General features: G+C 47.7%; 2 protein-coding genes across 2 annotated transcripts; both read left to right on the top strand.

The window, feature by feature from the left end:
* Positions 1–5,552: 5,552 nt before the first annotated feature.
* On the top strand, positions 5,553–77,481 carry LOC142254928 (solute carrier family 22 member 6-B-like). The gene is made up of 10 exons (XM_075326291.1): positions 5,553–6,385; positions 9,874–9,977; positions 28,381–28,535; positions 36,410–36,578; positions 39,629–39,749; positions 59,695–59,810; positions 62,219–62,433; positions 68,523–68,631; positions 74,140–74,343; positions 76,195–77,481. Exons 1-10 carry the CDS (start codon positions 6,092–6,094, stop codon positions 76,247–76,249), a joined length of 1,542 nt encoding a protein of 513 aa, XP_075182406.1. The 5' UTR covers positions 5,553–6,091; the 3' UTR covers positions 76,250–77,481.
* Positions 77,482–98,821: 21,340 nt separating this feature from the next.
* On the top strand, positions 98,822–104,648 carry LOC142254338 (germ cell nuclear acidic protein-like). The gene is made up of 10 exons (XM_075325384.1): positions 98,822–98,896; positions 99,147–99,228; positions 100,353–100,389; positions 100,600–100,670; positions 100,764–100,886; positions 102,304–102,355; positions 102,818–102,959; positions 103,258–103,387; positions 104,177–104,384; positions 104,564–104,648. The coding sequence occupies exons 1-10, from the start codon at positions 98,822–98,824 to the stop codon at positions 104,646–104,648; spliced, it is 1,005 nt and encodes a 334-aa protein (XP_075181499.1).
* Positions 104,649–121,896: the final 17,248 nt, after the last annotated feature.

Raw genomic sequence — 121,896 nt, 5'->3', positions numbered from 1 at the left:
TCATTGGACCCGTAGAAGCACACAAGGTGAGAAACGGCCCTCGTCCTTGGGGGGCTTGCACCCGGCTCTCTCCTTCCCTCTATTTTACCTGCACAATATATGGAATAAAAGCACTTTTTGGATCTTGGTTGGTGTATGCCGTGGTTTTCTACTTCATGGACTCTTGTGTTGGTATGTGTGTTTTGGGGTCCCAGACTATCTGGAAAGTATTGCTTTTTGCCTGGAGTAGTTGTGGAGTTTACCCCTCATCTTATTGTTTCCTCCCTGCTCTTGTTTTCCTCCTTATCTTTTATTGTCTTATACTTCTGTGAGTGCGTGTTGTGTGACAGAGTTTTGGGTTTGCCTGTTTGTCTATTTTTGTGGGTTTAATCTCACTCCTGTCCTTATCCCTCCTAGGGGAGGGGGTATCAGATCAGGGATGCTCAGAAGTAGGGCCAGGGAGGAGACTCAGGCATCCCCACCTTTAGGGGTATCCCTGAGACTAGGGATATCACTGAGCCTCCTAGCCTGAGGGTCAGCTTAGGAGCCCTGGATTCCTGCTATCCCCATAGTCACCATGACAATTATACAGCAGTACTGAGCAGTGTGTCTGTGAATCCAGCACTGAAGTGAAACACATTTGCTGAAAGCTTCTGAACAATCTGCCCTTTTGCCTGGTGTGGGGTCCTCCTTACTCCTCCTATCCCTACCTTAGGTTTTATTAGGCTGTGTAACCTGAATCCTTATTGTCTTGGTGTAGAGCTGTTTTTTTCCAAAATGAATGATACGTTCAGGATGTAAGGGGAGAAGTGGCTTATAAGTGGAGAAAGCATATTTTTCTGATTAGATGTATTAAAAATGTATGTTATATTATTGATACTGTTGATTTATTCAGTTTTCTGAAATTACATTTAAGAGAAAACACAGTTATGTTTATAGTTATTTATTGATTTATTGTTAAAGAAATAGCTCTTTGCTGTGCTAAGCTTGTTCTTTTTTAGTCTTCATGCACAAGGCCGTAATGCAGTTTTGTTATGTATAGATTCATAATATGGCTTCCGGCGTAGGGATGTTATGTTGAATTCCACAATTTTAAGAAAGAGTTTTAAGAAAAGATGAACCAAAATTGTTTTTTATGAAGAATACAATAATTTACTAGAAAAATATATGTCACAAGAGCTGATAATAAGTTCATAGGAGTATGTGAGCTACATACATATATTATTTACCATACACACATAAATGTCTGTGATTTATGCTGAAGTAGTCCAGAAATAAAAGGATTCTGCAGGACATGGCCTCAAGTATAGTTTATCAGCTCCTATTGTGGTAGGTTATAACTATTGCTAAACTAAATGGCAAAATAAGAACATTAACCATAACATCACATGATAAATGATGTACCGCCACACCATCCACATATAGCGCTTCTTCTAATTAATATATATATATATATATATATATATATATATATATATATAATGCAAAGAAAGCAAGTTCATAATCATTAAGAAACAACAATACTAATGTTTTACCCCAGCTGCCATTTGTCATTCCTTTTGTAAGTCACTGTCACTGCCAGCCCAATCTTCAGACCTGAACCCCATTGAAAACCTCTGGAATGTAATCAAGAGGAAGACGGATAGTCACAAGCCATGAAACAAAGAAGAACTGCTTACATTTTTGCGCCAGGAGTGGCATAAGGTCACCCAAAAGCAGTATGAAAGACTCGTGGAAAGCAGCCAAAACGCATGAAAGCTGTGATTAAAAATCATGGTTATTCCACAAAATATTGATTTCTGATCTGTTCCTGAGGTAAAACATTAGTATTGTTGTTTATAAATGACTATGAACTTGTTTTCTTTGCATTATTTGAGGTATGAAAGCACTGTGCATTGTTTTGTTATTTTGACCATTTCTCATTTTCAGAAAATAAATACAAAATGTATTGCTTGGAAATTTGGAGACATTGTCAGTAGTTTATAGAATAAAAAAACCATTTACTTTTTACTCAAAAATATATCTATAAAGAGAAAAATCTGAATTTTGCAGTGGTCTCTTAATTTTTGCCAGAGCTGTATATACAAACCCTGGCAAACATTCTGGACTCACCTGGGTCTGAGGATGTTCATTCAGTTGTTTACTTTTGTTTACAAACACAGATCACAGACATGGCACAAAACTAAAGTAATTTCAGATGTCAACTTTCTGGCTTTAAGAAAAACTAAAAAAAAATCAGTTACTTTTCAAGACCAAACAAGGGGAAAAAATTATGGAATCACTCAATTATGAGGAAAAAAAATATAGAATCATGAAAAACAAACAAAAGAACACTCCAATACATCACTAGTATTTTGTTGCACCACCTCTGGCTTTTATAACAGCTTGCAGTCTCTGAGGCATGGACTTAATGAGTGACAAACAGTACTCTTCATCGATCTGGCTCCAACTTTCTCTGATTGCTGTTGCAGATCAGCTTTGCAGGTTGGAGCCTTGTCATGGACCATTTTCTTCAACTTCCACCAAAGATTTTCAATTGGATTGAGATCCGGACTATTTGCAGGCCATGCCATTGACCTTATGTGTCTTCTTTCAAGGAATGTTTTCACAGTTTTTGCTCTATGCATTATCCTCTTGGTAAATGATTTCATCATCCCCAAACATCCTTTCAATTGATGAGATAAGAAAAGTGTCCAAAATTTCCATGTAAACTTGATATAGGTAAAATATATCTTTGTACCGTGTTAGCCATAGTGATAGTTCTGCTTTAGATAACTAGTTTTTTGTTGTTGTTTTTTTTTACTGCACTATTCTATGTCCTGTTGTGTATAAATATGTGACTCTTCAGATTTTGGGTTATACCATGCCTGATGAAGAGACCTGAGTAGTCTGGAAAGCTTGCCATTACCATGTTTTCAGTTAGCCATTAAAAGGTATCAACCACTGAGGACTTCAGTTCTTTTAAACAAACTTTTTTCATGTAAACTTGGGCATTTATTGAAGATGTATTGACAGCCATCTCCCCAGTGTCTTTACGTGACATGCAGCCCCATATCATCAATGAGTCATGAAGAGAACATGTACATTTCCACAGTCATTGATGATATGGGGCTGTATGACTGCATACATGACTGCTATGTTTTTATTGTTTAGCTTTTTTGTATGTAAATCTCATTTCCTTTAGACGGTTTCTTACTTGTTTGAGCTAAAGAACACGAGGAATGGACATTAGACCAGTGGAAATCTATGCTTTGGTCTGATGAGTACAAATTTGAGATCTTTGGTTCCAACCACCGTGTCTTTGTAGAAAAGGTGAACAGATGGACTCTACATGGCTGGTTCCCACCGTGAAGCATGGAGGAGGAGGTGTGATGGTGTGGGGGTGCTTTGCTGGTGACACTGTTGGGGATTTATTCAAAATTGAAGGCATACTGGACCAGCATGGCTACCACAGCATCTTTCAGCGGCATGCTATTCCATCCACTTTGTGTTTAGTTGGACCATCATTTATTTTTCAACAGGACAATGACCCCAAACACACCTCCAGGCTGTGTAAGGGCTATTTGACTAAGAAGGAGAGTGATGGGGTGCTACGCCAGATGACCTGGCATCCACAGTCACCAGACCTGAACCCAATCGAGATGGTTTGGGGTGAGCTGTACCGCAGAGTGAAGGCAAAAGGGCCAACAAGTGCTAAGCATCTTTGGGAACTCCTTCAAGACTGTTGGAAAACCATTTCCGGTGACTACCTCTTGAAGTTCATCAAGAGAATGCCAGGACTGTGCAAAGCAGTAATGAAAGCAAAAGGTGGCAACTTTGAAGAACCTAGAATATAAAACATATTTTCAGTTGTTTTGCACTTTTTTAAGTATTTCATTCCACATGTTTTCATTCATAGTTTTGATGTCTTCAATGTGAATCTACAATTTTTAGAGTCATGAAAATAAAGAAAACTCTTTGAATGAGAAGGTGTGTCCAAACTTTTGGGCTGTACTGTATATACTGTATATATATTTTTATATATATATATATATATATATCTTTTCACACTTTTGTTGTGGACTCATTGACTATAATTGGGTTTGTCAAGCTTCCATCACAGGTCTCGGCAGTTTCATTGTCAAAATACTGCAGCAAGAAAGTTTCCTTCAGATACCTCCTCATGAAGCCACTGTGTGTGGTGATACGTTTTGGACATCTGTTGGCTAAATGTGCTTTATTTTTATTTCCTTTCTCCCCTATGGACTCATGCCACTATTTTTACAGTGGTTTTTTTACTCCATTTCTCCACCATACCATAATTTTTCTATTTCAACCAATAATGGCTGTTGTCACTACACACCTTCGGAGTTTCTTTATTTCTCACTTTCTCATCATCCCTTTTAGTCTTTGAAACATCATATTTATTACTCAGCCATTTTTCAAATATATATATTTTTGAATTATATTACATAGGAATATTGCATTTTATTTTTTTTATTTCTTGCTTTTTACAACTACATACCTGCAGCCATTACTTTGGTGTGAGGATGTAGTTTACTCTTGCTCATTATCTTGGGCTGAGATATGTGATCAGATACTCCTTTTGGTGTTTTTTTTTTAATTTTATTTGTTGTGTTATATTTGTTCTCTTTTTTCATAATAAAGTTTACTTTTTTGGAATGTGCACTCCTTCTTTTGCATATACTTTTTAAGGTCTTTTCAGACAACGTGACATCTCTAAAAGGTGCTTTACACGCTGCGACATTGCTAACGATATATTGTCAGGGTCACGTTGTTAGTGACGCACATCCGGCGCCGTTAGCGACATCGCAGCGCGTGACACCAAGGAGCGACGACCAACGATCGTAAAAACGGCAAAAATCGTTGAACACGTCGCTCCATTTCAAAATGTTGTTGGTGGTGCATGCCGCTGGTTGTTCGTCGCTCCTGTGGCATCACACATCGCTGTGTGTGACACCGCAGGAACGACGAACATCTCCTTACCTGCGTCCACCGGCAATGAGGAAGGAAGGAGGTGGGCGGCATGTTACGGCTGCTCATCTCCGCCCCTCCTCTGCTATTGGACGGCTGCCGTGTGACGCCGCCGTGAGGCAGAACGCACCTCCCCCTTAAAGGAGGGATTGTTCGGCGGTCACAGCGACATCGCTGAACAGGTATGTGCGTGTGATGCTGCCGTAGCGATAATGTTCGCTACGGCAGCGATCACCACATATTGCACGAACGACGGGGGCGGGTGCTATCGTGCACGACATCGCTAGTGGTGTCGCAGCGTGTAAAGCACCCTTAACTCATGGTCCTCATTCCTCCTCTGGACCGTTCTTCTCCACTTTTTTTCCCCTTTTCCTCATCCTCTTTCATCTGCTGTTTCTTTTCTTGTCTAAGCGTGTGGTTGGGTTTTATTTGTATCGTTGAGTAAAGCTATCTCAAACTGACTTAATAAGACACTGTTCGGTTTCTTTTCACCTAGATATGTAAATATTTAACATTTATAACTAGATGCTAAGTCATGCTTACTGTCTGGTATGGTTCAATCTGAAGTAATCAACCAGCTACTTATCGGTTAGCATCAAGGAAAAACATCACGATTAGAACTTACTTCCATGCACTAGAGGAATCTGCATTTTTGGAAATCATTTATTCACAGATCCTATCATTCTCTGACTGCCAACCTTTTTAGGAGCCAAGCACCATCATTTGCAGTCAAGTTTACTTTCCAGCATTTGTAGTCAATCCTATTGAATGTTCAGAATGAACTAGAGGACAATGTCGATCTATGAAATTCGGAATCTTTGGAGGAACTTTAGTGACATCCATAATCAGTCAGGTGTCATTCTATGAAGCCAACGGTTTCATAGACAACAAACTTCACATAGTCGGTTAGAAGTTGACCTTCCTTCTCGAGAAGTCAACAGTATTGGAAGCGTCTTGTTGACGAGTGGTCGGTCTTCTTTATTGGTGGTTTGTGAATAATTTGAAGAACGTCTCAATGACTTAAGTAACTGAAATCTGCAACACTCTGGAGGAAACTTGAAGAATCTCAAAACTTACACAAGGAAACTGAATAGATTACTTGGTCACAAGGATAGTTGTCTTCTCTGTTCCCTAAATCATGGAGCTGCGGGATGCTCTGGAAAAGGATAGCCTGTTCTCTCCCTTTCAGTTTTCCATGGTTTGTGTTCTCTCTGCTCCTCTCTTCCTTGTTGCCACACATAACCTCATGCAAATTTTCACAGCAGCGGTGCCTCCGTTTCATTGCCAATCGAACCTTACACTTGTAAACTCTTCGTTACCAAAAGACTCGTGCAGCCGATACGTTTCGCTGCTATCAAATGATACAGAACCGTGCAAGCAAGGGGAGAGGATATATGACTTGACTTTATACACTTCTACCATTGTCAATGAGGTAAGTGATAGAATTAACTTATTAAATGTTTATTTAATTTTTATGTGCAAAAATCCAACATAGAAATGGGGGGGATGCAACTAGAAGAAAACATTAACACCTTATATAAGTGCAAATGGGTTGTTCAAGACTTGCATATTTTCAGGATATAGCATCAGTATCAGATTGGTGGTGGCCTAACACCCGACTCCCCCACTGATTAACTGTTTGCAGCTTTCTGAACACAATATATGAAGCTGGAACACCACATCTCCGTGCACTGCAGCTCAGCTTTTCTTATGGGAGCTGTCGACATCTTGCAGTAGTGTGCAAACAGTTAATTGGTGGTGGTACTGGGTGTTGGACCACTAGTGATGAGCGAACAATACTATGCATGGGTGCTCGGTACTTTCACGGGGCATGTACTGATGGAACAGGGGCCCCTAGGATGGCCCTCACACTCGAGACCCAGCCCTGTCCTTATCTCAAAGATAGGCTCAATGGTACTCAGGTCCGAGCCCCCTGCATGACCCTGACTCCTGTCCAAGCCCTGACCTTACTCCCAGAACCAATGGAGAGTGCCGGAAACATAGTAATGCAAACCCCACAGAAACTACATGGAAAATGGGAAACTAAAACTTGTACACACTGCACTCAAACATAAACAAGGGACAGTATGTGTACAAGGGAATAAATAAATGGGTAGGAAATAAACGCACAACTGGGGAACTTTCACACCATGCAGAAAAGCAACTGTAGATCACCATGAAACTGTATACCCACAAAAACCGGGATCACTGAAGCTATATCCGGTGACCAGCAACAGGATCTAGAACCTTATAAAAGGTGAAGGCGGCTGTGAAGGGTCATTAGCAGCCTCAGCTACTGGCAACTGTTCACAAGCCAGCAGGAATTAACTCCTGCTGTACTGGAGAGCAGTGAAGCAAATCACAGCCAGTGCCCGTGACAGGCTGTGCAACGAAGAGATCCCAGGCTGTTTGTCAGACTCTGTAGTGTGAACAGAGTCTGATGCCACTATGACACCCAGCAAGTGCAAAGCCAAACACCACATGACATGTACTCGTTAACAGCAGTTGGATGCTCAGATGGGTGCAACTCAAGCACCTGAGTTCAATGGAAGTCAATGGGGAACGCGAGCATCTTTCCGGGAAATCTTCCAGAAAAATGCTCACAGCCCCTATTGACTTCCCTCAGACTCAGATACTAGAGTTGCACCCATCCGATCATCCAACTGATCATTATGAGTACCGAGTACCTGTGCATGGTAGTACCTTCTCATCACTACTGGTAGATATTGTCTACCACATTTCCTGGAAAAATACTCAAATCCCCCATTGACTTCCATTTTATTCGAGTACTCGAGTTGTGCCCATCTGAGCAACCAACTGCTCTTAACAAATACTGAGCACCCGAGCATGGCAGTGCTCGCTCATCACTATGGACCACCAATAATCTTATACTAATGACCTAATCAAAGCTTAGATCTTAACTACATAAATCCTTGACAATCCCTTTAATATTAAAATTACACTAGTAGGCCATCATGCTATATAGTGCTATTTCATAATAGAAATTAATAACTAATATTCATACTGTACGTGCTATACTGTAGCTCATGTATAGCCCAGTCACTCAGGAAGACTGCGGCCGACCTTGGTGATGTCGGGTCAACTAGAAGTTGACATGACATCACCGGATCCCATTTTTTTCTGCAGTTTTTTTCATGCAAATTAAAAGCTGCATTTTTTTTACAGTATCAGCAAAAGCCATGAGATTTCAGAAATGTCATGAACACATTTTTTTTATCACTGAATTGGAAAGCTGCAACATTTTTTTAAATCTTCGACATGTGAATTCTTTCAGCATTTTTCCAATGTTTTTTTTTATCCATAGAAAGCAATAAGAGTGAAAAACACTATAAAAAAAACACAACAGCATTTTTTAAAGTATTTTTGGTGAATAAATTTAACTTTATTAAACATGTGCTGTAGACAAAGCAGACATGTAATCCACACCAGAGAAAAGCTGCAAAACAATGAGTAAAAAATGCCGCCAAGAAAAAAATAACAAAAAACAGGCCTTTTGAACGCAACGCTTTTCCTGCCATAGTTTGGCTGCAGAAAAAAAAACTCTTTGTGTGAACATAGCCTTAGGATATATTCCATCTACATCCTATTGCAGGGGTCAAAAATGTCAATTTTTCAAGCAGAAGACTCTTAAAGGGGTTGTCTACTATTAAGGGGGCTTTACATGAAACGAATTCGCTAACGAGATATCGTTGGGGTCACGGAATTAGTGACGCACATCCGGCCTCGTTAGCGATGTCGTTGCGTGTGAAACGTACGAGCAACCGCTAACGATCAAAATTACTCATCTAATCGTTGATCGTTGACACGTTGTTCTAATCCCAAATATTGTTGCTGTTGCAGGACGCAGGTTGTTCGTCGTTCCTGGGGCAGCATACATCACTACGTGTGACACCCCAGGAACGAGGAACAACAGCTTACCTGTGTCCTCCGGCAACGAGGTGGGCGTGACTTTCTTTCAGCTGATCTCCGCCCCTCCGCTTCTATTGGACGGCTGCCAGGTGACGTGGCTGTGACGCCGCACGAACCGCCCCCTTAGAAAAGAGGCGGTTCGCTGGCCACAGTGACGTCGCTAGGCAGGTAAGTACGTGTGATGGGTCCGAGCGATGTTGTACGCCACGGGCAGCGATTTGCCCGTGACACACAACCGACGGGGGCGGGTGCTTTCACCGTGTAAAGCATCCTTTAGAACAACCCCTTCTGATTCCATGTTTCCCTAGGTAAAATAATAAAGACTATACTCACCTCTCGTACCAGCACCCTTCCGGCGGTGTCCAAGCTTGCGTTGACAGGGCTTAAGTGATATTGTGACGTCATGTGAGTCCCGCGTCCAATCAGCGCCGGCTTCCTTCTCCTCGTCTTCGAACCAAACGAGTTAATCAACAGGAAGTTATTGCTGCGGCGGTGCTCACTTCCTGTTGATTGTGTCATGATATCACAGTCCATATGACTTAAAGAGCTGTTCTCTAGTTTGAAAGTCATCCCCTATCCAAAGGTCCGATCGCCGGGCTATACCAGTCCTGAGAACTTGAGCTCTGAAGAGCCCTGTCTGTATGGAGAAGATATCGATCATGTACACGAATGCTCTGAAGATTAGCAAGGCGCCGCACTCGTCAATCTCCGATGGTCCCATTAAGAATGATCGACCTCTGCTCCATTTAGAACGTCGTTCGGGCCCCCAGAGATCAGAAAGTTAGCCCCTATCCCGTGGATAACTTTTAAACTTGAGAACACACCTTTATGGTAAACCCAATGAATTAACCTAATGCACAACCAAAATAGGTAAATGACAAAATTGGCTCTGGTATATTTCAATAGGGGGGATACATTTTGGGACCCGATATAATAATGCAGTGTTAATGGTGCAAAACTGAGAATCTTCCCTCTTGTTTCTTCAATTAGTGGGATTTGGTTTGTGAACAAGAATGGATGAAAGAACTGGCACAATCCACTTACATGGCAGGAGTGTTGGTGGGGGCAATGTTATATGGACCTCTCGCAGACAGGTGAGGAGGACATGACTGCGGCGTGTGTGGCTTATAATGGAGCATTATAATGAGGTACCTGACTGTACTTAAAGGGAACCAACCAGCAGGATTTTCATATATAAAGTAAAGCTAGTGCTATACTGGGGCTAGGATGCGGAATGTAAGCATAGCTTTTGTTCAGAGATTGGATGTTTTTTTTCAGAAATATGTGCAAGTAAAGTTCCCTGCTATTTGATTGACAGGTGCAACAGGAAGGGAATATGTGGGTCGGGTCTTATCTGTCTACCTGCACCGGAATTCACGTCTATGATGGCGACAAACTAGGCAAGGGCTGGAATAGATAGCAAGACCCGACCAACATATTCCCTTCCTGTTGCACTTGTGAAATAGCAGTCCATTGCTGGAACTTTACATTAACCTGATAAAAACACTATTACTGGAAAAGTTGTGCCACAGTATACATTTTACATACGTGTGTACGGCCGAGGAGGTGTTAACTAATCTTCATTCTATGTAAGTCATTTTTTACTCTTTTTATGCACTGAGGTTCTACTTTGGCTATAACTGGCATTTTGCTTAATTTCTGCTGGCAGCAGCTCGCTCTTGTATATTCATCAGTCCATTGTTGGTCTTTTATAATTGTACTATGAGCACATTTTGACTTTATTTACACTTTTTATACTTTTTTCATTCTTCACTATTGCACTCATTAGGTACCTTGGATTTTAACCCCTTCACCACCCGGAGATTTTCCATTTTCGTATTTTCCTCTCCTTCTTCCAAGAGCTATACATTTTTTTCCCCTCAATATAGCTATACGATGGCTTGTTTTTTGCAGGCCGAGTTGTACTTTTAAATGACACCATTCATACTGCCTCATATTGTACTGGAAAATGGGAAAAAAAGAGACAGTGGAAAATGTCATCTGGAGAATATATGCATTTAGGGCAAGGATAGTCACCAGAGGGGGACATCCTAGCTTTAACTGCCGGGGAAATATATGCTCTATGAAAGATCATGAGTGCCATAGTTTTGTAACTATAGTATGGTAACATGGACATAATACGTAGCATGGCTTCCAAGAAGTCCTTTATCGGACAGTCAGTTAACTTCCTCGGATCTGGCAAAGTGACCGACCACTGGATAGAAGGCCTGAGAAGTTTATATATGAGACTCAGAGAATAAGTCCCCATATGGGCTCTAATGAAGATTAAATTTAAGGGGTGCTCTCTAACGTCTTCTGGGGTAGCCCGTAACACAGAGTTTAAATAATGTCTGGGTCTGGACATAAGGGAAATTATCGCTTGCCAGGATCGAATTCTTGACGGCAATGTCCTCTGAAGGTAAGAGGACGTTGTTTATCCGACAGCATATCCCAAACTAATCGACAGTGCTTATTCCCAAGCACACGATAAACAGGAGGTGGCCTACCCTGCAAAAAGTAGGGTTGCCGGAAAAAGAAGAAGAACTGAGGTGTGATGGTCAAGTCCACCAAGTTGTCTTGCGTGGCGCCAACCCAAAACAACTGACCATAGTAAGGGGTTCTCTTTAACCTCTGTTGGGACATCTGCTGGTCGTAGCTGACCACTTGCCACCATTCATATTGGAGGTTTGACATGACACAAGTCAGGTATTGATAATGTTTTTAACTTCAGTAGGTTAGGGACTGTCTCAGATGGGTACACCGTGACGAGGTGAGACAGCTTTTTACCTTTTTGCAAAAATGTATACACTAAGTACCCTGTTATTAAGCACTTGCAATTTATTTATTTATAGTCAGGGTATTTTTCATACAATTTTTGTCTTTGGTTTTTTTCTGGTCGTAGATGGACCAAAGCAGGGAAACGAAAGTGTCCACACATAGCCTCATTTATTAGGGCATTAGTAAAATGGGTGGAAGCACTGATTCAATCGAGGGAATGTCGAAAGATGGCCATAATACTGTAAAGGAGTACATTCGGGACATTAAGACCACCCAAGAATTTTGTTTGTTGCAACTTAGAAATAATAATTTTGGAACCCCGTTCTGAACCACAAATAAATTGACAGAAGACCCTCATTAGAAGCCGGTCGTTGGCTTTAGATAGCAAAACCGACTATGTTTGTAAGGGAAAAAGAAGTTTAGGGAAAGAAATCATTTTAATAAGATGGGCCTTACCCACAAAGGAGAGTTGAAGGGATTTCCAGGATTTAATTTCCTGAACAACTGCAGGGATAAGAGGATGGATATTCAATTTATAGATATAGTGGCGGTTGAAAGCAGATGGACTCCAAGATAAAGCAGAGAATCTCCCCTCCACCGGAAGGGAAATAAAAATGGCCACCGTTTCTGAGCAATTTTAAAAATTGTCAAAGCGTGAGATTTAGTGAAGTTTATGCGAAACCCCGCGACTGCTCCAAACTCACTGAAGGCATCCATTATAGAAGGAATGGATTCCTTAGTGATGGCTATCATGAGTAAGATATCATCAGCAAATGCTAATGTTTTAAGTGTGTGGTGGCCGACCCCAATGCCCCTAGAGGAAGGGATCATCACCACATATCTCATCAGGGGTCTAGGGCAATATTAAATAGCAAGGGTGATAAGGGACAGGCTTGTCTTGTACCTCTCAGAATGGGGCCGACTTTACGTCACTAACCCAAATCAAGGTTTGGGGATTAGTATAAATCATGTGCGCAAAGTTATAGAAAGTAAAGCCAAACAATCTATACTTAAGGGTTCCTATAAGTTGAGACCATGATACTCCATCAAAGGTTTTATCAGTATCATGGCTGACCAGAATATTTTGCATGGTCTTAGTTTGACAACTACGTGTGATGGCAGCCATTGCTGTCCTGATATTAAACGTAATAGACCAGTCATGAACAAAACCTGTTTGAGATGGCGTAAGAATATCAGGAAGCATGGACTGCAGCCTATTACCCATGATTTTAGTAAGCAGTTTAAAATCAACATTTAGGAGGGAGATTGGGCGATATGAGGCAGGGAGAGGTGGGTCTTTTCCCGACTTCAACAACAAGGACAAATACGCCTCGTTAAATCGGTCAGGCAGAGAACCAGAATTAACAATATGATTTAAAAAGAGAGGTAAGGTGAGGTGTAAGTAAGGGTTGTAGTAGTTTATAAAATTCGACCAAAAACCTATCTCAGCCAGATGCCTTCAGCAACCTAGAGGACTTAATGACCGATCCCACCTCCCCAGGAGAAATCGGCTGATCAACAATCTTCCATTGAGAAGCAGTAAGCCTTTGCGTATCGACTTTACGTAGAAATTGATAGCCGTCCTCCTGAGAGTCCAGGGAGGGGCCATAATGGTCTACATAAAAATTACCGAAAACCATGCAGAATTGGGTTGGCTCGCGAGAGATAGAACTATTGGCCATTGTAATATTAGACAATTTAGTAGCCGTCCTAAATGGCTTTGTTAAGGATGCAAGACGCAAACCTGGTCTATTACCCCAGCAAAAATATTGAGTGCGTTGATGGGCCAGTTGATTGTGTGCCTGTTCGTATAATAGGGTATTCAAGTCCTGCTTAGTTGAACAGGGAGAATTATATAATTTAAATTCCTTACATGTTTGAGTGAGCTGATCCGAAAGAAAACGCAGGGAGGAAAACAGTTTTTTTTTTCTTCTGGGAAACAAGAAATAATGTGTACCCTGAGCAACGTCTTGGCAGTAACCCAAAATAGGTTAATATCATCCAGATTTTCTAGGTTGTCCTTCATGAAGGTCTCCCACCAACCGGTCAGATAGCACTTGAAATCATCAGAGGTGTAAAGATAAGAGGGAAAGCGCCAACAAAAAGATAGGGTTCTACTAGTATGAAGTTCTACAGTAAGCAAAACCGGTGAGTGATCTGAGATGACAGAAGGGAGAATATCGACTGCTTTCAGGGAAGAGAGGAGAGGAGCAGAGGTCAACCAATAATTAATATGAATATGAACATTATGCACTCTAGAATAAAAGGTGTACTCCCTCTCTGTTTGGTGGCAACATCTCCAAGCATCAACTAGGTCAAGCCTATCTAGCAGGGTAGGAATCGCTCCAGTGGAGGGATGAGACGCAGGCATAGGTGTAGATCTGTCAAGAAAGAGTCATGAAGAGCATTAAAATCTCCACGTAGCATATATTAGTGGAATGCCAGCCATGACCCACTTCTAGAAGTTTAGCAAAAAAGGAGGAATTAGCAATATTAGGAACATAGATATTAATGAGGCAACATTCCCGCTGTTCAATAAGGGCCCGCCCGATCTCTCACCACCTCTTCTATAGCAAAAACTGTGGAAAGAAAGCGCACATAGGGTTTTAACCGATAGAGATAGGTGCAGGGAATAGGACAGGTACTCACCTGCTTCAGTTGTGACAGGCACAACTCCTTGTCAGCACGAAATGAATGAATACAAAGGTGGTCAGCTGCAGCCCCGATGTTGCAACAAGATGCGGGATGATCAAAAGAAATCGGGTTAAATGCTGCGCTAAAAACCACAATCCAGAGGTATATCGTGAATACCTTTTCTTTATTTTCACAGGTCAACGCGTTTCAAAGGCATCTCCGCCTTCTTCATCAGGACAAAAGCCAGAATGGAACAGCATAACACATGCTGCATGCAGAGGATACATATATACAACTGAAGTAGCCACGTTTACAAAACAATTCTTTACCGGGACTAGAACTCCCGACGTTATGCTTCTTAGGTGGGCGCTTTGTCCACTTGTCTATCGGTTCTTACGAGTTTTGTAAACGTGGCTACTTCAGTTGTATATATGTATCCTCTGCATGCAGCATGTGTTATGCTGTTCCTTTCTGGCTTTTGTCCTGATGAAGAAGGCGGAGATGCCTTTGAAACGCGTTGACCTATGAAAATAAAGAAAAGGAATTCACGATATACCTCTGGATTGTGGTTTTTAGCGCAGCATTTAACCTGATTTCTTTTGATCATCCCCCACCTCCTCTATAGAGTAGTTTCGGTACAAAGGAAGCCTTGACACACTCCGAATAATGTCTATTACGGAGTGCTGGGTGGCCTCTGCGAAACCAGTGAGTTTCTTGCAGAAAGGCAAGATGGGGGCACAGACGAGTAATATGGTCTAGCACTCTCCTTCGCTTCACTAGAGAGTTAAGGCCAGCAACATTCCAGGATAATAATTTGAGGGAATCTACATTAATATGAGAAACTACTTTATGGGTGGTAGCCATTAATAACCTATACCGCATTGAGGCCAAGGAGCAGAAATAGAAAAAAAAAATCAAATAGGCAAGAGCCTATCTCAGTGAGCAAACCCCACCACCCAGATCAGACAAGAGGACCAAGTATGCATTGTGCCCAAGGAAGGGGAACCCACCTCCCACCCCCAATCTGGCAAAGAACAAAAAAAGAGCATATAAACAGAAATGCAGAACATCAAAACATAATGTCCTGACGAGTAGTACCCCTATAAAAGAGAAATTCACAGGATAAGAACAAAAAGATGCAGAACTAGTAACCAATCACAGATACAAAACACTGCCCCTGTAATAAGGCCACACTGGTACTCAGATCCGGCTACATAAAGGCACATAGATGTATGAATATAAGCCACAGTCAAGTAACAGGAGACGATGCCTGGGAAGAGTGCTCCATAATGTCCAAGGCCTTGTTGGTATCATTGAAGAACACCGGTTTTCCATGAAGCACCACCCGAAGACTAGCAGGATACAGGAGGGCAAAACGGATATCCTTGTCATGTAGCAGCTTGCAGACAGATGAAAAGGCATGTCGTTTGGTTGACACCAAAGTGGAGAAATCCTGGAACAGGAGCTGAGAATAACCTTCATACTGCAGTGAGGATAAGGCACGGAACGCCCGGATCAACTGCATTTTGTCCTGGTAGTTCAGCAATTTAAAGATGGCAGGACGTGAGCGAGCCGCAGAGTCGGAGCATTCAAGCCCAACTCTGTGAGCTCTTTCCACCACCACAGAACCAGGAAGATCAGGTAGATTGAGCACCCGTGGGAGCCAAGAAGAGGTGAGGTGATGAAGGTGATGAAGGTCCTTCACCGACTTAGGGACGCCAATGAACCGAAGATCGTTGCAAGAACTTTGATTTTCCAAGTCATTGATTTTGTTTTCCAAGAAGCTGCTCCAACTTTTGAGCATTATCCTCCAATTGAGCAAAATAAGACTGCAGGGTGTCCTCTTAGTCAGAAATCCGCTGCTTTGCCGCCGAATTTTTTTTGGTGTGGTCAGTCAGCCGAGATGTGATTAGCTCCAAGGAAGATTGAAATGTCTAAAGTCTAGTATCAATCGCCGGCATGAGCATCGTAGTGATAGACGTGGCAATGGCTTGTAGACATGCCTCAGACATGATGACATTAGAGTCTGTTGCTTTAGAAAGAGATCTGGAGTCTTGAGCCCTAGTTTTAATATATTTGGAGCTAGCAGGGATCACGTATTTATCCATGAAGGTAAAGAACATCAGTTGTGAAAGAATATAATCACCAGGTATGGACGTAGAAAGGGGGTTACTACAGCCGGGACTCAGTAAGAAAGGCCTTCATAGTAAGGATAGAGAGTTGAGGCATCAGAAACGGCTGAGTGAAAGTCTAGAATACACAATAATGAGGGGTGGAGTTGGCAGTAGAAGTAAAGTCCAGGCAACAGATGAGTAGAGAAATATCCAAAATTGGGCCAGGTCAACAGCAATACGAAGGGTCAGCTCAGATGGAATGGGGCTTTATCCATTATATATCCAAGCAAATTTGTCTAGGCAACACTATAAAAAGCAGTAATCACTCCCTAGCGTTGACTTCTGGAGGTAGCACAGATGAAAAATTCACATTAATAGCAGGTTAGGTGCCAGCAGACAGCATTCAATGCAAAGTCAACAGAATCTTGTAGTAAGCAGAAAAGACCAGCAGATGGTGCAAAAGGACTGCAGAGTGCCATGCACAGTATAAGAATAGGGCAAGGCAAAGTCTATTCACCGCTGTGCACAGAAGGAAGAGGGGGTCCCCACAAGGCAAAAGCAGGCTGGTGCCAGAGATGGCAGCCCCCGGAGAAAATTTACCCCGTGGAGCAGGAGGCAGAGGGAGGTCTGATGTCTGGCAGGAACACAGCAGGCAGGGGTGAACTATATGACCTGGCAGCAGCACCAACCGTGTGGATCACAGCTCTGGGTGCAAGAACAGGAAAGGCCCCGGCTTCAGATGGTGAAAGTAGGCTGCATCAATAAGGAGCATTGAGGGGATATAAAAACTCCTCCACAGATAGCCGGGAGGTGCCCCACACAGACTTTAGGGATTATAGTCACCAACAGGTAAGCTAGCCCCAGAAAAAAACTGTAAAAGAAGGCTATTGCTGGCAGGAGCTCAGCAATATGCTTCCTACACTAACTGCAGTATTTTTTCACATTTTTTTACATTTTGTAAATTAATTTTACTAGTCCCCTTTATACCCTTTATGGCTGCACTTTCCGATCGTTTCTGCTGTTGAGAGCGACGCATCGCTCTGATCAGGAGAAATTCAGTGTTCCTATGAATGTCAGCACTCTGTCGGCTCTCACAGGAGTCATGACAGCGACAGGAGTCATCAAATGAACCTGTGCTGTCATGACAATCCATTGGCACCCCATGGTCACATCACAGGACCGCCGATGGTGGCGGGGAACAGTGCAATCCCAGCTAGAGAGCGTTAGATTGTGCTGTCAGAGTTAACGATCTAAGGGGTTAAAAGGCGCGGGTGGATCTCTGATCCACCCACGTCTGTTAGCTGTACATGTCTGCTGATCAGATCAGCAGACATGTGCAAGGAATAATGTGGGCTTGCTGCATTAAAGGGAGGGGACCTAGGATGTATATATACATCCTAGATCGTAAAGGGGTTAATTTTTTTTAATCATATTTTTTAATAACGTAGATACTTAGATTTGGGGATTTTTTTTTTGTGGGTCTGCAATACAGAAACATGCAAGGTACCATCCACATATAATGTTTATCAATTACATTGGTATGATAGAAGAATGTGCCCTTACATTCACTCATCTAAGTCTGGTGGAGTATTCTGCCTGCACTGGGTATTCTGCACCAGACCTCCTGCCCCATAATCACTTCATCGCTCTGCTTCCCCCCATGTCAGCATGTTCAGAGACAGCTCGGATGTGATCTCTGCACTGAGACGTCTTAGAAGAGCCGCCACACTGTGCTCAGATAGATAGACCTGCAAGAACTGAATGTGACTGGTGAGAACTAAATTGGTTTGAAGATATTTTCTTTACAAAACATAACATATAAAGGTGGAATCCAAACACAACCCATTATCGCTAACATTTCTGTTTTACTAGTTAATACTTGTATTTCCTATTTTTAAAAAATATATATTCTGGGGCGTTTTTTCTTAAAACATTGTTTTGTTCCTCTGAGTGTATCTACAAATATATTACAAAAGTGACACTTATCATTGATGTGGGTATGAGATTTGATAAGGAATTTGAAGCAGATTCATGCCAAAATTCAGTCCAAAAACCATAATACACCGGTGTGAGGGAACACCTGGCATGCAGCGAAACACAGATGTAAAGCCAGGGAAGATGTAAAGGAAGGCCCTGGTAATAGGGAGCGGGGTCACCACCTCATATTCACCTGTGTCTAATCGCTGAGCTCCCTAACATCTCTAGACGGGTCCTTCCCCCCTCATGCGCCGTCACGTGCCTAGGTCCTTGCTGACACTGAAATTACCCTTACTAGGGTGTTAGCCAGCAAGACACTTGTCCCACTACTACAATAAAACAACAGAAGGAAGGTAAGACAAACAGGTGGGAAAAGACACAACAAAAAACACTCCTTGGTTTCTTCAGCAGGAACCTTCACAGCTGCAACTGAAATGACACCAAAGCTATGCAGAGACAAGCTCCTTGAATGTGGTCAGTATAGAGAACATCTATCACCGGTTTGGAGTAAAGCCAGGAGTGGGTATATATAGCGGAAGGGCATAATGACAAAATGCTGCAGCTGTGACTGTGATTAAGGCTAAAAGTAATCTCAGCTAACAGGGAAAATATTATTAGCCCCTTCAGCATTAAAAGAAAGTAAATCCACTCCAATACAAGATGGAATTTGCGAACACGACTGTTACGAACCGACGCCGCCATAGCCGCAAGCAGCCTGCTGCAGTTCCTGTTGCGCCCAGGCGCCGGCTGCCGTTCTTGGCCGTGCCTCGGGTCGTCCAGTTGGCTGCTCCTTCCACCATGTCTAAGTGTGGAGAGGCGGCTAGTGCGCATGCGTGCGCCGATTTACCCCAGCCAGAGTCTAAGCCCGGTGTTTTGCCTAGTGAGCATGCTCAACCTGATTGTGTTATTTCTGAGACTAAGTCCTCAGTTCAGGCTACTGAGCATGTTCCCACAATTAACCCTAACAGCCTCTTTGCACAGGTACTTGGACTTCGTGCTGTGTCTAATTTCTGGGATGTGCCTACTGAGCATGCTCAAACTGATAGTCTGCTTTTTGAGCCTGTTGCTCAGGCTACTGAGCATGCTCAGGCACTTAGTGCATCAGAGGCTAGGTCCGGTAAGGATCTCACTGAGCATGTCCGTGAGGTGGCAGGCCCTGATAGGGCAGAGGGTGTCAGGTGTCCTGATGACGTGGCTACGCCGGACTGGCTCGCAGAGGCCCGCCCCTATGATCTGGCACCTCACCATTGGTCGTCAGACGATGACTGGTGAAGTGTTTGTGGCGTAGCTGCCATGAGGTCATCAATGACGTGGCGGTTCCGGATAGGCAGCATGTGACGTCACTGATGACATGGCACTCTGCTATTGGACCTTGGTGGTTGGGGCGGACCCAAGTTATAAAAGGGGCTGGAGACAACATGGAGGTGTGCAGTCTTCATTTAGAGTTCTTGGTGGCATAAGCCTTGTTGGAAGCGGTAGGTAGGGCTAGGCGAACGGTGCCTGTCACGCCAAGATTCGTGGCTCAGCACATCAGGGTCAGGCGCCGTGCTTCCTTGCTACTGTTCCTGTTGTGCTAGAGCAGTCCAGTGGCGTTAACTGGACTGCGGCTGCTGCGTCACCTGTTCAGTTGTGCCTCCTACGCACACAGACAGAATACCTGTTGCGTCACCTGTCCGAGAGTGCCCTCTACGCACACGGACAGTGTACCTGCTGCGCCACCTGTCCGGTTGTGCCCTCTACGCGCACAGACAGCGCACCCCAGAACCCCTGTGAAGTTAACCCCTGTGAAGTTAACTGGATTTGGTGTGTGAACCCTATTATCCTCCTCGGCTTCCCAGTCAAATGCTACTGGTGTGACTACCTGGTCTGATGTGTCCTTTACACACGTGGCCAGTCGAGTGGTGGACAGAAACGCTAATCGGAGGACCTCTCGGCCTGACATGTCTTACACATGTGGCCGACAGGGCACTGTCGCAGCGGTCTTCTCGGTCAACGCTAACTGGTTACCATCCGGCCTGACATGTTCCTACACACGTGGTCGGAGTAGCGTCCGCTCCACCGAAACGCTAACTGGGTTGTCGTCTGGTCTGACGTGTCCCTACACACGTGACCGGTTCCTTGAGTTATCTCAGAGCCATCTAGCTCTATAGTCTCCGCCTAACCCACAGGGTGCCAGCAGCTCCATTACCATCTGGAGCACGGTGGGCCCCGAATGGTGATTGGGATATATACCCCCTGGTCCTAATCTGCCGGTCCCCCCGTAACAACGACACACTCATGACACCACATCAAATACACTTTGATGCAAATTTTGGAGCAGATCTGTCGCATGAAAACAAATTTTTTAAGGCAGTATTGAAGGGGTATATACATATAAATTTAGCACCAAAAAATAAGGAAGGGGTTCTACATGTCATTTACTAACATATCGTGGTTAGAATTTCTGTGCCACTCTCTGGCATTTAAAAGCGTTGCCCACTTCTCCGACGTCAGCCTCACTGCTGTTGGTGCATCCATCTGTGTCTCCCGTTATGACACACTGGGCATGCTTTAGTGTCCCATTGTACAAATACAGATGAAGGCATATTATAATATCTTAATCTGTGCTTGCTCATTAGGAAGATTTACAATGGGAGAAGATGATTGATGGGTTGGGTCATGGTCCCCTCCATCACATTTTAAAAAGCTCTTGTTACAATTCTACAACAATAGATGAAGATGAAAAATGGCATGGTTTGGAAAAACATTGGGGACCCACAATAAAGTAGTAAATTATTAGCACATGTTCGGATATGGGAAAATTTGCAAAGTCCGCAGTAGAAATCCATGAAAAATTGTGGATGTATAGATCATGCTGCATGCTCCAAAATCAATTTAGTTTTTTTCCAGCACAAGTAAATTTTTTTTTTTTATAACCTGATTTAGTTGCATCTATTGTACAAACCCAATTCCCCAAAAACTTGGAATGTGTAAAATGTAAAGAAAACTAGAATACAATGATTCGGAAAGCTCTTATCTCTATATTGCATTCAACAAAGGACATAGATCAGAAGTTCTACGTTGGACATTTTTCCATCGCATTTGAAAATATTAAATCCTTTAGAAATTGATGGCAGCAACAAATTTCAAAAAAGTTGGGACAGGGATTTGTGAATCGTTGTGTAGGATCCTCTCTTCTTTTTACAACTGTCTATAAATGGGAAGTGAGGAGACCAATTGCTGGAGTTTTGGGAGATGAACATTTTCTTTTTCTTGGCTGATGTCGGTTTCTCTCTGCTCCACAATTCGGGGTATTTGCAGGATCTTTTGTCTCATAATGCGCTAAATTGTTTCTATTGATGAAAGACAGGACTGCAGGCGCAGGTTCATTACCCAAACACTTCTGTTGTAATGGATGCTGTATGTGGTTTATCATTGTCTTGCTGAAATACACAAGGTCTTCCCTGAAATAGACATTGTCTGGATGGAGCAGATGTTGTTCTAAGACCTCTATATAATGCTCAATATTGATAGCACTTTTGAGGATGAGTATGCTACCCATGCCATAGGCACTAAAGCAATCTTATTGTCACATTCGGGTACTGGACGAGGAGGAAGTGTGTCCACTGGTCCAAGGTACCATTCACTTACCCTGAAGAAGTGGATCTGGGTGGCCACCGAGTCTTCACTACTACTACCAGAGATGAAAGCAGGTATACACGCTGATAAGTTTCCGCCAGGAGGTGGCCCCAGGGGATCCTGATATCTCAGCAACTGGCGCCACCCTATGGAGACCAGGAGACTGAGCGGAGAAGGTCAAAGCTGGTGCAGGCCAGAGCAAGCTGGTACTGGAGGTCCCATGTAGGTGATGGGAGCTTGCAGGATCTACTAGGTGGAATAGAGACATAGTCACAGACAAATATGGTATGCAGGTTAGAGCACGAGGACCTGACAACTAGCATGGGCAGACTATCTATAGGGACATGTTGAACAGGCATCTCCCAATGGGGGAGGATGCCTTAAATCCCCAGTACCTAACAAAGGCTATAGGAAGGACTTCCGGGTAAGGTGGCCCTTTAAGAATAGGGAAGGTAGCATGGCCACGCCCTACCGCGCATGTGCTGACCTCGGGAGCCAGACGACTGGCCAGGAAGCATGGCGGAGGAGGCGGCAGGATCAGACCATTGGCGCTTCTGCCCAGGAGGTAGCAAAAGTGCAAACAGAGGTGCGGAGGAGACCGGGGAGCCATGGGGCAGGAAAGAAGGGAAGGAGACCGGACAGGTAAGCGGAGGATGGCATCGCTGATCCCTGACTGGGAGTGCTGATGGTGTGATACCTATACTATAAGAGATGTAGGAACTGTGCGCTGATAACATGCTGGATGGTCCCTCTCCAATTGCACTTATGTTTCTTTACATTTTACACAGCAACCCAACTTTTTTTAAATTAGGGTAGTAGTTTCTATATTTATCGTAAAATACGGCATTGTGTCTATCATGTGGCTACTGTAATATACACTTATAAATGAGAGGAGGCAGGGTGCATGAGTGCTGAATGCTAAATATATAGCACACCACAACGTTTGTTTATAGAGTAACTATTAACCAAATTATAAAACTTTGCAACTTTATTAGGGAAGTTGTCTTCATTCCTGTAGAAAAAAAATGCATATAAGTGGCCTCCAAACCTCAGCTTTTTCCAGTCTATTTCCCTGTGTTCAGCTGCATTTGTATCACAATGTGCTCATTTGGAGTACAGATGATGGCAGTGAAAGGGTCAGCTCAGCCCTTGTAGCCTCACTAACTGGAGAATGTGCTGATAAGCGCAACACTCGGAGGAGAATGCAGGTGCTGACCCTTTAATTGCCATCATCAGTACTCCAAATGAGCACATTCGGATACCAATGCAGCTGAAAACAGGCAAATAGATTGGGGAATAGAGAGAGTTTGGCAGCCACTTACATAAAAATAGGTCTTAGTGACCCTTTGTACTCACTCCTGTACTGACAGTGTGCCAAAGTTTGAGAAATCCGCTACTGTGCTTCTCAATCGTTAACTATATAGTTACAGAGTTACATCAGTTGAAAAAAAAGACACAGGTCCATCAAGTACATTGCACATTATCTCTCGCTAGATTATTCATATTAGAACCAACAATGACATTCATTAAAGAGGACCAGTCATTACGATTTAACCTGTTAAAGAAAAGGAATAGCCATAATGGCCCAGTTATACTGATTTAATGGATACCTGTAGCAAAAAATCCCCAATCTGGTTCTTGTTTAATACACCTTAGAAGTTTTGGTGCTATAGCATCTTTGTGCCTTGGGACGGACTGTGGGTAGGGTCATTGGCTCTCCACATTCGTATAACCATTCTTTTTTGAAATTTCGCGTTTGCTGCTGGCAGTGCTTGGGCAAACTCATCTTATGGCACCAGCAGGCTCCAGCAAAATTGTGCCAGTACTCCCAATCTGCACATGTGCCGCCACTTGCCATTGTACTGGAGGCCGCCAGAGATTACGCTGTTGTGGCGCCCTGGACAAGCCAGGACGTCACAGGTACTGCAACAACACACCCCACACCCCGGTTAGGCACATCAATCACACACAAATCCTTGTTGCCTCCCTCCAGGGGCTGATATCCACACCAGGTGGGGTGGAGCCAGGCGGTTGGCCCCACCCACCAAGGAGTTCACAGTCCTGGAGGCGGGAAAGGACGGGAGTGTAGTTAAGGAGAGTGAAAGTGAAGGAGTAAGAAAGTAGTAGTGGAGGAGCAGTCTGACCGTGTCCAGGTATGTGGCCCGGGCACATACAGCAAGGTTGGCAGACGATGGTGACCGTCTGCAGGAGGGGCCGATCGACGCAGAACCGTAGGACCGGGGACTGGCGGTGGCCCGCCGTACCGAACCGGGGAGCGAAGAGAAGCCAGCACCATTCGGCAGGGCCTACGGACCCCGACCAGGCTTGGAGTCGCCGTAAAACCGGTCAAATCCGTTAGCGACGGGAACCTCCGGGGTTTCCCAGCAGCAAAGACCCGATTGAAGGCAACCGCTCAACCGTGAAGGGAAATACGGTCACCGCCAAGGCTACGGTTCTCAGGGCCAGAGCCTGCGGGCAAAAGGGGCTCCCTCGGCCTCTATCCACGCTGGGGAGCGGGTTACCGGTGGGAAGCCATCGGGGCCGAAAACACACTACAGATGCAGGGAAAGGCAGTCACCGACAACTTACCGGGAGTGATCACCGCAGCCGTCTGCGGAACCCGTCCATCCAGCCGTTTGTTTTACCATAGACTCCGTGTACGTTACTGGCTTAGTGAGTACCACAGTGCCGTCTGGCACCGCGCTGCCCCCGCAACCCTGAACCTCACCAAACTCGGCCATCCACTATCCAGTTCCCCCAATCCCAAAAACTACCCCCTTTCACTCACAGGCGAGGAGCGCCACTCGAGTCCCTGGATCCGGCCCACCACTCGAGCCACCGAGCAGCGAGCAGCAGGCTGCAGCAACGCCGGACCCGAGCGCCAGCAAGAGCGCAGCAGCGACGGCCCCCTCCCCGCCCGCGACACTGTCTTCTCTAGTGTTAGCTATCCCTCCTAGCTTTGCATTGTCTTCAAATCTCATTCCTTTGTGTGATGCTAGTCACTACTTACGGATAGTATAGATGGAAGGGTAGTCAGACAAGCCAGGGTCAGGTAACAGGAGGACACGACAGAACAGAGGGAGTAAGCAGAAGCACAGTCAAGTCACAGGCCGAGGGTCAGTATACCAGGAGGGCGTGTATCAGATTCAGGGAGCAAACAGAGACGTGGTCAGGTAACGATCCGAGGTCTAAAATCAGAAGGTAACGTCAAGAACAGGGAGTGGGGAGAGAGGAGTCTAATAACAGTCCGGGATCAAGAAAATTTATCAGAACACATATAAATATAGAAATGTGGCACTCCTAATATTGCGCTGGTGCTTGGATAGGGTCCCACCCCAGATCAAAAATTGTCAAAAAATCCAGCACTCAAAGCATGAAATAAGGTAATTTTTATTTTTTCTATAAAAATTTAAATAAAAATTACCTTATTTCATGCTTTGAGTGCTGGATTTTTTGACAATTTTTTATCAGAACACAAGCACAAACACAAGCAAAGGGCACAACTGCAGAACCAGAGAGTATGACCGGCGAGGTTCTGGGAGAGCATGCTCAGTAATGAAACAAAACAATTACCGGGAAGATGGAACACCTTAGTAAAAGCAGCTCCCAGAACCTGCATGGAATCCTGTGCTGTCAAACAACCTGTCAGCTAGTGTTCAAAGAAACACAGCAGAGCATCTCCAAATGCAAGATGCTCTGCACAAAGGAAACATGTCACTGCCGGCTCTGTAGTTCAGAAAGGCACAGCATAGCATCACCTGTGTGCAAGATGCTCTGCACAGAGGAATAATGTCACTGCTGGCTCCGTAATTCAGGAAACCGCAGCAGAGCATTATCTGTGTGCAAGATGCTCTGCACAGAGGAATCGTGACAGTTTGTTTACATAGTACCCTTATCTAGATAATTTATAAACATTTTGAACAACACTGGGGCCAAGACAGAGCTTTGTGGTACCCCACTTGAAACACTTTACCAATTGGATGTGTAACCATTTATTACCATTCTTTGAGTAAGATCACTGACCAAGTTATGAATCCACTCATCCGTACCCTTGTAAATACCCTACAAGGTCATTTTGTCAATTATGATAACATGAAATACTTTATCAAATACTTTGCTGAAGTTGAGATATACTATATGTACCGCATTTCCCTGATCCAACCAGTCAGTCATCATAAAAGGAAATTAAGTTAGGCTGGCATGACTTGTTTGTAACAAACCCATGCTGGCTCTGGTTAATTACTGTATTCTTATCCAAGTACTTACATACATGCTGTTTAATAATTTGTTCAAATATCTTTCCTGGTATAGAAGTAAGGTTCACTGGCCTGTAATTTCCTGGCTCCACCTTCCTTCCTTTTTTGAAGATAGGGACAACATTTGCCCTTCTTCAATCTTCTGGGGCTTCTCCTGTTCTTCAGGAATTTTCAAAGATTCTGAGTATTGGTTCTGCAGTTTCCGCTGCTATCTCTTTATGTACCCTAGGATGTAATTCATCTGGACCAGGAGATTTAAATTCATTTACATTATCTAAGTGTTCCCTCACCATCTCTCTATTTATAGATAGTGTGGATTATTTTATTCCTTGAATAGCATAGTGAAGATCAGTTGATGTTGCACTTGCTTTCTTAGAGAACCCCTGATGCAAAATAAGAATTTAAAAGTTTGCCTTTTTCATCATTTTTTACCACTTCATCACCCTTTTCATCTTCTAAATATCCTATACAAATTCTACAGAGTGTATTTATACATATACATGAGAGACATCTTTTTTTCTTATAATAACAATTTTTATTTATATAGAGCCATCATATTCTGCAGCACTTTACAATTCATAGGGGACATGTACAGACAATATGAGACATTACAGAAGTAGGGGCCCTGCTCGAGAAAATAGGGGAGGCACAAAAGGTAAATGGTAAAAAATTATTGTATTGTCTGGTCCAGCATCAATATAATAAATAGGATATTCAAGTAACGCTGCATGAACCGGTCACAAACCAGTATGTGAACAAGTACAGGTGCAGAACCCTGTTCAGTGAAAGCACAGTGATACTGTGGTTATTATACCAGGTATTGGTACTTTTGGCAGTGTGGACAGGGGCCACGTTCTGCTGAAAAATTAAATTTCCATCTCCAAAAAGGGAAGCATGAAGTGCTCTAAAATTTCCTGGTAGATGGCTGCGCTGACTTTGGTCTTGATAAAACACAGGGGACCTACACCAGCAGATGACATGGCTCCCCAAACCATCACTGATTGTGGAAACTTCACACTAGACCTCAGCAGCTTGGATTGTGGCCTCTCCACTCTTCCTCCAGACTCTGGGACCGCGATTTCCATATGAAATGCACAATTTACTTTCATCTGAAAACAACACCTTGGACCACTGAGAACAGTCCAGGTCTTTTTCTCCTTGGCCCAGGTAAGATACTTCTTGCATTGTCTATTGGTCATGAGTGGCTTGACACAAGGAATGTGACACTTGTAGCCCATGTCCTGGATACCTCTGTGTGTGGTGGCTCTTGAAGCACTGACTCCAGCAGCAGTCTAATCCTTGTGAATCTCCCCCAAAATGTTGAATGGTCTTTACTTAAAAATACTTTAAAGACTGCGGTTATCCCGGTTGCTTGTGCACCTTTTTCTACCACACTTTTTCCTTCCACTCAACTTTCCATTAATATGCTTGGATATAGCACTCTGTGAACAGCCAGCTTCTTTAGCAATGACCTTTTGTGGCTTACCCTCCTTGTGGAGTGTCTCAATGACTGCCTTCTGGACATCTGTCAAGTCAGCAGTCTTCCTCATGATTGTATAGCCTACTGAACCAGACTAAGGGACCATTTTAAATGCTTAGTAAGGTGGTTTGTGGTAATTATTCTAATCTTCTGAGATAATGACTTTTGGATGTTCATTGGCTGTAAGCCATAATCATCAAAAATAACAGAAACATTTGAAATAGATCAATCGGTGTGTAATGACTCTATATAATATATAGAAATAGATCCTTCTGTGTGTATTGACTCTGTATAATATATAGAAATAGATCACTCTGTGTGTAATGACTTTATATAATACATAGGAATAGATCCCTCTGAGTGTAATGACTCTATATAATATATAGGAATAGATCTCTATGTGTAATAACTCTATATAATATATAGGAATAGAGCTCTGTGTGTAATGACTCTATATAATATATAGAAATAGATCCCTCTCTGTGTGTAATGACTCTATAATACATGTGTTTCCCTTTTTGTATTGAATTACTGAAATAAATTAACTTTTTTGAAAATATTCTAATTTATTGAGATGCACTTGTATGTATAAATTTGTATTACGGTATATAAAAAAATTTTGTCTTCTCATACTTTGTAGGTTTGGGCGACGGACGGTGGTCCTGATCTGTCTTTTGAAGATAGCATCAATGGGAACAGGTGCTGCGTTCTCACCTAACTTCACTGCCTATTGTATCTTTCGCTTTATGACTGGCATGGGGATTTGTGGCCTCATCATTAATGACCTTAGTCTAAGTGAGTTCCTATTCATTTGTGATGTCCAATTTATCAACATCTGAAAAGTAAATACAATGTAAAATATATTTGGGCTTAAAAATATATTCTAAGTATCAAGTGTTCCCCTTATTCATGTTGTTCTCATCATTTCACCAACTTAAAAGCCTCTTGGTATTTTCTAAGGAGAGGTGCACTTTTGCAGGCTTATTGACTATAGAATAAATAAATGTTATGTATGGTCCTATAGAAAGCGGTACTATAATAAGTGCTGTATGGATCTTTAGGCACTATGTAGCCATAACAATAATACCGCCACTTTAATTTCTATTTTAAAGATATTCTTTTACAGGGCTGCACTTTGGGATATGGGGACATCATATAGGATACTAACATAGTGAGTAATTACAGTATTATAGGACTAATATAATGTTCAAATACCTAGTAAGTAACAGTTATATCATGAACTACAATTACTTACCCTCTAGATTGATAGTCCACCCTGACACAAGTTTCGCCTTCTGCTTTGTCAAGGGGAATATGTATGAACAATAGTTACCTACTCTGTAGATTGATGGTCGCACCTCACGTCCATTTCCCCTCAGCCTTTCATCAAGTGGACCCTGTAGATTATCCAAGAACACGTTCTGTCTCCTTGAAAAGCATGAGACGAAATGCGCGTTGGGTTGAAGCCATCAATCTAGAGGGTGGATAATTGTTGTTCATACATGATCATTACTTATTATATATTTGTACTGTTATTTCTTAATTTACTAATATCCTCTAACTGTTAGACTAGGGTTATCACTTTTGAGCATTTCCAACATACATGGTACTAATATTAGCAGTTCTGAAACCATATACTTAGTGTGATTATACCTTTGCACCGATGTCCTTATATCTTGATGCTTTTTCTTGATCTTTCTTTTTTAATAGATTTTATACATGACTTTACCAATCAATTTTTATATTTTACTCTGAATAAGTGTTGTGTAAATGTGTGTGTATATATATATATATATATATATATATATATATATCGCGGCAACATATTCCACAGGGCTTAAGTAGTATATTTTCTTTAATTAGTTGCAGCATTAAGAATGTTATATAGCAGTACTAAGCAGTGTAATAATTAGTCCAAAACCAGGGTGAAATAAACTGTTTACTAAAGGACGGCAGCACGATCTGTGTGTGTCTCTACGGTTCTCTCTTTCCATCTGCTCCTTCCCATAGTTTTCAATAGGAAGCTGTATTATGGTCCCTCAGTGAGATGGCAAATGTCTTGTTTTGAGCAAGATAAGTTGAAGCAATTTTTAAGCATAAATGATAAGTTGAAGAGTAGTGATGAGCGAGCATGCTTGTAACTACTCGGTACTCGCACGAGTATCGCTGTACTCGGGCTGCTCGGCGGGGACCGAGTAATCTCGCGATACTCGTGCTGTACTCGTGGTCTTCATTTCTGCATGTTGGCGCTCTTTTGAGAGCCAGCCCTCATGCAGGGATTGGCTGGCAGACCACTGCAATGCCACAGCCCTGTTAGTTGTGGAATTGCAGTGATTGGCCGGCCTGCACAGCGTGACCGAGCCTTTATACCGGCCGGCGCGCTGTGCTCTGCTCACAGCTATCCAGACAGTGAGTGCAGGGAGAGTGTCGCTGATTCAGGGAAAGCTTTGCGGCCCTTTATAGCTTTTTCAGTTGCAGGGCTGCAAACAGTGTGACCAAAAGTCCTTCTCAGGACTATTCTAGTTGTATACAGGCAGGCAGGGTATAGCCAGGTCGGAGTACAGTAGCAGAGTCCTTCTCAGGACTATTGTTGCTATATACAGGCAGGGTATAGCCAGGTCTGAATACAGGCTAGTGACCAGAAGAGTCCTTGTCAGGACTATTGTACCAGTATACAGGCAGGCAGGCAGGCAGGGTAGTGGTGACCGTATACCAGCCTTCATCATATCTGGGGCTGGTGTACACAGTGTAAAACAGTCCAGATAGTGTCTGACTTGTCTGTAATTGTCGCTCCCCAAAAAAACCTGTTAGGTTCTTATTGCGTCCGTGCTTGGTTTTTAAAACCGCACGTGTGTGCCTGTTGGTGGCAGCGTACAGGTGCACTTGTGTGCAATTTCCACAAACTTTGATATAACGCACAAGTAGTGAATATACACGTCAGCAGTGCACAGCATTGCAAAATGCGCAAGGGCATTGGCAAGGAACAAGGAAGTGGACGTGATGGTGGTGCAGGCAGAGGCCGAGGTCGTGGGCAAGCTCTAATTTCGCCACAACAAAGGGCCACATCTAGTCGCTCGCACGTCCTGTCCCAAATTCTTGGGGACCGCAGCAGTACACCGCTCTTGAACCAAGACCAGTGTCAACAGGTTGTTAGTTGGATGGCAGATAATGCTTCCAGTCAGATTGGCACCACCACAAACACTCTGTCTTCCACACGGTCAAGTGTCAGTAGCCGTGATACTGCACCGCACATTTCTGAACCTGATCCTCCTTCCTACCACCAGGCTGAGTACACGTCCTCCTCGGACATTAATGATCCCACACTTGGACACTCGGAAGAGCTGTTCACGTTTCCATTCACACATTCTGGCCTCTCGCCAGCTCATATTGAAGTGGGTCATGAGGAGATCGTCTGTACAGATGGCCAAATATTTGAGCAGCCACGTTCTCACGAAGTTGGCAACGTGTCTCAACAAGTGGTGGACGATGATGAGACACAATTGTCAGGAAGTCAGGAGGAGGAGCAGGGTGCGGAAGAGGAAGACGACGTGGTGGATGATCCAGTAACTGACCCAACCTGGCAGGAGGATATGCAGAGCGAGGACAGCAGTGCACAGGGGGAGGGAGGCGTAGCATCACAACAGGCAGTAAGAAGCAGGGTGGTGGCCCCAGGCAGAAGTCAGGCAACCGTTCCCCGGAACAACACGACGACACAAGGTGCCTGTACAAATGTTAGGTCTTCCCGAGTCTGGCAGTTTTTTAAGTTGGATCCAGATGATTCAAAAAAGGCCATTTGCAACACCTGCCGTGCCAGCATCAGCAGGGGTACCAAAACTAGCAGCCTGACCACCACCAGCATGATCAGGCACATGTCAGCCAAGCACCCGACTTTGTGGGAAGTACAACAGAGTCGAGGAGCAGTGCTTGCTGATGTCACTGCTACGTCTTCGCTGGTTGTGCATGCGAGCCAATCCCCTGTCCATGCTGCCTGCGAACAAGCCTCCTCCACTCCTGCACCTGCAGTTGCCTACGCAGAAAGAACACCATCATCAAGCACGTCCTTGTCCCAGCGCAGCGTTCAGTTATCCATTCAGCAAACCTTTGAACGCAGGCGCAAATACACTGCCAACACCCCACATGCCACAGTTCTAAATGCTAACATTTCGCGACTGCTTGCGCTGGAAATGTTGCCTTTTAGGCTGGTGGAGACAGAAGCATTCCGTGATCTGATGGCGGCAGCTGTCCCACGTTACTCGGTCCCCAGCCGCCACTATTTCTCCCGGTGTGCCGTCCCCGCGTTGCATAACCACGTGTCACAAAACATCACACGTGCCCTGAACAACGCTGTTTCACCCAAGGTCCACCTAACCACAGACACGTGGACAAGTGCTTGTGGGCAAGGCCGCTACATCTCGTTGACGGCACACTGGGTTAATATTGTGGAAGCTGGGACCCAGTCTGAGCGAGGGACGGAACACGTCCTTCCCACACCAAGGTTTGCAGGCCCTACCTCAGTCAGTGTTTCACCCACACTCTACAGCTCCGGAATGTCATGCTCTTCAGCCTCCTCCTCCTCCTGCGCATCCTCATCCACTGTACCCTCCACACCAGTCACAAGCTGGAAGCACTGCAGCACTGCCTCGGCGAAGCGGCAACAGGCTGTGCTGAAGCTAATTTGCATAGGTGACAAACCCCACAATGCAGAAGAGCTGTGGACAGCTCTGAAACAGCAGGCAGATCACTGGCTCACACCTCTGAACCTAAAGCCAGGAAAGGTCGTGTGTGACAATGGCCGGAACCTGGTGGCGACTTTGAGGCGAGGCCAGCTGACACATGTTCCATGCGTGGCCCATGTGCTCAACCTCGTGGTTCAGCGGTTTCTAAAGTCATACCCAGAGCTGTCTGATCTGCTGGTAAAAGTTCGCCGCCTGTCTGCACATTTTCGAAAGTCACCTACTGCTTCAGCCGGCCTTGCCGGCTTTCAGCGCAGTTTGCATCTTCCGGCTCACAGACTGGTGTGTGATGTCCCCACGCGTTGGAATTCAACTCTGCACATGTTGGTCAGGATATGTGAGCAGAAGAGGGCAGTTGTTGAGTACCTGCATCACCTAAGCCGTCGGGAAATGGGTCAAACTCCACACATAACACCTGAGGAGTGGAGATGGATGTCAGACCTATGTACCATCCTCCAAAACTTTGAGGACTCCACCAAGATGGTGAGTGGTGATGACGCCATTATTAGCGTCACCATACCGCTACTCTGCCTTCTAAAACGGTCTCTGCTGAAAAACAAACATGATGCATTGCAGGCGGAGCGCGATGAGTTGCAGCAAGAAACAGTAGTGGGTGTGGGTGATAACACACAGCCCAGCCTCGTCTCATCACAACGTGCAGTGGAGGACTATGACGAGGAGGAGGATGAAGACATGGAGCAACTCTCCGGCCAAATTGAGGATATGACATGCACACCAGTCATATCCTCGGTTCAGCGTGGCTGGCCAGAGGACAGGGTAGATGAGGAGGAGGAGGAGGAGGAGGAGGAGGACAGCATGTTCAGTCATCTTGTTGGTCAGGCTACTGAAGTCCTGGCTGTTAAGAGTCTGGCGCACATGGCTGACTTTATGGTAAGCTGCCTGTCTCGTGACCCTCGCGTTAAGAACATCTTGGCCGACAATCATTACTGGTTGGTAACACTGTTAGACCCACGCTACAAGGAGAACTTTTTGTCTCTTATTCCCGTGGAGGAGAGGTCAACCAAAATGCAGCAGTTCCGGAAGGCCATAGTCACGGAAGTAGGCAAAGCATTCCCCTCACAAAACGCTAGCGGCATAGGTCAGGAATCAGTGGACAACCGAGGCGTACAGCCGAGAGAGGCACAAGTCCAATCCGCCAGAGGTAGGGGAACAGTCTTTAAGATGTGGGACAGTTTTCTCAGCCCCTCACGTACCACAGCCCCTGAGGTGCGGGGTAGTGCCACAAGAAATCCTAAGTTTGCCCAGATGCTGAAGGAGTACCTTGCAGATCGAACAACTGTACTCCGACATTCCTCTGTGCCTTACAATTATTGGGTATCCAAGCTGGACACGTGGCATGAATTGGCTCTCTACGCCTTGGAAGTCCTGGCCTGCCCTGCTGCTAGCGTTTTGTCAGAGCGTGTTTTTAGTGCCGCAGGTGGAATCATTACAGATAAACGCACCCGCCTGTCAACTGAAAATGCTGACAGGCTGACTCTGATCAAGATGAACAAGGGTTGGATTGGGCCAGACTTCACCACACCACCAGCAAATGAGAGCGGAATTTAAAGTTTGCCATGTACCTCCACTCACCCATGGGTACACACTTCTGGACTTTGGATAATCGCTGGACTGCTCCTCCTTCTCCTCATGCGCCACCATGATGATGACCGTTACAAATTGCAATACTTAGGCCTTTGTTTCAGGTATACCCCCAGTGGTAAATTTTTTCGCCCATTCTTTGCAGAATGGACATTACAACGACAGGAGACCCGCTCCTTTGCAATGGGAACAATGTTTTGAGGCCCTCATGCACGTCTCTACCCAGGGACAACGTGGAGCCTCCCAATTTTTGGCTGCCCTGCCTAAGGGCTATACTATAATACACCCACTTCCTGACAATGGACACTTAATGTTTTGAGGCCCTCATGCACGTCTCTACCCAGGGACAACGTGGAGCCTCCCAATTTTTGGCTGCCCTGCCTAAGGGCTATACTACAATAGACCCACTTCCTTACAATGGGCACTTCAGGTTTACAGGCCATCATGCATGTCTCTATCCAGGGACAATGTGGAGCCTCCCAATTTTTGGCTGCCCTGCCTAAGGGCTATACTATAATACACCCACTTCCTGACAATGGACACTTAATGTTTTGAGGCCCTCATGCACGTCTCTACCCAGGGACAACGTGGAGCCTCCCAATTTTTGGCTGCCCTGCCTAAGGGCTATACTACAATAGACCCACTTCCTTACAATGGGCACTTCAGGTTTACAGGCCATCATGCACGTCTCTATCCAGGGACAACGTGGAGCCTCCCAATTTTTGACTGCCCTGGCAAAGGGCTATACTAAAATAGACCCACTTCCTTACAATGGGCACTTCAGGTTTACAGGCCATCATGCACGTCTCTATCCAGGGACAATGTGGAGCCTCCCAATTTTTGGCTGCCCTGCCTAAGGGCTATACTACAATAGACCCACTTCCTTACAATGGGCACTTCAGGTTTACAGGCCATCATGCACGTCTCTATCCAGGGACAATGTGGAGCCTCCCAATTTTTGGCTGCCCTGCCTAAGGGCTATACTACAATAGACCCACTTCCTTACAATGGGCACTTCAGGTTTACAGGCCATCATGCACGTCTCTATCCAGGGACAATGTGGAGCCTCCCAATTTTTGGCTGCCCTGCCTAAGGGCTATACTACAATAGACCCACTTCCTTACAATGGGCACTTCAGGTTTACAGGCCATCATGCACGTCTCTATCCAGGGACAACGTGGAGCCTCCCAATTTTTGGCTGCCCTGGCAAAGGGCTATACTAAAATAGACCCACTTCCTTACAATGGGCACTTCAGGTTTACAGGCCATCATGCACGTCTTTATCCAGGGACAATGTGGAGCCTCCCAATTTTTGGCTGCCCTGCCTAAGGGCTATACTACAATAGACCCACTTCCTTACAATGGGCACTTCAGGTTTACAGGCCATCATGCACGTCTCTATCCAGGGACAATGTGGAGCCTCACAATTTTTGGCTGCCCTGCCTAAGGGCTATACTATAATACACCCACTTCCTGACAATGGACACTTAATGTTTTGAGGCCCTCATGCACGTCTCTACCCAGGGACAACGTGGAGCCTCCCAATTTTTGGCTGCCCTGCCTAAGGGCTATACTACAATAGACCCACTTCCTTACAATGGGCACTTCAGGTTTACAGGCCCTCATGCACGTCTGTATGCAGGGGCATTGGTGAACCTCACAATTTTGGACTGCCCTGGCAAAGGAAAATACTACAAAGACTCACTTCCTCAAAATGGGCACATTAGACTCAAGAGGCCTTCATGTACGTCTCTTCTCAGGGACATCGGAGTGCCACACAATGTTTTCACGTAAAATCTTTCATGTATTAATCTCAAAAAGTAACATACACCAGCTCTATCTCACTATTGGGTATGTGCCCTTAACATTTCCGCCATGAAAAATCATTTTGGGGTCATTTTGGAAGGTTTTCTGGTGAGTCCGTAAAAATGGCGTAAAACGCGGACAAAATTGTTCACAGCTGTGACTTTTCAGTGATAAATGCTTCAAGGGGTCTTCCCCATGCTGTTGCCATGTCATTTGAGCACTCTTCTGAGACTTTTGTGACATTTTTAGGGTTTCTCCATGCTGCCGGGGGGTAATTTCACAAAAATACTCGGGTCTCCCATAGGATAACATTGGGCTCGTTGCTCGGCCACAAGTACACAAGTATCTTGGGAGGCTCGGCCCGAGCTTCGAGCACCCGAGCTTTTTAGTACTCGCTCATCACTATTGAAGAGGCATGTGCAGAAGGGGGAGAAGTGGCTCATAAGTGGAGAAAGAAGTTACATTAGTAGAAGAAGATGATGTTATATAGAAGTAGGTCACCATCACTAATGCTCTCATCTCTTGCAGCTATGGAATGGACTCCGAAGAAATATCTTGTAATTGTGCCAATTATTCAAGGAACCTGTCTAACTCTAGGACAAGTGATTCTGGCAGGAGTGGCTTATGTTATAACAGAATGGCGCTGGCTGCAGCTGGCCCTTTCATTACCCTACTTCATATTCCCCATTCTGGCATGGTAGGTAATAAATACACTAGATTAATAAATGTTAATAATGTAGAAAGGAAATATTTTAGAAACCAATCTAATACAATAAAACAAAAAACATCCTTCTTTATATTATTGATCTTTCTACTGTACACATACAACACATACAAGCATGTACTATAGTTATTATCGTTTTTTGCTTATATAGCACCATCATATTCCACAACAATTTATAGACGTCATCATCACTGTCCCCATTGGGGCTCACAATCTAATTTCCATATCACTATGTCTTTGGCTTTGCTGTGTGGGAGGAAACCGCAGAACCCAGAGGAAACCCCTGCAAACATGAAAAGAACATACAAACTCTTTTGTGGTATTTGAACCCTGGACTCCAGTGATGTAAAGCAACAGTGCTAAGCACTGAGCCACCGTTGAGTGCTAACCACTGAGCCACCATGCAGTGCTAACCACTGAGCGACCGTGTAGAGCTTTCCACTGAGCCACCGTGCAATGATAACCACTACGCCACCGTGCAGTGCTAACCACTGAGCCACCGTGCAGTGCTAACCACTGAGCCACCATGTAGTGCCAACCACTGAGCCACCGTGAAGTACCAACCACTGATCCACTGTGAAGTGCCAACCACTGAGACACCACGCAGTGCCAACCAATGAGCCACTATGCTCACTTTCAAACATAACTTTCAAATACAATAATAATATTCTTACAATTGAGAGACTTGGTTGAGATTTATCACTGATAAAACAGAGATGTTCTGTTAATAAACGGGTCTATGTTACATACAGCATTGTGCAAAATTTTAAGCAGGTTTGTAAAAAAGCTGTAAAGTAAAAATGTTTTAAAAATAGAAATGTTAATAGTTTATTACTAATATACAAAATGCCAAAGAAGTGAACAAACAAGAAATCTAAATCAAGTCAACATTTGGGGGCTCCCCCCCCCACACCCACTCAACCGTACACTGACACCCGGGATATGGGATAATGACGTCGACACTCGGGGTACAGGATAGTCGCTGACACTCGGCTCTTTCACTCAACACTTATGTATCCCACATTTTTTAAATCTCTCTTTCTATGAGCACACAGCTTTCCTATGTTCTGATATCCATCTTTCCCTCAGCACCCAGGTTTCCCATGCTCTGCTATACATCTTTCCCTCAGCACCCAGCTTTCCTATGTTCTGATATCCATCTTTCCCTGAGCACCCAGGTTTCCCATGCTCTGCTATACATCTTTCCCTCAGCACCCAGCTTTCCTATGTTCTGATATCCATCTTTCCCTCAGCACCCAGGTTTCCCATGCTCTGCTATACATCTTTCCCTCAGCACCCAGGTTTCCCATGCTCTGCTATACATCTTTCCCTCAGCACCCAGCTTTCCTATGTTCTGATATCCATCTTTCCCTCAGCACCCAGCTTTCCTATGTTCTGATATCCATCTTTCCCTCAGCACCCAGGTTTCCCATGCTCTGCTATACATCTTTCCCTCAGCACCCAGGTTTCCCATGCTCTGCTATACATCTTTCCCTCAGCACCCAGCTTTCCTATGTTCTGATATCCATCTTTCCCTCAGCACCCAGCTTTCCTATGTTCTGATATCCATCTTTCCCTCAGCACACAGCTTTCCCATGCTCTACTATACATCTTTCCCTCAGCACCCAGCTTTCCCATGCTCTGCTATACATCTTTCCCTCAGCATGCAGCTATCCCATGCTCTGCTATACATCTTTTTCTCAGCACCCATCTTTCCCATGCTCTGATATACATCTTTCCCTCAGCACCCATCTTTCCAATGATATCAGAGCATGGGAAAGCTGGATGCCAAAGAGCCTCTTTCCCTCAACACAACACTTTCCCATCCCAAGCTTGTATCTTTGTCATCCCTCGTATATAGTTCTCCAAATACTATAATAGCCCCCAAATAGCCTTCCATATAGTATAATGGGTCCCACATAACCCTTCATATATTCAAATGCACCCCCATAGTCCTTCATAATGTATTATGCAGCCCACATACTGTTTAATGCACACCCATAGGCCTCTATATATTATAATGCAGCCCAATAGTCCTCCATGTTTTATAATGCAGCCTCATAGTCCTTCATATTATACTATGCAGCCTCCATACCATATAATGCACCCCATAGTCCTTCATATTGTATTATGCAGCCCACATACTGTTTAATGCACACCCTGTACACCCATAGTCCTCCATATTTTATAATGCAGCCTCATAGTCCTCCATTTTTTCTAATGGAGCCCCATAGTCCTCCTTGTTTTATAATGCACAAACATTGGCATCCATATATTATAATGCAGCCCCGTCACACTGATTAAAAAAAAGTAAACAAGTCCTCACCTTTCCTCGTTTCCTTGCTGCTCCGATCAGCATCCTCCCATCCTGTGAACTGCAGTCTCAGCTCAGCAGCGCGCAGTGGTGATGTCACTGTGCTCTGCTGCACTGAGACATCAAGCACAGGCACAAGGGGAGAATGATGAAGGATGGAGCAGAGCGCTCCACTCCATCCTTCATCATTACTTTGTGTGATAAAGGACAAGAGGGTCCCGGTGACGCCGCTGGCACCGGGCCCCCATCACTCATGGGCCCCATAGTGGCCGAGTGGTCTGCCACTGAGCAGTGCAGCTCATCTCTCACAAAGAGGAGCCGGCTGCTTCTCTGAAGGGCGGGCGCTGGGCCCCTAACCCTGCCGGGCCCGGTTGCAGTCGCAATCTCTGCGACCACCATCGTTACACCCCTGCAAATTAATAAACCAATAGTGAGAAAAAAATCAGATAATTACAAAACAAGGCGCATGAGCCTGGGAAGTTTCTTTAGTCAGCATGTAATAATTTTACTATGTAAATGATGTTTTATTATAATCTCAATTTTATCCCTTTCCCATTTTCACCAATATAAGAACTTATGTCCCCAAAATTACAATAGTATTCTGGAATATTTTTATCATTTTTGGGGCATAAGTACTTATTTTTTTCTGGCTAACATGGTACCACAATTTAATTTTGTACTGTACATCCATTTTCACCCCAAAAAACAGGTGGGTCCCAGAATCTTATCGGTGGCTTGCACTTAAGAATCGTTCACAAGAAGCCCTTCAGAACCTGAATCGAGTTGCAAAGATCAATGGTAAAAAAGATGGAACGTTTGTGACTCTTGAGGTAAAGTCCATCAGAAAACGCTCACCTTCTACAGATGCATTGGCCTATATAACATTGTTTATTGGGTAGAATGTGTTCATGGTGGGAAGTTTCATCATGTCATAATATGTATGTAACAATACTGTGTCCGGGTGTCCACCTCCAGTAAGTGTATACTCCCGAAAATGGTGCACAACAGAGCACATGGTGACTATGTCTGCACCATTATAGTCAATGGCACCGTTGGCGCATGCGTCTGTCGCGGGCGGAGGAGGGGACGCTGCGCTCTCCCACTGCTCGGGTCCGGCTGCCGCTGCTGCTGCGGCCGCTGCTGCTGCTCGGTGGTGGCTCAAGCGGTGGGCCGGATCCCGGGGACTCGAGCGGCGCTCCTCGCCCGTGAGTGAAAAGGGGATTTGATTGTGGGGATTTATTGTCCGTGACGCCACCCACAGTTGTGGTGATTTTGGTGACACCACCGCTGCTCTAGACGGGGATCCCGGGAGCGGTGACTGGGAGCAGCTTGGTTGTTAGTTCTCCCCTCCGTGGGTAGGGGGTTGGTTGTGCCGGGGCCCGGTGATGGGGTAGGGATGGATGGCAGGCAGGCTACGGGGCCTGGCGAGGTGCAGGGTCGCAGGGGCAGCGCTGTGCCGCACAGCACGGTGGTACTCACTCAGCCCAATGATGAAGACACAGTCTCGGTAAAACACACGGCTGGATGGACGGGTCCCACAGACGGCTGTGGCGTTGTTGCTCCCGGCAGGTTGGTGGTGACTGCCTTTCCCTGCACCTAAGATGTCTGTACGGTTCCAATGGGTTCCCACCGGTAACCCGCTCCCTGGCTTGGATATGGGCCGGCGGAGTCCCTTTTGCCCGCAGGCGCTGGCCCTGAGAAACTGTTGTCTTGGCGGTGGCGGTGTCTCCCTCTGTTGGTTGGACTGTTGCCTTCTGTCGGTACTTGACTGTTTGGAAACCCAGGAGGTCCCCTTCACTAACGGATTTGGCAAATTCACGGCGACTCCTAGCCTTGCCGGGGTCCGAAAAGCCCCTGACAGATGGTGCTGGCTTCTCTTTGTGTACCGGTCCGGTACCGCCGGGCCACCGCCCGTCCACGGTCCTTACGGTAACTCGGATAGGCCACTCCTGCAGACGGTCACCACCGTCTGCCAACCTTGCTGATCTGTCCGGGCCACACACCCGGACCAACTTCAGGCTGCTCTTTTACCACTTTCCTCCTTCTACTTCAACCTCCACAACTAATCTGCCTGGTTTTCCAGCCTCCAGGACTGTGAACTCCTCGGTGGGCGGGGCCAACCGCCTGGCCCACCCCCTGGTGTGATCATCAGCCCCTGGAGGAAGGCAACAAGGGTTTTGTGTTCTGGCTTTGGTGTGCCTGCTGGGAGTGTGGGGTGTGTGGGTGTTGTGCTCTGTTGCCCCTGGCTTGTCCAGGGTGCCACACTCCCCCTTAGTTAAATGCAGACCGTCCACGGGCTGCCCGTCCATCAACGGCTTTATTTTCACCAACTGAAAAATATAAAAAACGGTAACAGCCATACAAGTATAATAACATCTTCCCACATCGGGAGGTACTCTTACTTAAACGTTACTAACGGTTGCAAACGGTTACGGCTTCCGCTCTCTCCCACCCAAGCAACCTGGCCCTGATGCTGCCCCTAAGCAAACAGGCAGCACCCCTTGACCCCAGTCCTGCACAAGTTGCCAGAGCGGGTTCTGTCCTTTTCAGGGGACCCACGTCCATGGGGAGCCCCTGAAACCCCCAGAGGATTGCCACCGGTTCCGGTGGTGGCTGGGCCCCAGCCTATTCCACTGCAGGCCCTTCCTCCAATCTGCCTCTCCGGAGGCGGTAACGGTGGAAGCTGTAACAACATTTTTATTTACATGGCACTAGTTTGTGGTTGCCCTGCAAGTTCTCGGGCTTGTTCATAAGTAGTTTCTTATGTAAAGTGGTGAAGGGGGGTCCCAACGGGGACCAGTTGCCGGCAACGACCGGTGCAAATCAAGGCTTATCAATCAGGTAACTTTCACGGTATCATTTACTTATCATTCTTTTAAACGGTACTTTCAACACACACAATTTTTCCCTTTTAAAGAACAGTTTCCCTGTACCTAAGTGGGGGTCTACCTAGGTTGGGCCGAGTGGACCTCCGGGGTCCAGTGTCAGTAGGGATAGGCAGTGGGGCGGAGGGAACAATCAGTTCCTCTCCCCTGCTATTGTGTGGGGCAGGCGGAGGCATAGGGGAGTTGGGCACAGGTTCATCCCTGGGCACTGGCTCACGGTTGACCGCCTCCATCACTTCTTCATCCACGGGTTGTGGGAACAGTATTACTGGAAGAATCACCGCGCCGTTCTGTGTAGGCCAGTCCGCTGGGAAGTCACCCATCATTGTGTGGATTACCTCTTTTGCCTTCTCCGCTGGTGGAGGAACCGGAACTTCAGCCGCTGCTCTCAAAGCTGGTGGGCACTTCTTTAGATGGACCCGGGAAACCGTGGCCAAGGTGCCCCCTTGGTCACGACTGATCTGGTAGGCCCTCCCATCTTCCCAGCCTGTGGGCTGTGTCACATATGGAGTTTGTTCCCATTGATCATCCAGCTTGTGGGTCCTCCTCTTCCGCTTCAGTACTACATTTCCAGGCTGGAAAGGGCCAGCAGATGCCTTCTGGTTGAAGCGCTGCTCCTGTTGTTCCCGACTCCGACTTAAGTTCTTCTCAACATATTCTTGGATCTGTCGGTATTGCGCCCTCCGCCGAGTTTCCCATCCAGCTGTCGAAGGGAGTGCTTCTGGGGCTTCCAATCCCATATCTAGATCCACCGGTAGCCGGCCGGGGCGAGCCCTCATCAGGTACGCCGGGGTGCATTTCATTGAGCTGGAAGGGATATTGTTGTACATATCGACCAAGTCAGGCAACCTCTCCGGCCACAGGTTCCGCTCTTCTAGCGGTAACGTCTTGAGGAGGCCCAGGACCAGGTGGATCATCTTTTCACACATGCCGTTGGTTTGGGCATGGTAAGGCGTGGTCCGGATCTTCTTGCAGCCATACAACTGGCAAAACTCATGAAACACCTCTGCCTCAAAGGCTGGGCCTTGGTCGGTAAGCACCTTCTCAGGGTATCCATGTGGTCAGCAGAAATAAGCCTGGAACGCTCTAGCGGCGGTGCGGCCAGTTAGGTCTTTGACTGGGACAACCACCATGAACCTTGAATAGTGGTCTACCATGGTTAGAGCGTAGGTGTAACCATTTCGGCTGGGGGTGAGCTTTACATGGTCCAGGGCGACCAGCTCCAGCGGTTGGTGTGTAACGATCGGGTGTAGGGGTGCCTTCTGGCTGGCCTCATCCTTCCTTCTCAGCGTGCAAGGGCCACACTCTCGGCACCAGGCCTCTACAGATTCCCGCATTCCACTCCAATAGAACCGCTCTCTCAACAGCATCTCCAGTTTCTTCCATCCGAAGTGCCCAGCACCATCATGGTACGCTTGTAGAACGGTGGGTACGTTAGCTTGGGGAATCACCAACTGGCGGATTTTCTCATGAGTCTTCGGGTTGATCAGCTCACGGTACAACTTTCCCTGGTGTAGGTATAGCCGGGTCCGTTCTCGCCACAGGCGTTGGGCTTCAGCCAGGGCGGCAGGGTCTATCCCAACAGCGCCTTGCTCCACCAAGATCTTGACTAGGCGGACAGCGGGCGCCAGGTCCTGAGCTTCCTGCCACTCCTGACTGGGCAGAGGGTCCAGGTTCACCCGTTGTTGGGAGACATGCACCTTCCCAGTTGGTGGCTGGTGAAATGCAGGCAACTCGATCTCTTCGAGGTCGTCATCCTCGCACCCTTCTTCCGACAGGTGGGGCATCCGAGAGAGTGCATCAGCATTAACGTTGGCACGGCCGGCCCTGTATTTGATGGTGAAATCATAGTTGGCTAGCCTTGCCACCCATCGCTGTTCCAACGTGCCCAGCTTGACTGTGTCCAGGTGGGTCAGCGGATTGTTGTCTATGAAAGCAGTGAATTTTGTTGCTGCCAGGTAATGGCGGAACCGCTCGGTGATAGCCCACACCAGCGCCAGGAGCTCGAGCTTGAAAGAGCTATAGTTCTCAGGGTTCCTTTCAGTCGGCCGGAGCTTTCGGCTAGCATAAGCAATCACTTTCTCCTTCCCATCTTGGACCTGGGATAGGACTGCCCCCAAGCCCACATTGCTGGCATCAGTGTAGAGGATGAATGGGTGGTTGTAATCAGGATATGCTAGGATCTCCTCTCCGGTCAAGGCCGCTTTCAGCTGGCGGAAGGATTCCTCATGCCTCTTTTCCCACACCAGTGGGGCTCCGAGGGGTCTACTACCTTTGGTCTGTCCCACGAGGAGCTCTTGCATGGGGGCAGCCATCTTCGTGTACCCCTTGATGAAGCGACGGTAGTACCCCATCAGACCCAGGAACTGCCTTACTTCCCTCACTGTGGTCGGTCTCGGCCAGTCTTGGATGGCAGTGATTTCTCGGGGTCGGGGGCGACACCTTCTGCACCCACCACATGCCCTAGATACTGCACTTTGGGTTTCAGCAGATGACACTTGGAGGGCTTCAACTTCATCCCGTATTTGGCAAGGGATGCGAACACCTCGGCTAGGTGCTCCAAGTGGGCTTCATATGTCTGTGAGTACACAATCACATCATCCAGGTACAATAGGACGGTCTCGAAATTCAAATGCCCCAGACAGCATTCCATCAGCCGTTGGAAGGTTCCAGGGGCATTGCACAGCCCAAACGGCATACTGTTGAATTCACAGAGCCCCATTGGGGTGGTGAAGGCAGTTTTCTCCCGGTCTTCAGGGGCCACAGCCACTTGCCAGTACACGCTGGTGAGGTCAAGGGTAGAGAAGTAGTTTGCGGTTCTCAGTGCAGCCAAGGACTCTTCAATACGGGGCAGTGGGTAAGCATCTTTATGCGTGATCTGGTTAATCTTCCGGTAATCCACACACATCCGCATAGTGCCATCCTTCTTCTTAACCAGTACCAGCGGTGAGGCCCAGGGACTACAGCTGTCCCTGATAACCCCTGCCTCCCTCATGTTCTTCAACATGTCCTTGGCACATTGGTAGTGTGCAGGGGGAATAGGCCTGTACCTCTCTTTGATAGGGGGGTGTTCACCGGTACGGATATGGTGTTGGACCCCTTTAATCTGCCCAAAGTCTAGGGGATGTTTGCTAAAAACTCGCTCATACTCCCGTACCACCCGGTAGACCCCTTCTTTATGATGTGCAGGGGTATCGTCAGTGCCTACGTGTAACTGTCGGTGCCACTCATCTAACTCCCCTTGGGGCGGGTGAGTGCCGGCAGTAGGTGGTGAGATTGGGGGAACTGCCTCGCGGATGGTGTGGGGATCCAGAGTGAGCAACTTGGCAAGTGTAGCGTACCGGGGAAGCCTGACTTCTTCCTCCCCACAGTTCAGCACCCTCACCGGCACTCTCCCCTTCTTTACATCCACCACCCCCCGGGCGGCCATTACTGTGGGCCATTGTTCGGAGGGCGTGGGTTCTATCATGGCAGGGTAGTCACGCCCCTGGGGCCCTACTGCTGCCCTACACCAAATCATCATCTCGCTCCTGGGAGGCACAATCAAGGGGGCAACATCCATCACTCTCACCCCACCAATCTCTCCTCCGGTCGAGTTCAGTTCACATGCTGACGGTACATCAAGGCTCGGATCTCTCTCTGTCGGCTCCCCGCCGCCGTGGCGGCCAGCTGCTGCAGTAGGGTCAGCACATCACTCATACAGTGCTCCATCACATTGGTTCCTAGCACTATCTTCGGGTTATGATCACTGGGTTCATTCATTATCACAATCATACCCTGGTGTTGCAGTTCAGCTCGCCCCACGGTCATGGCCACTTGTTTGTATCCCACTTGGGTCAATGGGAGTCCATCAGCAGCAATCAGTGTTATACTGGCATCCGGGGGAGCCAGCTCGTCCGTCCCCCAATACCGTTGATACAATGTGTATGGTATGGTGGTTACCTGTGATCCAGTGTCCAGGAGAGCCATCACCGGTATGCCGTCCACAGCCACGGGGATGATGGGTCGGGCCCCGATGTATCGGTCCCGCCAGTCTGGGGGGCCATGGGGTTCTACTCCTGAGGATTGGCCCGTGGCCCCAGGGGTTGCTCGTTTAACGGACACCGTCGGGAGTAGTGGCCGGGTTTGCTGCACCTGTAACAAATCGGGGGTCCATACCGTGAGTCATTGGTTCTTCTCCGCTGCATCCAGGGGATGTCCTCGGGACGGTCGGCGAGCTGTATCTTTGCCAGAGGCTGGGATCTGGTCGGAGGCTGGAGTGCGGCGAGGATCTTGGCGAGGTCTCCATCCATGCGGCGGACTTGGGCAGCCAGTTCTTCCATCGTGCTGCTTGGAGCTGTAGGTACTGGAGATGCTGGTAGGGCAGGGGCCACCACGACGGGGGCCGTCTCAACTGGCCATGGAGCTGGTTCCAAGACTTCCGAAGCTGGGGGTTGCAGGGCTTTAATGGCCCGTTCCTTTAACACAGCAAAGTCCACATCAGGGTGTTCTAGGGCCCACAGCCGGAGTTGTTTGCGATCCTCGGAGGACCTCATCCCCTGCACAAATTACTCTACTAACATTTTGTTGCTGTCCGCCTCATTGATGGTGTCTACCCGCTTCAGTGTGCGGAGGGCGGTTTGCAGACGTAAAGCGTAGTCCCGAATACTGTCCACAGGCCGTTGCCGACATTGGTAAAACTGCATCCTCAGCTCGGCTTCGGTACAGGTCTCAAAGGCAGTCTGTAGTTTCTCAAAGATGGTGGCTACAGAGGACCGGTCCCCCTCGGCCCAGGTCTCCGCCTCCTGCTCAGCCGCGCCGGTTAGATGCCCCAGCACTACCGCTGCACGTTGCTTATCAGTCAGGGGGTACAATTCTAGGAGCGGGCTAAGCTTCTTCCGGAAGACCTGTAACGCATCAGGTTTCCCGTCGTACTGCGGCAGCCAGGTAGCTCGAGGCACATAGGGCAATGAGAACGGCATCACCTGAGCGAGAGCTGGGACCGCGGCACCCGCCGCCAGCGCAGCCGGGACCTGGGCAGGCCCATCCCCATCCACGGGTGCCACTGCGGCTGCGACCGCCGCTCCTCCAGCAGCTCCGTCGGGCGCAGACATCTTGTTTCCGTCCCCCTTAGCCTCTTTCCGGCTCCTCCTCTATCGGGGCGAGGTTTAAACCTCCGCGCCTCCACTACTCGAGGAGACGCTCGAGCGGGAACTTTTCGCGACAAAGATGGCGGCTTCTGAAATTTTTCCGGCCGGACACCTCCGGCGGTAACAAGGCGCACCTCTACCAGACGGCAGAGCGGTAAGATCCTGTTCGTGACGCCAAGTTGTCGCGGGCGGAGGAGGGGACGCTGCGCTCTCCCACTGCTCGGGTCCGGCTGCCGCTGCTGCTGCGGCCGCTGCTGCTGCTCGGTGGTGGCTCGAGCGGTGGGCCGGATCCCGGGGACTCGAGCGGCGCTCCTCGCCCGTGAGTGAAAAGGGGATTTGATTGTGGGGATTTATTGTCCGTGACGCCACCCACAGTTGTGGTGATTTTGGTGACACCACCGCTGCTCTAGACGGGGATCCCGGGAGCGGTGACTGGGAGCAGCTTGGTTGTTAGTTCTCCCCTCCGTGGGTAGGGGGTTGGTTGTCCCGGGGCCCGGTGATGGGGCAGGGATGGATGGCAGGCGGGTTACGGGGCCTGGCACGATGGTACTCACTCAGCCCAATGATGAAGACACAGTCTCGGTAAAACACACGGCTGGATGGACGGGTCCCACAGACGGCTGCGGCGTTGTTGCTCCCGGCAGGTTGGTGGTGACTGCCTTTCCCTGCACCTAAGATGTCTGTACGGTTCCAATGGGTTCCCACCGGTAACCCGCTCCCCGGCTTGGATATGGGCCGGCGGAGTCCCTTTTGCCCGCAGGCGCTGGCCCTGAGAAACGGTTGCCTTGGCGGTGGCGGTGTCTCCCTCTGTTGGTTGGACTGTTGCCTTCTGTCGGGACTTGACTGTTTGGAAACCCAGGAGGTCCCCTTCACTAACGGATTTGGCAAATTCACGGCGACTCCTAGCCTTGCCTGGGTCCGAAAAGCCCCTGACAGATGGTGCTGGCTTCTCTTTGTGTACCGGTCCGTTACCGCCGGGCCACCGCCCGTCCACGGTCCTTACGGTAACTCGGATAGGCCACTCCTGCAGACGGTCACCACTGTCTGCCAACCTTGCTGATCTGTCCGGGCCACACACTCGGACCAACTTCAGGCTGCTCTTTTACCACTTTCCTCCTTCTACTTCAACCTCCACAACTAATCTGCCTGGTTTTCCCGCCTCCAGGACTGTGAACTCCTCAGTGGGTGGGGCCAACCACCTGGCTCACCCCCTGGTGTGATCATCAGCCCCTCGAGGAAGGCAACAAGGGTTTTGTGTTCTGGCTTTGGTGTGCCTGCTGGGAGTGTGGGGTGTGTGGGTGTTGTGCTCTGTGGCCCCTGGCTTGTCCAGGGCGCCACACGTCCAGAACCCATTTTGTGGCAGATTCGGATGGAATCTTAAATAATCCATTCTTGGGCTCAATGTTTTCTTTGCAATGTCAACAAGGCATATATTTATTGGACCACAACCCCAAATATTGAGACAATATGTAAAAAACTGTCATCAACTAATCCAAATCCCAAATATTGAATATATCCCTTCCTTTCTGTAATTGACTACATTACTAAATAGGAATCAAATTTGGGTTCCACACTTTAACAATGGTCCTGTATTTCAATATTTCTATATTTTGATCACTTGCTCCAAAAAGAATCTAAATACCCTTGTAATCCAAACTAATCTAAACATTTTCATGAGTTCAAAAGACCTTTTTGACTTGGGCTATCCTCGTTACTACTTTTGGGGTTATTCTACCAACAGGGATAGGGATTAGAACGTTGTGGATCAAGACATACACTGATAAGCAAAAGGGTAACAATGTTTTGAACTTTTGAATTTCAGGTACCATATTTCACCATATACTACATTTTTGAGTGCGAGACTACCTTCATTTTATCCCTAGCCCATACATAAATGTAACTTGCAACTATTTAGCATATGATTAGTTATGCAGATTCTTGTCATGTCATTGCATTGCTACTGTTTTGCTTCTGGTGTTAGAAAAAAAAAAATCTTCCTGTATACTACAAATTACAACCTGCTATCTCATTCCCTATTAGCACAGTGTGTTATTAGGTTCATTCCCAAGTGAAAAGACAATGGGTAAAATCAAGGAGCAGCCATGAAGAAGATTTCCCAAGAAAAGACAAACAGCATCACCAAGCTCATCGATATCGGTCTCTAGGCCAAGTATATTGCCAAACTGTATCATGTGAGGCCATGACTGTTGGAAGAATACAAAATGAAGTCCATCCATCCATTGAAAAGCCAAGAGGTGACGTCCAGGCAGAATATTGGAGTCAACAAGTCGCTCATCACAAGGTCTATCAGTTCTGGAGCAACAAACCTAGCAGTGGAGGTGGCTCTTATGCTTCGTAATAGTGAGATCTCAGTTGTCCATGCAAGCAGCATGCGACGCACGTTACCCAAATCTGGAATGGTGGCCCGAAAAAAGGTGAAGAAGCCTCGACTTCAGTATCATCATAACAAGCGTCGGCTTGAGTTTGCAAAAACGTACAAGCAGTAAACAGTAGAAAATTGGAAATGGGTGATTTGGAACGATGAGATGAAAGTTAATAGACAGCGCAGATGGGTGGAAATGGGTCTAGAAGAAACAAGGGAAAATCTAACAGATCGTGAAATTGAAGGAGCTGTCAAGTTCGGTGGAGGAAGCCTGATGATATGGGGGTGTTTCACAGGCAAAAACGTTGGATACTTGACCAGGATCGATGGTGGTCTGAATGTTGAGCTATATGTGAGTATGTGAGTGTCCTACAAGACGAGTTACTTCGTACACTCGAGCACTATGGGTAAGAAAATGACGACATAGTGTTCCAGCAGGACAATTACTGAAGGATACAGTACATCGAGATTGGTGAAGAAATGGGTCAATGACCATAAAGTAGAGATGCTGGATTGATAACCAAAGACCTCAACCCAATCCAACACTTGTGGGTAGAGTTGAAGAAAAACCTGTATACATACCCAAGTGAGTCAACCAGAATGTACCGACATTGGGAATGTGTAGAAGAGACCTGGATCAGATTTCGGTCAAGACATGCTTGCATCTGGTCGAGAGCCCAGAAGCATTCAGTTAGTGTTGAGAACCAAAGGTGGATTTACAAAATACTAACAAAATAATACAAATTTAAATTTTAATTTTTTGGAGCAAAACAGTAACAATGCAATGATAAGAATCTGCATAACTAATCATATGCTAAATAGTTGTCAGTCAAATCTATATATGAGATAGCCAAGATGATTGTCTATAAAATGAAGGTCGTCTCACGCTCAAAACTATTGTGGATATGAAGATATGGACCCTGAAAGTCAAAAGTTCAAAACATTGTTACCATTTTGCTTGTCAGTGTTTTCAATTACATTTTTCTTGAAGGAACATAACACCCCAAAACTATTTGTGAGGCAAATCCCGGGATATGAAGATGAATTATGACTCCAGTCATAATCCCTCATCACTCCCTGGCAGTGCCCCCTCCCTTCTTATTCTCAGTGTTCCACTTACACCTCTATGGCCATGTCCTGTGATATGGAAATGAGGTGGTGTGGGAACAATGGACACAGGATGACTCCCTGCCGTCACCCTGTAACAAGAGTTGTATCTCATTAGCAAGGCTATGGAAATAGCCAGACAGAACGACTCCAGTAAAAAATGGTTCATATCTCGCAAGCCATATTTCCGATAAATATGGCAACCATAAAAATGGTGTCTCTGCATGCGGACGATGCCGGCACACCCTTTTTATGGGAGCAGGACATTGGGAAATGCCCCAGGCGTGATATCAGCCAATGGGGAACTGGCAGACAGGTCATGAGTCCCCTCGTTCTGTAGCTAAATTCATAACTGTCACAATGAGAGCATTGGCGTCTGCCTACGACGCTCCCAGGCAAAGTTATGGCCAATATCCCCTTTGCTGGATAATTCTGATCCATGCAGGGGGAGTGGCAGTGCTTCCCTGTGAGGTCACTAAGGTAGGAGGGGACCTGGATTGCCCAGGTTGATAACCCTACTTCGGCCATTTTCCAGTGGTCTTTTCGCTGGGGGCACGTGTAGGAAACATCTGTGGGAAGGATCCTAGAAACCTGGGTACAGCGCCCCCCTGTGGCCAGACGCAACAAGGTAACTGCTGGAACTGTGTATGCCTGTTTGTAACCCATGCTTTGATTGTAACTGTACTCTGACATATGTATATTCTGTAGATTCCCTATTGTATATATTGTAGTTTCTAGTGTGCTTTAGGCTGATTAAATTATATAATTAATCTTGGGCTGTTCTGTTATCTCGATCTTGAATCCCACGTCTGTGTGTTCGGCTAATAGTTACCGTGAAGCGGTTGGTGGCAGCGAGTTGTGCCAAGGATTATTGTGGGGAGGCCAGTGAGATTCGGGAAGATATTATATATTCCGCCCGCGGAGGTCGGGGGAATATATACCCTACTCTCACCGGGGACCCTTCAATAATCGGCATAAGTAGTATAGCGGCCTCCTTGCTTATTGTCGGGCAATTCCATAATTGGCCTGACTATAAGAGGGGCGCTAGAGAGCGCGTCACGTGCTCTGTCTGTCGGTCGGGAGGTATAAAGGAGGGGTGACCCCCACTTGTTACCCCCCGATTGTGACGTACTGGTAGCCAGCGCGGGGGATTTCTGAGTGACCCCCCGGTGGTTTGTGACATATTGGTGGCATAGCGGTGGGATCGAGATAATAGTGTGTGTGAGTGTGAGACCCATACTCCCAGACACTAAAGACTGCCTGCAGCAGCTGTGGCTGCTGGGGTCTTCAGACTAGCTCAACACTAGAGTGTCAGAGTGCAGATACTGTAAGGTGTGTGGAGGCATCAGGTGTCAGTTCTGTGTCAGTGACCAAAAGTCTGCAAGAATGGCTGATGGCACCAGGAGCAGAGCTATGCAACCGGCCAATGCTAAGGCAGGAGCCGAAGAGAGGGAGGACGGTGCTGTGGACAGCAATGAGGAGGTTGCCCACGAGTCCTCCAGGAGCTCGACGCCAGAAAACCGTTCTGCCGAGGACATTGCGCAACCTGGCACTGCTGGACAAGATGAGGAGGAGCTCACCCAAGGTTCCTCAACGAGCCAGATGCCAGCCCTCCGCTCTGAAAGGGACAGTGAATCACCAGGCTCCGCAGCGTGCCGCAGATCACCACATGCCATTCCACCGAGCCTGGGAGGCTCGGATAGCCTTCTTCAAATGGCTATGGCCCTTCTCCAGGCTGGAGACCAGAAGGGCTACAAGGAACTCCTGGCAGAGCGCAGGGCGGAGCGGCACGCAGAGCGTGAGGCTGCGGAGCGAGAGCGGCAGGCATCGCGTGAAGAGCGAGAGCGACAGGCAGACCGTGACTACCAGCTGCAGCTAGCTCAGCTCCGGCCCTCATCAGCCACATGTGACCTTCGAGACACCAAACTTCCAAAGGTCCGTGTTGAGGACTTCCCAGTGCTGGAGAAGGATGGAGACTTGGACTCTTTCCTGACTGCTTTTGAACGGACTTGCTTGCAGCACCATCTGAACAAGGACCAGTGGGCCAAATACCTGACCCCCCGTTTAAGGGGTAAGGCCCTGGATGTCCTTGGGGACTTGCCTGCTGAGGCAGATCAGGGCTACGACACCATCAAGCGGGCCCTGATCCAACAGTACAACCTCACCCCGGAGTCCTACCGCAAGAAGTTCCGGACCCTGCAGAAGGGACCAAAGGACTCCTGGGCTGACCACCGGCGGGCACTTGCCCGAGCTGCCGACCACTGGACCCAAGGCCTGCAGCTTTCCACCGGACCGGAGATCCTGGACTTGTTCATCACGGAGCAACTCTTGTGGAACTGCCCTGAGGATCTCCGCCAGTTCATCCGAGACCAGAAGCCAAAGGGGTCCACGGCTACAGCTGCCCTGGCCGATGACTACACCAACAATCGTGCTCCTGAAGCCAGGAGAGCAGCCACCAGCAGCACCTGGAGAGGGGGTAAGATGAATTCTGCGACTGCCCCACCTGCCCCTAGACTGCAGGGGGTGTCCCCCTCAACTCCCCTCTCCAGGCCCGTGGCGGAACCAAGACGGTGCCACCAGTGCAACCTACCTGGACACTTCAAGGCCATGTGCCCTCAGCGTCCCAAGGCCCCGGCTCCGTCCCCGTCCCAAGGGCCGCCCAAGGTGTATTGTGTGGGTGGGGGTGGTGGTAGGTCCCTGGACAGCTTCCAACCTGTCACCGTCGGCCGGTCTGTGACCATAGGACTGCGAGACAGCGCCTCGGAGGTGACTCTGGTGCGGCCTGAGATGGTGTCCCCCCAAGACTTGATCCCTGGAAAAACCCTCGCTGTCTCCGGGATTGGAGGCACTGACCCGGCGCTGCCTGTTGCTGACATTTATGTGGACTGGGGCGCAGGGCGGGGGGTGAGGGAGGTGGGGGTAACTGATCGGATCCCTGCAAACGTGCTACTTGGGACAGATTTGGGGCAGATAACCTCCCAGTTTGGGCCCCAACCAAGGGCTGAACCTTCAGCCAGTACTGACATGCCTCCGGACAATGTTAATGTGTTATCTATGAATGATGTAAGGGAAGAGGGAGTGAACTCTGATATTTCCGCTTGCATAGACACCATAGACACACACACAGCTGCAGCTGTGACAGGGGAGGGGGTCAGAGAAAGGTGTGACAATGCCTCTACAAGTAACCAGCCTGTGAGCTGGGATCTGTTGCCCTCTGCAGGGATAAGCAGAGAGCAGGGTGCTGCAGGGGGAGGACCAGTGTGTGGGGTGGGGGCTACCACAGCAAATGTGGGGTCCCCAGAGATTTCACAGCGGGGTTCTGTTGCTGCAGGAGGGGAACAGGCAGGTGAGATTGGGGCCGGTCCAGGAGCGGAAGTGCTCCCAGGTAAGATCTCGGTGCATGGTTCCCCCACAACCGGGGTGTCAGGAAGCCAGGTAGGTCTGCCTGAACCGGCGACTTGGTCAGGAACGGAGGAGGAGCAGGCACGACCCACGGTCGCAGCGGCTGTGGCCGCTGTCACCCGCAGTGGGAGTGCTGGAAGCCAAGGGGCCTCCCGGAGGTCCGATAGCTCTTCCCCTTCTGACCAAGTGGCAGCCGAGTCAGGTGGAGGCCAGGACACAGGTCCCGGGGTACTGACTGAAGATGTGACAGTCTCGTCGATTCTGGCCACATCTAGTCAGGGGTTTCAGGCAGCGTTAGAAGCTGACGACAGCCTGAAAGCTCTTAAGGAGCAGGCGGCACAGCCTCCCTCGGACTCGGACCCGGAGCGAGTGGTCTGGGACCAAGGACGGCTGTACCGGGCCACGGTCCAGCAGGGTTCACCGGAGGCGTGGCCCAGGGACCGACAGTTGGTGGTACCCTATCCGTTCCGGACGGAGTTGTTGCGGATCGCACATGAGATTCCGATGGCCGGACACCTAGGGATCGCTAAGACCAAGGCCAGGTTGAACCAGCATTTCTACTGGCCAAAAATGGGGGCCGATGTGGCTGCCTACTGCCGTTCGTGTGAAACCTGTCAGAGAGTGGGGAAGGCGGGGCCACGCCCCAAAGCCCCACTAGTATCTCTGCCAATCATCGATGAGCCTTTCAGGAGGGTGGCTGTGGATCTGGTCGGCCCGCTGGCCATCCCCAGCAGCTCCGGGAAACGCTTCCTACTGACGGTAGTGGACTATGCCACCCGGTACCCAGAAGCAGTGGCCTTGTCGTCCATTCGGGCTGACAAGGTGGCCACCGCATTGCTGGAGATTTTCTCCCGAGTGGGTTTTCCCCAGGAAATGCTCACTGACCGGGGGACCCAATTCATGTCCCAGCTGATGGAGGCCCTCTGTAAGCAAGTCCAGGTGCGACATCTGGTGGCCAGCCCGTACCATCCACAGACTAATGGCCTGTGCGAGCGGTTCAATGGCACCTTAAAGCAGATGCTTAAGATGTTGGTCGACTCCCATGGGCGTGACTGGGAGCGGTATCTCCCACACCTGTTATTTGCTTACCGGGAGGTTCCACAGGCCTCAACAGGATTCTCACCGTTTGAGCTCCTGTACGGGCGACGTGTGCGGGGCCCCCTGGCTCTGGTGAAAGAGGCTTGGGAAGGGGATTTGGCCACCCCTGGAGTGTCGGTTATCGAGTATGTCATGCGCTTCCGGGACAAAATGCAGGCCTTGACGCAACTGGTACACGACAATATGGCTCAAGCCCAGGCCGATCAGAAGCGTTGGTACGACCAGAACGCTTGTGAGAGGACCTACCAAGTGGGTCAAAAGGTGTGGGTACTGGTCCCCGTACCACAGGACAAGCTTCAGGCAGCCTGGGAAGGCCCATACCTCGTGTACCAGCAGCTCAACCCTGTAACGTACCTGGTCACCCTGGACCCTGCCCGTGGAAGGCGGAAGCCCTTCCATGCGAACATGATGAAGGCACATCATGAGCGGGAGGCATGTGCGCTCCCCGTGTGCAACCTGCCCGAGGAGGGAGAAGCGGAAACCCTCTTGGATATGCTAGCCCAGGTTAGGGCAGGCGGATCCATTGAGGATGTGGAGGTTGGCCACCAGCTCTTGGAAGACCAACGGTCCCAGCTGTGGGCCACCCTCCTCCCCTTCCGGGGGTTGTTTACCAACCAGCCCGGAAGGACTGACTTGGCTGTCCATCACGTGGACACTGGGGATCATCCCCCGATCCGGCGGTCAGCATATCGGGTCTCCCTGGAGGTGCAGCAACACATGCGCCAGGAGATTGACGAGATGCTGAAGCTGGGGGTGATCCAGGCATCCAACAGCGCTTGGGCCTCGCCTGTAGTCCTCGTCCCTAAGAAGGACCGAACCACTCGGTTCTGCGTGGACTACAGGGGGCTCAATGCTGTCACGGTCGCCGATGCGTACCCAATGCCACGCATCGATGACCTGCTCGATCAGTTGGCCGGGGCTCAGTACCTGACCATCATGGATCTGAGCCGGGGATATTGGCAGATCCCCCTGACTCGCAAGGCCAGGGAACGCTCTGCCTTTATTACCCCATTTGGACTGTACGAGTCCACGGTGATGCCATTCGGGATGAGGAATGCCCCTGCCACTTTCCAGCGGATGGTCAACACCCTGCTCAAGGGACTTGAAGGGTATGCGGCCGCGTACCTGGATGACATTGCCGTCTTCAGTCCCACCTGGGAGGACCACCTAGAGCATCTAGCACAGGTGCTCAGGCGGATCCACCGGGCAGGTTTGACCATCAAGCCGGGAAAGTGTCAGCTGGCCATGAGCGAGGTCCAGTACCTCGGTCACCGGGTAGGTGGGAGAACACTGAAGCCCGAGCCTGAGAAAGTGGAAGCCATCGCATCCTGGCCCACCCCCAGGACCAAGAAGCAGGTGATGTCCTTCTTGGGGACCGCTGGGTACTATAGGAGGTTTGTTCCATGCTATAGTAGCCTGGCAAAGCCCTTGACGGACCTCACCAAGAAGAAGCTGCCCTCTGCAGTCGATTGGACAATGGACTGCGAGACAGCCTTCCGGGCCCTAAAGGACGCCCTGTCCAGCCCGCCCGTGCTACAGGCAGCCGACTTCACGCGGCCGTTTGTAGTACAGACCGACGCCAGTGACTTCGGCCTCGGTGCGGTGCTCAGCCAGGTGGACTCTGCGAGCCAAGAGCACCCAGTCTTGTACCTGAGCAGGAAGCTGTTACCAAGGGAAGTTGCCTATTCCACGATGGAGAAGGAGTGCCTGGCCATAGTGTGGGCCCTGCAGCGTCTGCAACCCTATCTATACGGGCGCCACTTCATCGTGGAGACGGACCACAATCCCCTCAGCTGGTTGCACACCGTCTCTGGGACGAATGGGCGATTGTTGCGATGGAGCCTTGCGCTCCAGCAATACAACTTCACCATTCGCCACAAAAGGGGCCGTGACCACGGTAACGCAGACGGGCTGTCCCGACAAGGAGAGGTCGCGGACGGGCGCACGGGGGAACACCGGAGTGTGCTGCCCCCTAGCGCCCTCAAAAGGGGGGAGGTGTGAGGCAAATCCCGGGATATGAAGATGAATTATGACTCCAGTCATAATACCTCATCACTCCCTGGCAGTGCCCCCTCCCTTCTTGTTCTCAGTGTTCCACTTACACCTCTATGGCCATGTCCTGTGATATGGAAATGAGGTGGTGTGGGAACAATGGACACAGGATGACTCCCTGCCGTCACCCTGTAACAAGAGTTGTATCTCATTAGCAAGGCTATGGAAATAGCCAGACAGAACGACTCCAGTAAAAAATGGTTCATATCTCGCAAGCCATATTTCCGATAAATATGGCAACCATAAAAATGGTGTCTCTGCATGCGGACGATGCCGGCACACCCTTTTTATGGGAGCAGGACATTGGGAAATGCCCCAGGCGTGATATCAGCCAATGGGGAACTGGCAGACAGGTCATGAGTCCCCTCGTTCTGTAGCTAAATTCATAACTGTCACAATGAGAGCATTGGCGTCTGCCTACGACGCTCCCAGGCAAAGTTATGGCCAATATCCCCTTTGCTGGATAATTCTGATCCATGCAGGGGGAGTGGCAGTGCTTCCCTGTGAGGTCACTAAGGTAGGAGGGGACCTGGATTGCCCAGGTTGATAACCCTACTTCGGCCATTTTCCAGTGGTCTTTTCGCTGGGGGCACGTGTAGGAAACATCTGTGGGAAGGATCCTAGAAACCTGGGTACAGCGCCCCCCTGTGGCCAGACGCAACAAGGTAACTGCTGGAACTGTGTATGCCTGTTTGTAACCCATGCTTTGATTGTAACTGTACTCTGACATATGTATATTCTGTAGATTCCCTATTGTATATATTGTAGTTTCTAGTGTGCTTTAGGCTGATTAAATTATATAATTAATCTTGGGCTGTTCTGTTATCTCGATCTTGAATCCCACGTCTGTGTGTTCGGCTAATAGTTACCGTGAAGCGGTTGGTGGCAGCGAGTTGTGCCAAGGATTATTGTGGGGAGGCCAGTGAGATTCGGGAAGATATTATATATTCCGCCCGCGGAGGTCGGGGGAATATATACCCTACTCTCACCGGGGACCCTTCAATAATCGGCATAAGTAGTATAGCGGCCTCCTTGCTTATTGTCGGGCAATTCCATAATTGGCCTGACTATAAGAGGGGCGCTAGAGAGCGCGTCACGTGCTCTGTCTGTCGGTCGGGAGGTATAAAGGAGGGGTGACCCCCACTTGTTACCCCCCGATTGTGACGTACTGGTAGCCAGCGCGGGGGATTTCTGAGTGACCCCCCGGTGGTTTGTGACACTATTCTAAAAGCATTTAATGTAAAAGAACATATCTCCAAACTTATATCTCCTTTGCATTCCTGGACAATCACACAGCTGGGAAAATAACAAACTTTCTTTCTCTGAAGTCAAGAGGCTCCTCTCTTGTTATATGGTGAACTAGATGATTAGCTCTATTCTTTTAGATAGACAAGTCAAATTTGATCATGTTTGCCTTCCTATACAGAAAAATTGGTGGTCACCTCATTAATATCACTATCGATGGGTTTCCGAAAAAAACACCCTTTGATCATAACAATCATCATAAGGGGAGGTGTAGATGATGGTAATTAAGGGGGCAGAACAGTGCACCGAGCCCTTAGCCATGCCAAAGTTGCACCAAAGCCCTCTCATTTACATATCCAATAAAACTGTTTTAATATAACAGTAAATTACTAAAATCTACAGTACCAGTATGATTTTTATAGGGACCAAGTCCCATATATGAACATCTAAATGTAGCACCGGTGTCCCTGGAGAGTCGCCGACTTACCGCGTCAATTGGGTCATGTCCTCCCCCGCACTCCCCCGGCCATCCACATGTGCTGCTGCCTCCTTCTCCCCTGGGACCTGTGCACAGGCATCCCGGGAATGCATTTAGGGCACAAGCACACTAACCTATGGCTGAGAGGCACTGTATTTTTAAGTCACCTTCCCATTAGGGGAGGTGTCTGGGCAACATTCTTAGTTAGTTAGTGCCCTGTCTGTCTAGCTAGTTGTCAGGTCCCGTTATTACTGTATCTCCCTTCCCATACCTATCTGTCGCTGCTGTGCCCACCACACCAGTCCGTACCCACTTGCCTGTCTCTCTCGGTCATCTCACCTGTACTTGCCTACATCTGTGCCTGTACCTGAGTCCGTCACCTATTCTGAGGGTCAGTTGCCACAGTCCCGGTCACCACTCTGGGAGTGGTACCTGGCGTCTGCCTCACGGTAGGCGCTTAGTTAAACCCCTCCCACTAAAGGGTAATAACAGGTCCCCCTGTAGTCCAGTGGGTCCACTAATCCCGCTCGCTGCCTTTACACCAGCCGCAAGTGTTATACTAAATAGTTCTATTTCAGTTTTGGGGGTCACAGGCTCCCTTTAAGAAAAATAGTTGTAAAAAAATAAAGTAGATAAAAGAAATGCCATACAAAATTAGGTTTATTTAAAACCTGAAAAATCAATCCAAAGTGCCGCCCATTGATTGTCTGCGTTCTGTATAACTTGTGGTCTGCTGCCTGTTGCAAAGCGTAATCTGTCTCCAGCAGCAGAGAATGAGATTCAGAGATGGATTACATGAAGTAGGGGTAGATATTGTCTCTCTGCTCCTGCAGGCAAGCTATTACACATGGCAGGCTCAATGCAAGTGAGGAAACAGACGTTCCAGAACACGTCTCCTTTTCTCTCTAAAATGATCAGACCTATTAGTACACTATTAGCCATGAGAAAAGGATTAAACCTACAAATTTTTAAAATATCTTTCATTTTCTTTTCTAGATGTTGACACATGAAAATGACAAAAACTCAAGAAGAACGTCTTCCAAACCAACACCCTTAGATCTTTTTCGTAGTCCAGGCATGCGAAAAGTGACCATTTGCCTCTCTATGTCATGGTGATAAATCTTATATCTGTTATTTGGTCTAGACACTCTGTAAAGTTCATGGTTTCCACTATAGCTAAAAGACCACAGTTCCTTCCTGTCTGTCTATTTGTGTGGTGATTTGTCACTCCAGTCCCAGCCCCTCTTGGGTGTGGTTGAAAGGATATAAGATCAGGGCTTCTCAGGAGTTAGGGTTACGCTGGGGGTCCAGACCTTGCCACCATCAGGTGCACCTCTGGGAAAAGGGACAGTTAGGGACTCCCCTATCCTGAAGGCCTGTTTAGAAGTTCCAATTCCCAGTCACTTCATTACTATTGTGACAAAAACTCAGCATAAAAGACTTAGATCCCAATTCATCAAAATGGTTATGACACAATTCTGGTGTAAATCGCTTTGAAAAGTCACAAAATGTTTGCTCCATTTAGGGTTGTGACTTTTGGCATTTACATGCCAGTTTCAACAAACTCCGACAAAACGGGTAGAGCTGGTGCAGAACAGGGGTGCGACGCTACAGCCTGTCTAATTAATGCCTTATGCCAGAAATCTTATTCCAATAGACTGGAGGGGCATTTAGGCACATACCAGTTGCCAGACGCGCCAGATTCAATAAGAGGCATGCGCCTCTTAATGGATCAGGAGTTTCTGACTCCAACTCATCAAGACTGGTGTGAATATTGCCTTGATGAATTGGGGTCTTAATGTGCACATACCCTCAGGGTTGATCTGCTACTTAATAATTATGATCCTAAGAAGTAAAGATCACAAATATCCTCGACTAATTCCTATAAATCATGATAGGGTCCAGCACAGGGATATGTTAGCTACTCAGACTTTATCTCATGTTCAAAACAGTAAGATTACTGCTGCTGACGCATTTTGAGAAATACAGGCATGTTCTTAGTTGTAGCTACAACACATACATGTAGTGTTTGAAACGCGTCAGCAATAATGCCACGATGTCTTATGGCTCTTAATATGTGTTCACAATAAAGGTTGAAGAAACTTTTTTTTTAATCTTTTACAATGTTGGCCGTTATTCATTTTTTATCAAAGATAATCAACATGTCCTTCTTGTCTAAACTTAGCCTTTTTACCTTCCTGAGTGTAAAGCGCTACAAAACATGTTGGCACTACAAAAATAAACAGAGGGGGAGAGGAGATAATGACTGCTGGGGGGACAGGCGATAATGGCTGCTGGGGAGAGGAAGAGAGGAGAGAATGACTGCTGGGGAGAGGAGATAATGACTGCTGTGGGGAAGGGAGGGGGAGAGTAGATAATGACTCCTGGGGGAAGGGAGGGCTTGCTTAAATACCAACTTTCCATAGAAGATTTAACCAATGAAATTCAGCAACAAAAAGTCACTAAGCAAGTAACGTAAAGAATTACTTGTTTTTGCTTTATTAATAAATACAGTACGTAATGTGATTCTAAACACTATGAGCAGTATGAATGGAAGGGTAATCAGACAAGCCGGGATCATAACCCCGGAGGTAACGTGTAAGATTCAGGGAGCAGACAGAGACGTGGTCAGGAAGAGGTCCGAGGTCAGAAGCCAGGAGGTCACATATAAAGTTCAGGGAGCAGATAGAGACATGGTCAGGAAGAGATCCGAGATCAGAAGCCAAGATCAGAACACTTACACCAGACAGGAGCCAAGAGCACACTGAGCAAACAGGAAGAATAACTGGCAAAGTTCAGACAGAACAAGCCCTGTAAAGAAACAAAGCAATCACCAGGAATGAGGTGTATCTGTGGAGGCACCTCCCAAAACTAGCATGGACCCTAGTGCTGAAAGACAACCTGTTAGCAAGTGCACAAGACACATAGCGGAACCGTGACACATATATTAAAATTATAACTTTTTGTTACTAGAGCTACAAATATCACAAAATTATGGACTTTTCTAGAGGTGAAACACTACCCGAGTTATGCTCGGTTTTTTTTTACGAATTGTGACACGCCATGCTCAAAAGTTTGGCCATCACTGGTCTATGTCTTGACAAAAATGGATTAAATCATGGTGCACTTTGGCAAAACAAAGTTTTTGTCCTATTGTATGTGTGACTTAGAGAAATAGGGGTGCAGTTTATATGAAAAATGGAGTGTCACTTAAAAAGAGACAATGCCAAAATATACATAAAGTAATCCAAGAAGTAAGACAACAAAAAGGTGGTGAAAAGTTCTAAAAAAAAAAAAAATCAGTCAGCATTTTCAAAATGTTTTTCCTCTTAAGATATTCCATCTTCCTCTAACAAAATGTGTCCAAGACATACAATACATAAATCCAAATCTTGATGCAATATTATCTGCCAAAAATGGGTTAATTTTTAGCCCAATTTAATACCAAGGTCTTGGCACAAAGATATTAGTCAATGAATAAGTGTTTCACTAATCTCATCCTACCCATTTATCGCTACAGGTTCTCCAGCAGCTTCTGCTTCTTTGCTCTTGCAATGGATATCCAGCGGTTTGGGTTCAGTTTACCCCTTCTACAGCTGATTTTCGGCTGTACCGAGCTCCCCCTTAGAATCCTGAGTACAGTCACTGCTACCTACCTGGGAAGGCGATTTTCGGTTAGCTTTTACCTTATATTATCTGGAGTTCTCATACTGTGCAGTTTGTCATTTCCTACTGGTAGGTATTAATCATTATATTTAAAGGGAATGTGTCTTCCGAAAAATGTCATATTTTCTTTATTATGTTTCTTTGTTATGTGTATTTTAAAAAAATCTAGCTATATTTCCTTTGACGCTAGCCACTAGGGCTTATTTAGCCTCTTCCAGACAGTTACGTCAAATGTTGGATCCCTGACTTTGATAAGCTCACAACTTTCCCGGCATATGATAGCTGTGTAAGTCAGCCATCTTCCTCTAACAGCCACAGGTGGACATGTTAACGTCACGGGGTGGCATGGGTTGATAGGGGATCAAAAATGCGGAAACCTAAAAAGTAACCAGAGTGGCTGGAACCTTAACAGATTGCAGACCTAATCTTGACACACAACTAGAAGTGGCCGTGGGACGAGCCTACGATGACCTAGTCATCTCGACACAGCCGGAGAACTAAATATTCTTACAGATAGAAATATAATAAAGGCTAATCTGCCTCGGAGCAATTCCCAAAGATATAGATAGCCCCCCACATGTAAAGACTACGGTGATATAGGAAAACACAATACAAAGCCAGAAAACAGATTCAGTAAAGATGAGGCCCAAACTATCTTTATAGGAAAAGCTAGGAAAGAACACTGTCTGCAGCCGTAAAAACCATAATAAATATGAACCCACACAGTCTCTCCCCCACTATATCAGTAATCCAATACTACTGGGATCGAAAAACACTAATATAGATGAGGGACTGAATTTAATACCAAGCATGACAAAACACAATACATAGCAGAATCATGGAGCTAAGTATACAGACACTCCCAGCAGGGAATGATCCAATTGCACCAAGATCTCCACACAGGCAAAATAGGAATCAAGCTTTAGTATCAAAACAGAAAAAACACCAAGAAAGTGGAAACAATAAGCAGAGGTACAAAGACCAACTTATCTGAGAGGAGTTCTGGTAGAGAAAAGGGCTGGTTTCAGAATGTCCTTAGCACACAGGAGATCCATTGAGCACCGGCAAGTAACAGGAGAAAACTACTCAGTTATATAGGCCCAATCTGAAAGACCTGATTGCCAGTCCTCCACAGGTGTCTGGCTCTCATTCCACAAGTCAACTGCACCGCCAGCACTGACCACAAGATGGAGCCCCAAACTGGAAAATGTATTCACAACAGTAAACACCAACAGTGATAGACAAATAGGGGAAACCAAAACTCTATCACACAGCATGCTCACACAGAGTAATCAAACTACAAGTTAAAGGAGGAAAACTAAGGCAGGGAGGAAATAACCAGATGACAGGAGGTAATCCATAGCACACCAAACAACACACAACGAATCACAAATTTGGAAAACAACAGCACACAGACTGGTTTAGCAGAAAGCTGTAGTTGGCATAGGAAGACAAATTCCTCCATCTTAAAAAGGTGGGGAACAAGTGTGATAGGTTTCCTGTACCATGTGATCAAAAATGTAACCAGCGGGCTAGCAGACATGAACTCCTGCTAGTCCGATCACTAATAAGCCCACAGCTGGTTGACGCACGAGCCTGCCTGTGCAACTCAGAAGTGCCAGAGAAAGTATAGCGAGGGGTATCAGTCTATGGTCTGAACAGCACACAAGTCACAATGTATATGGGAATGATGAAAAGCAAAACTGCTATGGGAATACTAGACTGAAAATACGATGAACTATCAGAAAAAGTGAAAAAACATGAAAAATGGAATATGCATAACTGCTATGAATAATAGGAATGTAAGAGATGTTTAGCCATTGTATTGATCAATGCAAAAGAGCCACAAACCAACGCCAAGGTAATCTCTATTTTTGGGGTCCCTAGCCTATAGGTAACCTCACCTGCAGTTAAAAAACTTTCTCTGTATGGGAAGCAAAGGACCAACCTATATATGTGAAGTAAAACAAATGGCTGTAGGTGGGGCAGGGTTCTCAGACAGAAAGTGCATACTAACTAAAGAATGTATGTCTGGAACACCAATGGTGTGAACATGGTGCAAGACTCAAAAAACATAACTATACAATAGGATAAAGAGTTGCACACAAGTCACAGCGTATATGGGAATGATGAAAAGCAAAACTGCTATGGGAATACTAGACTGAAAAATACAATGGACTATCTGAAAAAGTGAAAAAACATGAAAAATGGAATATCAAGTTCACGTTCCCTTAGGGGACCAACAAAAACATAAAAAAAAACAGTACAAGAGAAGTTTTCAAAATAAGAAAAAAATATAAAAATGTAAATAAAAATACACACATGTGCCATTGCTGCATTTATAACAGTCCGATCTATCAAATTATAACATAAATTAACCTAATCGTCAAACAATGAAATGAGGGGAAAAAAATTCGAAACACCATAAATATGTTTTTATTGTCCACCGCTGCATTGCACCGAAAAGCAATAAGTATCTCACCAAGAATGTTATCATTAAACACATCAGTTCAGGATGCAAAAAACAAGCTCTCACACAGCGACTTATTCGGAAAATTAAAAATGTTACGAATCTTGGAAAAAGACGAGAAATATAAATATTTTTTATTTTTTTTACAAATTTCTGAAATTTTTTCCACCACTTAAAAAAACCCTAAACAATTATGCATGTTTGGTATCTGCGTAATCGTACTGATCCGGAGAATCATATTGCTAGGTCAGTTTTAACATATAGTGAACATAGTAAATGAAAAAAAACAATCCTTATGTGTCCTCCCTCCTTTTTCCCTTCCCTTTGGCCCTTCCTGCCCCCTTTCCTTATGTCCGTCTGTTTATTCCCCCTTTTCCTATCTCTCCCCTCTTGCTCCCCCCTGATCGTTTCCTTTCTTTTTCGATCTTTCCCTTTCTCTCCCCCCTAAAACTTAAAAAGTTTTGTTCAATAGTTAGCCTGTCGACAGTGTTTGTTTGCTGCCTAGTAGACAAACCGTTTTATTATGGCCATATTGTTTTTTGGCTTAACATGTTGTATTGTCCATGTCTTGTTTTAAAATAAAAAATAATAATAAAAAAAACTATTGTGGAATTGCACTTTTTTATGCAATTTCAACACACTTTTTCCCACTTTCCAGTGCATGACATGATAAAATGAATGGTGTACAACCTTGCCGCACAAAAAAGAAAAAAAGCCTTCAATTGGCTATGGTGGTTGGAAAAAAAATAGATGGAAGAAGAGAAAGAAAAAACGAAAAAAACAAAAACAAACAAAAACAAAACGTATTGGCCTTAGCAGGAAGGGGTTAGACTCAACTACCTTCTCTTCATTGCATGAAGAATATACAGGAGTTTCCGTATCATCAGATGTAGGATTACAATGACAGATAACACCTCTTTATACACAGCTGATAACACAGCTACCAATCACAATAAGCAAAGTCCCACCTGACCCTGCTCCCCATCCAATCACAATGGCCTTTGCACACACTCATTAGATGCTTCAGTATAAAGGATAGGTTCAGATCTAACGATTGTGCCTAATGTAGATGTGCATTTCCAGAAACTATAGAAAGTTAGAGTCTAAAAAAAAGCCCCTGTGGCCAATAATACAAGATTTCTCTTTTATTTTTAATAAAGATTGTGTAATAGAAAAGAATATTGACAAAAATGTTTAAGAATACATTTAACACAAAAACCTGATTTAAACAATAGGTATTTTTTTAATGATGCAGTCATTGTTTCTGTATAATCTACTGATTTTTCTGCATGTATTAGGCTACTTTCACACATCAGTTTTCTGCATTCAGGCACAATCCTTTTTTTTCCTGATCCAAAGGATCCGGCAAAAAAATGTAAAACCATATCCACCGGATCCGGTTTTTAACGGATCCGTTATGCCGGATGCGTACAAAACCGGATCCGGTGGATACGGTTTGCATCCGTTTTTGCATCCGGTTTGTCCTTTTTTTTGAAGGATCAGCTTTTTTAATTAATTTGGTGCATGCGCAGTTTACAAAAACGGATCTGGTAGCCGCATCCATTTTTTACCGCATTGCGCCGGATCCGGCGTCCATAGGCTTTCATTGTAAAACACGCCGTATTGCGCCGGATCCGGCGCGATGCGTTTTTTTTGCCGGACAAAAAAACGTTGCAAGACACGTTGCCTCCGGCCGCCGCTTTGATAAATTTTGCCGCATCCGGAAAAAAACGGATGCAACGCAAAGCCATCAGGTACAATCCGGTAACAATGCAAATCTATGGGGATAAAACGGATGCGGTACCGGATCCGTTTAACCCGTTTTTTTCCGGATTGTACCTGATGGAAAAAAACTGATGTGTGAAAGTAGCCTTATTGGGGTAATTGTGAAAATATAATGGTAAGTTCAACAGAAAGGTTGAATGACTTGGAAACATAAAACTTAAAAAAAAGGAAATGCAGCTATGACTTGGTAACCTGAATAAGTATATGAGAATAAATAAATTATGAGGGACAGTAATAAGTAATCACTTCACCTTAGCAAGTGCATGATAACCTGGATCTACTTAGCTTATAGTCCATATATTACTTGGACCAGCAGGAATTTATAAAAAAAAAAAAAAGTGTATGCTATCTTAATCAGTATTCATTAAAACCGTCCAGATGGATTAGCATCATATCAGTGTGAATCCACTAGTGCATATGAGTATTAAGGCCCCGTTACACGCAACGACGTATCTAATGATATATCACCGGGGTCACGGATTCCGTGACGCACATCCGGCATCGTTAGCAACGTCGTTGCGTGTGACACCAACGAGCGGCCGTTAACGATGGAAAATACTCACCAAATCGTCCATCGTTGACACGTCGTTCATTTTCAAAAATTCGTTGATTGTTGAGGGCGCAGGTTGCTCGTCGTTCCCGAGGCAGAACACATCGCTGTGTGTGACACCTCGGGAACGACGAACTACAGCTTACCTGCGGCCGCCAGCAATGAGGAAGGAAGGAGGTGGGCGGGATGTTACGTCCCGCTCATCTCCGCCCCTCCACTTCTATTGGGCGGCCGCTTACTGACGCCGCACGAACCGCCCACTTAGAAAGGAGGCAATTCGCCGGCCACAGCGAAGTCGCTAGGCAGGTAAGTCCGTGTGACGGCTCCTAACGATATTGTGCACCACGGGCAGCGATTTGCCCGTGACGCACAAACGACGGGGGCGGGTACGCTCGCTAGCGATGTCGCTGCGTGTAGAGCCCCCTTTACAGAAACAACATTTGGTTGACGGGTTTCAGGTCGCTCTGGTCTTTACACATTGCCTTAAAGAGGACCTGTCACTAGGTCAAAAGAGGACAGTTTCTGCTCTAGTTGTGCGTGGCTTCAATCAATGCAATTGTATTGAGTGAGGCTACAAAGTCTAGTTGGAATGTGGCCGTAATGTCGCTGTAGCACTTACATCCGGTGTAGGGGCAGCGAGCGGGGTTAGTGAACCCACTGGACCACGGGGGGGACTCGGGCTTACCCTTTAGTGAGAGAGGCTTAACTAAGCACCTACTGCAAGGCGGACGCCAGGTACCACTCCCAGGGCAGTGACTGGGACTGGGGCAGTTGACCCCCAGGACAGGTGATGAACTCAGATATAAACACAGGTGGAGGCAGGTACAGGCAGGATGGCCAAGGCAGACACGCAAGTGGGTACCGATAGGAATGGTTGGCACGGGAGTGACAGATACTTATGGTAAGACAGGTACAGGGTGACGGACACAGGGATAACTGGATAGAAGCTTAGGACCTGACAACTAGCTTGCAAATTGGTATACTAACTAACTAAGGTCATTGCACAGGCACCTCCCCTAAAGGGGAGCACCTTAAATATAGTGCCTATCCACCATATGCTGAGAGGCATTTCCTGGAAATAGGGAACCAGCCCTTTAAGCGGAGGCCCAGCGTGCCTTCGCGCGCCTTAAACCCCCTCCCAGGAGACATGGGCTATGTGCATAGGCCCGGGAGGGGAAGGAGGCAGTAGCACACATGGACGGCTGGAGAGGTGCGGGGGGGCGCCAACTTGGCCTGGGCGGTGATTAAGTCGATGTCCCCTCAGGGACGCCGGTGCTACAGTGGCTTTCGGCAGATTATTCCTGTGATTTGGGATTGTCTATTTACCATATATTTATTTCTCTTGTATTTCAGATTTAATACTATTGCAGTTGTCTGTCACAAGTCTGGCAAAAGGTTTTCTTGGATCTTCTATTGTCTGCGCTTATCTTTATACTGCTGAACTTTTTCCAACTGTTCTTAGGTAAGCAGTACATAGTGTCCGTATATAAGATGGCTATGGTGATTATTTCCTACTACCACAGAAAATAAGATCGTCATCAATATCTAAGTGTTAGTAAAAACTTGTCTTGTCCATACATCCTATTAGGGGAAACACTAAGTTCTATATATTCCCAGAGTTTGAGGGAAACCTGGTTGGTGAACCCTATATTACATGGCACAGAGAGAAACGCGCTGAAGACTAAAACATTTGTAAAAACATACTGAAGGCCAGTTATTCTAAATACCAGAAGAATACATAACTTACCTTTGTCCACTATCAAAGTTATTGTCACACTGAGTTTTTGCATTAAGCTCGGCGGTTATCAGGCCGGCATTTGATGCTGTGCACATTATAGATTCTGAGACTCCTGTAAATTGTTTCTCTGGTGTTTCTGAGCTACACAGGCGTCAACCAGCTGTGTGCTCATTTTTAGCCAGGCTAGCAAAAGTTAGGGGTACTTCTCACATAGCGAGATCGCTGCTGAGTTACGGTTTTTTGTGACGCAGCAGTGACCTCATTAGCGATCTCGCTGTGTGTGACACTGAGCAGCGATCTGGCCCCTGCTGTGAGATCGCTGCTCGTTACACACTGCTCTGGTTCATTTTTTGGACGTTGCTCTCCCGCTGTGAAGCGCACATCGCTGTGTTTGACAGTGAGAGAGCAACGATCTGAATGTGCAGGGAGCAGGGAGCCAGCTTCTGACAGCCTGCGGTAAGCTGTAACCAAGGTAAATATTGGGTAACCAAGGGAAGCCCTTTGCTTGGTTACCCGATATTTACCTTGGTTACTAGCGTCCGCCACTCTCACGCTGTCAGTGCCGGCTCCCTGCTCCTTGCACAAGTAACCAGAGTACACATGGGGTAAATAAGCAAAGCGGTTTGCTTATTAACCCGATGTGTACTCTGGCTAGGAGTGCAGGGAGCCAGCGCAAAGCGGTGTGCGCTGGTAACCAAGGTAAATATCAGGTAACCAAGTGCTTGGTTACCCCATATTTATCTTAGTTACCAAGCACAGCATTGCTTCCACGCGTCGCTGCTGGCGGGGGGCTGATCACTGGTCGCTGGTGAGATCTGCCCGATTGACAGCTCACCAGCGATCATGTAGCGACGCACCAGCGATCCTGACCAGGTCAGCTCGCTGGTGGGATCACTGGAGCGTCGCTAAAGTGTGACGGTACCCTTAGCCTCTGCTAGCCTGTTTGTTTACTTATGGGATCACATGTTGTAGGAAGCCTACCACATCTGCTCCTCTCATACTTAGGGGAAGGGGAGCTTCCACCCAATGCCGTCTATAGTCTTATAATGTGCTGTTGTGTTCCAGTCCAGCTGGTGATTGTGTTGCTTTGTGCTTGGTGTTATTGTGCAGAAAACCATTGTCTTGTTTCCTTCCTGCTCTTATTTTTGTCATATGCCCTTATTGTCCTTTACCTCTGTGTGAGCGTGCTGTGAGATAGAGTTTTGGTTTCCCTTGTTTGTCTATTTCTATAGGCCTTATCTCACTCCTGTCGCGGACCTCACCTGGGGTTGGGGGGTATAAGATCAGGAATGGTCAGGTGAAGAGCCAGGGTATCAGGAGCAGGGCCAGGGTGGAGGCTCAGACATCCTCACCTTCAAGGTAACTGTGAGATAAGGGATGGCTAGGAGCCCCTGTCACCTGCTTTTTCCGTGAGCACTGTGATAGATATACTGCAAGTGGTACATGACCTGTAGGAATAATGGTTCTCCAGTCTATGACTTTTTCCTTACAAAATACAGACCACCGAGCCCTTGTCTTACTCGTAGTAGTTAATCCTAGTGGACGACAACTGCAATGTAATACTTGTATCTCCAGTGCATCTGCAAATACAATGTCCACTAAATAAAGGTACAATGAGGACAGGAAAAAGGATTGTTTAAGCCATATATCATCTTGGAATACAGTAATGTCTGCTAATGACAATCCCGAGGGAGATCATGTATAAGATGTACTGCTAAATAATGTACGTTCTCCTCGTGATGCCAGAGAACAGCATCTCACCCATCTCATTGTGGAAAGATTACAGCTTACCATTACGGCTATAAAACCTGGGTCTAGACTACAAGATTTTGTTTTAAAAGTAAGCAATATTTGATATACAGTTTTTAACCCCTACATTATTCCTGGATCCTCAATTCATTCCCAATGACTTTCCTCTAACTATGGGCCACTGGCGGCCAAACAGGGTCCCCATACTACCAATGTGTTTTTCGGATGACGTAATTTAGTTTGTGTCACAAGGAGATTTTTATAAACACCGCCAACTGTCATGGCGGCATCAGGCTCTGTGGAGACTACAGTCTCTGGCACTCTGCCTGCTAACTTCTCTAATGTCTGTGATCATCACAGGGAGACATGGGCATCAACCCACAGACTTGTAGTTTATAGGCAGGCTAGGAAGAGTTGATCTCTGCTGGGCTGCTTGTTAGTCTCCTTTGATCACATGCTGTGCGGGAACCATTCACATTTGCTCCCCTCCTATGTATGCTGGCTGAACACTTCCTTTAATGCCAGCTATAGTTTCTCTATACTGGTCTAGTGAGGTGTTGTAATCTAGACTTACTGGTGGGTGTAGTACTTTGTTGCTGTGAGTGGTTGTGGTGTTAACCCTTGTTGTCCTTTTTTTTCTGCCTTACTTCTCTTGATTGTCTCCTTAGTTTTTAATATTTTCTTCCTGTGAGTTTGCAGTGTGTATGAGTTTTGTTTTTTTCCTGTCTGTCTTAATCTGTGTTACCATCACACTCCTTCCTTTTTGTTCCTTGGGGGGTGGTGGGGAGAACAGTTTAGATCTGGTGAGAAGAACAGCTAGGCATGGGACTCCGGCATCTCCACCATCAGTGGTAATCTGGAAATTAGGGATAGACTAGGGTCCCCTAGCGTGTGGGATAGTGTAGGAGCCCCTGTCCCTCACTATCTTACAGTCACATCATGACAGTTTGCTACTCAGGTGGTTCTCTGTTTTAGGATCATAATTAATAAACAAAAAACGGATTTTTGTGTACTCACCGTAAAATCGTTTTCTCTTAGCCATCATTGGGGGACACAGCACATGGTCCATGGTCATGTGTCCCCCAATGAGGCGTCAGAGAAAAACGGATTTTTGTGTACTCACCGTAAAATTGTTTTCTCTTAGTCATCATTGGGGGACACTGGACCATGGACCATGTGCTGTGTCCCCCAATGAGGCGTCAGAGAAAGAGCATTTTCTATGTAAACCATAACTGGCTCCTGATTTCTGCAACACACAAGTTACTCCTGGGCGGATGGATTTTGGTTGTGTTGATTTTTTTCTCAGGAGACTTGATTAGGAGATCTAATTATGTCTTTATTATGGTCAGGGGGATCATCTAGGTCAAAACTTCCAAAACATCTACCTGTCCTCCCCGGACAGGAGAGCTTTCTGTATAAACCATGAGAGGTCAAATTATGTAAGATCCAACTGACTTTTTACTTACGGGAGGAAGACTCATTTCTGTAACTCGTTGGATGTGATATAGTGGATATTCTTGGTTCTTTGGATGTGGAAGAATTCGACTTTTTCCCTGATCTTTGCCTGTTGCCCCGATCTTTTCATTTATGTGTAATAGGGAAGTGTTTGGCATTATTTTTATCATTGTGCTAAATGTTCAGAATGAGTTTGGGCAGCTTTACCAGACGCAGGTAGAAGAGTATACCTTTTTTCACCCTTCTAATGCTGTCCTCGCCGCAGCCGCGCTGTGTGGCCAGGTGATGGATTTCACCACTGACCGATATGACCCAGCACGCAGACATCTTGATGCAGTGATTTCTCTTTCTTGCACTTATGATCTTTTCCTTCTGCTCCAGCATGTGTTTGTTGGCTTCTTCTGTACCCTACTGCTTGCCTTGCAGCAATACCTTCCATTGATTGCTTCTACGAGTCATTATGGAGTCATCATAGATTGCAATATATCATAGAAAGTCATTTGAGAGGAGCAAAAGCATTAAAGGGAATCTGTCAGCAGGTTTTTGCTATGTCATCTGACAGCAGTATGTAGGAGCAGAGACTCTGACTGTAGCAATATATTATTAGGTTACTGGGTGCAGTAGTTGTGAATCACAGTTTCTCTGCAGCAGATCTCTGAATGCTGAGCTCTTTATAACCCAGCCCACACCACTGATGTTACGGGTGTGTCATGGACGACAGATAGTCCTGTGGTGTATAGCAATAGAAAGTCACAGAGTTGGGCTGTGCAAAATGCTTCCTGACTTTCTATTGTTGCTGCTGTTAGTATTCAGTGTGCTAGGTATCTCCTCTGCTGGGTTTTTATCCTTAGACCTTTAGGACCGAGGGGAGCTCTTCTTCCCTTCAGCTAATAATCATCTGTATTTACCCTTGGGTTTAAATACTCTCATGTTCCCTGGACTTGTGCTGGGGAGATTATTCAGTTCTTTCACAAGCTTTGGATGCAAGCAGGCGGCTTGCACTCATCTGTAGGATCATTGCTGCTCTTTACTGAAGTTCTTACTGAGTCGTCTAGAGATAAGTTGTTTGTTATTTTCCCTTATTTGTTGTCCCTGTGTGTCCTTTAGAGCTTAGTGGGGTTGACGAAGAGCTCATCCCATCCGCTCCCTAACTAGGGCCCAGATCAGGGTCAGGTATCCGGCTCGGCGCATAAGTGCAGAACCTATCTAGGGTGGTTAGGGAACCCAGGGCCCAGCAGTAGGTTTGGTCAGGGGTCACCATCTCCCCCTTTCCTATACACATGGTTTCCCTTCCCTTTTGCCGTTCGCTTGGTACTTCCCCATACCTAGCATGACAACTGATTAGTGGTTTACTTGCATAATTTCAGAAAGCTGCTAATCAATGATTGGGTCGTGGTTGAACCAGGAGACACGAGTCACCTAGTTCTGTAGTGATAATCTCCTGATGATAAAACACTCATTTAATTGAAACAGCCCAGTAAGTGACACATTACTGGAATGAGGGTCTCTGCTCCTATATTATCCTGCTCTTAGATAACATAGCAAAAACCTGCTGACAGATTACCCTTAAGAGTCTGTTTCTCCCTTGTTACCTCCCTATTGGATTGCCTGTGTATAATCTAGCTAAAATTAGCCTTACGTTCCAATTGAGGAAGGAATAATGTAAAAAAAAAAATAAAAATAATAATAATATCACTGCAATTTTTATCTCTATACAAGCAGAGTTATCACTACTTCATGCACTGACCTTGAAAATCTACATTTAGTGCCACTTGCTCGGCTCTATTGTGTTTTTTTTTTTTTTACTGACACCTTATGTACAATGCAGCTTGGATACAATCATAGCTAGAAAGAAAGCAATTATAATTAGAACTTTTATTACTGACTAGTAACCAATAAGAAATATTTTTGAGACGCCCCCCTGAAAATCCTAGCAGACCCCTACTTGTGCTAGCCTACATATATTTTTTTCCTAAATGTTCCATATATTTTAAAACTCTCGAAATCAGTGATATGTTTTATTTGCAGACAAACTGGAATGGGATTTACCAATATGATGATGCGATTAGGGGCCGTAATTGCACCCCTAGCAATGATGACCAAAGCGTATGCACCGTTTCTTCCCCTGGTCATTTTTGGATCGATACCTATTCTTTGTGGATTGCCTATTTTATTGTTGCCAGAGACCCTAAATAGTCAACTGCTGGACACAGTGGAAGAGGTGGAAGCCAGGTGAGTGCTGGGGTGTCATATTCTGGGCTTAAAGGGGTTGTCCACTACTTTTACGTTGATTGACTTTCCTTAGGATAGGTCATAAATGTCTGATTGGCCGGGGTCCAGCACCCCCGCTGATCAGCTGTTGTGGGTCCCGGTGGCGGCAGCCGGACATGCTCAGCTCCGGAGCTGCTCCATCTTCTTATAGTGGCCATGGTACTACACATCCGGCCCTTTTGATCTGAATGGGAGACGGATGTGCAGTACCCAGCTGCAACCGCTATGAGAAGACAGAGCAGCTCCGGAACTGAGGAATTCCGGCTGCCTTCTACCACCACCAGGACCGAAGACAGCTGATCGGCTGATCGGTGCCGGGTGTCAGACCCCAGGCATTCAGACGTTGATGACCTATCCTAAAGGCCCGGTCACACGCAGCAAAATCGCTAACGATATCGCTAGCGAGCGTACCCGCCCCCGTCGTTTGTGCGCCACGGGCAAATCACTGCCTGTGGCGCGCAATATCGTTAGGAGCCATCACACGGACTTACCTGCCTAGCGACGTCGCTGTGGCCAGCGAACCTCCTCCTTTCTAAGGGGGCAGTTCGTGCGGCGTCACAGCGGCGTCACTAAGCTGCCGCGCAATAGAAGCGGAGGGGCGGAGATGAGCGGCCGTAACATCTCGCCCACCACCTTCCTTCCTCATTGCCCGCGGCCGCAGGTAAGCTGCAGTTCGTCGTTCCTGATGTGTCACACGTAGCGATGTGTGCTGCCTCGGGAACTACGAACAACCTGCGTCCTCGACAATCAACGATTTTTTGAACATGAACGATGTGTCAACGATGGACGATTTGGTGAGTATTTTCCATCGTTAACAGTCGTCGTTGGTGTCACACGCAACGACGTCGCTAACGATGCCGGATGTGCGTCACGGAATCCGTGACCCCGGCGATATATCGTTAGATATAGGGAACATCCCGCCCACCTCCTTCCTACCTCATAGTGGCCGGGAGGCAGGTAAGAAGAGGTTCCTCGTTCCTGCGGCGTCACACATAGCAAAGTGTGCTGCTGCAGGAGCGACGAACTACATCGTTACTGCTGCAGTAACGATAACTGAGAATGGACCCCCATGTCACCGATGAGCGATTTTGCATGTTTTTGCAACGATGCAAAATCGCTCATCGGTGTCACACGCAGCAACATCGCTAATGCGGCCGGATGTGTGTCACAAATTCCGTGACCCCAACGACTCCGCATTAGCGCGATGTCGCAGCGTGTAAAGCCCCCTTATCCTGATGCCAGCAAAGTCTATGAGATTTCTGAAGTGCTGTGCACACGTTGCTTATTTTTTCCTTGCAGATTTGGTGCAAAAAAAAATCTGCAGCAATTGAGTGCAATTGTTGGGGTGTTATTCTCCTGCATTTTTTAGCACTTCCCAAAACAAACCCACAGGGAATAAAACTACCACCAAAACCGCACTGTTGTTTTCTGACAAGAAGGTGCAGATTTGATGCAGAAAATTTGTGCACCAAATCTGCAGCGTGTGTACATGCCCTTAAGGTTCCCTGCTCCCGATCTTATACTCACCCTTAGACGATTTCACCTTTTATTGGTGTCGCTCCAGTCACATGATGCCATCTTGTGACCGGAGTCAGAAATTACATCACAAGTGCTCACTTCAAGTCTATGGGAGCCAGAACAATGCAAGAATGAGGCTCTCATAGACTTGTTCTGAGTTGTGAACTCAAGCTCTATGAAACACTGGAGCTGCCAGCAGCAGCAACTATACTAACTTTCCAGAGTTGAAAGGTCATCACTATAACCAGATACTACCACAAATGATAATGTAAATAACGTATTCTTCTCTTTCAGAGACCAGAAAGCGGCACATAAAAAGAAGAAATTGGAGCATGGCACCAAACTCTAATCCATTGTTTTAGAAGATCTTGTCGGACACTCAAGAGCTCAATCCTCATTTTCTTTGAACCATTACATGTATAGATTTACGCTCTATCATAAATATTATACTTCACCCTATTCACCAAAGAATCCCGAAGAAATAGCAACTACTGTGTTTTCCTGATAATAAGACCTATGCCGAAAATAAACCCTAGCAGGATTTTTCAAGCTGTTAGAAGTATGCTTAAAATCTAAGCCCTACTCCAAAAATAAGCCCTAGTTGTGGTTCATCATGCTAATAGTATCCTGAAATAGGGCTTGGGCAGCTCTTTCAGGATATGTAACTTTTATTGCTGTACGTTGCCCCGTTATGTTTCTGCAAGCCCCAGAAATTTCATGGTCGTGTGCCCGCTGTTAATACAAAATGAATATTCACCCCATTCCTCCACCCACACTTTTGTGCCATCGACTGTGATTGTGATTGGTTGCAGTCAGACTGCTGTATTCCTCGCCCAAAGATCACATCTTAATTCTTTGACTGGCCAGAGGCTCTCCTGAACCAATCACTGACGCCGTCACAGAAGGGTGGGCGGGGCGATGGGTAATTATTCATTTTGTATTAACAGGAGGCTAGCACAGTAGTCTGACTGCACCAATCACTGACATAATCTCAAATAGCTGGGCGGGGCAATGGGTAAATTTTCATTTTGTATAGAAGTGGGTGAGTACAGTAGTCTGACTGCACCAATCACTGACAACGACACAGAGAGGAGGGCTGGGCAAGGGGTGAATATTTATTTTGTATTAACAACGGTCGAGAACAGTAGTCTGGCTCCACCAATCACTGACATCGTCCCAAATAGGTGGGCGGAGCAATGGTTGAATATTCATTTTGTATTAACAGCGAGCGCACGACTATTAATTTTCCAGGGCTTACAGCAACACAATGGGGCAACATATAGCAATATAAAATATAAGACATCCACTGAAAATAAGCCCTAGTGCATCTTTCGAAGCGAAAAATAATGTAAGCCTGTCTTATTTTCAGGATACCACAGTAGCCATTAATGTACATTGCACTTTAGTAACATTTTAAGACATGCATATGGCAAAGCCAAATGCCCTCCTATTCTACCCTAAGAGCCATACAGCTGTTCACATGAGGCCATTACTGTGAAATAAAATCTAATGTAAAAGTAAGCAACATTAGTCCTGAATTCACTAAATTGCAAGCAACTCGTCAAAATTGCAGAATGTATTCAAATATCCAATAAACATTATGTATAAATACAGCCCGGTGTTGTGCAATTAATGCTTAAAGGGCATGCCCACGATTAGGGTCACTTGCATTTTTTACTCCCAAAACGTAGTCTTTGACAGTACAAGCAAAGTGCAATAGCAATCTCTGGTTCATTATGTCAGTTGTCACCGCTTCAGAGTCAGTGTGCATGATGAGAATGCGTGGCACTGCCGGTCATACCCACTAGACCTCTCTGAAGCCGGGACGTGTAAACCCGTCTTCACGCTCCGCATGACCGGAAGTGCTCGGATTTGTGATCGTGCGCACTGACTCTCATCACGGCGTCTGAGGCGGTGACAACGGACACAGGTAAGCGTTTCATCACTGATGACAATGGGCATTGAATATCATGCTGGCACACCCCTGTGGGCGTGCTACCATGCTTAGAAGGTGGACTAGTTGGGGGAACTAACGCCCTTGCAACTAGTCCCTGCGCTCATTAGCATATCATAAAGGATCTTTAGAAATGCCTTTTTATAAAGATCTCTTTATCTATACTAGTGTATATGTGACGCCCCTGGACTATTCAGGTCGTCACAGGGTACTGCACAAACTGCCCTCCCCGTGCAGTATTCAACCCCCCCATGGTTCTGGTTCTCCATCCTGCAGTGCTGCATCCACCAGCATTCACAAATCCTAGATACACCTTGCCCACACCTGTCAGGCACACCAGTGGGCTGCTTAAGCAGGGATAGGGCCGCTCACCTAGGGATCAGACAGGGAGGTGGGAGGTGTCAAGTCAGTTCAGTGGTAGCCCTCGAGCTGTGTGGAGCTCTGAGGAAGCTGGGAGTTGGCGCTCCCAGGGGAGAAGTAAACTAGGTCGCAGACGGTGGTCTGGACCTAGAGGAGTCGGACCCCCGGTCGCAGGGGATTGAGGCTAGGTGCCTGGGACCCGTCAAGGAGGACGGTCAACAGCCTGGTCCTATCACCGGTCTGAGACCGAAGGTATGACGGGGAACACGGACCCTAGGTCGGGGAGAAGCTTCAGGCGACCCGGCAATTAACCTGCGGAGGACAGGGCCTTTACGGACTGTTCTCACCAGCTCAGAGATCGGGGGCACTAGCGCAACGAGGGGGATAGGGCTTTCCTAGCAAGCAGCCCACTGAAATCCCAAGCGTGAGCTCCTGAGGGCAGGCTCTTTCACTTAGCCACAGTGGGGAGCGGGGCCAGGATAGCTCCAAGCTACCGGGCCACAACGGATAATCTAAAACTTAGCGCCAGGTCACGCAGATCACGGACCACCGGCAGCATTGTAGGGGAAGGGACTGGGACGAGCTCCACACTCGAGAGGCAACGGTGTTCAGAGACTTGGTTTACCCTGTTGTCAGCGTCTGCTTCATTGCTGAGTGAGTACCTGACTGACCCCTGCACTGCGTCCCAGCATCATCATCCAGAGTCCCGGGGCCTACCCCTACCTGTCGAGGGCAACGTCACCTAGCTGCCCCACTCCATCACCCCGGGTACTCCCAACGGCAGCGGCAGTACTCACAATTACCGTACACCACGGGTAGCGTCACGAACATTACCAAATCCCCTGTAAAAACTCCCTTTCCATTTGAGTGTGGCCCCTAGGCCCCTGGGTCCAGAGACCCTCGAGCCACGAATGATCATTACCCCTGGACCCGAGCGGTTCGATCCACTGCAGGGGCCGCACATATACAGGTACGGTTAAGCAGAGATTAGCAATATATACCCAGAACTGCTCGTGGTTCTGGGTGCATATTGGACCTGACAGGTTCCCTTTAATCATTGATTCATGTGAGATCATGCAGATAAAGTCTGTGATGTCAAACCAGACAGGCCTCTTTCATAGTTTGTATGTGGACTGTAAAGTCTGGACTGACAGCGAGTCTCCTCACCTGAACTTTGAGGAGACCGGTGCCCAGTCTGTGCATTGTAGTCCATAAATGGACCATGAAGCATGTCTGTCTGAATCTATGTGCCCACAGTGCTTTTTTTTCATCACAAAAAAAGGTGCTTTTTTGTGCTTTTTTCATGCTTTTGTCGCGGGCGGGGAGGGAGCCGTCGCTGCTGCGCCCTCGCTGGCGCTCGGGTCCGGCGCTGCTGCAGCCTGCTGCTTGCTGCTCGCTGCTTGGTGGCTCGAGTGGTGGGCCGGATCCGGGGACTCGAGCGGCGCTCCTCGCCTGTGAGTGAAAGGGGATGGTTTTTGGGGTTTGGGAAGTCGGTCCGTGACACCACCCACGGTTTGTGGTGAGGTTGGGACACCACCGCTGCTCTGGACGGGGATCCCGGGAGCGATGACAGGGAGCAGCCGAGATGTTTCTCTCCCCTCCGTGGGTAGGGGGTTTTGGGTGGTCCCGGGGCCCGGTGAGGTGACTGGAATGTGGACGGCAGGGTTTGGTGAGGTGCAGGGTCGCGGGGGCAGCGCGGTGCCAGACGGCATGGTGGTACTCACTCAGCCAATAACGTACACGGAGTCTCTGGTAAAACAAACGGCTGGATGCACGGGTCTCGCAGCCGGCTGCAGTGGTCACTCCCGGTAGGTTGGCAGTGGCTGCCTTTCCCTGCACCTGTAGTATGTTTTCGGCCCCGATGGCTTCCCACCGGTAACCCGCTGCCCAGCTTTGATAGGTGCTGGAGGAGCTCCTTTTGCCCGCAGGCTCTGGCCCTGGGAATTGTAGCCTTGGCGTTGACTGTATTTCCCTTCACGGTTTGGACGGTTGCCTTCTATCGGGTCTTTGCTGCTGGGAAACCCCGGAGGTTCCCGTCGCTAACGGATTTGACTGGTTTAACGGCGACTCCAAGCCTGGTCGGGGTCCGTAGGCCCTGCCGAATGGTGCTGGCTTCTCTTCGCTCCCCGGTTCGCTACCGGCAGGCCACCGCCGACCCCGGTCCTACGGTTCCGCGTCGATTGGCCTCTCCTGCAGACGGCCACCACCGTCTGCCAACCTTGCTGTATGTGCCCGGGCCACGTACCTGGACATGGTCAGACTGCTCCTCTCCTGCCACTTACTCCTTCCACTTCACTCTCCCTAACTCTTCTGCTTCCTTTTCCCGCCTCCAGGACTGTGAACTCCGCAGTAGGTGGGGCCAACCGCCTGGCTCCACCCCACCTGGTGTGGACATCAGCCCCTGGAGGGAGGCAACAAGGATTTGTGTGTGCGGCTGATGTGCCTAACCGGGGTGTGGGGTGTGTTGTTGCAGTACCTGTGACGACCTGGCTTGTCCAGGGCGCCACACTTTCATGCTTTTTTTCATGCTTTTTTTTCATGCTTTCATGCTTCTCCTTATCTATTAAGGCTATGAGCGCATGTTGCGTAATTTCATGCGTTTAAGCTGCATATTGCACTGCAACGTAAACGCATGCGTCCTGCGTCCCCTGCACAATCTATGAAGATTGTACATAATCCATCTGCACGTTGCGTTTGAGAGCACAGTGATTTGCAAGATGAAATTTTGATCCAAATAGCTGCGCTCAAAAAAGTAACATGTCACTTATTTCATGCGCTTTGCATGCTGCTCCCACTCTGTCTATGGGAGAGGCAGCATCCCAAGCGCATGAAATCGGCATCTATTCTGCAGACACACTGCATCCATTAGGCTACTTTCACACTTGCATTCAGCGCAATACGCTGCTATGGAGAATAGCGCAGTCTGCACTGAGCTATTCTCCATAGACTTGTATTGACGGCGCACTGTAACGCAAGGACGACGCTGCGTCGTTATTTGACGCAGCATCGGGCGGAGGGACGCTGAATGTAGCGTTTTTTGGGTCGTTAAAATAACGCACCTTGACGGATTCCGTTGGAATCCGCCAAGGTGTCTAATGATTGTCTATGGTGGCGGATAACGCACCTTCACGGATTCAGTCACGTTCTACTGAGCATGCTCAGCATGTCCAGCAGAATGATCTAAGTCATTTAAAATCACTCCTGGTCTCTCTCCCCGCTACCCTCCCCCTCTCACCATCTCTATTATATTCACCAATCACGGGCTTGACGCTGCACAGTTGTCACAAATCTCTGGCGGCTTTTCCTCTTTTGAAAATGCCAGACGCTCATTATTCCATCTAGTATTCACTGCTTCCCCCGCCCACCGGCGCCTATGATTGGTTGCAGTCAGACACTCCCCCACGCTGAGTGACAGCTATCTCACTGTAACCAATCACAGCCGCCGGTGGGCGGGTCTATATCGTGCAGTACAATAAATAAATAAATAATTAAAAAAATGCAGTGTGGTCCCCCCTAATTTTGATACCAGCCAAGGTAAAGCCACACGGCTGAAGGCTGGTATTCTCAGGATGGGGAGCCCCACGTTATGGGGAGCCCCCCAGTCTAAAAATATCAGCCAGCATCCATTAGATGCGACAGTCCCGGGACTCTACCCGGCTCATCCCGAATTGCTCTGGTGCGGTGGCAATTGGGTTAATAAGGAGTTAATGGCAGTAGCCCATAGCTGCCACTAAGTCCTAGGTTAATCATGGCAGGCGTCTATGAGACACCCACAATGATTAACCTGTAAGTGAAAGTAAATAAAAACAATCACAGAAAAATCCCTTAGTTTAGCGAGGAGATAAACATCTCTCCCATAAAGAATACAGAATTAGTGGTGGAACCAACCATTACTTTGTATGGGAAAGGCAGGGGACACAGCTGTCGAGAGAAGGATCGTGTGGCCTATAGCATTTTAATGTCAATTAAGGGCCTTAACTCACAAACAACTACAAAGGAAACTTGTTTTTAATTTATTCTATTAACTGTATTCTATTAATATCCTATAGGTGATGGGATAGGTGATGAATGGAAGTTCTATAGAGTGATGAAAGCGGCGTGTGCTTGCTCGACCACCTCGACAGAAGTCCCACGTTTTAGAAATCAGTGGGGTTCTCAGAGGTCGGACCAAATGGTTAAGGACCCATCCCGTGGGACTTGGGACATGGCTTAAACATCCCTACATCAGTAATGTAGATGAATACAGAAAATGTGCCATGGTGGCCACTGACTCTTCAGTGGAGTGCAAAACAATGGCCATAAACTCTACTAAAGGTCTCCCAGGTTCAGGGCCACCATCAGGGCATTATAACTATTTCTGGTGTATAGGGCCAGGGAAGAGGGGGACCCGGGGTAACTACTTCACTTTATTAAACTGTGGGCCGGGCCTCCTTCTTCACTGGGCCCCAGTCACAGCTGCAGCAGAGGGAACCAGCTGTGTCGCTTTGGCCACTACACATGGCTAATTTGCATGTGAAGCGCATTTGGCATTAGCCATGTGGAGGAACCAGGGGCAGTGAGGCAGAGCAAGGCACATCATCCCGCAGCCCAGTGTGCAGCAGCGTGATGAGGTCAGCACTCTGCAACCTCATTTTACTGCTGCAGGGAATGCAGAGTCGTGGAGGTGGTGATGACGTGGAAGCCAGAGGGGAAAGGTAACCACTCCATGAGCTGAAGACAGGAGCGTGAATTATAAACGTGATGTGTTTTGGTGGAAAATGAGGAAAAACAAAAGCGCAAAACAAAAAAATTCCCTGGTCCTTAAAAGGGGTTAAGAGTTTTGCTAAAGTTTAACTAAAACGTGACTATTTTGTGAATACATGTAACAATCTTCTACACTGTGTACAGAATTATTAGGCAAATGAATATTTTTATCATATGATCATTTTTATACATGTTGTCCTACTCCAAGCTGTATAGGCTTGAGAGCCAAGTACCAATTAAGTAAATCAGGTGATGTGCATCTCTGTAATGAGGAGGGGTGTGGTGTAATGACATCAACGCCCTATATAAGGTGTGCATAATTATTAGGCAACTAACTTTCCTTGGGCAAAATGGGTCAGAAGAGAGAGTTGACAGGCTCTGAAAAGTCCAAAATTGTGAGATGTCTTGCAGAGGGATGCAGCAGTCTTGAAATTGCCAAACTTTTGAAGCGTGATCACCGAACAATCAAGCGTTTCATGGCAAATAGCCAACAGGGTCGCAAGAAGCGTGTTGGGCAAAAATGGCGCAAAATAACGGCCCATGAATTGAGGAAAATCAAGCGTGAAGCTGCCAAGATGCCATTTGCCACCAGTTTGGCCATATTTCAGAGCTGCAACGTTACTGGAGTATCAAAAAGCACAAGGTGTGCGATACTCAGGGACATGGCCAAGGTAAGGAAGGCTGAAAAACCACCACCTCAGAACAAGAAACATAAGATAAAATGTCAAGACTGGGCCAAGAAATATCTTAAGACTGATTTTTCAAAGGTTTTATGGACTGATGAAATGAGAGTGACTCTTGATGGGCCAGATGGATGGGCCAGAGGCTGGATCAGTAAAGAGCAGAGAGCTCCACTCCGACTCAGACGCCAGCAAGGTGGAGGTAGGTACTGGTATGGGCTGGTATCATCAAAGATGAACTTGTGGGACCTTTTCGGTTTGAGGATAGAGTGAAGCTCAACTCCCAGACCTGCTGCCAGTTTCTGGAAGACAACTTCTTCAAGCAGTGGTACAGGAAGAAGTCGGTATCGTTCAAGAAAAACATGATTTTCATGCAGGACAATGCTCCATCACATGCATCCAACTACTCCACAGCGTGGCTGGCCAGTAAAGGTCTAAAAGATGAAAAAATAATGACATGGCCCCCTTGTTCACCTGATCTGAACACCATAGAGAACCTGTAGTTCCTCATAAAATGTAAGATCTACAGGGAGGGAAAACAGTACACCTCTCAGAACAGTGTCTGGAGGCTGTGGTGGCTGCTGCACGCAATGTTGATCATAAACAGATCAAGCAACTGACAGAATCTATGGATGGTCGAATGTTGAGTGTCATCATAAAGAAAGGTGGCTATATTGGTCACTAATTTTTGGGTGTTTTGTTTTTGCATGTCAGAAATGTTTATTTCTAAATTTTGTGCAGTTATATTGGTTTACCTGGTGAAAATAAACAAGTGAGATGGGAATATATTTGGTTTTATTAAGTTGCCTAATAATTCTGCACAGTAATAGTTACCTGCACAAACAGATATTCTCCTAAGATAGCCAAATCTATAAAAAAAAAACACTCCAACTTCCAAAAATATTAAGGTTTGATATTTATGAGTCTTTTGGGGTGATTGAGAACATAGTTGTTGATCAATAATAAAAAAAATCCTCTATAATACAACTTGCCTAATAATTCTGCACACAGTGTAAGTTAGACCACGGCCGGCAGTGTTTCCTATGTAATGTATTCAGCAATCGTAGTGTCTCATATGTGAGGTATATGCAGCATTTTCAGTGTCTCATATGTGAGGTATATAAACCAGTCTTAGGCGGGCTTTGCACGCTGCGACATCGGTAACAATGTGTTACCGATGCTGCAGCGATAGTCCCGCCCCCGTCGCACGTGCAATATCTAGTGAAAGCTGCCGTAGCGATTATTATCGCTACGGCAGTTTCACACGCACATACCTGCCGTGCGAAGTCCCTCTGGCCGGCGACCCGCCTCCTTCCTTAGGGGGCGGGTCGTGCGGCGTCACAGTGACGTCACACGGCAGGCGGCCAATTGAAGTGGAGGGGCGGAGATGAGCAGGATGTAAACATCCCGCCCACCTCCGTCCTTCTCATTGCAGCCGGGAGGCAGGTAAGGTGATGTTCCTCGCTCCTGCGGCTTTACACACAGCGATGTGTGCTGCCGCAGGAGCGAGGAACAACATCGCACCTGTCGCTGCACCGGCATTATGGAAATGTCGGAGGCTGCAGCGATGATACGATAACGACGCTTTTGCGCTCGTTCATCGTATCAAAAAGGATTTACAGGTTGCGATATCGACTGCGACGCCGGTTGTGCGTCACTTTCGATTTGACCCCATCGACATCGCCCGTGCAATGTCGCAACGTGCAAAGCCGCCCTTAGTGTATCCTATATGATGTACATAGAGCAGTCCCCATGTATCCTGTGTGATGTATATACATCAGTCTGTGTCTCCTATGTGAATTGTATAGCAGAGTCTCAGTGTATCCTATGTCATGTATATACAGCATTGTCAGTGTCTCCAATGGGATGTACAGTATATACAGCAATCTTGTGTCTCTTATGTGTTGTATGCAACACAGTCTCAGTGTATCCTATGTGATGTATAGAGCAGTCTTAGTGTATACTATGTGATGTTTATATAGCAGTCTAAGTGTATCATGTGTGATATGTATACAGCAGTCTCAGTGTATCCTATGTGATTTATGTACATTAGTCTGTCTCCTATGTGATGTGTATAGCAGAGTCTCAGTGTATACTATCTGATGTAAATACAGCATTCTCAGTGTCTTCTATGTGATGTATACAACAGGTTTTCAGTGTCTCATATATGATGTACATAGCAGTATCAGTGTCTCCGATGTGATGTATATACAGCAGTCTTGTGCCTTCTATGTGATATGTGCAACATAGTCTCAGTGTATCCTATGTGACATATACAGCAGTTTTGGTAGTATATCCTATGTGACATATAAAGCAGTTTTGGTAGTATATCCTATGTGATATATACAGCGGTCTTATTGTATATTATGTGGGGGCAGCACCGTAGCTCTGTGGTTAGCTTTGACATGCAGTGAAATATGCATCTGTGTTCAGAACAACTTACTGCTGGAAATTCTTTACAAAAGTTCTTATTGAGTCCCCTGCTCTCCAGACCCACACAAACCTGGAAAAGCAGTTGCAAGCAGCAAACCACATCATCCTTACCATCTAACATCCCACGCGTCACAATAAAGAAGCAATTTCAGCCATCACATCAGGGGCGAGTTACATAAATGTTTGACCAAATAGAGGAGACTAGTTTTTAATTTGATCATTTTGTATAACCCTCAAATGATGTCAAAATGGCTTTGGTAAAATAATGTTCTCCACTCTTGGCTTACAGTGACCTGTAGGGCCTGGATGTGGCTGGAAGTCCTGGACCCGGCCTATACTGAAAAGCCAGAGATCTGCCATGCAAAGGCAGGAAGAATAGGACCAGATGGCGGGCAGTGAGCAGTGGGGCGGCTGAGGTTAGCGGTGAAGTATTATTTATTTATTTTTCTAACATCCAACGTTTGTAACTAGCGATCGTACATATGTGGGATGTTCGTAAGTCGAGGACTGCATGTATAGTATATAAAGACTTTTTAACCCCTTTACCACCAAGGACGTACTGGTATGTCCTTGGTCATGTCGGGGTAATAACCGCCGGCTGCTGTGGTGAGCCGGCGGTGATCCTTGCACATGTCTGCTGATTTTAACAGCAGACTTGTGTGACTTACAGGCGCATGTGGATCCACGATCCACCAATGCCTGTTAACCCCTTAGATTGCGCTGTCAAAATGTGACAGTCCCATTTAAATGGCAACGGTGTGGAACGCGCAGCAACCCGCTGCCATCGGAAGCCCCGTGACATGATTACAGGGAGCTGATGGCTGCCATGGTAGCGATGGGTCATGTGATGACCCCTGTCTCTATCATGACATATTTCAGAGCCGACAGAGCAGCGGCATTCGCAAGAAAGAAGCATTTCTGCTGATCAGAGCTGTGCAGCTCTGATCAACAAAAATGAATGACTGATCAGACTGCTGATCCTTATAGTCCCCTAGGGAGACTAGTAAAATAAAAGAAAAAAGTAAAAAAAAAACCTTTTAAAAATATGAAAAAATAAAAAACCTAAAAGTTCAAATCACTCCCCTTTCACCCTATTAATAATAAAAAGTTAACAAAATAAAAAATATACAAACATGTGGTATCGCCGTGTTCAGAAATGCCCGATCTATCAAAATATAAAATCAATTAATCTGATCGGTATACAGCGTGGTGAAAAAAATGCCAAACACCAAAATTACGGTTTTTAAAAAATGCAATAACGGGTGATCAAAATGTAGCATCTGCACAAAAATGGTATCATAACAATGTCAGCTCAAGACGCAAAAAGTAAGACATCGCCGAGTCCCATATCCTGAAACATGAGAACGCTATGGGTTTCAGAAAATGGCACCAAAAGCACAAATCTTTTTTTGGACAAACTTCTGAATAAATGTAACCCCTTTGATAAAACTAAACCTATACATGTTTGGTATCTATGAACTCGTACCGAAGTGAGGCATCACACCGACACATCAGTTTTACCATATAGTGAACATGGTGAAAAAAATATCCCAAAAACTATTGTGGAATTGCACTTTTTTTGCAATTTCACTGCATTTGGAATTTTTTTTTCCTGTTTTCCAGTACACTACATGGTAAAACTAATGATTTCTTTCAAAAAGAACAACTCGTCCCGCAAAAAACAAGCCGTTATATGGTAAAATTGATGGAAAAATAAAAACGTTATGGCTTTTAGAAGAAGGGGAGCAAAGAACGTAAAATTGCTAGGAGGTGAAGGGGTTAAAGTGATCCAGCTGTAGTTTTGATTGGCAGATTTTGGAGCACCTATGATATGTTGATTGCTTTTTATGACACTATGGTGCAGGATGCGAGGTGACCAGAAGAACGCAATGTGGGAATTTATTTTTACAGCATGAATTGTACGGAATAAATAATTTTAGATTTTAAAATTTCAATGTTTTACAGATGCGGCAATTGTAAATAAGGACGTGAAGATGAAGCGGAAAAGGTGGGGGATTGCAATCTTTATTGTTTTGTTTTAATTTCTTTTATTTTTTTTTTTAATATATATATGTTTTAGTTTTCCTACCTGATCCTGCAATGTCTTGGTCATTTGTACAATATCACAGACAATACCACGGACCCCTGAAATAATGTCAGCGGCGGAGGGGATGGGGGTCCGAATGGCCCCTTCTCCGACTTTAACCATCCAGTACCCAACCTGGATGGAGCCCCCACCCCCTGACATAACACATACACACTCTCCTGTCTGTATTATGGGGCGCATAATGCCTTTGGAATATATATTTCAATGAAATGAGAAATGTGTATATATATATATATATATATATACATTTCTCTGGAGGGTCTCAAGATACGACCTTATACTTTTGGAGACCTATTTCAAAAAACAAAAGGAGACGTCCCAAAAAATGTTGGCAAAATATTAATTTCTTCCATCAGTAGCGCAATACTGGGCTCAGAAGGAGCAGTGTCCCGGGGCCAGAGGGCGGCTAACACCGCTCTAGTGTAACGCCCCATGTACGAACGTCTCTTTAAAAGGGATATTACCATCTCTGATAATTATTGTATATTTCTCGGATATGCTATCATTGTCTATTAATCGTTTAAATAGGTGCACCTCACCTGCTGCAGAACCTCAATACACACCTCTGCTGCAGAATCTCATAATACCCACCTCAGCTGCTGTAGAACCTCATAATACACACCTCAGCTGTTGCAGAACCTCATAATACACACCTCATCTGCTGCAGAACCTCATAATACACACCTCATCTGCTGCAGAACCTCATAATACACACCTCAGTTGCTGCAGAACCTCAATACACACCTCAGCTGCTGCAGAACCTCATAATACACACTTCATCTGCTGCAGAACCTCATAATACACACCTCAGCTGCTGCAGAATCTCATAATACCCTCCTCATCTGCTGCAGAACCTCATAATACACACCTCATCTGCTGCAGAACCTCATAATACACACCTCATCTGCTGCAGAACCTCATAATACACACCTCATCTGCTGCAGAACCTCATAATACACACCTCAGTTGCTGCAGAACCTCAATACACACCTCTGCTGCAGAATCTCATAATACCCACCTCAGCTGCTCCAGAATCTCATAATACACACCTCATCTGCTGCAGAACCTCAAAATACACACCTCTGCTGCTGCAGAACCTCATAATACACACCTCTGCTGCAAAACCTCATAATACTCACCTCAGCTGCTGCAGAACCTCAATACACACCTCTGCTGCAGTATCTCATAATACCCACCTCAGCTGCAACATAAGCTCATAATAGACACCTCAGCTGCTGCAGAACCTCATAATACACACCTCAGCTGCTGCAAAACCTCATAATACCCACCTCAGCTGCTGCAGAACCTCATAATACCCACCTCATCTGCTGCCGAACCTCATAATACACACCTCATCTGCTGCAGAACCATATAATACACACCTCAGCTGCTGCTAAACCATATAATACACACCTCAGCTGCTGTAGAGCCTCATAATACACACCTCAGCTGCTGCAAAACCCCATAATACACACCTCATCTGCTGCAGAACCTCATAATACACACCTCATCTGCTGCAGAACCTCATAATACCCTCCTCATCTGCTGCAGAACCTCATAATACACACCTCAGCTGCTGCAGAATCTCATAATACACACCTCAGCTGCTGCAGAACCTCATACTACACACCTCATCTGCTGCAGAACCATATAATACACACCTCAGCTGCTGCAGAACCATATAATACACACCTCAGCTGCTGCAGAACCATATAATACACACCTCAGCTGCTGTAGAGCCTCATAATACACACCTCAGCTGCTGCAGAACCTCATAATACACACCTCAGCTGCTGCTAAATCATATAATACACACCTCAGCTGCTGTAGAGCCTCATAATACACACCTCAGCTGCTGCTGAACCTCATAATACACACCTCAGCTGCTGCAGAACCTCATAATACCCTCCTCATCTGCTGTAGAACCTCATAATACCCACCTCATCTGCTGCAGAACCTCATAATACCCTCCTCATCTGCGGCAGAACCTCATAATACCCTCCTCATCTGCTGCAGAACCTCATAATACCCTAATCATCTGCTGCAGAACCTCATAATACACACCTCATCTGCTGCAGAATCTCATAATACACACCTCATCTGCTGCAGAACCTCATAATACACACCTGAGCTGCTGCAGAACCTCATAATACACACCTGAGCTGCTGCAGAACATTATAATACACAAATGTTTCAGAGAAAACACACATTTAATATTCTGCCAGGGTCACTGTAACCAGGATGACTAGTCCAGGAGGCTGCTTCACGGAGGCTGCTCCCTGCTCCGATCCCGAGACTGACAGGTCCCGTCATGCTTGTAATTCAGCACATTGACTTGCTGAATCCTACACACCGAACATATATATACAAAAGTGAGTACACCCTTATTACATCTTTTCATGGGAGAACACTGAAGAGCTGCCCCTGTGATACAATGTACAGTGTCAGTGTGCGGCTTGTATAACAGGGTAAACTTGATGTTCTCTAAATAACTCAACACACAGCCATTAATGTCTAAACCGCTGTCAACAAAAGTGAGTACACACCTAAGTGAAATTTTTCAAATTGTGCCCCATTACCCATTTTCCCTCCCTGGTGTCATGTGACGCATTAGTGTTACAAGGTCTCAGGTGTGAATGGGGGTCAGGGGTGTTACATTTGGTGTTATCTCTCACACACTCTCTCATACTGGTCACTGGAAGTTCAGCATGGCTCCTCATGGCAAAGAATTCTCTGAGGATCTGAAAAAAGGAATTGTATTGTCTATATAAGACGCGGTGACAGCACGCTCGGCTCACTGTACCCCAGAAACAGTGTAGGGATAGCTGCTGCAGCAGTGATAGGTTAGGATTATAGTCATATAGGCAGGGATTAGAGCCTTAGGGCGGCGTCACACGGTACGATCTATCGTGCGATCGCACGAGCGATCTTACCCGCCCCCGTCGTTTGTGCGTCACGGGCAATTAGTTGCCCGTGGCGCACAAAGTCGTTAACCCCCTGTTACACGCACTTACCACCCGAACGACCTCACTGTGGGCGGCGAACATCCTTTTCCTGAAGGGGGAGGGACGTTCGGCGTCACAGCAACGTCACACAGCGGCCGCCCAATAGAAGCGGAGGGGCGGAGATGAGTGGGACATAACATCCCGCCCACCTCCTTCTTTCCGCATTGCCGGCGGAACGCAGGTAAGCTGTGTTCGTCGTTCCCGGGGTGTCACACGGAGCGATGTGTGCTGCCACAGGAACAACGAACAACCGGCGTGCAGAAGGAAGAACGACTTTATGAAAATGAATAACGTGTCAACGAGCAACGATAAGGTGAGTATTTCTGCTCATTCACAGTCGTTCGGAGGTGTCACACGGTACGGCATCTCTAACGATGCTGGATGTGCGTCACGGAATCAGTGACCCCGACGACATATCGCTCGATATATCGTGGCGTGTGATGCCGCCCTTACAGTCCTTGCTGCTGCACCCTAAAACCAAAATTTTTTTTCAGGGGTACATCTATTCTATTCTATTTACTAATTATACAGCTGTTTGTTGCATTCAGTGTAGGGATACCTGCTGGGGAAGGGATAGGTTTGGATTACAGGCATATAGGCAAGGATTATAGCCTTACAGTACTTGCTTTTTAATAATGAGAAAAAATTGTATTCTGAGGCCCGCCCTCCACTATGTCTCTTCCATGGTGTATTGCAGTCCCTCCTTCTACTTTTTGGCATCCCTTGCACATAGTGCATAGGCATTACTAGTCTAGGAGTCCAGTCCTTAATAATGGGAAAACTTGGTTTTCTGATGCCCTCCTCTACATGTTTTCCAAGGTGTATTACAGTCTCTCCTTCTACTCTTTGGCAGCCGTTGTGTGAAGCCCCACAGGTGTTGTGTCGGTGCATACCTTCAGGGACTCCACGTTGCTGGATCTCCGTCACTGGTAGGAAATCTTCTGTTTTTGATCGTGACGCCACTCTCAGTATTGCGGCCAGTAGGGACCGCCACTGCAGGTTGAGGGTCGCCTGGGGCTGATGGTGTGTGCAGTTAGATGTAGGAGCCTCCTGAGAGTGAGGCAAGCCCCAGGGCCCTGTGTAGGTTGGTAGTACCACAAGTCGCAGAATGACCACACAGGCAGGATGTCTTTCAGGGTTTTTACTCACTTCAGGTGGCAGGGTGAGTAACCCGGGCGTAGCTGAGATGAACCAGGTAGGAACCAGGTATCCTTCAGGCTGACTTTATGAGGGTGACTACTGACTCGCCTTCCTTAGCCCTTGGTGGTTTGGGGTGACCCCGACTTTGAGTCCCTATGGGGGTCACCCAGGGAAGATGCTCCAAGCCTCTCTCCCCTTCTTGTTTTGCCGTGTGCTTGTTCCCCGGACCAGGCCACTCCAGCCTCTTGCCTCCTGTGACCTATGGGCCCAATCTTGCGGTTACGTGGCTGCGGCTTTTGTAGTGTTGTGGTGTGGGCTTTAAGAGCCCCACACTGGCAGGTTTAGCAGAAGAAAGTTGAATCTATCCTCGCTTCGGGATCTGCCGCCCGGTTGGGCCTGGTGCTCTCTAGCAGTCTCCTTACTTCCCACTCCGTGCACTCTCTAGCTGAAGCTGGCTTTCAGGCAGCACTCCTAGTTGACCGTTCTCCCCCGTCAATAGCCACTGCGCGGGCGCTGTTAGACAGCAACAGCCCCACAGGTCTGCTCCTCACTGAGCCCTATGGAGTTCTCTGCTCTAACTGACTCACTGCTCCTCCTCTCCTGTTCTTGCCTACGCCACCTAGCAACCAGACTCTCCACCACACCCCTTGAGAGGAGATGGAGGCTCTACCCCCTCCACTATTCCAGTGAAGGTGAAGGCTTGCCCCCTCCTGGGATCCCCAGGGGTCCTCTCATGGGTACATGTGTGAGACCTGATCACTATGCGCCTGTGTTCCACACCCCGGTCAGCCTTCTGGATTACCTGTGTTGTACTGTCCCCAGCATGGGTGCAGTACTCAGTGGTGCCTGACCAGGTCAGGGGCGCCACATTCCCCCTTAGTTATCACCAGCACGTCCTCGGGCTGCAAGACAACATTTTAAAATGCATAAAACATTAAAACATGTAAAACATTTTTAAAAGCACCAGGTATCAGACATCACCACCCTCCACCCACAAGTCCGTTAACCCACCCAAAACCCTCTCAGGAGGCAGGTCACCGGTCCTGTTGGTAACCAGGTCTGGGCCATCCGTTTCCCCAGACCTTTCCTCCAATCTTCCTCTCCCGTTGGCCGCGACTTCAGCCACTTCTGGCAGGATGTAGAGGCGGCTTTCATGGGCTGGTGGTTTCAGGGTATACCTGGCCTGGTGGATCCGCGCCGTCAGCCTCTTCTGGCAGGATTCAGAGGCGGCCTCCACAGTTGGTGCTGACCAGGTACCCTCTTTGTGGTGGTGAGCCAAGGCCCCATAAACAGGCGTGCTCTCTGGTCGCAGGTGAGCCAAGGCCCTTTTCTACGGACGGGCCCCCCCTGGTTGCAGACGAGCCAAGCCCCTAAACAGGCTGGCCCTGGTGGTGGTGCCACTGGTGTAACTATTTACACTGCGAGAGTTTGTGGCTATAGCAAGTTCATAGCCTTAAGTTTGTTTCTCACAATAGTTTTTGTGGGCGCATTTCTTAAACGTTGCAAACAAAACTTTTCAAAACTGGTCAAAACAGTAACTTCTTACTTTCCTTTACTTTACTCCTCTTTTTCACTAGGGCGAGGGCACGTTGGGCACTGGCACCTGTGACTTTCTTGCTCTTTGTCTCTTTCTTCATCTGTGGTTGCCTCATCTGTAGGTTCTGTGTCTTTCCTTTCTTGGTCTGCATCTGATTCCTTTTCTGTATCTGTTTCTTTATCTCTGTCTTGTCTTTCTTGTCTTTCTTGTCTTTCTTGTCTTTCTTGTCTTTCTTGTCTTTCTTGTCTTTCTTGTCTTTCTTGTCTGGGACATGGTGCTACGTCTAAGGCATAGTAGCCCCTTTCTCCTTGATGCAAGGTGAACTGTACTAAGTCCCCAATTTTCAAATTTCTGCCTGAATGTCCTCTGGGCAGGTGGGCTTGAACATCTCTCCGATTTACGAATATGCCCTCTTTTATTCCTTTCACGACAATGAAGCCGTATCCGCTTTTCAGGTTGAAGTCTTCTACTATCCCTCTGTAAAGGGGTCCTCTAGCCTGGGCTTCGGACCTTCTTAGGCACCTTTTCTCCTGCAGGTCTCGGGCTGTGACCTCCCTCTGCTCTGGAGACTGTGGTGTTGGAGGACGTTTTGATCTGCTGCGCCGTGTCTTGCGGGCTGGGTTCTGCGAGGTGCAGCTTACAAGCTCCCAGGTGAGGCTTTGGGGCAGATCTTCATCTGCTGACGGTGTCAAGTCTTCCTCCTCCCAGCGGGAATAGGGCAGCATCTCCGGCTCTGGGTAGGGGTCTGCTGCGGTTGGCGTCGGAGTCAGCTCCTCAGCTTCCTGGCCTCCTCTCCCCCTTAGTTCTTCGCTGCACTCCTTTGGTGGCAGTGCTGGGGATGGGCTCTCTTCAGCTGGTCTGGGCGGTGGACTCTCTGGCGCGGCTGCAGGGGTTGCTGGAATTCTCTTGGGAGTATGCGGAGGGAGCATGTACCGGTCCACCAACCATTGTGGAAACTTGGCCTCCATGTCAACCTTCAGCCGCCAGTATTCGGGGTCCTCCCCCAGCGTGGGCTTTCCGGCAGGGACCTCTTCTGACTGGGGAGCGGTGTCTGCTCTGGCCTTGCAGGCCGGGGAAAATGATGAGGTAGTCTTCTCTTCTTGGCGGGCCGCGCCCTGTATGGCGGCGGCCTGGTCTTGGCGGGCCGCGCCTGGCATGGCGGCGGCCTGGTCTTGGCGGGCCGCGCCTGGCATGGCGGCGGCCTGGTCTTGGCGGGCCGCGCCCGGCATGGCGGCGGCCTGGTCTTGGCGGGCCGCGCCCGGCATGGCGGCGGCCTGGTCTTGGCGGGCCGCGCCTGGCATGGCGGCGGCCTGGATCAGTGTCGCTGTTGCAGGGGGCTCTGTGCAGGCTGGGCTGGACGTCGCTGCAGCGATCGGAGCTTGGCGGGCCGCACCTGGCGGGGCTGCGGCCTGGTTCAGCATCTCACTTGCGGCGCGGACGAGCGTCGCTGCTGCGGTGGGGTCTTGGCGGACCGGGTTCAGCAGGGTGGCAGCCTGGGTCAGCGTCACACCTGCAGCACGGATGAGCACTGCCGTGGTGGTCGGAGCCCTGCGGGACAGGCGGGGCATCGCTGCGGCGGCCTGGATTTGGCGGGCCGCTTCTAGCGTGGCTGCGGCCTGGTCCAGCGTCGCCGCGCCGGGCGCCTCTTCTGGGACCGCGGGCGTGGCAGCAGGGGCCGGGGCACTTGCGCTGGCCGGGGCATCACTCGACTCACCCATCTGTGGCAGCATCGGGGTCTGTGTCGTCGCCGCTCGGTCTGGCAGGCGCCGCGCGGCTCCCTCCTCGTAGGTCCGCACCGCCGCAGCCATCTCCAGGAGCTCCGTGCGTTCTTCCCTGAGCTGTCGCACAATCCTAGCCTCCAGCTGGTCACAGAAAATAGCAAGCTCCCGGCACCACCAGGCAGCGGAGCCTGGCTCTGGATCTCTGCTCTCAGACGCCATCTTCATTAGCAAGCTGCTGGCTTCTCTTCTGCTCCGCCGTCTCTGGACGCTTCCGCTTTCTTCGCTGGCAAGCTCAGAACTCTGCAGGGGATCTCTGGGTAGCCACACCTCTTCGTGGGCGGTAACTTCTTCCAGCGCGGGCTGCTGTTGTTTTTCAGCGCGCTTTTCATGGTGGCAATATGGCGGCGCTTCCAATTTTTCAAGCGGACCGCCCAGGCACATGGTCACCTGTCTGAACAGGTCTAGTCCTTATCCTGTTCGTGACGCCAGATGTGGAGCCCCACAGGTGTTGTGTCGGTGCATACCTTCAGGGACTCCACGTTGCTGGATCTCCGTCACTGGTAGGAAATCTTCTGTTTTTGATCGTGACGCCACTCTCAGTATTGCGGCCAGTAGGGACCGCCACTGCAGGTTGAGGGTCGCCTGGGGCTGATGGTGTGTGCAGTTAGATGTAGGAGCCTCCTGAGAGTGAGGCAAGCCCCAGGGCCCTGTGTAGGTTGGTAGTACCACAAGTCGCAGAATGACCACACAGGCAGGATGTCTTTCAGGGTTTTTACTCACTTCAGGTGGCAGGGTGAGTAACCCGGGCGTAGCTGAGATGAACCAGGTAGGAACCAGGTATCCTTCAGGCTGACTTTATGAGGGTGACTACTGACTCGCCTTCCTTAGCCCTTGGTGGTTTGGGGTGACCCCGACTTTGAGTCCCTATGGGGGTCACCCAGGGAAGATGCTCCAAGCCTCTCTCCCCTTCTTGTTTTGCCGTGTGCTTGTTCCCCGGACCAGGCCACTCCAGCCTCTTGCCTCCTGTGACCTATGGGCCCAATCTTGCGGTTACGTGGCTGCGGCTTTTGTAGTGTTGTGGTGTGGGCTTTAAGAGCCCCACACTGGCAGGTTTAGCAGAAGAAAGTTGAATCTATCCTCGCTTCGGGATCTGACGCCCGGTTGGGCCTGGTGCTCTCTAGCAGTCTCCTTACTTCCCACTCCGTGCACTCTCTAGCTGAAGCTGGCTTTCAGGCAGCACTCCTAGTTGACCGTTCTCCCCCGTCAATAGCCACTGCGCGGGCGCTGTTAGACAGCAACAGCCCCACAGGTCTGCTCCTCACTGAGCCCTATGGAGTTCTCTGCTCTAACTGACTCACTGCTCCTCCTCTCCTGTTCTTGCCTACGCCACCTAGCAACCAGACTCTCCACCACACCCCTTGAGAGGAGATGGAGGCTCTACCCCCTCCACTATTCCAGTGAAGGTGAAGGCTTGCCCCCTCCTGGGATCCCCAGGGGTCCTCTCATGGGTACATGTGTGAGACCTGATCACTATGCGCCTGTGTTCCACACCCCGGTCAGCCTTCTGGATTACCTGTGTTGTACTGTCCCCAGCATGGGTGCAGTACTCAGTGGTGCCTGACCAGGTCAGGGGCGCCACAGTTGCACATAGTGCATAGGTTTTACCAGTCTAGAAGTCCCAGTACTTAGTAATGGGAAAAAAATGGTTTTCTGAGGCCTTCCTCTACATGTCTTTCAGGGTGTATTGCAGTCCCTCCTTCTACGTTTTGGCAGCCCTTGTACTTAGTATATAGGCTTTATGAATATAGGAGTCCCACTACTTAACAATTTTAACAGAATGTGTGTGAGGCTCTCCTTTATGTGTAATGCAGGGTGTATCAGGGTTTTTCTTCCTTCTATTTTTTGGCAGTTCTTGCATTGTCACATAGGCTTTGTGAGTTACAGAGTCCCTTCTTCATACATTAAACAGGCTGCATCTGACCATGTCACACACCACATGCCCAGATAAAGTGGCAAAAAATGTTAAAATTACATTTGCCAGTGACTAAAGCCCTCCACTACGTGTCTTCAAAGGTGTATTGCAGTCCCTCCTTCTAATTTTTGGCAGCCGTTACACTTAGTGGATAGTAATACTTAGACCATAATGAAGGTGCATTAAATGCTGATGATGCCAACCGCTTTATGACCTAATTCTTGCTGTATCCATATATTGTGGCTTTGTTTTAAATGAAGATTAAAACTTATATTTTACTGAAAATACCTAGAATAACACACTGGACTGACCTTTCTATCTTACTCCTGATTCACCGAGTGTGCTTCACCCCCTGTCTGTGCTGAGTGATCTGGATACCAAGCCGCTATATTGGACATCTGATTGGGGTAAGCTGGCTGCACAATAGTTATATACATAGTCACCTATCACATATTATTTTGTGTTTATTATGTGGAGTGATGTTTCATGTTTTTCTTTTTAATAAGATATATTAAAACTTATATTTTAACTATCTCTCACATTGATGCTGTGAAAATATTTCCACCAATGCAAATAAGTACTTTTTACAAAGTTATCCCAAATAAAATAGTCACCCCATTATTACTTCATGTTATTTCAATAATTATTTGGAAGAATAACTGCAGCCTTCCTATCTATACATATATACTGTAGCTGCTTATAATACAATATATCGATGATGACACAATGTCCGCAGCTGATAGATGTCACTATAGGGTGATGAGGTCACAACATACCGGACAGTTCTTAATGCCATGGAACGGATAATTCTGTTGAGGGTGTTTTGAGGAGTTATAGAGCGAGCAGTGTGTTATTGAGTTATTGTGTTATTTATTGTATTATTGTGTTATTAATTGTGTTATTGTGTGTTTGTGTTATTGTGTGTTTGTGTTATTGTGATTGTGTTATTGTGTTATTGATTGTGTTATTGTGTGATTGTATTATTGTTTGTGTGATTGTATTTTTGTGTTATTGTATTATTGTTATTGTGTGATTGATTGTGTCATTGTGTGATTGATTGTGTGATTGTATTATTGTGTGATTGTGTGATTGTATTATTGTGTGATTGTGTGATTGATTGTGTGATTGATTGTGTTATTGTGTGATTGTATTATTGTGTGATTGTGTGATTGATTGTATTATTGTGTGATTGTGTGATTGATTGTGTGATTGATTGTATTATTGTGTGATTGTGTGATTGATTGTGTGATTGATTGTTTGATTGAGAAAATGGCGAGTGATAAGCGCTTTAAGCGCGTTATTGTTTTGTCCGACATAGAGGACAGTGATGAGGATTACCATCAGGTGAGACGTCATTTCTTCACATTATTCTTATATATAACTCATTTATGGTCTCATGAATTATCATTACCGCTAATTGTTGGTTCCTTAATAGCTAAAAATGAAGAGTAAAATTCCTATTTGGGTATTGGATACATAACCTGCAACCTGAGAAAATCACAACTTTTTTCATTTAAGTGTTATTTTCTTATCCTTACTGATGTTTTGATGATTATGTGAAATTTGGAGTCTAACATGTCTTCTTTTTTTCTAGTCCCATCCAAAAAAAAGACCACGACTTCCGGGACATCAATATGAAGGTGGCTTCCAGACTGGGCAAACATCCAGAGACCCAGGTACACTCTAGTCCCTGATGTTATGTAGAATCATAGAATGGTAGACTTGGAAGGGACCTCAAGGGCCATCGGGTCCAACCCCCTGCGAGTGCAGGTTTTCTTAACTCACCAACTATATGTTTATCCAGCTTCCACTTGAAGATTTCCATTGATGGAGAGCTCACCCCCTCCCGTGGTCGCCTGTTCCACTCCCTGACTGCCCTCACCCCCTCCCGTGGTCGCCTGTTCCACTCCCTGACTGCCCTCACCCCCTCCCATGGTCACCTGTTTCACTCTCTGACTGCCCTCACCCCCTCCCGTGGTCGCCTGTTCCAGTCTCTGACTGCCCTCACTGTCAGAAAGTTTTTCCTAATGTCTAATCTGAATCTCCTTCCTTTTAGTTTCATCCCATTGCTTCTTGTACTTCCTTGTGCTAATGAGAATAGGGTGGTCCTCTCTGCACTGTGACCGTTCAGATATTTGTAGACCGCTATTAAGTCTCCGCTCAGCCTTCTCTTTTGTAAAATAAACATTCCTAGTTCTTTTAGCCGGTCTTCATATGACATGGTTTGCAGACCTTTTACCATCTTGGTTGCTCTTCTCTGAACTTGCTCCAATATATCGATGTCTTCCTTGAATTGGGGCGCCCAGAACTGTACACAGTATCCCAGGTGGGGTCTGACCAGGGCAGAGTATAGGGGAATAATGACATCTTTTGATCTAGATTCAACCTGACAATGTGCCCTAACAATCCTGGGTTCATAAGAACAGTTTTGCTTGAGAGCAGCATTTGAAGCCTCTATACTTAGTTTTATTTTATTTTTTACATTTATTATATGATTAACGGCCTTGTCTTAGGAAAAATTTTCAATGGGTCTATGGCGTCCGACCCTCAAAAACAGCATTCAGTGTAAACACAGATTTGCCCGTTTGGGCGTTCATTCCTGGCACTGCAGCTCACCCAACGGGACTGGGCTATAACCAATGAAAGGGACAATGATGATTTCGGCAGTAGCACTGCGGTCCCTTCATTCTGTTGAGCAGACCCCCCCAATCATTATAAGTCTACCAATCTTCCCGCCCTGGAAGATCTCTTTAATTATCACATTTAATGACCTAATATATTATTTCCATTTATTCCTCAGATCATATAACATCAATCCCATCATCAAGCCATGACAGGTAAGATGAATCACATCTTCTCCATCGCGGAGCTCAGGGTCCATTGGGAGACAGCTCTATTGAGGACAATCAGTGTCCACCATCCCGGCTTCATATATGATCCTGGTGGTCCTGGGCCGTTGAATATTTTATCTGATCCATTTATATTAATAACTGAATATCAAATTTGAATTTTCCCACTAATTCATTTTTCTATATTTGTTTTCACAGTTCCATCAATGTCATTGTGGTCTCTGATGATGAGGATTACACCATTGGTGAGGGAACAACATCTCCCAAAAGTAAGGACTAAAGAGCTGTCATTTTTACACACATCCTATCTTTCTGGTATTGGACATAATCCATTGATCCATTCTCTTATATGTTATTCACAGGACTCAGGACTTGTTATCATGAAGCAGCCGATTCCTCTGAAGATAGCGGATCTCTACTGATGATAGTGGAAAGCGATGATGACGATGATTATGTAATAGTATCACCACCATCTACTGTTACAGGTCAGTGTCCAACACTAAGGAATATATCATAATCTACACAGTACACATACATTTCCCCTAACACTAATCGATCAATAGTCAGGTGCGGCTAGACCGGATAGCCAACAAGTGCTCACAGCCATGGTGCCCATGGAGTAAAGAGGAGGCCATGAATATCTGGCGCTTCTTCACTCCCTTTAAGTGCAGGTTCCAGACTTTAGATTTTGTAGATATCTTGCACTTGCCTGCACATATTTGTTATTGTTCTACATTTTTGCTGTGATTCCTAGCCATCATTTAGGTGTATTTTAAATGGTTTCTAATCTTTGTATGTGGTACTGTGAAAATGCACTTTAACAAAGATTGTATTGTATATATTTATACGGTGATCCTTGTTCTGTGGCATTCTTTCTTCATTTTATGTTTAGACTTTAGATTTCTATAATAATATAGAATATATGTTCAGATGAAACGATTATCACTGCTCCATATTTCATAAAAATAAAGAAAAGAAGTATGCAAAAAGGATCACCTAAAATAATAATGAATGTTTATTATATGTGAAACCAAAGACATTAAAAATACTTAAAAAGCCAAATGGCTATTGATCACATAAACCAATAACTGTTTAATTCTGCCCTATCCAGCAATCACATGGTTAACAAAAGCAAAAAGATTGGTAAAAAAACTTATAATGCTTGGTGCTTGATTTGCAAAACAATAGAAAAACAGATCATCCTTGCCCCAGATGAAGCCTCATTTCTAGTGGCGAAACACATGGGGTATCACTTTGCTTCCCCTATCGATACACTTCTTACTATCCAGCCTACTTTAGCAGGTCTTGCTTTTATACTTGAACAGGGTTAATCACATTTAATTGGCTGTGTTGGCAGTATATAATGTTTTTAGCTCATGCTTTTTATTTACCTTGTTTTCTCTTATACACTATATATTAATCAGGATATTATTAGTTTCATTATTATGTTTTTTGGGATTACATGATTTTTATCATATATTCATCTCTTGTGATATATATTATTTATTGGTATACTTTACATTAACCGGTTTAGGTGATTTTTATATTGTTTTCTACACATTGTATTGAAAATATTCTATCCACTTGCCTTTTGGCTAATTTTTATGTTAGTTTTCTATTATTTAAGCACGGTTTGTCTATATTGCTATTGTTTTGCACTTTATTTTAATGCTTTTACCAATCTTTTTGCTATTGATTAACCCTGTGATGGTCAATAGCAATTTGTTTTTTTACGTTTTTTAATGTTTTATGTACAATAAACAGTAATTATTTTAGGTGATCCTTTTAGCATACTTTATTTTTATGTAGATCCTCTGGTATGCTGCGGGTTGATCCCTTTGTATAGGGTGGTGTCCTCTATTATCCAGATTTTTACTCTTCCTTGTTTCCTTCCCTATACAGAATCATCTGAATCGCTTGAATCGCTGGAGGTGAGATCCCCTTCAGAGGAGCAGTAAGTATATAAAGTGATATAAAGTTATATATATAATATGGTATAAAATAAAAAGTGCTGTCCTCTGCTGGTGTCCGTCCTCAATCATCAACTCAGCTTACAAGATCCAGCATCCTCACGTGTCTTTAATTGTTTGAACACCCCAAGACCTTTCCGCTAATCCCCCTCTCCCCTCCGCCCTGTGTAGTTACACTTTCACACCGCTGACATACCACTGAGTTTGGATTCCTACATTGACATTTATGGGATATTTATTTCAGTTCCGATCCCTTCATCTGCCTGGACTCATATCTAATTGGTGGCTGCCACTATTGTAGATGTACCCCTCACCTTCTACCATTGGGGTGACTTGATCCTTAAAGGGAAATCCTTACTAAATTGTATGGGAAAGGAATGAATAAGTAAATGTTCGGTGTTCTGACATAACCTAAGGCTTCATATCTGATCTTCTGTTCTTTCCAGTCCAACTTGTAACATCAGAGGCTGCTTCATTGAGGACATAACATCTCCCGGATCACCATACCTGAGCAATTTCCAGCAGACCAAGCACCACCTGGCATCACGATTGTTCAAGTGGTACAACTGGACCATATTTGAGAACCAGGTAAGTTCTATGATCCCTCCGGGTTGTATATTCTGTTTCTGTAACTCTTTATGTCACGTTTTATGTATTTGAATCATCACTAACCTTCACTATTCCTCTATATAAATATATATGCTATAGTTATAGAGGTGCGGTGGTAGCAGTCACCCCCCGACCCTGGTGCCTAGGGGAGTCTTCAGGACCAGTGGCCACAAGTTATACCTCGTTTATATAGTGTCCTAGAAGCGACTGTATTTTCCTCTGTTTTTGATGGAATTACTCATTTAATGTATTTTTATTCTTCATTCCTCGTCTTTAGCTTCCTGAGTCCATCATTATCACGTGGAGTAAGCGGCTGACAGCGACAAGCGCGTTCTGTATTAATATCTGTCAGGACGGACAGCGCCACTCCACCATCGAGCTGTCGGAAAAAGTGTGCGACTCTGCAGGTAAGTCTCACATGTCAATTATTTTGTATAAATATTACATTTTGATAAAAGTAACAGCTTGTTAGGGCCGGATGAAAGTTACTGCAACTTTCATTTTTTCCAATTGAGAGAGTGTTTGCAGCGTTTTGGATGTAGCGTGTTTCAGCTGAGTCCAAAACGCTGCATTGTACAGTACAAGCACAGGGGATGGGATTTCTAGAAATCCCGTGCCCACTGTGCGTGTGCGGCCCACAGCAAACACTGACCTGCAGTGCAGGTGAAAACTCTGAAGCTCCAGGTCATTTGTCTCTTAGGTTGTCCACTACTTGATGGCCTATCCTTTAGGATAGTTCCCCAATGTCTGATTGGCCTAGATCCAATACCCCCCCGCCCCTTAGCTGTTTTAGGTGTCGCCACCGTCAGCAGGCGGACATAAATGCTCAGTTCCTGGAGTTTCCCGTCCTCTGATAGCGGCAGTGGCGGGTGCTGCATTTCCACCGCCCATTCAAAACAATAGGAGGCGAATGTGCAATACCCGGCCGTGGCCACTATCAGAATACGGTACAACTCCGGAACTGAGCATTTCCGGCTGCCTGCTGCCGCCGACACCAAGAGCAGCTGATCTGTGGGGTGCGAGGTGTTGGACCCCAGCCAATCGGATATTGATGACCTATCCTAAGGAATAAGCCATCAATGTTAAAGTAGTGGACAACCCCTTTAAGACTTCCCCATAATCTAGCATAGCAGATTTTCCCCTGTGGTGTAAAGGTTCTCTATATCTTATGATTATTGTATATTTTGTATCTTTAGACCGCCTTAGAGACACATTAGTGCACAAGATGTGCCACGCCGCCTGCTGGCACTTTCATGACGTACAAAATGATGGCCATGGACCACTGTGGATGTTATACACACAAAAGGCCATGGAAACCCATCCGGAATTACCACCAATAACGGCACACCATACATATTCCATCAAGTATAGGTTCAACTACGAGTGTGAAAATTGCGAGTGCAGGTAAGGAGATATATTATTTTTATATTACTGTAACGAAACTCCATTAATGCAACTCATATTCTGATGCCATGAGATCACTGAAGACTAAAATCTAATATTCTGTATGAATCCATGCCCTCCTGTAATATCTGATATTCCTTTCCTGGCTGCTGATCCCTGTTTTTTTTCTGTATCCACAGAGTCGGACGGTTCAGAAGGATTATTGAGGAGAGAGCAATCTGCAAAAAATGTGGCTGCAAACTTCAATTGCAAAATACCATCTGATGACCATTGTCACCAATGGGTCGCATTCATCTGAGACCATTGTAGTATTATATTATTAGAATATTAAAAGTCTTAGCAATTTGCAGATCTCTGTTTCTCTTTAATATGAGTGAATTTAACCTCATTTGGTGCTGAAAGGGTTAAGGGGTTCCATGTTTGCTGAGATTCCATTTAGCTCTAATCTCAGCTGCTGCACCTTGTTGCCACTTCCCTTTATTATTTAAACTCACTCCAGGTTCTCCGATGTGTCAGTGATAGTTCTTTCTATGCTGACCTCTGAAGAAAGCTGTGGTAGCTTTTCAGTGGATCCAGTGGAGCTCCCCCTATGGAAAAGATTTGGAGTTATTTTATATCTGTCTCCCTGTTTGTCTCCCCTCCCTTGTGTTATATTTATGTTATTAGTAAGACTAGTGTCTTGCTAGGCTGCTCCCTAGCCAGTGCTGGTCTAGGCTCAACCAGGGCCAAGGCACGTGATCACGCACAGGGCGAAGGACCCATCTAGGCACGTTATGGAGCTCAGGGATCAGCCACAGGTGAGTGTGAGGTGGTGACCCCTCTCCCCTCTGCCTATCACCTGGGCCTTCCATCTTCTCTGGTGTACCAGTCTAGTTGTGCCACAAGCTCGGCGTTCCCTTGCCAGAGCGTGACAACCGTCCATCTCCTTCACTCCATCTATCCAAATGCTCAGAGAGAAGAACCACAGTCCATATATTAAAGAGATTTTCTGACGCCAAAATGAAGGGAATTTTGTTTACTTACCGTAAATTCCTTTTCTTCTAGCTCCAATTGGGAGACCCAGACAATTGGGTGTATAGCTATGCCTCCGGAGGCCACACAAAGTATTACACTAAAAGTGTAAAGCCCCTCCCCTTCTGCCTATACACCCCCCGTGCTCCCACGGGCTCCTCAGTTTTGGTGCAAAAGCAAGAAGGAGGAAAAAATTATAAACTGGTTTAATGTAAATTCAATCCGAAGGAATATCGGAGAACTGAAACCATTCAACATGAACAACATGTGTACACAAAAAAACAGGGGCGGGTGCTGGGTCTCCCAATTGGAGCTAGAAGAAAAGGAATTTACGGTAAGTAAACAAAATTCCCTTCTTCTTTGTCGCTCCATTGGGAGACCCAGACAATTGGGACGTCCAAAAGCAGTCCCTGGGTGGGTAAATAATACCTCATAATAGAGCCGTAACGGCTCCGTCCTACAGGTGGGCAACCGCCGCCTGAAGGACTCGCCTACCTAGGCTGGCATCTGCCGAAGCATAGGTATGCACCTGATAGTGTTTCGTGAAAGTGTGCAGGCTCGACCAGGTAGCTGCCTGACACACCTGCTGAGCCGTAGCCTGGTGCCGCAAGGCCCAGGACGCTCCCACGGCCCTGGTAGAATGGGTCTTCAGCCCTGAAGGAACCGGAAGCCCCGAGGAACGATAAGCTTCGAGAATTGGTTCCTTGATCCACCGAGCCAGGGTTGATTTGGAAGCTTGTGTCACTTTACGCTGGCCAGCGACAAGGACAAAGAGTGCATCCGAGCGGCGCAGGGGCGCCGTACGAGAAATGTAGAATCTGAGTGCTCTCACCAGATCTAACAAGTGCAAATCCTTTTCACATTGGTGAACTGGATGAGGACAAAAAGAGGGTAAGGAGATATCCTGATTGAGATGAAAGGGGGATACCACCTTAGGGAGAAATTCCGGAACCGGACGCAGAACCACCTTGTCCTGGTGAAACACCAGGAAAGGGGCTTTGCATGACAACGCTGCTAGCTCAGACACTCTCCGAAGTGAAGTGACTGCTACTAGGAAAACCACTTTCTGCGAAAGGCGTGCGAGAGAAATATCCCTCATTGGCTCGAACGGTGGTTTCTGAAGAACCATCAGCACCCTGTTCAGATCCCAGGGTTCTAACGGACGCTTGTAAGGAGGGACGATGTGACAAACCCCCTGCAGGAACGTGCGTACCTGTGGAAGTCTGGTCAGGCGCTTCTGAAAAAACACAGAGAGCGCAGAGACTTGTCCCTTAAGGGAGCCGAGCGACAAACCCTTTTCCAATCCGGATTGAAGAAAAGACAGAAAAGTGGGCAAGGCAAATGGCCAGGGAGAAAAACCCTGAGCAGAGCACCACGACAGGAATATTTTCCACGTCCTGTGGTAGATCTTGGCGGACGTTGGTTTCCTAGCCTGTCTCATAGTGGCAATGACCTCTTGAGATAATCCCGAAGACGCTAAGATCCAGGACTCAATGGCCACACAGTCAGGTTGAGGGCCGCAGAATTCAGATGGAAAAACGGCCCTTGAGACAGCAAGTCTGGTCGGTCTGGTAGTACCCACGGTTGGCCGACTGTGAGATGCCACAGATCCGGGTACCACGACCTCCTCGGCCAGTCTGGAGCGACGAGGATGGCGCGGCGGCAGTCGGACTTGATCTTGCGTAACACTCTGGGCAGCATTGCCAGAGGAGGGAATACACAAGGCAGTCGAAACTGCGACCAATCCTGAACTAATGCGTCTGCCGCCAGAGCTCTGTGATCTTGAGACCGTGCCATGAATGCCGGGACTTTGTTGTTGTGCCGAGACGCTATGAGGTCGACGTCCGGCGTCCCCCAGCGGCAACAGATCTCTTGAAACACGTCCGGGTGAAGAGACCATTCCCCTGCGTCCATGCCCTGGAGACTGAGAAAGTCTGCTTCCCAGTTTTCTACGCCCGGGATGTGAACTGCGGAGATGGTGGAGGCTGTGGCCTCCGCCCACAGCAGAATCCGCCGAACTTCTTGGAAGGCTTGACGGCTGCGCGTGCCACCCTGGTGGTTGATGTACGCGACCGCCGTGGCGTTGTCCGACTGTATGCGGATCTGCCTGCCTTCCAGCCACCGATGGAACGCCTTTAGGGCTAGGAACACTGCCCTTATCTCCAGAACATTGATCTGAAGGGAGGACTCTGCCGGAGTCCAGGTTCCCTGAGCCCTGTGGTGGAGAAAAACCGCTCCCCACCCTGACAGACTCGCGTCCGTCGTGACCACAGCCCAGGATGGGGGCAGGAAGGATTTTCCCTTCGACAGAGAAGTGGGAAGAAGCCACCACTGAAGAGAGGTTTTGGCTGCCAGAGAAAGGGAGACGTTCCTGTCGATAGACGTCGGCTTCCTGTCCCATTTGCGTAGGATGTCCCATTGAAGAGGACGCAGGTGAAACTGCGCGAAAGGGACTGCCTCCATTGCTGCCACCATCTTCCCCAGGAAGTGCATGAGGCGCCTCAAGGGGTGTGACTGACCTTGAAGGAGAGATTGCAACCCTGTCTGCAGTGACCGCTGTTTGTTCAGCGGAAGCATCACCATCGCTGAGAGGGTATGAAACTCCATGCCAAGATATGTCAGCGATTGGACCGGTGTCAGATTTGACTTTGGAAAATTGATGATCCACCCGAAACTCTGGAGAGTCTCCAGAGTAGCGTTGAGGCTGTGTTGGCATGCCTCTTGAGAGGGTGCCTTGACCAGCAGATCGTCTAAGTAAGGGATCACCGAGTGACCCTGAGAGTGGAGGACCGCAACTACTGTAGCCATGACCTTGGTGAAAACCCGTGGGGCTGTCGCCAGGCCGAACGGCAGTGCCGCGAACTGAAGGTGTTCGTCTCCGATGGCGAAGCGCAGGAAGCGCTGATGCCCTGGAGCAATCGGTACGTGGAGATAAGCATCTTTGATATCGATCGATGCAAGGAAATCTCCTTGGGACATTGAGGCGATGACGGAGCGGAGGGATTCCATCCGGAACCGCCTGGTCTTTACGTGTTTGTTGAGCAGTTTTAGGTCCAGGACAGGACGGAAAGACCCGTCCTTCTTTGGAACCACAAACAGGTTGGAGTAAAAACCGTGACCCTGTTGCTGAAGAGGAACCGGGACCACCACTCCTTCTGCCTTCAGAGTGCCCACCGCCTGCAGAAGAGCATCGGCTCGCTCGGGAGGCGGAGATGTTCTGAAGAATCGAGTCGGAGGACGAGAGCTGAACTCTATCCTGTAACCGTGAGACAGAATGTCTCTCACCCAACGGTCTTTTACCTGTGGCAGCCAGGTGTCGCAAAAGCGGGAGAGCCTGCCACCGACCGAGGATGCGGTGTGAGGAGGCCGTAAGTCATGAGGAAGCCGCCTTGGTAGCGGCACCTCCGGCGGTCTTTTTAGGGCGTGACTTAGACCGCCATGAATCGGAGTTCCTCTGATCCTTCTGAGGCCTTTTGGACGAGGAGAATTGGGACCTGCCCGCACCCCGAAAGGACCGAAACCTCGACTGTCCCCTCCTCTGTTGGGGTATGTTTGGTTTGGCCTGGGGTAAGGATGTTTCCTTTCCCTTGGATTGTTTGATGATTTCATCCAATCTCTCACCAAACAAACGGTCGCCAGAAAATGGCAAACCGGTTAAGCACTTTTTGGAAGCCGAATCTGCCTTCCATTCCCGTAGCCACAAGGCCCTGCGTATTGCCACCGAATTGTCGGCTGCAACCGCCGTACGGCTCGCAGAGTCCAGGACAGCATTAATAGCGTAGGACGCAAATGCCGACGTTTGAGAGGTTATGGACGCCACTTGCGGCGCAGACGTACGTGTGAGTGCGTCAATTTGCACTTGACCCGCTGAGATAGCTTGGAGTGCCCATACGGCTGCGAATGCTGGAGCAAAAGACGCGCCGATAGCTTCATAGATGGATTTCAACCAGAGCTCCATCTGTCTGTCAGTGGCATCCTTGAGTGAAGCCCCATCTTCAACTGCAACTATGGATCTAGCCGCCAGTCTGGAGATTGGAGGATCCACCTTGGAACACTGAGTCCAGCCCTTGACCACGTCGGGGGGGAAGGGATAACGTGTATCCTTAAGGCGCTTGGAAAAACGCTTATCTGGACAAGCTCGGTGTTTCTGGACTGCCTCTCTGAAGTCAGAGTGGTCCAGAAACATACTCGTTGTACGCTTGGGAAACCTGAAACGGAATTTCTCCTGCTGAGAAGCTGACTCCTCTACTGGAGGAGCTGAGGGAGAAATATCCAACATTTGATTGATGGACGCGATAAGATCATTCACTATGGCGTCCCCATCAGGAGTATCAAGGTTGAGAGCGGCCTCAGGATCAGAATCCTGATCAGCTACCTCCGCTTCATCATACAGAGAGTCCTCCCGCTGAGACCCTGAACAATGTGATGATGTCGAGGGAATTTCCCAGCGAGCTCGCTTAGGCGGTCTGGGGCTGCGGTCCGTGTCAGAGACCTCACCCTGGGATCTATGAGACACCCCGGGAGGACATTGTTGTTCCAACTGAGGGGAACCAGGGAGCAATGATTCCACAGTGCCCATGGTCTGAGATACCGGTCTGGACTGCAAAGCTTCTAGTATCTTAGCCATAGTCTCAGAAAGTCTTTCAGTAAAAACTGCAAACTCCGTCCCTGTCACCTGGACAGTGTTAGCAGGTGGTTCCTCCTGGGCCACCCTTAGCAGAGGCTCTGGCTGAGTAAGTGCTACAGGGGCCGAGCATTGCACACAATGAGGGTCAGTGGAACCTGCCGGTAGTATAGCCGTACATGCGGCGCAGGCAGCATAGTAAGCCTGTGCTTTGGCACCCTTGCTTCTTGTGGACGCCATGCTGTTGTCTCCCCTGAGCAATCCAGGAGGGTATATAGCCAAAATCAACCGTGCACCATACAGTGTAAAGTATAGCCTATAATCATATAATCTATAAGTACACTTTTGCACAAGTGGGGCCAGCACCTCAGGTGCTGCTTACCGCCCACTCAAAGCGGTTGTGTGGTCACCAGAATCCCTGCCTGGGTCTCCCCGAGCTTGTCTCCCCTCTCCAGCGTCAGAAGAGCTGACAGAAATGGCTGCCAGCGTCCTGAGGAGAGGAGGGGGCCGTGGGCGTGCCCTAGAAAGTGCGGGAATCTGGTGCCCCACTGTGCACAGTGAGGGGGGTGGAGTATGCAAAGCATGTTCCAGCCCTCAGTGCTGACTTCTCGTACAGCGTCCCGCCCTTCCCCTGACTGGCAGGCCTGGGGGCGGGAAAAGAGTGAGACTAGGCCGCAAAAGCCGGGGACTAAAGTTATAAGCGCGGCCGGCGTATAAGCCCGGTCGGCGCGGTAGTCCCCGGCGCACTAACAGTCCCAGCCGCGCCGCAGTGTAAAAATGGCAGCGGCGGTCAGCGCGGTAGTCCCCATAAACTAACACACCCAGCCAAGCTGCAGTGTGTGATGGCACAAGCGCGGTCAGCGCTGCGGTCCCCGGCGCACTAACACACCCAGCAATGCTGGAGTGTTTCTGTGCGCGGTCCCCACGGGGACACAGAGTACCTTAAAGTAGCAGGGCCTTGTCCCTGACGATACTCGGCTCCTTATCCAGCAGAGTCCCCAGGAGCTGTGGATGGAGCACGGTCTCAGTGCCTGGAGACCGATTAGGATCCCACTTCACCCAGAGCCCTAAAGGGGATGGGGAAGGAAAACAGCATGTGGGCTCCAGCCTCCGTACCCGCAATGGATACCTCAACCTTAACAACACCGCCGACAAGAGTGGGGTGAGAAGGGAGCATGCTGGGGGCCCTGTTATGGGCCCTCTTTTCTTCCATCCGACATAGTCAGCAGCTGATGCTGACTAAGCTGTGGAGCTATGCGTGCATGTCTGCCTCCTTCGCACAAAGCATGAAAACTGAGGAGCCCGTGGGAGCACGGGGGGTATATAGGCAGAAGGGGAGGATCTTTACACTTTTAGTGTAATACTTTGTGTGGCCTCCGGAGGCATAGCTATACACCCAATTGTCTGGGTCTCCCAATAGAGCGACAAAGAAATAAAAAAATGTTTACGCTAATCTGTGCTTTATTGTAATATACAACACTTCTAAGAATTTAGTCTTTTATTTCTACCTTTTTGTTCCTCCTGAATTTCACTTCATTGTCTGCAGTCACTTTGTTTACCTGCAGCTCTACCAAACTTGGCCGCTCCCGCTGCTTTTTTGTCTACCCTCATAACCAGAGCTGGCCCTGCCCAGCCTGTGTCCAGCCCCGCCCTCTGCCTGGCTACTGCACTCTCATTGGCTCATTGGCTGTCAGTGATTTGTCTCAGCCCCGCCCTCTGCCTGTCTACTGCACACTCATTGACTATCAGTAGCCAGCCCCGCTCTCTGCCTGCCCACTGCACTCTCATTGGTCATATGCACTAGACCTCTCTGAAGCCAGGACGCGGACACCCGGCTTCATAATGCGCATTACCGGAAGTGTCGGGCATTCAGGCTGAGGACGCTGGGCGATGGGCATTGAATAGCATGTTATCATGCCTCTGTGGGTGAGCTAACATGCTAAGAGGGCAGAATGAGCGCAGGAACTAATGCCCTTGGGACTAGTCCCTGCGCTCATTAGCATATCATATAGGATCTTTAGAAATACTTTTACTAAAGATCTCTTTATCTTTGCTACTAGCTGCAGTGACAGTTTGCAGGGGTCGCCACTGATGAGGCCAGGGGTTCAGGGGGCCCGCGGACCTCAGCTCCTGCTTCTGACATTGATTTGAAACACAGCACAGTGACCGGTCAGAACCCTACACTGTAAACTGCGGCACCGCGGGGTTACAGGAGGCAGCAGCTTCTCTGAGGCTGACAGTGTACCGGCTAATTAACAAATGCATATTCACTGCTCCCCACGCCCATAATCCCGGCCACCTCTTTCCACTGAAGACGGGATTATGGAGTGGAGAGCCGTGCATATATATGCATGCTCTGTAATATCAGCACACTGATAACCCAGCTGCCGGCTTCCTGCAACTGCTGGGTGATCTGGTGTGCTACTATTATAGAGAACCACGGGCGGACACACCGCAGGTGCATTTGTACTGGGGCCCCTAAGGAGGTGGGGCCCAAACAACTGTAGAAAACTCAATCTCCCAGTGACTGCAGGGAAGCAGAGGCCGCTCCAGCGTCATTTGCAGATATAAGGGCCGCACTCTGCAGATGATGCGGTCACCCCCTGCTCCTTCTGGAGCTGCTGCTGCAGGGTCTGTGCAGGAGAGGTCGGCACTGTGGGAGTGACACATACAGTGTACAGGGCCTGAGGTGAGGCTGGGGAGGGCTGTGTCACCCTGTATACCTGTAATGAGGCGAGCAGCTCTGACTGTTTTTTGACTGAAAGGGACATGGAGACTGACATTATACAGGATGGTGCTGCCACCTTGTGGACAAGTGCTGAAATTGATTGAGGGGCGGACACTGTAAAATCTGATCCCCTCACACTGATCCCCCCTCTGCAGCTCCTGGGCTGCATTCTAGAAAGGTCCCTGTTATTATTGTGCCCCCTGTGAGACCAAAATAAAGACTTTATAAAGTGGTACCTTTTTGTATTCAGATTCTGTAAATGTGACACGGGGGCGGGCTTTCTGGCGTCCGTTATTCTGCCCCCTGGTCCTGTATGCCACCCCCCATCGCTTCTTTCCATAGCTGATGCACCGCCCACTGCTCCAGCCATTCCCGCGCATGCCCAGTGCCAGTCTCACGGGACTGAGCAGTGTGACCGCTGGTGACGTGTGCGCAGGCAAGTGATTATGGGCGAGACTGTGATTGTTATCAGCAAGTACCCACCCATAATCTCGTGAGCGCGCAAACCTCACCAGCGGTCACACTGTGCTCAGGGTTTATGCTAGACTGTATGGGCTGCTTCCAGGGATGACGTCCCTTTTGTCACGTGATAGTATTTTGAACACACCCCTATCACGTGACAAAATGGACGTCATCCCTGGAAGCAGCCCATACAGTCTAGCACTAGTGGGATCCTAATCGGTCTCCAGGCACTGAGACCGTGCTCCACCGCAGGCACTGAGACCGCAACCGGTGACCTAGGCAAAATAGTCGGATGGTAACCCAAGTTAGCAAAGAAGGGCGTTACCTTAGTGGAGCTGCTCTGAGTGTTGTTATACGAGAACTCCGCCAACGGAAGCATCTTCAACCAATCGTCCTGCAGATGGCTGACATAACAGCGAAGGTATTGTTCCAGGGTTTGATTGGTCCGTTCGGTTTGCCCATTTGTCTGAGGATGGTATGCAGAAGACAAACAGACATCAATCTGGAGTGCCGTACAAAACCCCTTCCAGAACCTAGACGTGAACTGCACGCCCCGGTCAGAGATGATCTCGTCTGGTACCCCATGCAATCGGAATACGTTCTGGATAACCAGATCCACTGTCTCTGCGGCTGAGGGAAGACCGGCACACGGAATAAAGTGAGCAGCTTTAGTCAACCGATCCACCACCACTAAAATGGTATTGTGACCGTCTGAGACGGGCAACTCCACAATAAAATCCATTGAGATAGACCCCCAAGGGCGAGATGGCACGGGTAACGGTTGGAGGAGTCCTGTAGGAGCCACACGAGGGACCTTGCACCGGGCACAAACCACACATGAGTGGACATAGTCCTTTACATCCTTTAAACAGGTAGGCCACCAGAAAAAACGGTTCAGAAATTCCTGCGTCTTCTGTACCCCCCTATGACCAGCCAACACGGAGTCATGGACCAACTTGAGAACCCGAAGTCTTACGGCCTCCGGGACATAAATGCGTCGCTCTCTCAACCACACACCATTCCGAAGAACAAGAGTTACATCATTCGGGGGGGCAGCAAGAAATACGTCACCATCATAGGCCAGCTTGATGTCCTTCCACAAGTCCTGGTCCTGGATTACTCCAACGAAATTGGCATCTGATAACACGGTCTGAGACGGGGTTCCAGGCACGGAGTCCACGGCGTGGATTCGGGACAAGGCATCGGCTTTCCCATTACGTGAACCTGGACGGTATGTAACGACAAAATTGAACTGGTTAAGGAATAGGCTCCAACGGGCTTGCCGTGGAGACAGGCACCTGGCAGACTTAAGAAATTCCAGATTACGATGATCTGTGAGTACTATCACTTGCTGCGCGGCTCCCTGTAAGTGGTGTCTCCATTCCTTGAAAGCGGAAATAATCGCTAACAATTCCTTGTCCGCAATGTCATAGTTCCTTTCTGCAGGGGACAACCGGCGGGAAAAGAAAGCACACGGATGTAAGAGACTCTTGTCCCCAGTCCTTTGAGAAAGGATGGCCCCTAATGCGTAGTCGGAAGCGTCGACTTCCACGATAAAGGGAAGTGCGGGATACGGATGTACTAATATAGGCGCTGAGGTAAAACAAACCTTGAGACGATGGAAAGCTTCCTGGGCCTGGGCGGACCACACAAACTTCTGTCCTTTCTTGGTTAACAGAGTGATGGGACGAACGATCTCTGAAAAATTACGGATAAAACGTCGGTAAAAGTTGGCAAAACCGACAAAGCGTTGTACCTCTTTGATGTTCCCTGGTTCCGGCCAGTCTAGAATTGCTTGTATCTTGCCAGACTCCATGTTCAGTCCCTGAGGAGAGATGACATAACCTAAGAATTGTATTTGTGAGCAATGGAATTCGCATTTCTCCAGTTTGATGTACAGGTGGTTTTCCCTCAGCCGGGTAAGTACAGTCTTGACGTGTTCCTGGTGTTCCTGTAGGGAATCAGAAAAGATTAGGATATCGTCCAGATAAATCACCATGAATTGGTCCATGATATCCCTAAAAATATCATTAACTAGATGTTGGAAAGTCGCGGGAGCGTTACAAAGTCCAAAAGGCATCACTAGGTACTCAAAATGTCCATACCGACATCGGAACGCGGTCTTCCACTCGTCTCCGGGACGTATACGGAGTAGATTGTATGCCCCACGGAGATCCAATTTGGTGAATATTTTTGCCTGTTGGACCCTCTCCAATAGCTCAGGAATCAACGGTAACGGATACCGGTTCCGGATAGTTATTTTATTCAGTTCCCGGTAGTCAATACAGGGTCTCAGAGTCCCCTCTTTCTTTTTCACGAAAAAGATGGGTGCCCCTGCTGGTGAGGTAGACGGACGAATAAATCCCTTAGCTAGACTTTCATCAATGTATTCTTTTAGTGCTTCTAGCTCAGGTGCCGCCAACGGATAGACATGACCAAACGGGATCTCCGCCCCTGGGAGTAAGTCTATGGGGCAATCATACGGTCTATGCGGGGGAAGCCGATCGGCTTTTCTTTTGTCGCATATATCCGCAAAGTCGTTATACACCGGGGGTAGAACAGGTACCTGTACAGTGCCTTCCGCATTCGGTGTTACTGGAACCGGAACAGTTGGACTAATGGTCGGAATACTCTGCGGTGGGAAGGATATTTCCTTAGTTTCCCAATCGATGACCGGATTTGTAGACCATAGCCACGGAATACCTAGAATAATCGGAAAATGAGGAGAAGAAATTAACATGAAAACAAGGGTCTCCTGCTGACCTGGCTTCATGACGCATTCTAGCGGTACGGTTTCCCGATCAACTGGTCCAGAGATTAACGGAGATCCGTCAACCGTCTCCATGGTAACCGGTGAGGATCTTTGCTGAGTCCGGATACCGTGTTTCCTGGCAAAAGAGGAGTCCATGAAATTTCCCCCTGCCCCAGAATCTATCATTGCAGAGGTAGGTATTAGCTGTCCCTCCCACCGGATCTGAATGGGGAGCGAGCAATGGGTATATTTCCCTTCCGAGTCCTTCGGTGAGGTTGACATTACAGTGTAGGGAAATACCGCATCCAAGTGTCCGCTTGCCTCAGAGATATCGGACTCTGCGTCCGTGTTGTCACACTCTGCCATGGCTGCCAATACCTTATTTGGGCGATTCGGACGTTTCGGGCAGTCGATCAAGAAATGGTCTGATTGACCGCAATAGAAACACAAACGCTCACGGAGCCGGTGTTCGCGACGTTCATTGGTCTCTCGCTTTTGCAGAGAGTCCACTTGCATAGGAACGTCCTCGGCCTCCCGTGGCGTCCTGAGAGCGGGTTCTCTGGAAGGAAATGCAAAGTTGTTCACACGGTTTACAGCTGCCCATTTTTCCTGTCTACGTTCCGTCAAGCGGGTATCAATACGCACACAGTGCTGGAGAAACAGTTCAAAATCCCCTGGAGATTCGGAACGGGCTAACTCATCTTTGATGGTACCGGACAAACCCTTTCTGAAAACAGACAATAATGCATTGTTTCCCCAGTCGGTGTCTACCACTAACCTCTTAAATTCAGTGGCGTATTCAACGACAGAACGCTTTCCCTGACGTAAGGAAAGGAGAGCCGATTCAGCGGTAGCACGGCGATTCGGATCATCAAACATCTGCGCCATTGCGGTCAGAAAGTCCTCCAGGTGACTTAAACGGATGTCCCGGTTCTCTATCATAGGATTAGCCCAAGCCAGTGCTCGTGAGGTTAATAACATAATTATACATAACACCTTGGACCGATCAGAACGGTAATAATCAGCATGTACATCAAAAAACAGTATACATTGGTTCACAAATCCACGAAACTGACTACGGTCACCATTGAAACGGAATGGGGGTAACCTAGGCATACCGGCAGCTGATACGGACGTAGTGGGGCCGGCTTCCTGAGCCTCCACTCTGACTTGCAAATCCTGTATAGCCGGACCCAGTACCTGGTGATCATGGCCCAGCTGTGTCTCCACATCTCTAAGTTTAGTCTGCACCACCTCCATCTCCTGCTGCAAGGAGTTAATCATAGAAAAGAGCTGATCTACTCGTGTCTCAGTCATTGCCCCAGCGAAATCCTCTTAGTGGCCTGAGTATAATGTAATACTATTGTATGTTTTGAGGATTTCGATAGCGTTAGGGCAATGACAGCCAGAGACGAGTTTGTGGTACAAGATGTTTATGATATGTAACCACGGTAGATACACAACGGAAATACACAGTATAACAAACACATGAAAATACCTTTCCGAAACGGAGCGAAGGGGATTCCCGGGGCCACGCACCGGACTCCCCCAGGGAGACCACCAGAGCGAACCCCTATACAGGGACTGTCCGGCAATCAACCCCGGAAGGCCTAAATGCGCCGCAGCCAGGACACAAGGGGCAAGCGGTAAAGTCCAGAAGTGTCCGTACGGGATGAAAGTCCAGAATGGTTATGAACCGGAAGAAACCGGGCAGACGTGCTGACCAAAGACGGCAGACGGAGTCCGGGCACAGTTTGAAGAAACCGGGTATGGTCCAGAGTCGGTCGGTAGATTTTCAGGAGGATCCAAAGGTAATCAAGTAGCAGCAGCAGCAAAGCAGGAGCACACAGCAAGCAGTATACTCAGGCACTGGACTAGGCTTAGAGGCGGCCTTTTAAGCAGCTGGACAGGAAGTAGGGCAACAGAACATAAAACTCCATGTTAACCGAGGGCAAGCTCTTTCAAAAGAGGACTGGAAAACCCGGAAACCTGACAGAGCGACAGTAAAGGGGGCTTTACACGGTAGCGATATCGCTAGCAATTTGTAGCGATAGCGAGCGTGTAAGTACCCGCCCCTGTTACGCATGCGATTGTTTGTGATCGCTGCCATAGCGAACATTATCGCTACGGCAGCGTCACACATACTTACCTGGTCGGCGGCGTCGCTGTGACTGCCGAACAATCCCTCCTTCACAGCGACGTCACCGCAACGTCACTAAGCGGCCGGCCAATCAAAGCGGAGGAGCAGAGATGAGCAGGACGTAACATCCCGCCCACCTCCTTCCTTCCTCATTGTGGCCGGCGGCAGGTAAGGAGACGTTCCTCGCTCCTGCGGTGTCACACATAGTGATGTGTGCTGCCGCATGAGCGAGGAACCACCTGGATAAACAACCCTTACCGATTTTTGAGTTTGGGATGACCTCTCCATGGTGAACGATTTTCACCATTTTTGAGGTCGCTTAAGGTCGCTAGTCAGTGTCACACGCTGCGATATCGTTAATGACGCCGGATGTGCGTCACTAACAACTTGACCCCGACGACAAAACATTAACGATATCGTAGCGTGTAAAGCCCCTTAAGAGTTTTTGCAGAGTCAACGGTAAGAAAAGGTTGAATTCTTGAGATGTTTTTGAGGTGGAAGTGACAAGAACGAGCAAGTGAACGAATGTGGGGTGTGAAGGAAAGATCGGAGTCGAATATAACCCCAAGACAGTGGGCGTGCTGCTGGGGCGTAATGGTAGAGCCACACACAGAAATGGTAATATTGGGTTTTCGGAAGGTTAGGAGAGGGAGGAAACAGAAGAAGTTCAGTTTTTGACAGGTTTAGTTTTAGATAAAGGGAGGACATGATGTTGGAGACAGCGGACAGACAATCGGTAGTATTTTGTAATAGTGCAGGGGTGATGTCAGGAGAAGATGTGTACAGTTGGGTGTCATCAGCATAGAGATGGTACTGGAAACCAAATCTGCTAATTGTTTGTCCAATAGGGGTTGTGTATAGAGAGAACAGGAGGGGGCCTTGGACTGTACCCTGAGGAACCCCGACCGTAAGGGGAAGAGGAGAGGAAGAGGAGCCGGCAAAGGATACAGTGAATGAGCAGTCAGAGAAGTAAGAGGAGAACCAGGAAAGAACGGTGTCCTTGAGCCAGATAGAGCGGAGCATAGTGAGTAGGAGCTGGTGATCCACAGTATCGAATGCAGCAGAGAGATCCAGGAGGATCAGCAGAGAGTAGTGACCATTACATTTAGCTGTTAGTAAATCATTAGAGACTTTAGTAAGAGCAGTTTCAGTAGAATGTAAGGAGCGGAAACCGGATTGTAGAGGGTCGAGGAGAGAATTATCTGATAGATAGCGGATTAAACGGGAGTGGACCAGACATTCCAGGAGTTTGGAGATGAATGTGAGATTAGAGACATGTCTGTAGTTAGCGGCACAATTTTGGTCCAGGTATGGTTTTTTAAGTAATGGGTGTATGCTGGCATGTTTGAAGGAGGAGGGAAAGACACCAGAGGAGAGAGAGAGATTGAATATTTTAGTTAGGTGAGTGGTGACAGCTGGGGTGACAGATTTAAGGAGATGTGAGGGAATAGGGTCACTGGTGCAGGTAGTAGGGCGAGAAGATGCGAGGAGCCTGGTGACTTCTTCTGTGACCAGATCAAAGAGTGAAAGTGAGCTAGATGAAGTGTAGGAAGGCAGACAATGTGTGGTGTTATGAGGCTGGGAGGAAATTTCCTGACGTATATGGTCAATTTTTTCTTTAGAATAATTGTCCAGGTCATCTGCGCTGAGGTTGGTGGTTGAGGCCAGAACTCTTGGTCCTAGGAGGGAATGGAAAGTATCAAAGAGTCGTTTAGGATTGTTGGCTAGAGAGGTGAGGAGGGTGTTAAAGTATGCTTGTTTGGAGAGGTGAAGGGCAGCATTGTATGTTTTGAGCATAAACTTATAATGGATGAAATCTTCGGCTAGATTGGATTTTCTCCACAGACGTTCAGCGCACCTGGAACACCGCTGGAGAAAGCGTGTTTGCAACGTGTGCCAGGGCTGCTGCCGTCTGCGCAGAGTTGCTCTGTGTGTAGCAGGTGCAGCTTCATCTAGGACGCTCTGTAGGGTGTCATTATAATGTTTTACAGCAGAGTCAGGACATGAGAGGGAGGATAGTGGGGCCCGTGATATCTGCAACTTCTTCAGAAATTTCTGGTTGTTAATGGCATGCAGGGGCGGACTGGCCCACCAGGAGGTCGGGAGAACCCCCGGTGGGCCCCTGCTATTGATGGCCATGCCCCCTAGGCCCCGCCCCCCTAGGGCCCCTATGGATATATGTGAGAGGAACCCCCCCTCTCCCGGCCGGTAATTTCACTAATCATATCGGCACATTGCCGATATGATTAGTGACAATTCCATTGCCTCTTCAGCGGCAAGTAGGGAGAGCGATCTCCTGCTCTGCCTGCTGTCACTGTCAGTGCCGCGCGGCTCTGACTCTTCTATGCAGCCAGCGACACTGCAGGAGGAAGCAGTCTCAGAGCGATGACTGCTTCCTTCCTGTGCAGGTGCTGGCAGCATCGCGCTCCACAGGACGGACCCGGCGTCGCCCCAGGCCTGGCTGCAGGAGCAGCAGCACGTGAGTATAGAAGGCGGGGGCCCCGGGGGGGGTGCGGGGGCCCAGGGGGGTGTATGGGGGCCCAGGGGGGGTGTACAGGGGCCCAGGGGGGCAAGCAGGAGCCCGGGGGGGGGTGCGGGGGCCCAAGAAGCGAGCAGGGGCCCCAGGGGGGGTGCAAGGGCCCAGGGGTGGTGTACAGGGGCCCAGGGGGGCAAGCAGGGGCCCGGGGGGTGCAGGGGCCCAGGGGGGGTGTACGGGGACCCAGGGGGGCAAGCAGGGGCCCGGGGGGGTGGGGTGCGGGGGCCCAGAGGGGCAAGCAGGGGGCCCAGGGGGGTGTATGGGGGCCCAGGGGGGCAAGCAGGGGCCTGGGGGGGTGCAGGGGCCCGAGAAGCGAGCAGGGGCCCCAGGGAGGATGCGGGGGCCCAGGGGGGTGTACGGGGGCCCAGGGGGGCAAGCAGGGGCCCGGGGGGGTGGGGTGCGGGGGCCCAGGGGGGCAATCAGGAGCCCAGGGGGCGTGCGGAGGCCCAAGAAGCGAGCAGGGGCCCCGGGGGGGTGCGGGGGCCCAGGAGGCAAGCAGGGGCCCGGGGGGAGGGGTGCAGGGGCCCAGGGGGGCAAGCAGGGGCCCGGGGGGGGTGCGGGGGCCTGAGAAGTGAGCAGGGGCCTCGGGGGGGAGGTGCGGGGGCCCATGGGGGCAAGCAGGAGCCCCGGGGGGGTGCGGGGGCCCGAGAAGCGAGTAGGGGCCCCAGGGAGGGTGCGGGGGCCCAGGGGGGGTGTACGGGGGCCCAGGGGAGCAAGCAGGGGCCCGGGGGGGTGCGCAGGGGCCTCGGGGGGGGGAGTGCGGGGGCCCAGGGGGGGTGTATGGGGGCCCAGGGGGGCAAGCAGGAGCCCGGGGGGGTGCGCAGGGGCCTCGGGGGGGTGCGGGGGCCCAGGGGGGGTGTACGGGGGGTGTACGGTGGCCCAGGGGGGCAAGCAGGAGCCCGGGGGGGTGCGGGGCCCCAAGATGCGAGCAGGGGCCCCGGGGGGGGGGTGCGGGGGCCCAGGGGTGGTGTGGGGGCCCAGGGGTGGTGTACGGGGGCCCAGGGGGGCAAGCAGGGGCCCGGGGGGGAGGGGCGGTTAGGCATGTGGAGACTGTGGGCAATCAGATCAGTAACATTAACCCTTATTCCATTCAAATGTCTGTGTGGAGCCCCGCAAACGCTGTGTCGGTGCATTACCTTCAGGGACTCCACGTAGCTGGATCTGTCTGGTCACAGGTAGGAAACCTTCTTTGTAGTTTGTCGTGACGCCACTCTCAGATTTGCGGTCAGTGGGGGACCGCCACTGCAGGTTAAGGGATG

This window comes from Anomaloglossus baeobatrachus, chromosome 10 (assembly GCF_048569485.1).
Source record: "Anomaloglossus baeobatrachus isolate aAnoBae1 chromosome 10, aAnoBae1.hap1, whole genome shotgun sequence".
Lineage (NCBI taxonomy): Eukaryota > Metazoa > Chordata > Amphibia > Anura > Aromobatidae > Anomaloglossus > Anomaloglossus baeobatrachus.
The sequence above is the reverse complement of the archived record's forward strand: the minus strand, read 5'-3'. Positions and strand labels throughout refer to the sequence as shown.

Excerpts from the sequence above, each read along its gene's own strand:
- LOC142254928 (XM_075326291.1), top strand. The coding sequence starts at position 6,092 with ATGGAGCTGCGGGATGCTCTGGAAAAGGATAGCCTGTTCTCTCCCTTT. Across the intron at positions 9,978-28,380 it reads TATGGACCTCTCGCAGACAG|GTTTGGGCGACGGACGGTGG; the intron begins GTGAGGAGGACA and ends CATACTTTGTAG. Across the intron at positions 62,434-68,522 it reads CAGTTTGTCATTTCCTACTG|ATTTAATACTATTGCAGTTG; the intron begins GTAGGTATTAAT and ends CTTGTATTTCAG.
- LOC142254338 (XM_075325384.1), top strand. The coding sequence starts at position 98,822 with ATGGCGAGTGATAAGCGCTTTAAGCGCGTTATTGTTTTGTCCGACATA. Across the intron at positions 100,390-100,599 it reads CCATCATCAAGCCATGACAG|TTCCATCAATGTCATTGTGG; the intron begins GTAAGATGAATC and ends TTGTTTTCACAG. Across the intron at positions 104,385-104,563 it reads TGTGAAAATTGCGAGTGCAG|AGTCGGACGGTTCAGAAGGA; the intron begins GTAAGGAGATAT and ends CTGTATCCACAG.